This window comes from Pelodiscus sinensis, chromosome 4 (assembly GCF_049634645.1).
Source record: "Pelodiscus sinensis isolate JC-2024 chromosome 4, ASM4963464v1, whole genome shotgun sequence".
In the NCBI taxonomy this organism is placed as follows: domain Eukaryota; kingdom Metazoa; phylum Chordata; order Testudines; family Trionychidae; genus Pelodiscus; species Pelodiscus sinensis.
The window spans coordinates 112030378-112136847 of NC_134714.1; the positions used below are offsets into that span (position 1 = coordinate 112030378).

Here is a 106470-nt window from a genome sequence, read left to right on the forward strand (position 1 = left end):
AGGTTCCCTGCAGTGGTGCTGTCACCTTGATATTGAATCAGAACTAGCAGATACAATTCCTCTTTCGAGAGATCAATGCACAAACACCAGTGATGGATGGCACTATACCACCCTCTCAGATATATGCTGTTTTCTCAGCTGCCTCTTATGCATTCAAAGGTAGGTCTGAATAAATCAGCTGGTTGGGTAGAAGGGAAGAGAACATATGGGCCTTATAGTAAAGAACTTTCCTTTGGGTTCACTTGATAGTTCTGCAACTGACTTCCCAGGTAACCTTGTTCACTAATTCTCTATGCCTCAGTCTCACATCTGAAAAAAAGAATGGAGATATTTCCTCTCTCTCACACTGTGTCTGGTCTTGTCTACTTAGACTGTTCATTCTTGGGGTCTCTCTCACATGTCTGTATAGGGCCCAGCACAATTGGGCACTAATCACAAGTGGGGCCTCAGTCTCAGTATACCACTCCTCTACATGCTGCAGATGTGTCATAGGACACACCGAGGGTGCACTGAAGGCTCTACTTTTGATAGGGTCTGTAGGCTGCATGATACTTTTCACTAGACAGTGCAGAGGTAGAAATATGTGGCAAGTGGGAAGCTAGGGCAGGAAGGGGAGGATGCTATGCTGCATTCTTCCCTCTTGGCCCACTGATGCTGTGCTTGGGTCGTTCCATTTAGCAGGGACTCACAACACTGGGAGAGGAAGTAACAGGGAGCAGCTGAACTCTGTAGCATGCCCCCAAGCAGCTGAGCATATTTGAAAATCTGGTAAGGGGCTATTACTGCTCCATCAAGCACCGTCCCCCCTAATCCCTTGAAGTATTTTTGTTTTGCTACAAAGCAGATTGGAAAGATTGGCTTAGAAAAAACTATCTTCGGCAGAAAGCTGTTACCTGCTATTAGTCCTCCCGCCCCCAACACATGGGTGCAGCAAACAAACAGGAGTTCTTCTGTTTGGCACAAAATTTTTTATTCTTGTTCTATTTAGTCGCATAAGAGTGATTTTTAAGGTTTAACATGTATCTTACCCAGACATATAAATTGGCTTACTGATAGATTACTGCATCTGAAACCAAAGAGATCAGCTCACATGTCAGGATCTCAATGCAAACAGTGGTACACCATAATGATTCAACTTGGAATTAATATGTTGTTACTTTGTCATGTTATACATTTAGAGTCCAATCCCATATGCCTTGAACAGATAAACTTCCCAGTGGGGATACCATGTATGCACAATCTATAGGCTTCAGCTCTTAGTAAATGAGAAAGAAAAATCTTAAAGACAATATGAAATGCAATACACAGATAAGAATATATGCAATTTTTTCATATTAGGTGTCTTCTGAAAGCTGATGTAATGGAATGTTTAGATGATACAGGGTCTGACTGTGCTATATAACTAAATCAATGTACCCCATCGTGGGTCAGGCCTCTATGTTATTAGTCTTAACAGAGTGTTGAATTTGATAAGATTTTGCACCTATTTAAGAAATTATTTAATTGACAAAACCAGTTAATTTCATCTTGATTTTCTAGTTTTTTAAATGTCTGTGAAATTAAAAGCTGCTTAGATCTCTGTACATTTTTTTTTAATTTATGGAAGGCAAGATGAACTTTTACTACAAATGTATAATGTCTTTAAAAGAGATTCAGAATAAATTCTAAAAAGGCCAATTTTATCAGACAGTTTCTTTTAAAATCAGGTCAGTTACTACAATCTAAAGGACATTCATTAACCGTAAGACGCAGAGTCACTGATAATATGAGGTTATATTTTGGGTGTGATCCTGCACCCTTAACATTAATAGTATCTTGGGTATTAATCACACGTGTAGGGGTATCCTTAACTGGGTCTCTTCACCCATTGATATCTGATAGCCTGGTTGATACCAATACTGAGTCTGAATAGTACCTCACTCTGAACAAGTGCATTGACATCTCTGGGCATCCTTGCTGACAAAAGATATTACTCAATGGATGAAACTCACCTAGTCTATGTCTACACTACAATGATCTATCGGAAAAAGGTATGCAATTTGTGACCAACAATTTGTGTAACTTTTTCTGATTTTTTTTTGGAAGAGGCTTTTCTGAAATTTGGCCCATCTATATTGGGCCAAATTTTGGAAAATCCTTCTCTTTCAGAAGAGCCCTTCTTCCTTGGGGGAGGAGGAAGATGGGGCTTCTGAAAGAGTGTGTCTGCAAAAAAAAAAAAAAAAAAAAAGACGGAAGAGCAGACACGTTCCCTGGAAGCGGAGGAGATTTTCCGGGATAAACCCCCATAGTGTAGACATAGCCCTATTTACAAAGAACCAGCACAAATGCTGTGCGCCAATTAAGCCTAGCCCCCAAGCATTCAAAATAAGTCTAGCTCTTCTGAAAAGTGGCAAATTTCACATGAGGGCTGTGTCTACACTGGCATGAATTTCCGGAAATGCTTAAAACAGAATAGTATTCCGTTTTCAGTTTTTCTGGAAAAGGAGCGTCTACATTGGCAGGCTGCTTTTCTGGAAAAGCCCTTTTTCCGGAAAAGTGTCTGTGGCCAATGTAGAAGCGCTTTTCCGGAAAAGAGCCCCGATCGCCATTTTCGCGATTGGGGCTTTTTTCCGGAAAAGACTACTGGGCTGTCTACACTGACCCTTTTCCAGAACAGTGTTCTGGAATAAGGACTTATGCCCGAGCGGGAGCAGAACAGTTTTTCCAGAATAGCGGCAGATTTTGTACAGTAGAGCATCGTTACTTTGCCGGAAATTCAAGGGCCAGTGTAGACAGCTCGCAGCTTATTCTGGAAAAGCAGCTGATTTTCCGGAATAAGTGGCCCAGTGTAGACACAGCCAGTGTGTGTAAGGGAGGCAGAACTGGGATCTATGTGATTTACAAGGATAACTGTTATTAATGTAAGTAGGAATTACAAACACTGATCCCCTCCTACTTCAATAGAAAAATACAATATATAGGGTAAAAATGCCAGACCCCTGCCCAAAGCCAGCTTACGAAACTGCATGTGAGAAAGTATATGATTTCTAGCCCTTCATTTGCATATACTGATGTCAATTTCTAGGCAAATTACAGCTGCATTTCTAAAGGCTGGCTTTGAAATTTGGCCCTTAAACCTTATAAAAATAGATTTTACAGAATAAACTATTTTGAATTGGCAACATTTCTCAGAAATTATTTTTCTCCTATAACCAGAGCAACAAGTGGATCTATGAGAAGATCATGAGATAAGATAAACTGCCCAAAGAGCCTAAATATAAGGCTTCTCTCTAATCCACTTGAGTTCTCTCTACAGTCAAAATTCAATATCTACTTTATATGAGAGAAGAATGATTTGATATCATCAGCTTTTCTCAGGGCATCTAGTTTCCTCATCTTTGCCTTCTTTACTTTAAAAAAATGTCCTGCAATAAATAGAAAAGAAAGAGTTAGCTAGATTGCATCTTTATGAGTCTGTGATAAGACTATGTAAAAAAAGAAAATCACAATTGACTGATTTTGGTTTGCATTTTATCTAACCACATAGAGTAAGACCACAAAACCTTCATGCAAACCTACACGAGAATCTTACTCACTTTAGATCTTTCAAGGGCCTGTAACCATATTTACAGAAACCATAGAAAAAATGCACACCGAGAGTTTACACTTTGAAAAGCAGTTAAGGGTAATTCTTCGGATTTGTCGGACTAGCGCTTTATCTCAAAATTTTCAAAATGGCATAGCTTATTTCGAGGTAAGGGAGCAGTGTAGACATACCATGTGTGTGTGCACATGCAAGTGTTTGTTTTATGATGGAAAGTATGATAACTAATCCAAGACGAAGAGAAAAAAAGAGACTAAGCAGAGGTACCTTAATCTACAAGTGATCATATTGATGTCAAACAAATATCAACTCCAGTTTACCATAACAGAACCTTGGTGGGTCTGACTGTACAACAGGCATTTAATGAGAGTGACTGATGTATTAAATAGAAAAATAGTTTCTTTCAGCATGAAGCATTATGTCCGTTTACTGCACCTCTTTTTCCTTGAAGAAACTTGTTTGCTGCCATCAATAACATATAATGTGCTCCACTTTGTTTAGGGAAGGTAGAATTTTTCCCTAAACAAAGAACCATCACTCCATCAATTCTCATTGTACCTGCCTCTGGAAGATGAACCTACTTTTAACAGGCTTAGATATGTTATTTTATGGGATTCTAGATAAGCCTCTAACTTGTTTATTGCCTATTAGTTAAGTGGATTCAGTCACGCCCATAGCCTCAGATAAAAATGAAATCTGCATAGGGCTAGACTGTGTCTTTAGGAATAGCCTAGAACAAGGGTAGCTAGGCCCCTCCGTACCAGGCACTGGACCCTGCTAGTGCCTCAGTTTCCCCTTAGATTCAGTCCGTCACTGGCTTCTGGATCTTTGTAATGACCTAGGCCCAGACCCTCAAAAGGTATCTAGGGGTGTATCTACACTGCACATGTAGCTTGAAATAAGCTACGTAAATTGTGTTGCTTATTTCAAGTATATTTTGAAATAGCTTATTTCGAAATTTGGTGCTGTCTACACAATGCCAAATTTTCAAATAGAGTGCTATTCTGAAACATTTCTTAATCCTTGTGGAATGAGGTTTACAGGGATGTCAGAATAGTGAGCCTGTTATTTTGAAAGCTATTTCAAAATAATGGGCTTGTTTAAAAGATACGGAATAGCTATTTCGGGATACTCGAAGTATCCCGAAATAGTGCCGCTATCTAGATGTACCCTAGGTGCTTAACTGCCATTGAATGTGAGGCCGTACAAAGATTATCTTCAATCTCTGCCTAGTCCTCAGTACTTAGTGGTCCCATTTCTTTCCAGGTTTTCTTTTTTATTTGTATGGCTAAAGAACCTTTTCCTATTGGTTTTAATTTTCTTTGCACAGTTCAGCTCTGCTAGGCTTTTGTCCATTCTCATTTTATCCCTATGCCTCTTGACTGTTTTGCCACCACATACACATGCTCATGAGGCTGATAATGATACAAATCTTGGAGTTACTCTGTTCAACAATGCCATTTTTCAACACAGATTAAGGATCTGATCTTCATTGTTGCAAACACCTACAGCTCCCACTGACTTCAGCTGGAACTGGGATGCTCGGGACATCTGAAAGTTTGGCCCTTTAAACGTGCTGCTTGTGTTGATCTGACAAAATTCATTATCAGGCAAAAACAGTGAAAACTGTCAGTCCTTCACGCAGGGCCAAACCTATAGGTGGCAAAAACCAATGTATCTCCATTGAAGTCAGTGGAACTATACTGATTTGTATCAGGTGAGAATCTAGTCAATTACAGGGCCAAATTCTGCTCCCAGATACTCATGAGGGAGTAGTACAGCTAGCTGTACAGGATATGAAAGCACACAGTAAGGCTGAAAGTTATTTCCCTGCTTGCTGGCATGTGTATAGGCATTAAACATTTTTACTGCTGTTTCTGGGTCAGATCCCCAGATGGTGTAAAGTCAAGGGCTACGTCTAGACTGGCATGATTTTCCGCAAATGCTATTAACGGAAAAGTTTTTCTGTTAAAAGCATTTGTGGAAAAGAGCGTCTAGATTGGCACGTACGCTTTTCCGCAAAAGCACTTTTTGCGGAAAAGCATTCGTGCCAATCTAGACGCGGTTTTGCACAAGAAAGCCCCGATCGCCATTTTCACCATCGGGGCTTTTTTGCGCAAAATAGTTTTTAGCTGTCTACACTGGCAAAAACATTTCCGGAAAAGGGCTTTTGCCCGAACGGGAACATCAAAGCATTTGTGCAAGAAGCACTGATTTCGGACAGTAGAACATCAGTGCTTTTGCGCAAAATCAAGCGGCCAGTGTAGACAGCTGGCAAGGTTTTGTGCAAAAGCAGCTGCTTTTGCGCAAAAACTTGCCAGTCTAGACGCAGCCAAATAGTGTAGCTCTGCTCCAGTCAGTGCAACTATGTGATTTATACCACTTGAGGACCTGGGCCTATGTAGGCAATGGGAATCAGGCTTAATAAGAATTGTATAACTTCCCACTACAAGTGTATTAGGCGTAAGTGCATCTGCAAATATGTTTCCTTAGGACAAGTTAGAAAAAAAGGCTCTGGTTTTGAACATATCTTTCTGAAATTAAACAACTGGTATCAATGTAGTGTGCTTACTTGGTTTTAACTCACATGGTCCTTTGCTTAATGTTATATACTGATTATTTTCCCACTGTCTCATTGTTTAGATATTTGTAATATTCACTAAGGTTCTTGGAAGCCTACAGGACTATCTACGCTTTGAACTGAATAAAATGCTTTACTGAAGACCAGGTAGATTAGGTTTACTACCTTAAGTCAGTGTTTTTCAACCAGTGGTACGAATTGAGAAGTCTGGGGGGTACATCAACACAACTGAAATTTGGAGAAAACTAATTTTTGTTTTAAGTTTTACAGCACTTTATTATTTTTGTATTTTTTACATGCAAAAATTTCATCATCTGCCCGGCTACAATTAAGTTGTTTAAACAAATGTGTTGCAATGCTAGAAAAAAAAATGTGTGTGTCTGAAAACTGTAGGTACTGGGAGTACTTATAATTTTGTTTTGAAAAAGGGGTACTTTATAAAAAAAGTACCTTGTCCTAAGTAATTAATGAATGTCTAATTTATTTAATTAGCCAAATATAGTAGTTACAGTTCAATAAAAAATATAATTAAATCTTCAGGCTTGAAGGAGGATGTTTACAGTATGCAGGCAGTCCCCAACTTACGCGGATCCGACTTATGTCGGATCCGCAGTTACGAATGAGGCTGCCCCGAGTACACGGACTGCGGGACCTCGCGGTCCTGCCGCCCGTGTACTCTGGGGCTTTCTCTGCATCTCCCTGGTCTGCAGACCAGGAAGACGCAGAGCAAAGCCGCAGAGGGGCTCGGGCAGCGGGGCTCCCCAGGCGCGCCTGGGCTGCTCCGCTGACGGCTTCCCCGAGGCTTTGCAAAGCCGCGGGGGAAGCCGGCAGCGGGACAGCCCAGACGCCCCGCGGCTGTCCCGCTGCCGGCGTCCTCAGAGGCTTTGCTCCCCGTCTCCCTGGTCTGCTGGTCTCCAGCAGACCAGGGAGACGGGGAGCAAAGCCGCGGAGGACCCAGGCGGCGGGACCGCAGTGCATCTCGGTCCGCCGCCCGTGTCTTCCTGGTCTGCTGGGTTGGGGAGGGGCGCAGCTAGTACGCCCCCCCCCCCCCAGCAGACTAAGCTTTTCTCCGGACACCTGTGGCAGAGCAGCTGGGGTGCTGCCAGTTGGTCCCGCAGCGCCGCTCTGGGCGCTACTGGACCAACCCAGCAGCACCCCAGCTGCTCTGGTCCTGATTCAGCTGCTGCTGGTCAGTTTCAGCAGCGGCTGAATCAGGACGCCTGGGGCAGAGCAGCTTGGGTGCTGCTGGGTTGGTCCAGTAGTGCCGAGGAGCGGCGCTACTGGAGCAACCCAGCAGCACCCCAGCTGCTCTGCCCCAGGCGTCCTGATTTAGCCGCTGCTGAAACTGACCAGCGCTGACTACAGGAAGCCCGAGGCAGAGTTGCTCTGCCCCAGGCTTCCTGGAATCAGCTGCTGATCAGTTTCAGCAGCCGCTGACTTGGGGACGCTTGGGGTTCTTAAATTGATTCTGTATGTAAGTCAGAACTGGCGGTCAGTTTCAGCAGCGGCTGAATCTGGACGCCAGTTCCGACTTACATACAGATTCAACTTAAGAACAAACCTACAGTCCCTATCTTGTACGTAACCCGGGGACTGCCTGTATAATTACATCTAGGAAGAAGACAATTAATAACCATGAATACAAAAGAGCATGTGGATTACAGTTAAAATAAGGAAACATTCCTTAGTAACATTATCTGTACGATAAAAAGGCAAACTAGCTAGATTGTTGTTTCTAGCTATTTAACTGTTGGGGAAACAGAATTTGTACACTTACATTTCATCATCATATTCCTTTGGAGGAGACACTGCAATGACCAAGTCAATCCAATCCTGTAAAAGGAATGTATTATCATTAGGAGAGACTTAAGCAGCCACTTAATTCTGTCTCCCTTCACATGACCCTTTGAGGGTGAGGACTAAACATGAATGGGACAGATTAGGACTAAACATAAATGGGACAAATGCTGCCCTCAGACACATCCAAGCAATCTCATAGATGGGAAGTCAATGTGTCAGAGGATATTCCACATAGCAGGAGATGCAGAGGAAAGGCTACTGTAACAACACAGCAATATCACAGAAAGAGTGATGGAGGAATCCACTGCTATGAGGGAAAAGGGCAATAGGTAAAAGATCTATTTGATACAGGCTGAAGTTAGTCTAAAAAAATCTGAGGAAGATTTGAACAAAAAGCTGGTTAATTCTGAATTACATCTCAACACAAATATTTTCTCCGCTGCTGTGTATCACACTTCTAGGATGATCACTTATGCCCTGTACTGGCCAATTTTAACACTTGATATCGTTCTTGTTTAGAAGATTTTAATGGTAGCCAAAGTGGGAGTTTCTGTGCATCCTTTGTGAAGGATTAGAGAAAAGCTATGATGTTGCAATAAAGCCCTTGACAATTCCCAATTCATCCTCAACATGAACATCTTGGAGAGACTCTGGAATACCCAGGGCAGAAACCAAGCCAAATGACTCATGTGGTTGCTGTGTTCCTCTCAGGTGGAGAGGGGGAGAAGGCAGAGATGCATCCTTTCACTTACCCCACCCACATTCCAGGCTTTGGTTAGAGTTGTCTGGGCTTCTGTCAGCGTCACATCAACTAAAATCTTGCCATTCACAGCCATTATTTCATCCCCTTTCACTATGCCTCCTGATGAAGCAAAGACAGGACAAAAATATGTATCAACAAAATCATTTCTGCCACAGGTTTCCCTCCCAGATGTCTCCGTTTCATGCACATTCAAAAAAACATCCCTGTGCAAATTAGCCTGAAACTCTTTCCAGATGCCCAGGTGTACACTCGCAGTTGTGCAGAGAAGGTGGCTTGTTGTAAATAAAATTAAGCAAAAGCTGTAGGTGCTGGGGCAGTATAACATTCTCCTGCTGTTGGTTGTGGCCAATAAGGGATAATCAGTCTCTGCTTATGTTCACACAGTGGTAACTTTAAGGGGAACATATCAAACTTGCTGATAGTGAACTGTCTTAGATACTGCAGCTAAAGGTATTATAGGTACTTAGCTAAATTTTGCCCTCATTTACACCTTGCTGCTGAAGTCACTGCAGGACTGTTTAGTTCCTAAGGATGGCCCTGATTCTGCTGGAGAGTGAATTCCATATAGAACAGAAGACCATGGGCTTGTCTATATTACTGCTTAAGTTGATGCAATTAATGACACTCAGGGGTGTGAACTTCCCACTCCAGCAACATAAGTTACATTGAGTGAAAGCAGTATTTATACCGCACTGTCGGCAGGAGACGCTCTCCTTCTGACATAACATCTGCCTCTCACTGAGGTGGATTAATTACATCAATGGGAGAGCACTGTCCCATCGATACAGCGCATCTTCATCAGACATGCTGTGGCGGTGTCAATTAGCACAATACAGGCAGTCCCCGGGTTACGCACACGATAGGGACTGTAGGTTTGTTCTTAAGTTGAATTTGTATGTAAGTCAGAACTGGTACATATTGTAGGGGAAACTCTAGCCAAACATTTTTCCAGAGCTCAGTTTTATTCTCCCACACCTCACTTCCCTCAGTCCTTTATTCAAGCTGAGGTGTCTGCTGAGAAAAGCCGCTCCACGTCTCCCTGGTCTGCTGGGGAGGGGGCGCTAGCTTCGCGTCTCCCTGGTCTGCTGGGGGGAAGCAGCTAGTGCGGGGTTGCCTCTCCCCGTTTGTAAGTAGGGATCTGATGTAAGTCGGATCCATGTAACCTGGGGACTGCCTGTAGTGAAGACAAACCCTAAGTGTTCTCTCTGAGCTGCCTTCTTCTCTGAATCACACAAGAATAACCCATCCCGTCTCTAAAATGGGAAAGATAATATTTTTCTGTTAACCTTTGTCTATCTTGCAGCCCCTTAGTACGCAGAACTCCTATTTACATAATTCTTGAAATAATCATCTAGGGCCAGACTCCGCTACCTTTGAATTTAATGAGATTACTTATACACGTTGTAAGAGTAACAGAACTGGGCTAGTAATAATGAGGTAGCTTTCTGTCTTCCTCCTCTACCCCAATTCCCAGCCTTCTGCTGCCGCTACTGCAAAAATGACAGCAGCTGTGGTTTTTTCTTTCTGCTTTGTGGAATCCTTCCAGAACATCTGGCTTGTTTCAATTATTTTCACTGAAGATAATTCTGAAGTGGCTCTGAACATGAAACTACAGGGGACTGAATCTGCCTCAGGTATTTCTCAGGTGCCAACAGGCATCAAGCACAGTCATGAAGAAAGTGTAAACCTGGAGTGCTTTAGAATTGGGTTCAAAATCCCCCTGACTTCTCCCTGGTTACTCACCATGTTTGTCTGCGGCACCACCTTCATAGATAGCAGACACTACAATTTTTCCAATTGGTGAATCAATGCCTCCCTCTACTGCAAGATCTAATGGTCCTTCCTATTAAAGAAAAATGTTTTAGTTCACCTATGCTACAAACATCAGTAGGGGCCTGATCCTTTCACCATTCCAGTAACTAGCACTATGCTCATAATAGCTGAAGGATTATGGTACACTCTGTGGTAGTATCAGCGTTCAAGATTTTAATAAGCTCAGTGATTTTGAGTGCCTCATCCTTTGTGTGAGCAGCTTGAGCCATACAGGAAAGGCCTAGGTTTCAGCATCTTTTGAAAATCAGGTCTCTTTAGGGTGTCTGAAATTGGGCACACAAAATCACTAATCCCTTTTGATAATCTTGGTCAGCTTCAAATTAGTTCAGAAAAGGGAATGGTAATGGACATAATTGTTTCATATTATGTCATCAAAGAGGTCCAAGAATGACTACAGTTGTGCTGAAATGGGTAAAGAACAGCAACGAAACAAAACAAGGCCACGACTTTAGTAAAAATGCATGACTCGTTACAATTTGAGCATGCTTGTAGCAAAAGAAGAAAATTGGAAAGAAAGATCGTTTGTCTCTTGAGAGTGCTGGATAAGTGCAAGTTATCCAGAATGACTTAAAATCGAAAGCTACAACTAAATAATCAATCTATTCAGGTCTATTTTTTTGTTAGCATCAAAATGCTGCAGTGATTTTTTTTAGATAGTCATAATTCTATTGACTCATAATGCTACTGAGGGTGCTATGGGGATTTTAGCATGGAAATGTATAGGGTGGGGAAGGCTATCAGGGAGCTGAGGACAAGCTGAGCAATATAGAAGGAGGCTGAGATGGAAAGCACTGTGTTGTCTTCTCCTCTCCATCCAAATTGCCTGTGATTTGTCAGAGGGGTCCCCCAAAGCTGCAATATACAGGAGATTCATCAAGGGTAAACTCTGTGTACTCTGAAAAATCAAGAGCCCTCCTGACCCACAAAATGTCTCTGCCCTCTCATGGAGTTACCTTTTTAATACGTAACAGCCGCACATCTTTCCCCATAATCTGATCTGCTGAAAACTAATCAAAAGACACATCCATTAGTCGTTTCCAAAAAATATCTAAAAAGGAGCTGCGTGAATAACTCAGATGAAACAGTAGTTTACAAGGGAAGGTCCTCATCCATCCACAGAATATGCAGCTGCACAAAGCACCCGCAAATCTGGGGCACCACAGGGTCTTAATGCTCCCCCACTTGTCCCTTCTGCTGGTCTGTGGCTCTGCTTCCTCCACAGAGGAGCTAATTAACTTAAAAGTGAAAAAAACCAACAGAGCTCTTAGCAGAGCACTGAACCTGTGAAAGAGCCCTTCAAATGGCAATGACACAACCAGGCATTTACCAACCCTGGTATATGCTGTCAGTTTCTGAACATACTGTGGTAGTCTGCTGCAAGTTAGTTTAAAATTTGCTTTAAAATATTTAATTAGTGTGTTGCTGAGGATTATAAAATCACATCTCTAAAAACGATCATCACTTCACGCACACCGGGCTTCCATCAGGCATAAGGGCACCAGTTTAATAGCACTGCGTAGGGCCTCAGATATCCTAAGGACGGCCCTGGTGTGCACTTCTGCTAAATCAGAGCTATAGCTAGAACAGAATGCTAGTCTACTAAGGATCATCTGTTTCTTTAGCAGAACTATCTCTGCTCTCAAAAGGTGCTGTATAGGCACATCACAAATCAAGCATTATATGCAACCCATATCATTTAATTGTAATGTATGTGGCATAATTGTATCTTCTCCTTACCATTGTGTAGGGGTCAAAATCTTCCACATACTTCTGGAAGCCCTGGAAATAAAAAAAAATGCTTAATTTTAGGCAGCTCTCACACACACAAAATCCCATCAAGTTTACTAGTGTGAAAACTCAACTACAAAAGATGGTGAGAACGTAACATGGAGAAAGACATACAGGTCACTGATATTCTTCCAGCCAAAGATATTTAAAAGCCTTACTATAGGATGTTAGAGCACCCAGGTGGGTGAGGAAATAGCTTTAATTGGACCCTGAAGCTTCTCTTGGTGAGAGAGACAAGCTTTTGAACCAGATGGTGCTCTTCTTCCAGTTTGGGAAGGTTCTGAGAGGCTAAGCCTACATTGGCACTTTACAGCACTGTAACTTTCGGGCACAGGGGTGTGAAAAAACAGTCCCCTAAGCGCAGCCAGTTACAGCGCTGTAAAGTGACTGTGTGAACCAGGCTGGTGCTCGTACGCTTTAAACTTGTAAGTGTAGACCAAGCCAGAGTGTCCTAGCTAAATACAACCTCTAACAGACAGAATATGTGCTAACTACTGATGCTAACCTAAGGGACAATTCAAGGGGATGTGACCTGTTAACACTGCTGTAGTCACAGGACAAAAATGGGAGTTAGTGGATTATAGATTGTTGTAATAAGCCATAAATCCAGTGTCTCTATTCAGTCTGCGATTTTTAGTGGCTAGTAAAATTATGAATTTAAATTCTCTGCTTCATCTTTTGGAAGTGTTGTGTAGATTTCCTTTGAGGATGAGAACTGATGGATGAGATGTAGAAAAGTGTTCACCCACAGGTGATAAAGAGTGTTTTTGTCTTCTATCATCTTCCTGTGTGAGTTAATACTAGAGCATAGTGATTGTCTGGTTTCACACACACAGTACTTATTGGGGGATTTCATGCAGTAGAAGAAGTACAACACATGTTGCGATAGGCATGTTTAGGACCCCGGAACTTGGAAGATGTGTTGTGGAGGGTGTTGATCACTATATCAGTGGAGATATGTCTGTAGGGATATGTCTACACTACAGCGTTATTTTGAAATATCTTATTTTGAAATAGTTAAATCAAAATAATGCGTCTACACACAAAATGCATTTCGAAATAGCGTTTTGCTATTTCAAAATAGCATGTCCACACTGAGTGAATCTCATTTAAGGCCGGCCGGAACCAGATCAGGAGTTATTTTGTGTGGCTGCTTCCTGAGGCTATCTGAGGCCTGTGCTTAAAGGGACGCCCCCCCCAGACAGCTGGTTGTCAGCTTTCCCTGCTTGCTTGTCTACCTCCATGAGGGACAAGAAAGCATTTTGTCTTTGCGTGCTCTGGTTGCCCTCACTTGGGAACCACAGCACTCTACAGCATGGAGCCAGAACTGCCCCTGGGCACTCTGGAGCTTCTCGTGGCTGCGTGGTGCGAGCCTGGCTGCACTTTCTGCAGGATGCCACCTGGGAGGTCCATCAGGGGGGTTGTCAGTATCCAGGAGGCCCTGCGGGAGAGCTTCCACCCTGAGGAGCACTAAGAGCCTCCCTGGTCTACCCCACTGGAGGCTTGTGCCTCATTCCTCCCTGACGTCCTTCCACTTACCCCTCCCTAACCCCCCTTCCTGATGTCAAATAAAATACATGTATTTTCATGAACACAAACTCTCTTTATTTAACAAAGCTGGGGAGGGGGGAGGAATGAAACTCTGGTGAGACTGGGGAAAGGAGGCAGGAGAGGAGAAGAGAGAGGGTGGAAGAGGGGAGGGGGAAACTTGGGAGGAGGGAGCTAGAAGGGGGAAGCAAGGGTAGGGGAAGCTCAGGGTTAGGGTTCTCGCCGAACCAACTTAATTTTCATGCAAACCTGCTCTTGGGTTCGCATATGGCCTTTGATGGCCAGTCTGGCAGCTATCCTGCCATAGGTGGCTGCGTTCCTCTGTCTAATGTGGAGATTATGGACATTTGGGGCATCCCCCCCAAACCTGAATAAGGTCCATGATCTCCACCCTGGACCAGGAAGGTGCCCGCCTTCTTTGGGCCCTGGCAGACAGCTCGTGGGAAGTGGTGGACGGCTGGCTGCCAGTGGCTTGCTGGCTCATATTTTGAGGCCACTGGGTCAGGGTCAGTGACTGCTGGCTCTGGGCTGGCAGGCTTGGAGCTGGCACAGGCACTGTGGCCAGAGTCTACCCCTTTAAGGGCTCTGGGGAGGGGGGAAGGAGAGGAGTGTTCTTGGTTGAGGCTGGAGTGGACAGCAGGGCATCCTGGGAAGGTTGGAGGCCCCCTATTTCGATATAAGTGTCTACACAGCACTTATTTTGAAATAGCTATTTCGAATTTGGCATTATTCCTCATGGAATGAGGTTTACCAAATTCGAAATAAGTGCTGCACTATTTCAAATTAATTTTGAAATAGCGGTTTGGCTGTGTAGACACTAGTAAAGTTATTTCGAAATAACTTTGATGTGTAGACATATCCTAGGTTTTGCATCTTTTGTTCTTGCAGGTCTTGTACTGCTTTGAGTGTTCTGGTCTGGGGGGAGCGTATTTTTGATGATGACCTCAGAGCAGTTGTCTGAAGGCCAGACAAGAGGGTTCAGGATGGCATTTTGGGTTGGCACAATTACAAGCCACCATTCTGAGAAGTGTTCAAGATGACAGGAATTATGTGCGTGTGAGGATGACAAATGCCTCTTAGGCTCTATATGGTGAGCATTATGAACCATTTTCTGCCTCCCTTAATCTCACTGTATCTATGATGGGACCGCTCAGAGAGTAAGGCACTGCTTGGCATGACTAAAGCTGGCAGAATCCGGTGCTCTATTATCAGGAGCAGTGGCTCAGTGTGCATGTAGCTAAGTCCTCTACAAACCTCTTCCATTTGTCCCTACCATCAGCAAAGTTTCTGGGACTACTCATATTAGTGCCATAGTGGAAATAGGTGTTTGATCATTTTTGGTTTTACTCTCATGACACACTGGTGGGGAAGGTGATAAAATGAGGAGGCTGCTGTGGGACTGAAGATGGGTATGCTTCTGGGTTTGTTTTTGTTGACTGCGGTGGCAGAGTAAGAGTTATGTTGAGATGGGTTTATTTTAAAATTTTATGGGATCCTCAGCCTTTTTAGTTTTCGGACACAAGCCCATTACTTTAAGCACAGCACCAGAGGGTAGAAAACATGATAAACTATCATTCTTGCAGAGGTGGGCACTCTGTGGATCCTGCATGGATAGGTAGTTGGTTGTGAACTGCTGAGTGAGCAGTGTGGGTTTGAGGTTTACGAAAGTTCTGCCTTAATTCTCTTTGGAAGGGGGAAGTTGTTGCATTGATAACTTTTGCAGCATGGAGAACTTTACTTGTTCACGCAGCTCTGGCAGCAGCAACCCTTCTGTGATCATTTTAAGTTGCCATCATTTGGAGCTATGGAGATTTGGGGATGGGAAAACTGATAGTGGGAGCCTGGGTCATTGACAGGGTAGGTGAAGAGACAGTAGGCACACACAAGGGCTGTCATGCTTAATGATCATTCTCACTCATCTGGCTTGGCATCTCAATCTCCCATCAGCCTCAGCCTCCATTTTATTGAATAGAGGTGACAATATAATGTCTTGCCAAAAGTTGTTGCCTTCTTGGCTGCTCTTAAATGCCCATGTTGCAGCAATAACCAAGAGTGCTTTTGTCATTCGGAGTCTGTCAAAGCAATTGTGACCTTACCAGAGTCCACACCTCAGGGGAATTTCACCCCAACATGGATTACTGAAGTGCACCATGCTCAGGGCTACAACTGAAGACTGCTTCAGATTTCGCTAGTGTCACTGTGCTCTTGTTTAGCAGAGTTTCTCATGCAGAGTCTATGGCACTAAGTGTTTCTTACTCTGCAATCCCACTACTCTGTTCCCTCTGCTCCAATAGAAGTAAACCTTCAGCATACATAGCCAGATCCTGTCCATTAGCAGAGGCTTTTCCATGACAGGATGATGCATTAGGTGAAAGGGCTATGGGGAGGTCTTGCTAAATCTTTTAGTTAACAGCAAGCTCACTGAGTGCTAAGCATGTTCAATTAAAATCTTAGGAGATGAAATCCTTGCTGCAGTGAAGTCAACGGGAGATTTACCATACATTTCAACGGAGCTAGAATTTGACCCTTAAAATTGTATTCATGCACTTAGACAACATGTTAGATACCAGATACATTAATATTGTGATTTCCTATCATTATGATTGTAAAGCTTACAATGAAAATAGAAACTAAACTGACCCAGGTGAACCACCAATTTTGAATAGTTGATTTATGTATCTGATTTTAGGAGGCCAGGCCTAAACTAGGCAACAATAGTATTGGAGCAAACTCCCTGGAGCAAGGAGTTCTAATTGGTCAGAATCACGGCTTTGTTATGTAATCAAGCTCAAGTCACAAGCCCTTTCCTAGCCACAGGCCAACCTCATGAAAAACAGATGTTACCCCAGAAGAAAATGTTCTTGGGAAAATACATTTAAAATAACAGCATGACTAGCTAGTTAGCTACTTTTGAACACAAAGATACAATCTGGATCTAATATGCACACAAAGAAAGCATACATTCTTTGAAATATATTAAATATTTGCAGAAAAAATGGCACCACAGTCACTCTCAGTGTATTCAGTGCTATGAACGCTGCATATTCAAGAGAGAGCCAATATTCCAGTCAACTGGCAAAACCAAGAAAAAAAGAAACCAAAGCCCCAATCCTTCCCATAGTTTACAGAAGTGCCTCTTTGGGGAAAATACTCATCACCTCTCAGAGAATTACAAGGTAGAATGAATAATAAATGGATGGTTTGGTTCACTGGCAATTCCAAAATATATCTCTGAAGTTTTGTACTGGGTCAAACTGAAACTGACATTTTTCAAAAACTCTAGGTCAGCTGAAAAAGTTAAAAATTCCTCAAAAAGTTAAAAGTCAACACAAAAGGTTTCATTCAATAACAACATTTCAGTTTCGGGCATTTTGACCAAAAAAGAGAGAGAAAAGGAGGCGTAGAGTCTCCAAATTACTGTATGAGGAGAAGGAAGTGGTGGTGTCTTCCTTATGAGGGCACTCCTCTGAGGTGTAGGACACCAGTGTTCAATTCTACCCCTCCCTTAATCTGGAGAAGCAATTGCTGCATGGCTCTTCCATGCTGCAGGAGAGTGCCCTCACCACTGAGCTATGGGCTTATTGCCCATACTCTGGTATGGACTTTCTCCATCTCTCCTCTTGACACAGTTCCAATTTTCAGAAAGAATAAGTGTCACTAGAGCACAGAATTGAACTTGTGTCTCCCAAATCCTAGGGGACTCCCCTAATTTGTAGGTGGTAGAATTATTCTCACTCTCTTTCCCTGGCTCATTGCCTATCCGCTGCTTTTCATAGTGTCAATTTATAATCATCGATCCCCACCATGCACATTTGCTGACTCTTAATCCTCCTTTTCTTTCATGAAAACGCCTGAAAAATCAAAATAAAATGTTTCGCTTCGATATTACTAACACATTTTGACTTTTTCGGTTCACTCAAAACTGTTCTGAGAACTTGACACAAATTTGCACATAGTTTCAATTGACCCCAAACTGCTGTTTTCTGTAAGTAAACTATTAGCCTAAAAATGTTACCCAGGTAGTTGATCAAAGTCTGTTCATTTACTAAACATGCAACCGCACTTTGGGTTCATGGGATTGAATGCATGCAACTGTGAACAGAAATTGACTCCAGAAGTAATTGTTAGCCCAAGCAGCCATTTGCCTAGACTTCTAGATGAAACATAAGGCTGAAATTTGCAAAAAGACTAAGCAATGGGAGTTAGCCACTGAAATCTCATCCTACATAATTAGCCTCAACCAAACAATTTAAAAAAATAACAACAAATAAACAAAAACCTCAAAACACCAGTACAACCAGGGAAAACTAAACTTAAGTAAAAAAAAAAATGAGTAAGTTTTCTGAATATGCTAAGGTTATACAAACAGATTATGATACTATCATTCAGTAGCAATCATCCCCAGAGTCTGACTTCTTGTTGCCTGAGTGGAGATCAATCCAGTATTCCTTGCTCATCCAAAACTGATTACACTGGCATGTTAGGGAGGTTCAAGGAATAAAGGAACTTACACTGTGGTTGTGATCCTGTACATGGATTTTTATATGTAGGTTTTTGCAACCTTGTGGAGGCCCACTAAAATTACTGGTGTACTGCATGGCTGCAGAGATCCATACATATGGGCTGTGTCTAGACTACATGGCTCCATCGACGGAGCCAGGTAGATTAGGGTTGTAGGCAAAGGGAAATGAAGCGGCGATTTAAATAATTGCCGCTTCATTTAAATTTAAATGGCTGCCGCGCTGAGCCGACAAACAGCTGATCAGCTGTTTGTCGGCTCAGCGCGCTAGTCTGGATGCTCCACTGTCAACATGAAAGCCCTTTGTCGACCGCCCCGTAATTCCTTGTGGGATGAGGTTTACCGGTGATCAGCTGTTTGCCGGCTCAGCGCGGCAGTCATTTCCCTTTGCCCAATAAACAAATCTACATGGCTCCGTCGACTGAGCCATGTAGTCTAGACATACCCATGGATCCAATTGCAGTCTGGCCCTTCATATGTTATGAATCTGAGGATCTATGCATTTTAAAAATCCTAAAGGAAGAAATTAGTGATTTTTACATGTTCACCACGCCAAAGAATATGCTGTTTAATTCTAACTCCTTCTCCATTTTTCTAGTCACCACCTCATCTGGAGAGGAGTAATAAAATAGAAAAGTGCATGCCAAAGTCTGGTCAATAGAACATTATAATCAGAGATAAAAACTCATTTGTTACAGCATGATTGTCCTGCTTGCTATGGACTGAAGGGATTTGTCACATTTAACAACTTTTCAAAGTGTTTATTAGTTTCACAGCACTTACAAAACCACAACAGCTCTGAATCAAATACACATGCCCCTAAGTTTCCATTTTCCTGAGAACACATAATGCATAGTGTTAACTTTTCCAACACCGATAGTTTTCAGTTTCCTGATTATATATACTATACTGCATTGAAACTGGATTGTTCCCTTTTATCTGGGAGAAGCTCTCTGCTCTGACCTCCGCAGGGAGTTGCTACTGTCACTGAGGGAGAAGTGCCTCTCCCTCCCGCCAAACAGCTCTATGTAAGTGAAAGAGTCCTGAGCCCCTGGCAGGGTAGGCTCATTAAGCAGCTGCGGGGCTGTGCTGCCATGTAGCTTAGAGGGAACTCTTGTTCTCCAACAAAAATTATCAATAAAACATTTTCATACTTTTTAAAAAAAAGTCCATGCTTGTCAAGAAAGACATAAAACTACTAAAAATCAAAGAAAACAGTTATGATTTGCTCTGCACTGCTGGCCCTGAATCCATAGAACATGGCAAGGAACCTAACATAACTGGCAATACTCAAGGTCCTTTGTGCATGACCTAGCGCATTTAACAGCAGCAACAAAGAAATACACATTTTTTCCCTCATATTAAGCAATAATCAGGAATTATTTCATCATAGTGAATTGTGACCAAGCTGTATTAGACCATGCAATAGGTTTCCAAAGGAATCTCATTACTTGGTTTATTTAAAATTGGACAGAAGCACTAGAAGTAGTGTGATGGGGACCAATCCCATAGTGGAAAAAGGCTGGACTAGATGATTTAATAGATATTTTCCATCTTTGGTTCCAATGATTTCAGTTAAAAAACTAGTCAATCAATGATAATGCTGTGCCAGTTAGTTATTTGCTCTAGAATAATACATTTTTTACAACTGATGCACAACAGAGTGTGAAACAAAGAGAAACAACCAACACTGGAATGTCTGATAATTGACTATTTTTAAAAATCTGACGTTGGTTATCCATGCCCAATCTCCTCTAAAACTATCAGTGAGTAAATGAGTAGCTTCAGAGAGAATTCATCCTATGGATTTATTCTCATTTCTATATAGCATCTATTTAGGCGATATACACACATTAGGATCACATGCATACACTGAAAGATTATAATGAGTAATAGATTCCATGCAATAGGGCTGTAGTGCATCTTTGGTCTGAAAAGTTGGTCATTAAAAAGAAGAGAGACAAAGAAAAGGTTATCATCTATGAACAGTCAAAGCAAAAAGGTACCACACAAATAAAGAGGGAAAAATGTTATTTTACTTGTTTTTTGTTAGATCTAAATGATGAATTGTAAACCACCATCCTTTTAAACATCTCTTTTGGCTGCAAAAGAAAGAAAATTGCCAAAGCAAACATTAATTTTGTTCTGTAAATAAAGATCAACCAACCTCTCTCTCCTCATCCTTGTCATTTATAAAGGGTCTGACTCAATCTTACATTTAGTAGTACTAAATCCATTAAGTAAATAATTAATGGACATTTCCATGTAATGAAATTTCTGAAAATCATTTTGTTTATCATGCTTCATTCTCATCCCTAAATTTTCCTAGTGACCTGCTGAGTCTATACTATGCAATTCCCACTCAAGTCAGTGGAAATCCTTTTAATGCAATGAACTTGACCAATGTTCAGAAAATGTACAAGTGAATGACAACAGAGTATCTTAAAAGTCCTCTTTGCCATCACCCATCTTGCAGGTTGAAATCCACTGACGATAAAATTCTTCTGAGGAACTGGTAATTGGTGATGAAGGGTTTCTCCCTGGGTGGGGGTGTTCTTCAAATGTTTTTGCTTGATAAATTATTTCAATCTATGCACGGAATTCTGAGGTCTGTTTCTGGGGAAGAATTCTACTAAGAACCAATGCTGCTCATTTTACTTAAATGAAGAAACCCATTGACCTACTTAAGGTTATTCACAGGAGCAAGTCAAGCAGGTGCGCTGTCCTTATTCTATTTTACCTCGATTGGATTGCTTAGCAGCACTTGTTATTGGTTAAATGAGATTTAACCAACTAATGCTTTAGTGTCTTTCTGACACAAAAATGCAAATAAAATTTTTCATGCTAAATCTGTGCCTCTTCATATATTAAGTATTCCCAAACTAGATGAGGTCAATCTTTCCACCTTGCTTTTATGATCCTACTTGTGGTTTTTCACAAACTCATACACAGGGCTGCCAACTAGGAGCAAAAGGGTTAGCTGTCCCAGGGCCTGGTGATTTAAAGAGGACTGGGGTGCCCAGCTGTCACTACTGCTATCATGGTCCTTTAAGTCACCACCAGAGTTCTGGATAGTGTAGGCCAGCCAGTGCTGAAGAGATGGCTAGGGGAGGCACTGCACTGTGGCAGAATCAAGTAAACCTAGACCATCCTTGGCAGATGTTTGTCTGAGTTTTTATTTAAAGCTTCCATAAAGGAGGACTCCATGACCTCCCTTGGAAACCTGTTCCAGAGTTTACCTACTTTATAAAGACTTTTCTCAAATCGAATGTAAATCTCCCTTGCTGCAGATTAAGCCCATTAATTCTTATCTTACCTTCAGTGGACATAGAGAACAATTGATCATGGGCTTCTCTATAACAAGCCCGAATAAGAGTCTTCCAAAATTTAGTTCTCCTCCTTGTTTTCTTTTCTCAAGACCAAACAAATCTAGTTTTTTAAAATCTTTCTTCATAGCTCAGGTTTTCTTTTATCATTTTTGTCACTCTCTTCTGGACTCCTTCCAATTTGTTCTCAACTTCCCTAAACTGTGGTGCTCAAACTTGCACTCAGTAGTCTAGTTGAGGCCTCACACTCATCGAGTAGAGTGGGATAATTACCTGCTGTGTTACAGACAATATGCCTGTTAATGCACCCCAGAATCATACTAGCCTATTTTGTAGCTGCAGCACGATGACTCATTCACACTGTGATCTACTATAATCCCCAGATTCTTTGCTTGCAGTGCTACCTGCTAGACAGTTATTCCCCATTTTGTACCTGTGCATTCAATTTTTTCCTCCTTAGGTGAAGTACTTTGCACTTGTCTTTATTGAAATTAATCTTGTTGAATTCAGACCAATTCTCCAATGTGTCAGGGTCATTTTGAATTTTAAATCTGCTGTCCAAAATGCTTGCAATCCCACCTATCTTGGCGTAATCTGCACATTGAATAAACACACCCTCTAGTTCATTATCCAAATCATTAATGAAAATAGTGAACAGTACCAGACGCAGAACAGACCTCTGTGTGACTCCATTAGGTACGCCCTCCCCATCTGACAGCAAGCCACTACATGATGAGATTGATTTACCTATTTCCTTATGTATTCTTGGGTGAATTTCAATAGCGCTGACAACTTGAATATCTCAAACTTATTTAAATATCCTTTAACTTTCCCTAATCTGGCTTGCATTCCTTCCTTCGGTTGTCAAAATGAATTGCATTGAGTATCTGGTCATCATTGACCTTTTTAGCAAAGACTGATGTAAAATAGGCATTAAGCACCTTATCTTTCTTGATGTCATCAAGTTATAAGCTCTCCTTCCCCACTAAACAGAGGACCTACACTTTCCTTCATTTTTCTCTTGCTCCTAATGTATTTAAAGAACCTCTTCTTGTTGCCTTTTATGTCTCTTGCCAGGGACTAATTGTAACATTTTTTTTTTGCCTTAGCCTTTGTTTTGTCCCTGCATATCTGTGCTGTTTTTTTATACTCCTTCTTTTAAATATGACCACATTTCCACTTTTTGTAGGATTTTGTGTAGCAAAAAATCACTAAAAAAAGAATGAGGTCTGTTACACTTCCTCCTCAGTGTTAGCCAATGAGGATAATGAAAGCTCTATACTTACAAGTTCTTTTAGTCCCCAATCATATTCAAATTTAAGTAAAACATCACAGGCAAACCATTACCTTGTTTTTTTTTTTTAAGTATTCTCAAACTATGATGAAGACAACCTGTTAGCACGGATTTTGTGTGCATACTTGTAATAGATTTAGTGTCATGAAAATAATGATGCAAAATGTATTCAAATATGTTGACCCCAATTAAATTATGCACCCTTGCTTCAAGCTTCTAGGAAAGTAGCATTTTGTGGGTTGGATACTGATCCAGAACCTAAGAAACAGGGAAGACGCTACATCTGTTCCAGAGAACGAGGTAGGAAAATGCATGAAAATGTTCAAAATGTAAAAACTTTGAATGTTCAGAACATATGTCACTTACTTGCACCACTTGTTCAAAGTACTAAATAATTTACTGACACTTTGTGGCATTTGTGTCTTTTTATTGTTGGTGTTGCTATCTATTTTCAGTGTTTAAATCTGGGGTCTGTTAGACGGCAACACCTATATAGTGTATAGCTATTTTAAAATATGTGTATTTGGGTCACCATAACTGCAATATGGAAATAGCTGTAAGATTATGAGGGTCCAATATGAGTGTTAATATGGTAGTTTCTATATTTTCCTGAACTCAGTACAATCCTTACTGATTTTATGCTCAGAGTACGATATGCATGCTAATAAAAAAGTCTATAGTTTGGAATAATTTCACACTGAGTGCAATGTGACATTACAAAGATTTTGTGATAAAACATAATGAAAAAAATCTACTAAATTAGGGGAAGAGACTTGAGTCTTCTTTTAAGAATGTCCCCCTCAGAGGCTAAGGCTATGTCTAGAGCATAGCATTTTTCAGAGATACCAGAGGTATCCCAGAAAAACTCTGCTACGTCCAGGGAATGCGTCTGCTCTTCCGACATTTTTTTGTGGAAGAACAGACGCGCTCTTTCGGAAGTCCTGTCTTCCTCATTTCACGAGGAAGAATGGCTCTTCCGAAAGAGGAAGTTTTTCTGAAATTTGGCCCAATATAGACAGGCTAAATTTCGGAAAAGCCTCTTGCTTAAGGGAGGTGGAGACATAGTCCTGCAGCTCTCCTCAAATATGAGGTTTTGACTATGGATTATTCCCAGTACTGTTTTTCATTGCAACAACACACCAGAGTTCTCTGTGCCCAATTGTGTGCTGCTCCTCCAGAAGTTGTTGCTGTAGGCTCTATAGCACAGCAGAGGCAGAATTTTCCCACTGCATTTGGCCATATATGGGCACTGAAGCCTACTCTCACGATTTACATTCACATGTATTTCTCCATCCATCAACTGCAGTAATTGAATTATTCTTGAGGTAGATGGAAGACTTGGATTTTCTGGGCGAATCCAGTTAATATGAAAGATACAGTGACGTGGCAATAAAAGATCTGGGCACAGCTCAGATCAGCTGACTTGGGCTCACAGGGCTCAGGCTCTGGAGCTAGAAATTGCAGTGTAGATGTTTGGGCTGGAGCAGAAACCAGCCTGAGCCCAAATGTCCACAATGCAATTTTTAGCCCCTCAGTCCAAGCCCAAATCAATTGACCAGACTTCTGAGACTTGGTGCTGCAGATTTTTAAAGCAGTGTAGGCATAGCTGATGACTTAAATAAGAATAGATAGAGAGACAGCTTCTTCTGCTTGGAAGACTCTTCCCTTGCTTACTGGAAGACATTTGTTCCTCAGTTGGGCGTTTTATTTTCTTGCTTTTATGGGCTGCCTAGTGAATAGTTTCCTTCGCTCAAATCCAAACCTCTTTTTAACAGTCAGATCACAATTCAATGAATACCTCAAAAACCATTCTCCAATGACTGATTTGCACAACTTTTTATCTTAGATAGAAACAAGGTGGGTGGACGTAGGGTAGGTTGTACCATATATAGAATCAGGATGAGAGAAGCTTTCTAGGTCAATGTGCAAGAAAATATAGTAAGGCACTAGCAAAGGACAGGTATTTTGCCTTTGGTGATTTAATTGAAGAGGCTGCTGACTTAGTTCTGTTCCTGAATCTGTAAATCAGAAAGGATGACAAACAGGATTCCCTCAATGTGAAACAAATTTATATGATTTTTAAAGACTTTTTAGGAGAGATGCTGGAGTAAACTCTGCCTGCTCCCTCTTGATTACACTCTTTAAATATTAAAACCCACTTTACAATGTACTTCAACCTTACCTGTGGACACACAACCATGACTAAGTCACAATAGGAAGTTATAATGTGGAATTACAAATGCAATTTATAAAATAATTTGCTTTGAAAATCATATCAGAAGAACATTTGCTCCCATATCCATGAATTCTCAACTAATAATATAAAGCAATTTTAGAATAAAGGAGATTCACACCTGCAACATTATAACAGCTTTGTGATCTGGAAAACATATGTATATGCATAACAAGTCATGACAAAGTTTTCTCTGGAGGTGATTCTTGTTTCTAATTCTTCAAGACTAATTGTAAGCAATAGATATGTAATAGGATACTATGCTTTTTGCAAAGCGATGGTTTTACAATTTATGTCACATTTTCTTCAGAAGTTAAATTACATTAACTCTGGACTATCATTTTGGTCTTTTTTCATGAGCAAATTCAAATTGCTTGGGATGCTGGTAAATGATTGAATTATTTCATTCATTCCAAACTAAAATGAAATGTTTGTGTGTATAATTAAATGAAATAGCTATATTCAGGGTCTTTTTACCCATTATTAAAAGACACAGTCCTGCTTCCTGATGCATAGGCAGGAATTAATATTGATCTTGTAAAAATCAGCTCTCTTTGCATATAGTAATTTGAGAACATGTATAATAAGGCAGTTCTAGACTGAACGTGTCTGACAAAAACTGATAATTAAACGGTATCTGTTTTCACTGTAATGTTGAAAACAGAGGAACAAGAATCACTATCTTATTAAAGCAAAACGTTCTGAATATTTTAATAAATGGCAATTGTTGATAATAAGGAAGTTAATTTTTAGGACACTGGAATTCATAACACAGGCTTGTAATTCAAGATTTTTAATTGTGGATGCAATTTATTTTTCACCAATAAAAATGCTTTTTATTGACATCTGTGGGTATTGGATCATAGCCTATCACACTAGCCTCACTCACGTATAGGCAAAATTGCATCCATTCAAAAAATGTAGTCAATGCGATTGTTCTAGTAAATAGCTGCTGCTAATGGTCACAAATCTAGGCCATTGATTCTTACTCAGACAGAACCTCCATTGACTTAATGATAATTTTTCCTGAGTAAAGATTTAAAGATTGTCCTTATTTTCCAAATTACTAATGATCTATTATGCTCCCAAAAGGCCAAACTATGTAGTCACTAAAACAACAAAATTCCAGGGAGCAGTGCAAGATTTAGCCTAAACCCTTTCATTCTAAGGCTGTGTCTAGACTACATGCCTCTGTCGGCAGAGGCATGTAGATTAGACAGATCAGCAAAGGCAAATGAAGCCACGATTTAAATGATCGTGGCTTCATTTACATTTACATGGCTGCCGCACTGAGCCGACAAACAGCTGATCAGCTGTTTGTCGGCTCGCCGCTAGTCTGGACGTTCCCCCTGTCGACATCAAAGCCCTTTGTCGGCAGCCCCGTTATTCCTCGTGGAATGAGGTTTACCGGGGCTGCCGACAAAGGGCTTTGATGTCGACAGGCGGAACGTCCAGACTAGCGGCGAGCCGACAAACAGCTGATCAGCTGTTTGTCGGCTCAGCGCGGCAGCCATGTAAATGTAAATGAAGCCGCGATCATTTAAATCGCGGCTTCATTTACCTTTGCTGAACAAACAAATCTACATGTCTCTGCCAACAGAGGCATGTAGTTTAGATGTACTCTAAGACTTTCATCAGTAGCACAATACATCTTCATTTACACTGGAAACAGGTGTGAAAAAAATCCACATGCATAATACTTAAGGGGACAATCACAACATCAGTCTATTGTAGGATATAATTTAACATTAACAAAGTATACATTTTCCTTGGGAAGAATCTGAAATTTATATAAATGATATATTTATGTTTCCTTATGAAGGCAAAAAATAACATTGACAATCTTGCTACTTATAGCAAATTTTACTTTTTGGATTAATGAATGCAAAAATGATAAAATCAAAGCTGTGTATAAAATAAAACTACATTAAAAATTCCCCCAAATGCTTTTCTGTGAGAGAAGAGAGACTGTTATTTAGAAAGCTACACTGAGACCTTTAACACATACCATAGTCAGATTATTCAGAACAATTCAATATAGGTTATTTAAGAGACCAAAAGGACAAACTTTGACTCTTTAAAGTCAATTCAACAAGAAATATTTTTCTTCAGCTTTACCACACTCAAAAAATAATATTAGAAAAGACTTACCAGGGCCTCTGGTCTGGTCGTTGACCTGACCATAAAATTAGGATCAGGCTGCAGCATGACTGGCTTAGAGACTATAGATACCCCTGGCCGGCGCTGGGTAGGTGGGCTTGGAGCAAATTGCTATTGGGGTTCAATTTAAGAAAATTACAGATAATGCAGTTTGTGCAAACCAATCATATTAGAGATACCACCATATGTATCACTTCATTGCTATGAATTTATTGCCACTAGTATCACAGAAAGCTGTCACAAGTATTTTATTAACTGATCTATAATGATAATAAGACAAAACACAATGTCATTCCTGGTGTATCTAAATAATTGAGTCTCTTCCTTAAACCATGACTTCAGATGGATGAAAGAAAATTTTATCCTTGCATTTAGCATTTATCCCATAGAGGCAGTGAACTGATTAATGAGCTAAAGAACTTATGCTAAAAAACAATGAATATAATGAGACAGAGAACCTAAACTGGAATTGTGATACTGTTAAAGATACAGGAGTCAGGTAGCTCAACTGATTTTCTAAAATGAAATTCACCAGACCTGTAATTTATTATTATTCTATTAGAACCATTTAAAATATCAAAATGCAGGACAATGTAGCACTTTAAAGACTAACAAGATGGTTTATTAGATGATGAGCTTTCATGGGCCAGACCCACTTCCTCAGATCAAATAGTGGAAGAAAGTAGTCACAACCATATATACCAAAGGATACAATTAAAAAAAATGAACAAATATGAAAAGGACAAATCACATTGCAGAACAGGAGGGGGATGCGGGGGGGGGGGGGGGAAGGAGGGAAGGAAGGAAGGTAAGTGTCTGTGAATTGATGATATTAGAGGTAGGGAGAGAGGGATGTTTGTGAGTTAATGGTATTAGAGGTGATAATTGGGGAAACTATCTTGGTAATGGGTGAGATAGTTCAAATGTTTGTTGAGTCCTTTTTGGAAAGTGTTGAATTTTAACATGAATGACAGTTCAGAGGATTCCCTTTCAAGTGCAGATGTAAAAGGTCTTTGTAGCAGAATGCAGGTGGTTAAGTCATTGAGAGAGTGTCCTTTCTGGTTAAAATGGCAAGAAACTGTTTTCTCTTTGTGATCTTGTCTGATATCTGTTTTGTGGGCATTAATCCTTTGGCGAAGTGTCTGAGATGTTTGTCCAATGTACATAGCAGACGGACACTTTCGGCACATGATAGCATAGATTATATTTCTGGATGCGCAGGAATATGTGTTCTTGATCTTATAACTCACTTGGTTAGGTCCAATAATAGTATCAGCAGAATGAATTTAAAATATCACTTATCTTGGGCTAAGATCAAGTTAGCCACAGTAATTAGTCCATTTGCCCTATGAATTACTGTCCATACCCTGAGGCATTTCAGAGTTAATAATTTGACATATACAAATTACGTGCCTTATCCTACACTCCTTACCCCGGCAAAACTCCCACTGACGTCAATGAGAGTTTGGTCTGAATAGAGAGTTCAGAACTGAGCCCTCCGGGTTAGATTCTGACTCAGCTCCAACAACTCCCAGTACACTCTGGTTGACATTTCTCATAGGAAACATGATGGTATCACGTATGTAGTACAAGATGTTACTATGGAAATGATCTGAATAATTCCAGTAACTTGGGTACACAATCTCATTTTTACGGTAAAAAAGAGTATTTTTTAGAATGCAGAGAAAAGTTTTGGAGCTATGTCACTAGGGAAGACACTAGGGAATTCCTTGGAGTAGTGTAGTGTTTACCAACACACAATCTTTTGCTAACATTGATTAAATGGTCTCATAAGAATCTGAGGGTACATAGAGATCAAATGTCTGTAGTTGGATCAAGCTGAGCAAAGAAACGTGTGTCCCAGCATCTGCCAGCTAGCACATACTGCTGTGGATAACATATGGATATGCCTATCTAGTGGACTAAATATATCAATAATCCTCAGATCATGTTTTCTGTAGGTATATTAGAAGGGCCAATGCATCAGCTAGGTCTTCCCCCAAGCTCACTCCTGTGCATATATAGGGATCCTTGTCTTGTTCCACAGGAGGATGAAAAGGTTCTCCAACATCTTTTCCCATTCTACACATTCTCCACTCCGGTGCTATACAGTACATGGTTAAATCCATAACAGCCTTTAAAAATATAACCCAAGGGTTCCCCCCCCCATATATCTGTCTGTCAAACTGGACGAGTGTTTTTTCAGCATTTATTCACTGCAACTAGCAACTATGTTTGCATTGCATCATGGAACATAGGGGACTTAACAGTTTGTGAAGCTTTTATAGGAAGAAATTTAAAAATAGCTTCCACCAACATAATACTTGCATGCTACTGGAACTGGGAGTTATATCTTTTCTTAGGCTATGTCTACGCTGCGGGGGGTTTTCCGGGATTATCCCGGAAAACCCCCGCGGTGTCCAGGGAACACGTCTGCTCTTCTGCTTTTTTTCACGGAAGTACATTGAGGTGTACTGCATATCAACTAATCTGATTTCAGATGCGCAAATCAATTCATGTCACATGAGCAAACAAACAGTTGATAGCTAATAACAGTTGATAGCAAACGTGCTAGTTCGGGGAGCCCTGTATTCCTCGTTTCATGAGGAATAAGGGCTCCTCCAAAAGAGGAGACTTTCCCTCCATTTGGCCCTGTCTAGATGGGGCCAAATGGAGGAAAAGCCTCTTCCGGAAAAACAATCGGAAAAAGCTATGCAAATTGCCGAGCACAATTTGCGTAGCTTTTTCCGATAAAACCTGATAGTGTAGACTCAGCCTTAGTGTGTATCCCTTCTAATATGACCCAATGTCTACATATACTTTCAGTAAAACTGTTTAAGACTGGTTATATTGACGTGTTTTTCAGCTTTTATGCTCTCCCAAATGGCATTTAAAAAACATAGGCTTGTAATGATGTTGTAGGTCTCCCTGACAGAAATACGAATAGACGGTACATAGAATAAATATTGTACATGTAATATGCATGCTTCAAGCCTATATTTCTGACACTTTTGAAATGTGAAGACTCATTGTTGAGAAAGTCTTTTATACTCTTAGGACTTTGGTTTGCTAATTGGTACATGGAGGGTGATATTACCAAGTATCTTATACATGGAATGACTTGCCTTACACACCTCAATCTAAAGATATGATGGTCATATTTCAAGAGGAGAAATCAGATCCTGCACCTATTTGAAATCACTCCCTTTTCAAATTCCTTGACATGGGATTATATTGGAAGTTCATAAAACTATAAATTATTAGAAGTTTATAACATACCAGTGGATTGCTTGATGCAGATGATATTTTGCCAACACGGGAGTTGTTTCTTAGACCCTAAATAATAATAGCTTCATTGAGGTATACTGCGTATCTACTAATCTTACTTGGATGCTCAAATCAATTCATGCCACATCAGCAAACAAACAGTTGATAGCTAATAATAGTTGACAAGTAATTTCACTCCTTCAGCACTGGCAAGCATCTGGCAGAACTTGCAATTAAATGGCCATGGTGAAGAAAGTTATTGATGCTGAAAAGATTTAGAAATCTATTTGTATAAAATTTAAAAAGTCTGTTTAAGAGACCAGTATAATAAAACTTTGTTTTTTGTCAACTTTGGCTGGTCTAACAAACAAGATCTAGAATATAAAATCAGATTTATTCAGTTGACTGGAAGTAACCTAAGACGCATCTACACTGCACCATTTTTCTGGAATAACAGAAAAACAATACTAGTGTCCACACTTCAATTCCATTATTTCGACAGAAAGTTGAAATAACGGATGGCTTTTTCCGACAGTGGTAAACCTCATTCCACAAGGAATAAGCCCTTTTCCAAAAAAGCTTTTTTGAAATAAGGTGTGTGTGTATACGCTCCACTGCTGCTATGTTGAAATAGCTCCTCACCAGGGCCATTCTAAAGTTATTCCTCCCCAGTGGCTCCTGGGGCTCTAAGTCAAGATAGAGCATCCACATTATGGGAGCCTGCTTGGACTAATTTTGAGGCTTCACTGTAGTGTGGACGCTCTATTTCAAAATAAGCTTTTCCAGAAGGTATCTTCTGAAAAACTTATTCCGAAAGAAGCTTGCAGTGTAAATGTACCGCTAGTCAGGTTTAGCCCCCATAATATGCACTAAGCTATTTAAAAAGGAACAGGCACACCAGGCCACATTCTGAACTAAACTGGATCAAACCCAAGGACCATGTGTTCTACCATTATGTCTCTGATAGTGTCTAGTACTTAAGAAGAAGGAATTAAACCCATCTCAACAGGCAGAGTGGAATAGTCTATCCCTCTTTAGTAACTGAGACATACAGCTAGGTCAGAATTTGATGTGAAACTCTGAAGATGATAAAACAAGGGGTTTACATACATACAGTAGCATAAGATTGGCTCAATATTAATATTTTATTAAGCGCTAAAATCTCTCATATCTACACTTCATTGAGTTTGATGGCAGCTGGTGTGTGCTTAACACTTTTGAAGATAAGGTAACTTATGGTGTGTCTACACAGTACCCTTTCCTGTACTGCAAATTGCATAGCTTATTTTGAGGCAACTTCAAAATAGCTTATTTCAAAATTTGGTGCTGTTTACATAGCGCCAAATTTAAAAATAAATCGCTATTCTGACAAGTCCCTTAACCCTCGTGGAATGAGGGCTACAGGGATGCTGGAATAGCGTGCCCGTTATTTCAAAATAATGGGCATCTTTAAAGATGAGGAATAGCTATTTTGGGATACTTCCAGTATCCTGACATAGCGCTCCTGTCTAGATGTAGCCTTATTTAGATGCCTAATATGGATTTAGAAACCATCCCAGAATATTTAAGGGTTGTGACAGGTCATAAACCTTTATAAATGGGTCCTGAACCCAAAAAGTTTGAAAACCATGGATTTAGAACACATTGAGAAAATCTATTGTCCATAAAAAGGTATAGCTGCATTCTAATTCCAGAGAAACTAAAGTGTTTTTGAAATCTGATTACAAGCCAAGTTTATTGACTCCCCTCCTTAATCAAAAAATCATAATTCACTCTTCTAAAATGATCCTTTAAATAGAAATAATCTGAACATTTTTGCAGAGAACTAATAAACTATTTTAGTCCTCTGCCCATGTGTCCTACTCCTACTCAGCTGCGATACCCACAACATAGTATTATTATTATTCCAAATGATCTTGCAGAAAACCACAGCACACAATGCAATGAATCCATGCAGAAAAACATGCAAACTACCCAAAAGGTCACAGCTGAACTGTTTGAAACTAGTATAAAATATCTGCAGAAAGAGCTTTTATTACAAAGATTTGAGTATGTGCCAGACATGATAGTCCTTAATAAAGCAAAACACTGGCATGATTAAGTCGCAGAAATATTTCTTCTGAATAATGGAATTAAATATATTAAATTTTTAAAATATTCAGTATAGAAGATCTTTTTGTGGAATATATCTATTGAGTTTGTAATAAGGGACAATTAGTGTATTTTCCTGGAAAACTAATTAATAAAAAGAGACAGTCCTCAGATTTGGAGTGAGAACTTTTAGGCTTGTTCCCATAAAATGATTACTATTGGTGATCAGTTAAGAGTTCAAATTTCTGAATACTGTACTGGACTTCAACATAGTGTTTTCTGTCCACTACTTTCATTGAGCAAAACAATTCAGGATCAAATTTAAGTCATGTTTTTTTTTTCTGTGCAAATAGAGTTAAATAGGTCACATGATTTCTTTGTACTTAAAATATGATGTGCTATATGGTAATATTGGCCAAGTATAAAATATGCTATTTATGAATTCATTCCACACAAGATATTTGCATGCAGAAGATCTGGAACATCATGCACAGCAAACACACAAGTTGTATTCTCCACCTGCTATTGGTATACATCACTAATAAGAATGATGTATGTTCAATGAGAGGAGAATGCAATACATTTATACCTTTGGACTTGATAAATAGGTGTGGTCATTATTCTGAGAGCTAATGGGTCCAAAAGTAGATCTTCCTCTGTAATTTTTTGTTTCCCAGCCATGTAAGGACTCTGTAGGGCCAGAAGAATGGTAACACTGGATTCCCACTCTTTCTTCTAAGAGCATGGGTGGTACACAGAGAGATCCAGTGGGTTGACTGGGTAAGGAGGCAGGGAGAGGAGGTGCAGGAGGATGCATCCCAGTGGATGATGATAAAGTCACCCGTGAACCTGAAGAAGCTGTGGGGGCTGGACATCTTGAAGATGGGACATGTGGTGAAGAAAGTGGGTGAGCTGCTGACGTTGCAGAAGTTGCGTGAGGTGGTGGAGGGAGAGGTGCTATGCGTTTTGTAGGCTTATCAACATCATCCAGGTTAATATCATCAAGGTCTGTGGTGTGAAGCTGCAGACCACCTGCAAACCTCCTCATCGATGTAGCAGAAGGAGAAGCAGAAGTTCGTCCACTAGCCAACTAACATAATGACAACAGAGATCTTCCTTAACTGTGCACCTATCTGTAAGGGACCTGAACAAACTAAAGGCAAGTAACACAACACTACAAGCTATAATTAATGTAGTACTGTAAGGTCTTGGGTTCCTATTAAAAAAACCCATATTCACAACTTTTTCCTGGAGCCCTTTTGTGCACAAAAAGCACTTACCCATGCTTTTTAAAAATAAAATTAATAGAAATACAGTATTTAATTGCTGGGCTGGGGATATAAAAAAAACAGACAAAAAGCAAAACAAATGGAAAACAAGAAATACTCATTGCAAAAGTGGCTTGTGTAAAAGGACAGCACTTTACACGCAGCTCCCAAAATACTAAAAAATTATTTAAGCAGTTTTGCAGATTGGGGAGAAAACATGAATCCGGAGTAAAGGTTGCAAATAAACAGCACTGAAGTTTAAAGAGGGAAAAAATAGAGTGCTAAGGAATTCAGAGATCAAGTACCCCAGCCAACCTAACAACGGCCAGAGTCCCGAGTGTTTGATAAGCAGTTCTGGGAGTACATCCACTTGGACAGCGTATGTGATGATGGTGGTGTTGGATGTGCCGGTGAGTGGAAGCTGGATGTGCAATGGCGGGGCACACATGTGGGAGGCAGGGGAGTGTGCGATTTAGTTTCTAGGAGTTTGGTGTTCAAGCACATCTCCACAGAGCTTAGAGTAGACAATGCAGGTAACCCAAGCAGAGCTTGAATCCTTGCTGGGCTTAGGAATTCCATAGGAGACAAGACAGGAACTAGATCCTCCGCACAAGGGAGTACATGAATCCAGATTTGGGGGAGCGGAGAAGGGATTTTATATGAATGTGGTCTAAATGTCCCTGGTAGTCATTTGTCATGGATCATGTTAAATTGTTTGTAAAAGTAAATTCAATCAGTATTTTTGTATCCACTATTTTGTCCACACTCCAGAGGAACAATTAAGGAGGCTTGAGTTACCCCTATCAAAACCAAAATATTTATTCCAGTCTTGTTTGATCTGATTTTTATAGCTGAATTATCCATAATGAGTCTGAACTAAATCTCATGATATCAATGAGTAGCTCTACAACCTAAGAAAAGACATCTCATTGGCTGCTCTCTAACCCTTGGAAACTGCTGCCAATTTTACGGATATAATAATAACACATAATAGTACAAGGCTGTAAATAGCTCAGACAGGTTAATCCCTCAGAATCAACCTGTCCTCTTGATTTATAGTAGCTTATCTCCTCAAGTAGTTTTATAATAATAAAGTAATTAGTGGCAGCATAAATACAGCAGTGAGCTAGTAAACAGTTCTGAGCAGCATCACTCTGAATATATGTCTAAGAGTTTGGCCGTAGTATCTTCATTTCCACCACTGAAAGTGTGATCCACCAGACTGCAGCTAGTGAGTGCAGATGGTGTGAGGAATCTCTGCAGAAACATATCCCTCTCCTCAAGTAACTCTTCTATTGGAGAGTCATCTGGCTTTGGGCACAGGGCCAGGAGGAGCAGAGGACCATCTGCTTTCTGCTGATGCTAAAAATTATCCAAGAAGGAGATCACCATGGGTCCCCTCTGCAGCTGCTATTGTTCATTCCCAAGTGAATTCAGGGAGCTGCATTCCTCCTGAAACAGCTGTACTCGGAGAGGAGCCAGAAAAGCAGGAGGGTGGGAAAATCTCTCTGGATTTATAAGGCCACAAACCTTCCTCTGTGTGCTCCCTTTCTTCAATGTCCTCCCTTTGAGGGGAGGATGTGAATGTTTATTAAGTAACTCTTGTAGAGTTCCCTCAGCTTTTGTCCCCTTCTCCTGCATATTGTCAAGTGAAGACATGATTTGGCCCTTTGTTATTCCTCTTTGTAGCATAGTTCTGGGATGTATTCAAGATCTTGAATAGCAGTGATTCCATCCTGAAATGCTCTTGCCTGGAAGGCACCATTATTACGGGTGGTAAAGTCTCCATAGCCTCCAGTTTTAATATGGCTAGCAAAAGCCATTCTAGCCGATCTTGCAGGGTCAGCTAAGAGAATACAGAACTGTCAGGTGGTCATGCTGCTTTTCAGGGCATATTATGTGGTCACGTTGGCCAATGGTAATGCATTTCCCAAACAAGATAGCGCCCTAAAAATGTGCAGAATGTCAAATGCAAAATACCATTAATCTTAAAGGTTGAAAAAGGGAAGAATGGGACAGGTTCTTCTCGTTCACACCCAATAAAACTCCCTGCCTGCATATAAAACATGCAAAAGTCATTTACAGATCACAGTTGAGTGGAAAGAGAAGCAAGAGTTTTCTTTTACCTCAGGAGAATCATTCTCCACAGAGGAGATCTGCTCTAACCGTGTCTGACAAAGTCTTTCCACCCAGTGCTGAACCTTTTCTGATTCCTCCAAGTCTTCTCGCTCTGTCTCAGATACCTTAGCCATATGGCCATGGCATAGAAAAAAGGGTAATGAGGTTACACCACGTACAAAATTAGAAGATATAAAATGTATTTAACTTTAAAATACTTTCTGCAAAAAACAATTATGTTCTCATGAGTCATTTTCTATTTAACTGCCTTCCATTAGACCGATCCTTGAAAGCTCCTAAATATCCCACCTGAGTAGTCTTTAAACCAGTAGGACTACCCATCTGAGGAAGAGCTGCTCTTGTGAATAAGGAAACTCAGAGTAGGGTTCTCTGTTATCCTTTAGCAACAGACTAGTGTATATTTTGCTATCTTGTGTTATTTAAGCATTTAATACATTGGAATAAACTCTCTATTAGCCTAACCCCATTGAATCCAAGAGCACTATACCACCAAATAATTTGTCCCTTTGTCCTTTCGACATGCAAAGAGTTAATAACATTTCTCCAAAATACTCCCCCTCCAACATTTCCTTTTATTTTAGTTTGTTTCTCATATCTATGTTTACGGACGCTTGTTTGAAAAGATCTCAGCCCCATTTTAATTTTACACCCAACATAGTACAGTACTATGTTTCATCACCTCAATTATTTAAATATTTTCTTTATTTGCACAAGTCATGTTTTTTCTTTTATTTTTAGTAATTCTTTATTTTCTATGTCTTGCACTGAATTTCTGCTCTACAAATATTATTTTTGCAAATAATTTGGGGGGTTTTTGGTAATAAAAATATGAATAAGGAAAAAGGTGGGCACTGATCTCAACATAAATTTAGTATGCTTCACATGTTACCAGGTATATCTATAATCTGTTATTTTAAATAACCCATGAGATATCACTGTCCACAGACAAGGCAAGGGCCTACCCCAGCAATGTACTTATGGTACCATAAATTTTAAGTCAATGAGACTACACGTTTATTCTTAGACACGTGCTCAAATTCCTCACAGAACTGTGTCCCAGACACGCTTTATTAGAGTCTTGCCTGCAGAAGGAAACTATGATGAAATAGAGGAAAATCATAAGAAGAAATATAATCCAATGCTTATCACAACATACCTCTTGTACAAGCCGGTTGATTTTCAGCTGTTTTTCTTTCTCTAACATCTCTTCTTTTTCTTTGGCAAGTTTTTGCTCAAACTCCAGTTCCTTTTTACACTTCTTCTGTTCACACAGGCTGTCACTCTTCAATTTCTTTCTCTCTTTCCCTTTCTGGGATTTTTTTTTAAATTACACAAGATAGTAGTGTGCATGTTTTACATTGGCTAAACACACTGCAAAACTCTGAACTTGATTGAGCCTTTAGACACATGAAAACTTGCCCTGAAAAATTAGCTGCTGGCTCCATGTATATAAAGGTGGTGGCTATTTTTAAAACAATTCATCAGCCCTCGTCATTTTGTCTGAAATTTGTTCTTATGCAGAAGGCAAACAGGATGCCTACACATCATTTAAGGATCATACAATGTTGGCACTGTTAAATACTTTCCCCCTCTCCTATGAAATTTCACCGTATAGGTATGCTGAACTTATAAGTAAGAGTTACAACATTCATAGTCTAACACAAAGACTTCATTTCTCACCCTTCTGTTTGTCATTAATTGCATCTTAAAATGATGGTTTTAACATAAGTGCCCATGTATTCACACATAGAAGTAAATCTTTCCCTTTTCGCAAAACACATCCAAAACACTGCATAACATGCATTAGGAAAGACAGAATTAGCAATTGCAAAGAAAAGGCTTTTAGATCAGTGCATCTAAACTGCACCAACGCAGCATACTAAGGAGATGGCGTGTCTGAATTTTAGAGATGGCCAACAGGCATCTAGGGCTGTTAGATGTACTCACGCGCATGACCACTTAAAGATGTGCTAACACTGTACAAAGCAGTCATAAAAGTTACATGTAGGAGCTTTTGTTTTTTCTTTACAACTATGCAACTAAGGACCCTAATTACAGTGACTGTCACCCTGAAGCCAAGCAGTCGGAGAAGGAGGATAGCCTGCGTACTCCAGTTTCCCCATGCCCAAAACACAGTGAAGAGGAGCTGACTGGTTTTGTAAAGACTGCCAGTGAGGTGAGAGGCTGAGCTCCAGCCCTGGTTGTTAGAGGACACACAGCACACTGAAGAAGGAGTTTGAGCTGTTCCTCTTTTCCACCAATGGCTCTTCATTCTGGCTTGGTGAATCCAGGGCACAGTGACAACCATGGTACAATCATTTTCTGCATAACAGGATTATTTATCAGCCCAGCAATATTGGAGTGAAATGTAGCAACTCACAGACAGACAGACATTTCTTGCTGGTAAAAAATATCTGCCCTGCCATGCTAGTGATTAGAACTTTGCAGTGTTGCAATCAGTGAGGTTGTATTACATCTGCTTCACAATTATTTGGCTATTATTGCCAAAATTAACCCTAGGAGATAGAATGACTATGCTGTGATTTCATAGCATCAAACACCTAATTTCTATTGCCTATGCTTTAGCCTTGGGGCTTAGTTTGCATTACAAACATTTTTATGTTTTATTTAGAGCTAGTTACTGTTTACATCCCATTCACTTGGCACATTACTTCATTCTTTACGAAGAAAGATAAATATAGGCAAGTTCTTGTGATAAATGCTAACGTTTTATAACTGTAGATGAAGACTCATACTGAGCACTCTGGATAATAGCGCTGTAGAATAGCAATATGTTCCCATTAATTTTAGCTGAATGCATTTACCTATAGCTCACATCAAATTCCACAGGGCCTGAGTCATCCCTTCCACATATCACTTTTTAATGGAGTCATAATTCACTCTTTGCAATTTGCTCCATACTAAAAATGTTTTTAATAGGAAGTTAATTTCTTTTTTAAAAACTGGTGTGTTGTTTTTGTGTGGGCTGAACTATTTTAAATAAATAAAAATGGTTTAAATTAAAAACAAAATTTTCCAAGCATTTAGTTTATAGTGTCCATAGATTTTAATGGTAGTTATATTAGCCCTTTAATATCTTCAAGTGCTTTCAGAACTTTTAAGCATGTAGAGGTGAAAAGCATCTAATTATACAAAATAACCAATTTGCACTTCTATCACACAGACACTTACATTTTCCAACATATAATCTACTGTATGAATGTTGGCTAGAGCAGAGATACAGTCCTGAGTTCACATGGTGCTTAGCACAGAGAAATCAATGTTAACCAACAATGCAAAGTGGTATCTGAGATGTTGTGAACATTTCCTGTCCTATTCATAGAGAAATAATTGTGCCCCAGGGGAAATGATGACCCTTTAAATGGTGACTGTGATGGATAAAGCTGATAAGTCCAGGCTGTGATCCTGACTTTCTTGCACTCCCAAAAGTCTAAATGAATGGATATACAAGTAATGCAGGATCTAGTTCAGGCTCTACCATTAAGTCCCTAATTGGTTTTGATCATCCTGGTAGACATCTGTAACATAACATTCATAATAGTAGCAAAAGATACTGAAAAAGAAAAGAAGAATGTACCAGAAAGAATAGAATATTATTTGAAACACCCACTGTGTGCTTTAGAGATTATACTTAAAATAGACTATCTTGTTTACCAAATTTTAAAAGTCCATTTTGATTGTTTTCTTTCATTATGCATCAAACTCATTTCTGTTCAAAGGCCTATTCACCACATAAGCCTGCACTTCCTGGTAAATTTTCAAAGGCACAAATGGAAGGTAAGCTTCGATTCCCATTGATATTTTGCCTCTGAAAATCTCCCTTTTAAGCACTATTTCAAAGGCTTATGAAGAGCATAAGATTTGCTAAAGGGAGCACCCCATTTGTCCGGTATTCCCATGTGTTGAACACCTCTTGAAATGTACAGCTAGCTATCAATTCCCACTGCCATCAGTGGAAGTTGAGAGCACTTAGTACTTCAAAGATCTAGCCCTCCAGATGCACTCCAAAGAAACCTGATTGCACATATTAGAGGAGAAAGCATTTGAATCCATGGGAAGTAAGATAGTCAGTCATGTATTGTCATGCTTAGAAATAAATGTACATTACTATACAAATTATTTTAAAAAATACAGAGGAGAGAAAGGAGTGATTTCACATGCAAAACCCACAGCAAATTTTCATTTATATCTACACACTCAGTACCTTGCGAATTGTGGGAAATTTCCCTTCATACCGATAAAACCATCCAAAAGCTATAAAAAAAAGCAAAGGAAAAATATTTGCTGGAGAAAAATCTAACTGATCAACCCAGGTCCACACACAATTAGTTACAAGATATTTGAAGGCAAAATGATGATGGTGTTAAATGTATGCATTGTGGTATTGTATTAAATGATAGGTCCTTTATCAGATTCAATCAAAAAGCAACATCTATACATTTAATGACATATTTACCTTATTGACACACTTTTTATGTGTAACAGATGCAACAACCAAGGGTCACAAAAAAATTTTACAGTCCTTTTCACTCTTTTTAGAAGCAAGTTTTCATACCTATTGCTTTATATTAATTGTAACAATTCATTAGCAATAATATATTGAATGAAAATAATTCAGTGATCCACACACATCCAACCTTGGCACATTTAAGGAAACAACAAAACCTTTCATTTCCTTTATGAAATACTTTTCTTCTTAAAATTTTTTTTCTTAAAGCCAAGTTCATAAAGTTCAGAAACATACTGTAGGATAATATAAAGGATATTCAGTAACTCTATTACTTATATACACACACATCAGTTGATGATACAAGAGTTCATATCATCCACATTTTTATAGGATGCAACACTAGCAATATATATTCTGAGCTCTGTGCTAGCATTTACCATCCAACAGACTGTGGGCCTTGCCCTAGCAACTGAGAACAGCAAGAATAAAAAGTGTTCAGTCTAGTGTCAAGCCTGGCTATCAGGAGGAAACAAAATGTAGGAAGAGTCTGAATCAGGATAGGAAGGCAAGGCTGAGGAGCAAACCTGTTTGTTCTGCTTTGTGAGCCCTCCATCCATGTCATCAGCTTCAAGTTGGTCATGGGCAACTCCCTTTAAATCTACTAAAGAAACAAAGGAGGAAGGAAATGAGGAGATAGAAGTGATAGCGTAAACTGAGGATTCCATGAGGTAAAAAGGGGAACCACACTGAGATCTGTAATATTATGAAAAAACAATTCCCAATTTACCCTGAAGGAAACAAGGTCTTCCCCACTGACTAGGACGGAACCAGTCACTTACTTTTGTGTTTAGGAGCAGGGGCTGGATGTACTTCCGCAGTTACTGTTTTTACAGACTTAGGTGGCTCTTTTGGTCTCCAATCTTCTTCCCATTCCTTTTTAAATTTCTCTTCCTCCGCTGTTATCCTAAATAAATATAGAAAAAAGTATTTCTCAAAATACTCACTCAAAAATATAACTTATGTAAAATGACAAATTATTTATTTTTCTTAATTTCCAAGCAGAGGTGTGTGAACGATGCCAGTAAAACGGAATTGGAAGCGTTAAATGAGGATGTACAGGGGAGGCTCCCATCTAACCTGAGCAAGGGTCAGAACTAACCTTGCTATACATTGGGTGCCTCGAGACAAAAAATATCTAGATTGATGATGGAGAATTTAACACAATATATGGCCACTGCTGCTGCTACTAGCATTCCGTGTCAAATAAACAATGTTAGGAACCACATTTTCCAGAGCAATTAAAAGACATGAATCATAAGGATTTAATTTTCTTTCTGTTTATGAAACAATTTTTGCTCCATCACGGGGACCACAGTTTTAGCTGAGTAACCCTCTAATCCTCTTGATATGACTCTTTCCATCCTCCTGCTCTCTACTGTTTTATCAACTCTGTCTTGTTGAATCACAGGGGCCATTAGCCTGTAAAATCACAGAGATGACAGCAGATACCAACGTAAGTCATCGTGACAGTGAGGCAGACAGGCTGACTTTGGAAAAGGAGTTTTTCGTTTGCTCGTGCAGCATCCTTCCCTGTTATTGCGGCAATATGTTCAATAGAGTACAACAAATTGAGAATGCCCCATCTCTCCAGGAATGAGAATGGGAAAACATTATAGATGGAAGTCATCCCTGTGCTAACACAGAATCCAGTATGTGAATGGCTGGTGTGTGTATGGTGTGCATTTTGGTACCCCAGTCCTGAGGTTGCCAGAAGCTGCTCTGATTCCCCATGAGCCATGCAGCAGCTGCAGAAATGTACTTTGTTCCACATCCAACATGCCATGACTGATTCAGAGAGTCCTGTGATGCCCTGTCCATTCTGGAAGATTCCATCCTTTAATGTAGGTAGGTCAAAAGAAGTCTAAGAAGATGATGCATGTGGAAAGTGGTTTAATGTGACAGAACAAAGGTGTCTGAATATTTCAGAATAAATTAGAGTTACAGAAAAGCTGCATCAGAACAAATATGGAATATGAAACCTCCAACCCTAATTTAGCAATTTCATACCAACTGTCATATAATTTATTAACTTTCTCTTCTGAACAATTTTGGTAAGGAACATGAAACAGTGAACCACATGATGACTCTTTGGACTTTCCCCCCTCCAGTTCTAAATGTACAATATTTAAATTACATTTATAGTTATGTCCAACTAGCTCTTTAGCACTGTTAATGGATGGTTTGCCAGAAAGCCTGGTTATTTCATACATTTTAAGTCCTGAGGGGAACATTATAATAATCTATTCTGGCCTCTTGCATAATGCAAACCATAGGACTTAAATTAATTCCTGCTTCAAGTCCAAGAGTTGTGGTTTGTAATTACAGAACATCTCTTTTAGAAAAGCATCTGCTCTTGATTTACAAATTTCCAGTGATGAAGGAGCCATCACAGTCCTTGATATGTTGCTGCAATCGTTAATTACCTTCATGGTTATAAATGTGCACCTTATTTCTAGTCTATATGTGTCTAGATTCAATTTCTAGCCATTTAATCTAGTTATAGTTTTGTCTGCTAGGACAATGAGCCTTCTATCATCAAATTTTTGTTTGCCATGCAGTTCCTTATAAACTGACCAGTCACTTTTCTTTTGATAGTCTAAATCTTTCTTTTGATAATCTAAATATGTTCAGTCTCTCATTATAAGGCATATTTTCTCTTCCTATAATCATTCATATCTCTTCTCTGAATCCCCCCCCCCTATTTTTCAATATCCTCCTTGAAGTGCAGACACTAGAACTAGACACAGTATACTACTAACAGTTGCACCAATACCAAATACAGAGGTAATTTCCCTCCTCCTAGTGATAGCCCCGTTTACATCCAAAGATCACATTAGCCCTCTTACCTACAGCATTGTTTAGCTGCAAGCTCAGATCCATCTCGTTATCCCCTAACCCCCAAGTCTTTTTCAGTCACTGCTTTCTAGGATAAAGTTTCCCATGCTGTAAGGCAGGCCTAACGTTCTTTGTCCCTAGATGTACAACCTTACCTTAGTCTATACTGAATCCTACATATCTAGATTGTGCTCAGATTCCCAAGTGTTCCCATTGCTCAATGATCTGATCTCTTGTTATTTACTCCCGCCCCCCCAATCTCTGTGTCGTTTGTGAGTTTTACTACAGGGTTGAACCTCTGTGGTCTTTGATTCTCGGCTCCTCCAACATCTGTGGTCCAGCAAGACCACAGATGTTGCTGGACTAAAGTGCCCCAGCACAGAGGTTGCCAGAAGCTGGGAGCAGAGCTGGATGGTGGGGCCAGTGGGGCCCACAGGGTACTAGAGCTTGAGGCTGACTATGCTGAGAAGCTGGAGGGGGAGCTTGCAGCTGGCTGGGCTACTGGAGTCCATGGCGGGGGGGGGGGGGGGGAGGAGAAAGGAGGTGAGCTGAGCTTATAGCCTGTGAGGCAGGAAGTGGGGGCTACAGAGTCCACAGCTGGTGGAGCTGCAAGAACCCACAGGGCTGCCACAACCAGGGGGATGAGGACAGTGGTGTCCAGTAGCTGGGTAGAGGAGCCCAGTGCCGAGGCTGGTGTCACCCATGCACATCAAACTTTCCCTGGTCCAGAAAACTCCCTTGTCCAGGACCAGGGAAGTCCAACCCAAGGGAGCCAGACCAGGGAAGTCCAACCTGTAGTAATAAAGTTATATTTTCTTTCAGACCACTGATAAAAATGTTAAATAGCATAAAACCAAGAAGTGACTCACTCGGGCCTCTCTAGAAACACACCTGCTTGATGATTCCCTATTTACAATTATATTTTCAGACTTCTCAGGGAATCAGTATTTAATTCATCCAATATATGCCATGTTGATTTTATATCAATCTAGTTTCTTAATCAAAATATCATCTGGTATTCAGTCAAATGCCTTACAAAGGTCTAAATATATTCCATTAACGCTGTCATCTTTGCCAACCAAATTTTTAATCTCCTCAAAAACAAGGTCTTTTTTACAAATCAAATCAGTGTTGGCGTTAGTTATATACCATCCTTTAACTTTGTATGAATCAAATTCTGTTTCAGCCACTCTATTGTTTTGCACTGGATGGAAGTCAACTTGATAAGACAATAGTTTCTCAGATCACCCCATTCAACTATTTATATATACTGACACCCCAATAGATATCTTTGAGACCTCTAGAACTTCCTCACTGCTTCAAGATTTACTAAAAGTCATAAGCCCACTCCAAAGTGTCTCTTGGCCAGCACTTTTAAAAGTCTTGGATACAAGTTATCCAGAAGTACTTTAGTAGCTGATGTCTAGCATCCTTCTTAGTCACTTTAAAATGGAGACTATTTTGTACTCTACTACCTGCTCCTCAGACATGAATACATCATTAACCTACTTTTTTAATATACAAAACAGAAATATTTACAGAAACTTCTGCCTTTTTGCATTATTATTGACAATTCTGCCATTTACATCTAATAGATCAACATCATTGCTAGAGTTCATTTCATTCTTGTTGTCCTTAACTCTGCTAGCCATGGATTTTTCTTTGAGTTCTTTTGATTCCCTTACCAATTTCCCACTATTTCTAGCTTCTGACTTATTGTATTCAGCTTCCTCTTTCTCCTCCACCCATGTGTTATAGAGTACCTTTTAATTTTTATTGTTGCTTTCAACTATTCAGGCTGTTTTTCTAACCCATGTAACCTTCTCTCTCAGTTGTGGGTTTTTGAGCATGTAATAAAATGTTTTAACACAGTTCTAATGATCATTTACATTTCTGTAATTAAGTTTTTTCTCCCAGCTGCTGTGGCTCATAGCTATTTTCAGCTTTGTAAAACAGGCTCTGATAAAAGAATCCATTACATAATATTACTGCTTTGGACTCTATTGTTTGCATACAACTAATACAAGCCAGTCATGATCACAGGTAAAAGTTGGACCTCTATAGCCAAGAGTTCCTTTATCCGACAACATCTATGGTCCAGCATCCTTATGGGTGCTCCTAAGCTGGAGCACTGACAGGAGAAAGCTGGCCCTGTGCTCAGCAACTCCTCTCCGGCACTCCACTTTATGGAGTGCCACAAATAGCTCTGGGTATGTCTACACTACCCTCCTAGTTCGAACTAGGAGGGTAATGTATGCATACCGCACTTGCTAATGAAGCCCGGGATTTGAATTTCCCGGGCTTCATTAGCATAAGCGGGGAGCCGCCATTTTTAAATCCCCGCTGCTTCGAACCCCGTGTAGCGCGGCTACACGGGGCTCGAACTAGGTAGTTCGGACTAGGGTGCCTATTCCGAACTACCGGTACACCTCGTTTCACCAGGTGACCTCCCCTGGTCCAGCAAATTCCCTTGTTCAGGACTGGTAAGATCCTGAGGATGCCAGATCAGGAAGGCACAACCTGTAACTTGCCAACCACTAACTTTTAGTGCTGTGATCATTTCCTCTTTATCTACTAAGGTGAGCTCTAATAGAGAATTATCCGGTGTTGGATGCAACACTTCTAGGAAACTGTCATCAACAATTTTGAGAAATCACAAGGATGTTGCAGAATTGTCAGAGATTTCCAAGATATGTCAGCCAGCCAGAAGGAACATTTTTTATCAACTATATTTGTAATTATTATTAGCTGCTTAAAACAGCACCCTCAGGATATGTCTACATTGCAACCCTATTTCAAACTACAGTAGACTTCCGATAATCCAGCACCTTTTGGACCTAGGTGTGCCGGATTATCAGATTTGCCGGAGAATCAGGAGGTCCGGTACAGCTGCACGGTTTAACAGCTGGCCAGGACACAATCTCCCTCCCTCTCCCCTCCCCTTTCCTCTTCCCGTCTCCTCCGTGCTGTAACCTGATCCTCCTCCCCCTCTCCTCCCCTCCCCTTTCCCCTTCGCTGAAGCAAAACGCTCTTCTCCATATTGTAACACGATCCCACTCCCCCACCCCCAACCTTATGCTCCATCTGGTTACAGCCAGCATGTGTGCTGAGCGGCAGGCTTTTTAAACAGCTGGTCAGGGGCGCTTGGCATTTTGATGCCGGAGTATCGGGAGTGCCGAACAGTTGGATGCCGGACTATCGGAGTTTTACTGTAACTAGCGCTACTCTCAAAAAACTTAGTCCGTGTCCACACAGCAGGTAGCTATTTCAAAATAGTGTCAAAATACTGTCAAGCTGGAGGACTTCTTACTTCCTCATTGTATGAGGAATAAGGGAAGTCAGAGGACGAGTGCTCTATTTTTGAAATAAATTCTGTGTAGACGCTCCCTATTTCAAAATAAGCTATTTCAAAATTGACGTAGCTCAATTTGTGTAACTTATTTTGATTTAAGCCCTGCAGTGTAGATGCACCTTTATAGTCCTGAAGGTAAATTTCATTCTGGTATAAAAGGTATCTATTAGAGCAAATAAAGAAAGGTTGATCTTTTTTAACTTTGCCCATCTTTTCCTTGAAAATGAAAAATTGTTTCCTTTTCATCAACATTTTTTCTATAAAGGTCTGGTTTGTGGAAAATTGAAATATTTTAGATGCTTGGGCAAAAATACAAAGTTTTAACTGAACTTTTTCACCTGACTGTTCAATTTTTTTGTTTTCAGTCACTCAAATCTTGAAAAAAATCAATTTTCATTGAATCCTAATTTTTTCATTGAAAACAGGCATTTCCTGTGAAAAATTCCATTTTGATAAAACTGCCCATTTTCTGCTGGGGAGAAACTTGGCCAATTTTTTTTGAAAAGCTCTGGAATTTAACTTCTCTTCACATGTGTTGTTATACAACATATACAGCACAGGAGGAAAATGATTACGTACTGTTCAATTTCTTTACGGTATCTTTCTTCTTCTTCTGCAGCCTTTTGAGAAATCTCCAGTTTCCTTCTATAATATAAAGCAAATTGAATTTAGAGAAAAAAAAGTTGTCATGCAGATACTAGTGTAAAATAAAATATATATGAGAGATAGAACCAATATGCACTGGGAGAATCTGAAACATGAATTTCCAAAGGTTAAAAAAGGAGTCTTCAAGATTCCTAGCCCTAATCACAACTGCTCAATGATTTCCTATGGTCTCCATAGGGCAACACATCATATCATTTCTCTAAATTCAGAAGCCATGTTGACCCTTGAAGATAACTTCTTAGTGCATTCTGTAATGGTCCAACCATCCTCTCTGTGATGGGATGGAGTCTGACCGCCCAGCAGAGTGACAACTAGGCACTGGGCGATGTTATTGTGGTAACGGGGCTCACTGATGTCCCACTTCAAGTGTGGAGGAATAGTTTCTGCCCAGCTAACTGAAATCCAGGGAAACTGAATGGCCCACGAGGCCCAAGTGATGGCTCTGAAGTGTAGGTACAGATTGAATTCACATAGCCACTTTGCTAAAGAAAAGGACACGCTCACAGACTATATACTTTGCCACAAAATTAAAGTGAGAGAAAGATGAGAAGAGATTTTCAAGGAAATACATGAAAATATAACATCCATATAATGAATGTAAAATTAAAATAAAATTAATGGAGATTGCAGACCTAGAAAGGTTATCAAGTCCAGTCCCCTGCCTTCACAGCAGGACCAAGTACCATCCCCAACAAATTTTTGCCCCAAATCTTTAAATGGCCTCCACAAGGATTGAACTCATAAACCTGGGTTTAACAGGCTAATGCTCAAACCACTGAGCTATCCCTCCCCCAAATACCCATTACAAAAGTTAATCAGTTAAATGATATAATTTTAATTGTTTGAGTGGTTAACCAGGGGGGACTGGAGCAGCCTCTGCAGTGGGACCCCCCCAGCCACTCTGCACTCTTGAAGTTTCCTAGGTAAACATGCACAACTGGAAGTGGAGAGGACTCATCTGTCTCTAGTCAATAGGAAAAAGGTGACGGATGACACAAGGTATGGAAAGAGATCAACAGGCGGCATAGACCCTAGGACTCCACGCCCTTCTAAGACCTTGTCTATACTTATGCGGAGATTGATACTCCGGAGATCAATCTTCCAGGGTTTGATTTAGCAGGTCTAGTAAGGAGCAGGCATGTAAAATCCCATGTAATCAGTTAACCAGTTCAATGTTATGTTTAACGGTTAACTGCTTAAACAGGGGTGGGGAGGGCCCGGCCAGGGGCTGCTCCTGCTGGGCTGGTGCGACTTCGCCAACAGTATTCCTCACCTACAGCGCAGTGCATTGGGCCCAGCCAGGCTGCCAGGTAACCACCGGTGATGCTTACTGGTTAACCACTGAAATCCCTAGTAAGGGCCTGTTAAATTGAATGCTGAGGGCACCCGCAGCAACCCCTGTACTATAGCTGACGGGAGTTTCTGCACCCTATAAATTCAGTTTAAAGAACATGGGCTCCAGCTACTCAATTCTCATAGCTGGAGCTGCATATCTTAAATTAAATTTCTCAGCGTGCAGTGAGACTCTGGTCACATGCCAAGTGCAGATTTATTGTGTCTTGAAATCCCACTATTTTTATTAACTTTGCTATGCTTAATTTACAGCCTGTGCTGTTGAGAGCACATTAGAAACAGTGTCCAAATTAGAAGAATTTGAACAGAGCAGGTGAAAAATTAGAAAGTACAAGTTTTTGCAAAAAAAGACAAACAAGGAAGGAAGGAAAGAATGTAACCTGTACTTTTATTTCATTGGGAAGAGCAAATGAAAGGAAAGAAGGTAGTCCAGGAGTACACATGTTCTTCCCACTCTCCTGGGCCTAAGTGGAAAAAGACAGAAGACTCGAAGGCTACGTCTACACGGGCATGATTTTCCGAAAATGCTTTTAACGGAAAAATTTTCCATTAAAAGCATTTTTGGAAAAGAGCGTCTAGATTGGCAGGACACTGTTCCGCAAAAGCACTTTTTGCGGAAAAGCGTCCGTGGCCAATCTAGATGCGCTTTTCCACAAAAAAGCCCCTATCACCATTTTTGCGATCAGGGCTTTTTTGCGGAAAACAGTACTGTGCTGTCTACACTGGCCCTTTTGCGCAAAAGTCTTTCAGAAAAAGACTTTTGCCCGAATGGGAGCAGCATAGTATTTCCGGAAAAGCACTGACGATCTTACATGAGAACGTCAGTGCTTTTCCGGAAATTCAAGCGGCCAGTGTAGACAGTTGGCAAGTTTTTCCGGAAAAGCGGCTGATTTTCCGGAAAAACTGGCCAGTCTAGACACAGCCGAAGGGTATGTCTACACTGCAACAGAAGCCCTATGACACAGCTGTAGCTAATTTGTATCAGCTGACTGACTTGCAAGGCTCAGGCTATAAAACTGCAATGTAGATGTTTGGGCTCAGAGACCCTCTCTTTTCACAGGAGAGGTCTTGAGCCTGAGCCTGAATGTCTACCTTGCTGTTTTTAGTCCCGCCTCCCAAGCCTGGCAAATCCAAGTCAGCTAACCCAGGCTCTGAGACTCAGTGCTGTGGGGTTTTTTATTGCAGTGTAGACCTACTCTAAAATAACAGGAGTTAGCAGGATATGATATTTCACATTTCAGGAACAAAGTAGAGGAGGACAGGGATACACAAAGAGGAGATGTGCTGGAGAAGAACAACAGAATGAAGCAATTGGAGTATCACTGTTGCATTTGTGTTTCTCCTTTCAGCAACTGTGAACTGCTATGTCAGTAAATCACATGATCAGTATTGCGTTCATATGGTTCTCCTGTCCAGTTCAGACCATCTGTTGTTTTATTTAAAATAAGAACAGATCAAACCTGGACTCTTTGGTTGCATCTACACAGCACCCTTAGATTGAAATAAGCTATTGTAGCACAAATTGCATAGCTTATTTTGATGCTATTTTGAAACAGTTTATTTCGTATTTTAGTGCTGTCTTCACAGTGCCAAATATCAAAATAACTCGCTATTCTAGAATTGCCCTTAAGCCTCATGGAAGGGGGTTACCAGGATGTCGGAATAAGCCACCCATTATTTTGAAATCTATTTTGAAATAACGGGCTGCTTCAATAGATGTGGATTTCCCTCGAGGAACACCAGAAACAGTATTCTATGAAAGTGCATGCTTTCTTGAGGCTGCTTCTCATGCATAGGGATAAGCAATCAAAACTATTCAGGAGGATGGATCTAGCTGCTCCCATTGGTATGTTAATTCAACTCTGGATCAATGAGGGAGTGTCTTGGCCCAGTTTCCTCTCCATGCCCTTTTCACTGGCTAGCTCCCTGGAGAAGTGGGGGAGAAACACAAAGATTTTTTACTGCCAGAGTGCACTGATGATCATGTGAGATGTACTGCAGCTGCAGAAAAGTGAGAGAAAAACCTCTCGTGTTCACTCCTTTTCTCCTGCAAGTATGCTGAGGATGTCGCACAAAGAGTTTCTCCAAAACCATACATGCTGATGACAGCAATATATGTTGTGACCAGGAAGGTCAAAAGGCCTGTTAAAAGGGAAAAAGGGCAGCTGAGACAGGGCAGCTGCAAATTAATTAAGAGCCAGGAGAGCTGAATCAGGCTGCCATAGGGCCTCTTTAAAAAGTCTTCCCTAGGACAGTGAGGGGGAGAGAGAGTGAGAAGGAGCATGGAGAGGAGTAAAGGACCCAGTGATAAGAAGACTCAGAGCGGAGGAACCACCGGCCTGCTAAAGGCTACAGGGGGAGGTGAGGTGTGGAGTAGGGAATGTTGGAGGGCTCCCTACCCCCACAGGGCTAGAAGAGGGCTTCCCGGTCAGCTGTGACTAGCCCAGGGCTTCAGTCCAATACACAATCCTTTATGCTGAGGGCCAGGAAGGCCCAGGGATAAAAACTCTGCAGGCAAGGACCCTGCTGCAGCCCTTAAAGCGTGGGATAGTGGACAGAACCGGGGTCAGGGTTTCAGGAGGGAGGCTGACCTTGCCACAATGTGTTTTACTGAGAAACATTTTATGGGCAGAAATTGTCCCTGATGTCACTGAACTGAATTTTACATGGGCTGAATTTTGTGCCCAGATACTTTCAAGACCTCGGTAAAGCTAAATGGGAGTGTTTGAAAACAACCAGTTTGCCTACAATAGCATGTCTGCAGAGACAGTTGTTCTGAGAGTTTCTTTGTATGACTTAGATCCTTTACAAAAAGCTTGGGCTTCCAGTACTCAGCCAGCTTGCTCTGTGTGGTTGTGAGCACTTTAATATGACCCAGCTATCCCATTTCACCCTACTGTGGTACCCCAAAGCAGTCTCACTTGCTGCTGTGACACACACACCTTCTGGGTGTGATGTACTTCCCATCTAGTGGCACTGAGACCACTTACGGAGAGAATAATTAGTTTGCTCTGCAGGCTTAGCTAAGAGCCAGCCGGCTTTTTGCTTGTGCAGTAGAGGCTCATGCACTAAGCTCCAGAGATCCCAGATTTGATTCCGCTGCAGATGGCTGGGTCTGCTGACTTTACAGTGTGGCTTCTTCCTCAGACCTTTGCTGACCCTACCATGCCCGTGCACCCTCCTTCTCTTGCTAGTCAGATAATCTTTTCCTACTCCCTCCCCTTGTAGTTTTCCATTGTCAGGCAGGGATAGGCGCCAGGGAGTCTTCATACCCATTATCTTCTGAAGCTGCTGGTTCCCTCCCTCCATAATGGATGGAATATTTGGATTCAGGTTTGATATCTGCAAAATACCAATAATCCCCATTTGTTACCTGATGCTTATCCATGTCTGTGTGCCGCTGACACTTTCCTTGAGGCAATGAGTCCAGAAAAATCTTAGCTCTGTAGTTACAGCCCCAATAGAAAAGGGGATTGGAGGACCACCCTTTCAGCAACTAAAGAGTTTGCGTTAATCAAGAGTGTCCTCACAATTATTTCATAGTCATTAATGCCCATTCCAATCCAAAGCAAAGTTGAGCAAACCTCCCTCCAGCCAAAGCACTTACAGTCTCTCTTTCTCTTGCTGTTCTTTGAGGATTTTGTTAGTCTCTAATGCAAGCCGCTTCTGGTGCATTAACTCCTGGCGCTCCTGCTCGTGAAGACTTGCCTCTCGCTGCTTTTCTGCCTCAGTCATGAACAGCTCTCTCCCCTGCAATCACAGCATAAAAACACATTTGTCACGAGAAATCCAATTAATTTATTTCCCCTAAAAACACAACCCACCCACCTCCAAAGCTGCTACCAGAAATGTACATTTCATTGCTTCCTCCCCTCACATCTACCAACTAACACCTCCTGTAACACTGTTTCCAGATAGCAATGATCCCAGGTGTCTGGTCTGTAAGGGATGTGGGTCCCAATCTGTGATGTGCTGAGCACTTCCGACATAGTGCTAGGCACCCTCATAGCCTAGTCAGTCTTCCTCTGCATCATCCAAGAGAAAGCCCCCTACACTTTTTAAAATACCACTTATTTTTCTTTATAATAGGATTATGCATGCAGAGTAGTGAAACACATCCATTCTTACACCTGCTTTCTATTACTGCCTACCCAAATAGTGTGAGGGCAGCATCAGAGGAGTTATGCCCAAGTGGATGTGCAAACATCACTATCCCAGGCTATGTCTAGACTGCAGGCTTCTTTCGAAAGAGGCTCTTTCGAAAGCATCTTTCGAAAGAGCCTCTTTCAAAAGATCGCGTCTAGACAGCAAGCAGATCTTTTGAAAGAGAAATCCGCTTTTTCGAAAGAGAGCACCCAGCGAGTCTGGATGCTCTCTTTCGAAGATGGCCTCTTTACATTGAAGAACGCCTTCTTTCGAAAGAGGAACTTTCGAAGGAAGGCGTTCTTCCTCGTGAAACGAGGTTTACTGCCATCGAAAGAAAAGCCGCGTTCTTTCGAAATAATTTCGAAAGAACGCGGCTTGAGTCTGGACGCAGGGGAAGTTTTTTCGGGAAAAGGCTACTTTTCCCGAAAAAACCCCTGAGTCTGGACACGGCCCCAGTATGAGTAAGAACAGGAGTAGGAAACCAGGCTAGTCACATCATCTTGTCTGTTTCTTTTGTTCTTTTTCAAATTTATGGTTCAATTAAAACATATTGACTATTTTCATCTAACAGCAACGGGGATAACATAATGGAGCTGTCTGATGGGGGCCCTTTGTGACTGATGTGGAAATCTCATAAAATCTATAGGCTACGTCTATACTGGCATGATTTTCCAGAAATGCTTTTAACGGAAAAGTTTTCCGTTAAAAGCATTTTCAGAACAGAGTGTCTAGATTGGCATGAATGCTTTTCCGCAAAAGCACTTTTTGCGCAAAAAAGCCCCGATTGCCATTTTCACGATCGGGCCTTTTTGCGAAAAAAAAAATCGGAGCTGTCTACACTGGCCCTTTTGCGCAAAAGTTTTGCGCAAAAGGGACTTTTGCCCGAATGGGAGCAGCATAGTATTTCCGCAAAAAGCACTGATTTCAGACAGTATGAAGTCAGTGCTTTTGCGGAAATTCAAGTGGCCAGTGTAGACAGCTGGCAAGTTTTTCCAGAAAAGCGGCTGATTTTCCAGAAAAACTGGCCAGTCTAGACACAACTTATGAGTCTAAGGTCAGAAGGGACCGTTATGATCATCTAGTCTGACCCCCTGCACAATGCAGGCTACAAAATCTCACCCACCCACTCCTGGAATAATCCTCTCACCTATATCTCAGATATTGAAGCCTTCAAATGATGGTTTAAAGACCCCCAAGATGCGGAGAATCCTCCAGCAATGATCCGTGCCCCACGCTACAGAGGAAGGCGAAAAACCTCCAGGGCCTCAGCCAATCTACCCTGGAGGAAAATTTCTTCCCGACCCCAAATATGGCGATCAGCTGAACCCTGAGCATGTGGGCAAGACTCACCAGCCAGACACCCAGGAAAAGTTCCCTATAGTAACTCCTATCATCCTATAGTAACTCCTGCAAAGTCAATGAAAAATTCTAATTGCATTAAGATTATGTATTATGACAGGGGTGGGCAATAATTTTTGGTGGGGGGGGGCCACTCCAAGATTTTGGGAAGTGGTCAAGGGCTGCACTTTTTTGTGGAGGAGATGTGGGGTCTAAGATGGAGGTTGGGTGCAGAAGGGCGTATGGGGTAAGGGACTGGGATGCAGGAGATGGTGTGGGGTCTGAGAGGGTGTTTGGGTGTAGGAGAGGATTCTGGCCTGGGGGAGAGGTGTTGGAGGGAGGTACAGGGTCTGGGAGGGGGTTGTGACCTGGGGCAGGGGGGTGCAGAGGGTTTCGATGGTGACCTAGGGAAGAGAGTTGGGGGGCAGGAGGGGCAGGGGTGCCAGAAGCAGGCTTTGACTGGCAGGCGCTCAGGAGCATACTGGCAATCAAAATAGGACCGGGAAATGGGTTGAGAATGGCCCTCCCCATGACATCACCCCTGCGTGCCCCTCAAGCCCTGCCCCCTGCGTCATGTCCAGCATGCAGCGCAGGTGGCGGGTCGGACTCTGCATGCCGCATACAGAGTGGACGCGGAGCCACTCAGAGTGAGGGGCAACGGCATGCGGACATGACGGCCCACCAGAAAATTCCCAGTATCAGTCCACCCCTGCAGGTGCTTACCTAAGTGTCTCCCAGCCAGCAGCCTTGCAGTACCCCCAAGGCAGGCTGGACTCTCTTCCTGCTGCAGCCCAGACTACTTGAAACTTCAGGCTGCTCCCTCCACGTGGCTCTCAGCTCCAGGAGAGGGGAAAGGCTTGCGTTGCTCCCATCCCTCAGCCAATCTCTCAGCTCCAATTGGTTCACTGTTTCCAACCAATAGGAGCTGAGGAATGGACTGGGGCTGGGAGATCACACAAAGCACTTTAAACCCGGCAGGGTGGTCCATGGGCCTGATCCAGAGGCTTGGCAGGCCAGATCCGTCCCCCCGGGCTGTATTTTGCCCAGCCCTGTATTATGAGGAGTGCGTGCAACCTATCTGGGGGGAGATATGACAAACATTGCAACCCCAAACTGTGTCTGTTAGGCTAATTGTTTTAAATGTTTTGTTTAATTGCTTTAAATGGCTGGTTAAACAGGATTGTGCTCTACTCCAGGGGACAGATCTTCCAGGAACTAGAAACAGTAGCTGCGGTTAAGATAAATCAGCCAGATTGTAACCCTGCCTTGAGAGAAACCAGCTCTGGGCAGAATTGCATAGGCTCGTTCAAACTAGGTTCTTCAGAGACCAACAGGCAAAGAAAAGACTTTTGGGCAAGTAACTTGAGTTTAAACTGACTCAGCGCCTTCTTTCTGATCCCAGACACAGGGCCTGCTATCCTGGGGACCTTCTAGTCTTTGCAGAATGGTTGGAAGAACCTGACCTATTTTTGACCACATATCTGATGGCTGACCTCTGGTACGGTTTTAGCACACATACAGGTTTGAGGGAGATAGTTCATTGTAAACCAGAGAGCTGTGCAGCCTTAAAAATCCTGATCAGAAAAGAGTGAGACATGGATCTCTGCCCAGGAGAGGTGATGGCTAAGAGTGGGGAGCCTAAAGTGAGTACCTTTGGTGGACCACAGAGGGAAATACAGGTGCAGTTGCCTTGAATCTGTGCGCTCTTGAATAGTCAAAGTCTGGGATTGCTTCAATGAAAAATACATATTAATTACGAGAGCTGGAGTCTCCATTTCACTCAGGCTCAAAGTAAATGGGGTCTGGAGAACAAACAGCCAGTAGAGAATTTACCATAGCTCCTGCGACAGCTTCCCCTCACCCCTATAACAGGGTGTGTGTCATGACACATGGCATGCCAGGGGCAGAGGTAAGGTGTAGCAGAGCAAAGATCCACTACATAAAGAACCTAATGCCAATGGCATAAAAGTTAGAATAGGTCCATAGCACCTCCAGTACTAGATGTAACTAGCTCCTTACGCCCCAGACCCGGCTGTTGAGAATCCAGACAGGAATGCTTATTTAAATGAAGTTTACAAGGCCACTGGATGATTATATTTAGTAGGATAAAAGTGAGTTATTTGTATAAATCCCCATGTCTTCAGATGAGGCTACTATCCATAAATGTTTGATGGCCTGATCTTTCAAATGAGGATTAATTGCTTCCTTCTATACGTAGAAAAATTAAATGGAAACCAAGCACGGAAAGCTAGCCAGACACATGTAATTGATTATAGCATTTAATTCATAACTAGAGATGACACAGGAGAAGTATGCTGTGAACACTGCTGTTCATAAGGATCTGTTTCTTGTCATTGCTACAATGTGATGCCTCTTGCTGTCCATTGTATCAACCTACTGTCTCATCTTATACTTGCTCTGTAAGCTTTTGGGGGCAGAGACCATTTTTTGTATTTGTTTGTTCTGTGCCTAGGATAAAAGGGCACAGGGGCCCTAGACAGTATCACAATACAACTAAACAACAATAAATCTATTGTGCATTTGGGTCTCCATGGTGAATGAAACCTTTAGTATTTTAATTCTAAAAGACTGTACCTATAATGCATAAATATACACACACCCCATTTCTCTCATCGACCTCCCATAGTGAGGCCACCCCAGAAATTCAGTTTAGGGTATGTTGACTCTAGCTATGCAGTTCTCGTAGCTGGATTTACGTATCTTGAGTCAAATGTCTGGCATAGTGTAGACCTGGCCTAAGTTAATTATATAGGGTATGTCTACACTACCCCCCTAGTTCGAACTAGGGGGGGTAATGTAGTCATACGGAGTTGCAAATGAAGCCCGGGATTTGAATTTCCTGGGCTCCATTTGCATAAAGCCGTCCGGCGCTATTTTTAAATGCCGGCTAGTTCGGACCCTATGCCTCGTGGAACGAGGTGTACAGCTAGTTCGGATTAGGAAGCCTAATCCGAACTAGCTAATCCGTGCCGCGTGTAGCCGCGTGGCATGGGGTCCGAACTAGCCGGCATTTAAAAATGGCACCGGCCGACTTTATGCAAATGAAGCCCGGGAAATTCAAATCCCGAGCTTCATTTGCAACTCCGCATGACTACATTACCCCCCCTTAGTTTGAACTAGAGGGGTAGAGTAGACATACCCATAGAGAGTATCTGGTTCTCCTACAAATGACATGTACTTTCTGGTTATTCATAAATATTTCCAGTGCTTAAAACATCAGAGAGTTTAGAAGTGTACATCTAAAATAGCTTTTTAGCTTTCATGAGAATATTTTATGCAAAATCATTTTGCATGAAGCAGAGCATAAAGCCTATTCCCCACTGTGCATGGCCAAATACTAAAGGCTAAATATCGGAAATATGTTCAGAGAGTAGTTATACAACAGATGGATTTCACCCTACTATGCTCCAGGAAGTATGATACACTCCAAAGTGGACTGCATTTTAATTGTGTACATGCTTATGCTGGTAGGGGATTGAGGTGACTAATCTAATAGTTCCTCCCGTCCCATCTCTAATTTCCAAGGTTTTTTGTGATTTTATGACCAGTGAGAGTAAAATTTGATTATGCAATGGGCCAAATGTTAACACTATGTGCCATCTATATTTGCAAAAACCTGCATTTCCTCATGCATATTTGTTTGTTCAGTTGGGCACTGACCATGCACAGCTGCCCTTTGATGTCTTTGGACACATCAGTTCATTTCCATATGAACCATTTTTTGGCTTTGCCCTCATAACTATCCTCTTTTAGTCCTCCCTCAAACAATCATTCACCTAAGTGCTGTTCTTCAAAATTATGTCAATGGAGAGACTGAGAAAAAAACAGAACAAACTTTTCAAGTCCTGAAATGGCAAAAAAACATTTTAGTTTGGTACTCTGATTTGTTGAATGTTGTTTTGTATAACTGTGCAAAGGTAATAATGCTCTTGGGAATGAAGAATATCAGCAATAACTGGTTTCTGTTGTTATCAAAGGCATGTAAACAGCCAAAGAATATGATTTATTGCATTGAATGTTTATGCTATGAACATTAGCCCTTAGATACTGTACTAGATGTTGTTTTCCTTATTTATTTTAGCTGTGCAAGAACTGGTTACAAGTAAATATTAAGGGTGATATCCTGCATTTGATCTGCAGGTTACATCAGTATTGTATTGTATGGGGCCCTAAAGTTTACTCTAAAAGGGTTTAAACCAGAGGTCCTCACACTGTGGGGCAGGCCCCCCCTAGCGGGGCAAGGAGGAACATTCAGGGAGCCATGGAGGGGCCTGGGCCAGCCCCCATGGGGTTAGGGAGGGAGTATCCAGCCATGCTCTGGCCCAGCTCCTCTGCAGCCCCTGGCTCCCAGTCCTGACCTTGGTTCTGCGTCCTGCTCTGCGTCCTCACCACAACTCCCCAGTTGCGGCTCGGCCCCTGGCCACAGTTCTTGGCTGTGGCTCCTGAGGGGGCACCGATGGATTCTATTACTGGTAAGGGGAGCGTGACAGAAAATGTTTGAGAACCAACTAGTTTAAACAGTAGAACAATAACTCCAATCCTATCCAAGTCAATGGAAATATTCCAATATCAGTAGACTTTGGATCAAGCCCTAAAGGAATGCAATACTCTTGTACAAACATTAGAAGTGGCACACTATGAAACAAAGGACTGAATTTATTTCCAATGCAATATATTTACAGAAGGAAATAACTGGCCTGGGAGTTAGAGACTCCTAAATACTTCATCTATTTCTAAGGGGAAAGGGGGGAAAAATATGTTGGCTCCTATCCAATTATCTTTCTTGTTTCAGCATGATAATTCATTTACGAAAATGTACCTTTCTTGAGTGGGAGGCAGTTTGACTCATGACTCAATCTTGTACTCACTTACATCAATGTTTTTGCCATTGGTAAGTACATGGGAACAGGCGCAGAGTCCCACTGTTTGCTGCTAGCGAATACTTTGCACAATTCTCAAACAAATAGTTAAAAAACTATTCCAAGCTATGCTAGCTTGGCCAAATGTAGCAGTGCAAAGCAAATGCAGAGACCATACCGAGGATTAGATATGAACTGGCTTAAGTCCTGTCTGTATCCCAGCAGACCTCAGCACAGCTCTGGAGCAAGGAGTGCAAAGGTGGCTTTCAGTACCCTGACCTTGGGGCTGTCAAGCTCCTGGCCTGGTCCTCAGCATAAAGAAGAAAAGCCTGTGGCTTGATCTGTTTTACATTGGCTATGCAGCCACTAAGGGCTGCTCCACCCCAGGGATGACCAGGAAGAGAGGGATACTGGTTGCATCCTCTTTCTCCTACAATGAGAAGTAACATAGGAGTCATTATTGTAGTTCTGCACTAGCAGAGGATTTCCGAAACTGAGACTTCTCAATGGATCAATGAAGCTGGCTTAAAAGGCAATAAAACAGCACAAAGCATCCTCAGTAGTCTAGAACATGTGGCCCATGAAGGCGAGGGGGGAGAGCTAGCTAGCACCACTCTCCTGGAAGGGGCAGTTCCTCAGGCATAAGGGGTGGGGCCAGTAGCAGCCGTCCTCCACATCACCCAGAATGCAGCGTGGCATGGCGCTCTGGCACTTAATGATTTAAAGGGCCTGGGGCACCAGCTGCCACCTCTGCTGCAATAGCAGTGCCGGCAGCCAGGAGCCCTAGGCTTCTTTGAATCGCCACTGCCCCCCTGTCAGCAGGCTGCCATGGAGGTCACATGCACTAGTTTTTTACCACTGCCTTCAGCAAATTTACTTGTGATCTACACCAGAGTGAGAGAGCACCTGATGTTACTGACTTCAGTAGATTTACACTGGTACGAGTGCAACATCTGACCCATTCTCTTGCTATTAATTTGATTTAGTGTTTTAGCTGTACTCTCTGCTTGCAAAAATGCATTTGATTTTTATTATCAGGCTCTTTTAGAGACTTGGAGCCAAAGACTATTGAAGTGTATGGGAAGGTTCCTGTTGATTTTAATTGGCTTTGGATCAGAGATTCAACAGGGGAACACGAAGTTATGTTGAAACCAAGACTATTGTATTATTTATTATCGACAACAGTGTCTATTTAATTTTTCACATGGCTTCTACTTTGATGGGTTCATTACTTACAGCTCCTGCTACAACAGAGATTGTTAGGGTTCGACTGCTTTTTAGCACTCTGACAGCCTACAAAAACAAAGTGAAAATGTCAGTTTGAGTGTAAAAATGTTACACATTTAAAGAAGAAACAAAATAAAGTAGTATAGTTTCCCTGCTCAGAGTTTCATAGATTTCAAGGTCAGAAGGGACCATTAGATCATCTTTTCTGACCTCATGCATAACACAGGCCACAGAATTTCATCCAATTGCCCCTGTATTGAGCCAGATAACTTGTTTGTCTAAAAGTTTCAGAGGGGTAGCTGTATTAGCCTGTAACTGAAAAAAAAAACTTTAAAAACAACAACAAATAGTTCTGCAACACCTTAGAAACTAACAAAAAACATAGATGGTAGCATGAGCCTTCTTGGGCACAATGAAGTGGGTTGTACCCAGGAAAGCTCATGATACCATCGACATTTTTTGTTAGTCTCTAAGAGGCTGCAGAACTATTCTTTGTTTGTCTAAAGTATCTTGTCCAGAAAGGCATCCAAGTCTTGATTTGAAGACAACAGGAGATGAAGAATTCACCACTTCCTTGGGGAAATACCACCAGTGTTAAAAATGTGATTCTCGTTCCGAGCTTGAATTTGTCTGGCATTATCTTCTAGCTATTGGCTCTTGCTATGCTTTTCTCCACCAGGCGAAAGAGCCCTTTAGTATCCAGTATTTGCTCATCACGGTGGTACTTATCACCAACTCATCTCTTGATCTTTTTGATCAGATAAAGAGATTGAGCTCCCCTCCAGCCCTACCTCTGCTCCCTCCCACCCCATCTCCACTTTGCTGCACAGGAAAGTTGGGAAGTGAGCTAGGCTGTGATTTTTAAGTAGACTACTGAATTTTTTTTCAATGAGAGCTGAGTGGCTAAACCTTCCATAAATCCATTTGAAAATCCCAATCTGAATTTATAAGTTCCCAGCCCTAAAAAGATGGCATTACGTGGGCATCAGCACTTTTGGAGACAAGGCTAAGGCAGAAATTACACAATTTCTGGGAGCTCTCCATACATAGGACACTTAATTTAAATACAATACTGGGGCTAAATAGAAAACTCTTTTCCCACCTCTTTATGGTCCACAATAGTAAAATCCACTCCATTTACTTCAACAATCTGATCACCAATCTAGAAGAAATAAATTAAACATAATGTATAATTCTTGGTTAAGAGTTTCCCTATACTTTTTCCCCCTCCCACTGAAAAAGGTTACCACAAAGGAATTCACCAATGGATCCCACATCACTGTGCAAAATTACTAAAAAATAAAATTATAACATCTCACTTGGAGCATAATACACTCACCTCCAGTCCCACCTCAGCAGAAATGGAGCCTGGTTTAATATTGCTGATAAAAATGCCTGGTTTTTGCGTTGGACCACTGGAAATGCTGGAGTAAGCAGAGAAAACAAAACGATAGAAGATAATATGAAGATGACATCACACTTGCTGAACCACTGTCTGCTTCGAGGTTAGGTATTTCTTGATATTTGCTTCCTCTATTTCTCACTGATTTTTGAAAAGCTCATTGGGCCACAGCCTCAGTTTGTATAACTCACCATTGCTCACTGAAATCAGGGGAACTTTGTTAAATTACATCAGCTAGGGATATGTCTCACTGGATTGAATGTTATCACTACAGCATATCCTGCCATAGCTAATATATGTTGAACCGCTCTAGTCTCGGGACCTGACCAGTGCTGAACCAGAGAGTTTGCTGAACTATGGGAGGTCAGTATTGTCTAGTAGCATTACCAACACTTCCACAGCTTACTGGGCTCTTAAAAGACAGTGAAGGGTAAATTAAGAGCTACAAAACACAGAGTCAGGACTGCAATCAAACTTTATGGGACTGCGGGAATCTTGGCCACACCCATGATAAGTGGACATCTGAATAACTAAAATCATGAATGACCATGGATGTTGCCTGACCAGAGAGTGCCCAACTAGAGAATTTCTACCTGTACTGATAAAAATATTTTTAGCCAGATCCTTAACTGATATAAATTAGCACTGAGGTCAATGGAGCTCTATCAGTCTATGCCAGGTGAGCAGCTATTCTATATAAAACATGTTAGTGAACAAGTAATTGTTCACCTCTTCATTCAGGGTATTCAGAAGATGTACACTGTCACTCAACCATGTACCACATAATACCGTTCTTCAGAACGATGGACCAGATCAATAGGGAGTCAAACCTAGGAAACCTTCTCTATCCCATACTTCCAGGATAAAAATCCTCAAGTTGCAATTAGAAAAACATGTAGCCCACAAAAAGCAAAGTTTTCTGAAGCATGCTGTCTGACTGCTGATTCTCCAGCATCAGGCAGATGCTATACCTATCTTTCTAAGTCTGCACCCCGCTTTATTCCCTTAACGATTTGCTTGAAGTTGTTCAACATCTGGGCAGCAAATGAAACCTTGAAGTGTGCACAGAAATGTAATGCTGGTCAGCACAATGTGAATGCACATTGCATGGAAATGGTATTTTATCTTACAGCTCTAGCTAAGCAAAGATACAGAGATCTTCTGAATAAAGATAAGTACAAAAGACATAAAGGAACAGATTTACATAGTTATTTAGATGCAGACAGGCAAAGTCAATGGGAGTTAGGGGTCTAATAAATTACAGCGATTTGGAAAATTCCATTAGTGTGTAGCTGTATGTTAGGACATCTAAACATTTCTTTGTAATCTGGCCCAGAGTTCATATGGCAGAAGGCATCTTTCTTTACATAGTAATATATGGAACAGTAAAAAGAACACAATGTTTTTTCTAAACAATAAAAAGTACAATAACCAAAAATATGAAGTAATATGATATTTTCCTCCTACAATCCTTTAATGTCTATTACTAATTAGAATAGAACAAGCTGGAGAAATTACCATATTCAATGTTTTAAATAGCCCCCCATAAAGTCTGCACTGTTTCCTAAAAATAAACCAAGAAAAACAAAGAACACTTTGAATTAATAGAGTAGCAACTCCACATGATACCATAAAAATTACTTCCATGCACCATAAAAAGGCTTCATGGCCCATGGGTATTTTATTATAGGTATATGGTACATTTAAGGGAATATGATAAAGCATAAATGGTTACACTACGTCTACATGGTGGACCTGATTCCTCACTGACAACTGATTTATATTTGGGTAACTCCACTGATTTCAGAGTTGCTCCTGATTTACACAAGTATAAATAAAAGGAGAATCATGCCCAGTTATAATAGACATTTATTTTTTGCTGACTTTTTCCATCTGTGCAATGCTTTGACATAACACCTTATATTATCATTCTTTCTAATTCTCTGTTTTAAATTTTGTAAATCACACTCATAGAATGGGATGGTTCTTTTAAAAATAAATATTATGTTCTAATTACAGAGCCATTTTTATGGGGAATGAAAGACAAACCCCATGACTGTTGCTACCAGAATTTAAAAAATTAAGAATGTATAGCTCACGATCTATTATACCTCATATGTAAAGCAGCAGCAGTTAATGATCCCCCCCCAGAGGCATAGTGAGGGTGTTATGCACCTGGGGGCAAAAGCAAAATTTGTGCCTCTCCCTGCTGCGTGGCCCCAAACCTGGTGCATGGCTGAATCTGACCCTGGGAGGAAGGGGGGGAGTTTGTACCGCATCTTTCCACACCCCTCCAGTGTGGGGCCAGGCCCCCACACACACTAACCCTCCCCCCTGGCAGAGATGGAAGAAGGTGGGGCTGGGGGCAGAGTTTGGGGGCGGGGAGGAAGCTCCAGCCGGCGGCGGTGGGTGGAGGAGGAGCAGGCGAGCTGAGGGATGATAGGGACAGTGGAAGGGGACTAAATTGGCTCACCCCTAGCAAGGCACTCAGGGCCAACTGTTCCCCTTCCCCTCTTCACTATGGCCCTGTACCCCCAATAATAAAAACCGATTCTTCTTAATTTGACAGGTGATCCCTGAACAATATTTGTCAGGATATGTGTACACTACAAGCTGGGGATGTAATTCCCAGCTCAAGGAGACATACCCACACTAGCTCTGATTGAGCTAAGTGTGCTAAAAACAGGAGGCCTGTGGCAATGTGCAGAGCTCAAGTGATAATTGCCCTGAGTATGTTCTCATATGAGACCCCCAGCACATACTCAGGGTAGCTTCTGCCACTATGGCTACACCCTATTTTTAGTACACTAGCTTGAACAGAGCTCACATGAATATTTCTCCTTGAGCATCCCCCAGCTTAAAGTGTAGGCATGCCCTTAAGCGTTACAAACAGTTGAGTGTATTTATTACATAAGAGCATAGAAGAGAATATTAAAATATATTAGGTATGGTACCGCTCTGGCTAAGAGCTGGTCTGCACACAAACTTGCACTAAAATAACGATATACGTTTTAATGTAGACCTTTTGTTTTTCAGTGCAAGTATGTGGGTAGTGAATAAAAGTGCCCTATTTTCATTGTTTAAGTCATTTTTTTAAAAAGAGTAAATTGAGACCAAGTGAATAATTCTAGTGCCAAAATGAGGATGGAGATCTTTGGAAAAAATGAGTAACGTTATGAAGAATGCTGCAAGAAAGCTGTGATTTTTTTTTTTTTTGGTTCAAAAGTTGCAGCCACAGTTTTTAAAGTTATGGCTATGGTACATTCTTCCAAGGCATGTAGCCTGCTTGCTAAGAGATGCTCTGTGTCCTGCTTAGCTCTGAAAGACAGAAGGAGGGGCAATTGGGCCAAATTTGAATGGCAGTGTGACTCTGAAGCAGGACAATGAAATAAATGGCACTCAGAAACTTTTGAAAATTTCGCCAGGCACTTATCTGTATCTTATCTTTAGAGGTGTAGATACCTTTTAATAAAACCTGGCCTTATGCACCTAAATAAGGGTATGTCTACACTGCCACCCTAATTCGAACTAGGGAGGCTAATGTAGGCATTCGAAGTTGCAAATGAAGCCCGGGATTTAAATATCCCGGGCTTCATTTGCATCTTGCCGGGCGCCGCCATTTTTAAATCCCCCTTAGTGCAGACTCCGTGCCCGCAGCTACATGCGGCACGGAGTAGGTAGTTCGAATTAGGCTCTCTAATTCGAACTACCGTTACTTCTCGTGGAGCAAGGTGTACCGGTAGTTCGAATTAGAGAGCCTAATTTGAACTACCTACTCCGTGCCGCGTATAGCCGCGAGCACGGAGTCCGCACTAAGAGGGATTTAAAAATGACGGCGCCCGGCAAGATGCAAATGAAGCCCGGGATATTTAAATCCCGGGCTTCATTTGCAACTTCGAATGCCTACATTAGCCACCCTAGTTCGAACTAGGGTGGCAGTGTAGACATACCCTAATTTAGTTGCTAGCCTAAGTCATGTAAGTACTTATTAAAATTTTACCCTTTGACACATACATTCTCAATAAAAAATAATTCTTTTATTTTGATTTAAAGGAGACTAAAAGGAAAAAAGTTCCTACACCATGTCCTATGTGTCTTTTATGAAATAAGCTGGTCACACTTTCCCATTTTGAACATGGTTAAATGCAGATCAACAGTAATTCTTCTGTAGTGACTTAAAGATGCATCTAACTGGAGGTTCAGAATCTGGCAAGTAGACATTTATGCTGCAGTATTTTATGTTAAAACAGCACTTTGTGCAAAGATATCACATCTTTGACACTACACAATTAGGAATGCAAACAAAACCCATGCTGCATTTCTCACTCCACAAACTACTACTGTTTTTTCCAAGCAATATTAAATGGGACTCATCCACTCACCTGCATCCCATGCCTTTTGAACCAATCAAACTAATGAAGACTTTCTTCTCTTTATTGTCCCTTCCTACAGATGAAGCAAGTCCAGCAACACTGTATTTTCCTTCCTATAGCAAAAGAAAGAGAAAAAGAGTACAGGAGAAATCCTGGCTCCACTGAAGCCAATAGTAAAAATTCCACTGATTTCAATTAATCATGATTTCACCCTACATATTTCTAAGTTACACTGTCATGTAGTCCACATTCAGCCCCAGTGGGAGGAGCAAATAAAATTACTTCAAACACATTGTTCCAGCACTGAATTTAACTCCTTATTTATTCAGCGAGGATTTTCACAATAGATGAAATACATCTCATAAGGAAAGTGGAAAAAAAGTAAAGCAAGGACGTAAGAGAAAAATTTCTATCACATTTTCTGTATTACTGATTTTAGAGCTTTTTATTTTCATATTTGTCTGCTAAACTGTAACAGTCTATTTACCAAGTGCTCATAGAATCACAGAACCGGAAGAGAACTTGAGAGATCATCAAGTCTAGTCCCCAGCCCTCACAGCCGGACCACCATCTAAATCATCCTTTATAGATGTCTACCCAACTTGATCTTAAATATCTCCATTGATGGAGATTCCACAAACTCCCTAGGCAATTTATTCCCATATTTAACCACCCTGACAGTTGGGAAGTTCTTCCTAATGTCCAACCTAAACCTCCTTTGATCCAGTTTAAGCCCATTATTTCTTGTCCTATCATCACCAGAACATCTGAACAAAAATGTACAAAAGTCTAAATTTTCCAGGAGTAATTAGTGACATTGGGCGTTAATTTGAGACCTCCCAAAAGGGCTGATTTTCATAAAGGCTGAGCATATGCCTTCTGAAAATGCAGGCTCCTTTAAAAGCCATCTCAATTTGGGCACCCACAAGTGAAGACAATCAAAATCGCAAGTTACTCTAAAAAAATTAAGTGATGCTATTTAGCTATGTTTTAGAACTATCAACCTCATCCAGGTCCCATTGAAGATAATGGAAGCTACTTCTACTGACCAAGGTAGAAAAGGGATAAGGCTATATATGAGCCCTGTAGGAGGACATTAACAGTTGTTTCAGATTTCACTTACCAGGTGTTTTGACCATAAATCACTCAAAAAGATAAGTGCAGAAGGGGACAAAGTAAATTAAAAATCATGAAATGTTCCCAGAGAGCTAAATATTTGGTGTCTTACCCCAGAATCTGACACAAATTGATCCACAAATTGCCACTTCAGAGGCTCATCGGGCGAGCTAGAATAAAACAAATCAATTAACCAAAATGCAAAATAGTTAACTATGAGGAAAATGATTTAAAAATTATGAGTACATTGAATGTGGCCTCAACTCAGCTTTATATTTTGCATCCAAACATAAATATAGGTGCTATTGATAAAGATTTATATTGATTTTGTAGTCAAAAGAACTTCAGGTAAATATGCAATAATATACATTAATGCAGATGAAAGTAGAACTGTTTTTAAAAGACCCTGTACATAATTTAGCAAACTTTTTGAAAAAATTATTGGCTTTTGGAAATGTTTTTAGAGAAATAAAAAAAGCTTAACCTGTTATACAGTGAGTCAAAAAATCTCTCAAAAAACGTAAACATTTTTATCAAAAAATTTCAGTTATTCCCAAACCCACCACTGAAATTCAAATTTTCTACAAAAGTCATCATCAAAACTTCAGCTAGCTTTAGTCAGAGGCAGCTTCTAAAAGAGAACCCTTGAAAGTTAGGAAAATGCAAGGACCCTGGAGTACTCTGCTAAGTGAATTTGGTGATAGAATTTGCATGAGTTCAAGACTGATTCCACTGATAACGCAAAAAGATAAGCGTGCTTATTTCAGACAGGAATCTCATGCATCAAATGAGGCAGTCTCCTGCCAGATTAGCCAACGTGTAGCATTTTAATAATTGGTAAAATTGGCCATTATCAGCTTTGAAGGATATGAATGGTAGATAAGAGATTAAGAGGAAATGAACAATCCAATTTGAACATTGATTATTAATTTAGGAAAGCACCTCACTAGGTTTACCTTTTGACAGGTATCATGCCGACATCTGCAAAAGAAAATATGTCAAATAAATCTTCCTGAAGATCATGAATTAGCTAACAAAGCATTCTCTCTGTCAATGTGAATTTTGCATTACTTACGTCTTACTTTTATGGACACTATTTTCTTTGTGCGGATGAGATTTATTACCTCTTCATGAGTGCATGAAGCGATGGAGTATCCATTTATCCGAACTATCTCATCTCCAACCTTAGAAGTAAGAAACAGAATTAAAATCTGTTATTTGATTTATTTACAAAGAGATCAGTGTAGAAAATTCTCAAAGCAACTTGTGTAAACTGACAATCTCCTTGATGCAGAGGTCATGTGGCTAGGAAAAGAAATGATTTAGATAGACAGCAGAATACTCTGAATACCTCTAGAGTCTCAAGTAAAGTCCAGAGTAAGATTTCTTTAATTGAGATCGGTTGTAAAATGATATGTAAAGGCCAGAATGCTAAATATTTTTTCAGAAAAATGTCTCATGAAAGATGATGCAGACTGGTTTGTACAGGTCAAAGGTTTTGTTACGTGGGTTTTATGAAACAAAAGCATCATTGTATGCAGTATTTTATTTAAATTGATCCCAAATCCAAATTTGCCTTTATATTTTCCTGAAGTTGATTATAAATATCTTCTCTGCTTTTGATGGTTACCAACCAAATTTGATCAGATGAGCAGGGCTTGATTATATGTCTGAGAACAATGCATTCTTTCAGTGGACTGTAGCCCCGTTTTGAACATAACTTCTTATCAGTTATGGTTGTTGCACAGTGCTTGTTAATGTAATGAGACGAATGCACCATGGATATAAACGCTCTTGTTTCTCAGGCCATCTGGATTAGTCAAGAAAATCACACACGGAAATGCCATTAGACGATACATGTAATCAGCATAGCAAACTCCTCCTTCTGCGTTTATTCTTCTTGAGGAGGTGAGATTTCAACCCTGTTGCAGTCTTGTAGGCTGTATTGTCCCATTTGCCACAAAGTATAGAAAGAAGCAAAGAAACAGAAAACTTAGCCAAACGTGGTAAAAAATCATGGAGGGAAGATTACCACCAGCTACAAGCAGGGGCAGCCCGTGACTATAGGCCAACTCAGCCGTCGCCTAAGGTACCGCCTTCAATGGGGCGCCCAATGATGACATCATGGGGCGCCCAGGACGCCCGATGATGACGTCACTCCACCGATGACTGTCCAGGCCGGGGTGCCAATCGCGCGTTCCACCTGGGGCGTCAGCTGCCACAGCCTGCCTCGGACCGCTCCTGGCTACAAAACATGTTCCCTTCTGTTCCCTAAGCCTGCATAGGCACCTGCATGCACATACAGGGTTTGTCTAGATTACATGCCTCTGTCGACAGAGGCATGTAAAATAGGCTACCCGACATAGTCAATTAAGCTGGGATTTAAATATCCCCGGCTTCATTAAAATAAAAATGGCCACCACGCTGTGCCAGCTCAGCTGATCGTTGGCACAGCACATGAGTCAAGACTCAGATCAGTAGACAAGGGAAGCCTTTGTCGACCACTCCTGTAAACTTTGTTCCACAAGGCATAATGGAGCGGTCAACAAAGGCTTCCCTTGTCAACTGATCCACATCTTGACTTGCACACTGTGCCAGCGATCAGCTGAGCCGGCACAGTGTGGCGGCCATTTTTATTTTCATGAAGCCGGGGATATTTAAATCCCAGCTTCATTGATTATGTCGGGTAGCCTATTTTATATGCCTCTGTCGGCAGAGGCATGTAATCTAGACATACCCACCGTGAAAGCTTTGTTATCCAGCACTCGTGGGGAATGAGGGTTGCTGGTTAACTGAATGTGCCGGATAACAAAGTTTACTGCTCTGTCCCTGCCCCCACTGGCAGATCTAGCTCCTGGCAGCTCGAGGCAGGTCGAGTGAGAAGGAGGGTCCTGCTGCTACTATCAGCTGGAAAGGTCTGTCAGAAGTCCCGCAATGGCTGGCCGGACAGGCATGTACGGCTGAAGACATGGCAGTATTGTGGCTGGGGGCAATGCTAGTTAACAAAGTTTTCTAGTTAACAGTGTGACTGATAACAAAGCTTTCACTGTAATTTATAAAAAGTAAACTGGAGGAAGGCCAGCCAGGGAGCAGCTACTCTATATAGCACACTCCCCTGGTTATCCCTAAGCAAAACTCAGTTGAAGTCACTGTTATCAAGGACATGTCTATACTACCCACTAGATGGATGGGCAGCGATTGATCCAATGAGTTTGATTTATGGCATCTAGTATAGACCTGATAAATTAATCACTGAGCACTCTCCTGGCAAATCCACCTGAACAAGAAGCAGGAGAGCATCTGCCATTGACTCACCACAGCAAAAACACTGCTGTAAGCAGATCTAAGTACATCAACTTCAGCTACGTGATTCATGTAGCTACAGTTGTGTAACTTAGATCAATGGCCCATTACAGTGTAGAGTAGGCCTAAGAATAACACAAATTCTGACTTTGCATTTTACCCCATTAGGAGATAGAACCCATGGAAAGGCTTACATCCCATGAGGCTAACAAGCTGGTGGACTGGGGGCTGGGATTCTTAACAGAGCCACTTGCTCTTTGCAAGTGCCCAGCTAGATTCCCCGGTCCTCTCTAAAGTAACTTGTACACAACTTCTCTGTCCCCTGATCCTGGTCTTCTCCTCAGTCCCACCACCGTCACTGGGAGGTGTAACAAACTGAGATTCAACTCATGGAATTGACAGCTTTGGTCTTCCTTTTCTTTCCAGGAGTGGGTGATTTGGAGTGCTGATTCTGACATGTTGAAATTTATTTTTGTTCCTAATTAGAATGAAGAGAAAACTTTTTCACAAATTTCCTATAAAATAAAATCCCTACTCTCTCAAATGTTGTTTGTTTTGGATCAATTGAAACAGTTAGTTCTGACAACATTATTTTTTATTTCAATTTTTATATTATAACTAGCCAATTAGCCCATCATAAGATGGGATTTTCAGGTCTCTCCTTCACGTCGGTCTTCTCTCCTGAGCCTCCAGTCTCTTGCTCCATCTCTCTCTCTCTCTCTCTCCTCCTCCTACTGCCCCCTCTTCCCCTCAGCTCTCCTTCACCACCTTCTGCCTCTCTCTCCAGCTCTCTTTCTCTTCTCTCCCTCCTGCCTCTCACTTTCCCTTTCTCTTCTCCTCCTGCTGCTGCGTCTCTCTCACTCTCTCTCCGCTCCATTTCTCTCTTTCTCTTCTCCCCTCCTGCCTCTCAATCTCTCTCCGCTCTCCTCTGTCTCCGTCAGGGATGCGCGCTGATCCAGGCCCTGCCTCCTGGGCGTGTATGTCACCGCCCTGTTCCCCTTCGCCGCCTGCCGTGGCACTTGGCTGACTTCTGCACCACTCAGCCAGGCTGCCACGTGGGAGCAAGCAGCACAAATGGTTTCTCTCTCTCTTCCAGGTCCCGCCCCCTGGCTGTTCCCTCTGGGTGGCGCTGTTGCCTCCCCCCATGGCGCTCGGCTGACTTCTGGGCTGCTCAGCCAGGCCGCCATGCGGGAGCAAGCTGCACAAGCAGCTGTTTGAGTCCCACGCGCACCATGCTGCATGGAGAGTGCGGACCCCAAACAGCCACTTGCACTGCTCGCTCCCGCACGGCAGCCCAGCTGAGTGGCGCAGAAGTCAGCCGAGTGCCATGGGGGGAGGCAACGGCACCGCCCAGAGGGAACAGACAGCGTTTCAGCATTGCAGAGTCACAGACATTGGGCTACTATATATATGATGTTAAATAAGAATTTCATAATATAATAAAATACATTTTAAATCAACAAAGTTGTTTTGAATAAAAATGTCAAAATGTTTTGTTCTTATATGATCAAAACAGAACATTTTAACCTTATCAGAAAACTTCTTTTGAAATTTTTTTCAAACAAAATTTGATCTGAGTCAAATGTTTTCGCAAAAAGTTTTTATTTCAGCTAAACAGCATTTTCCACTAGAAAACCATTCTATGGAAAAATATTCAGCCACCTCTATCACTAATGCAGAGCTATGTGAACATGATCAATTGCTACTGAATCACATCCACCCTTTTTCTGAATTTTAGCAGTCATCAAGTTGTCTTGGCTCTATTGTGGCTATTATGCAGTGTACTAATTCAGATTTCACTATATCCTTCATCTGTTGTTCACTGTTTTACTTCACTGAATCACCACCCACTTCTCTTGGCTCCCGGCTCACAGAGCTGCAAATCCTGCAGAAAGTGTCCTGCACAATTCTCTACCTTTCTTGCTTATGCATCCAAACATGGGTTTCATCATGCTTATTCACACTGAAACACATCTACTATGGCTAATTTCAAGGATAATGGAGTGTAAAGAATTTTCCTCTGTTTGATTCCTGGACCACTTCTATGCATGCCCTCCATTAACACTGTCCCATTAGGCAACTGCAAACTAATCTGCAAGTTAGGAGGGCATGCAAGTGACCATCAATAAATCTCAGAGGGGTAGCCGTGTCAGTTTGTATCTGTAAAAACAACGAGGAGTCCTGTGGCATCTTAAAGACTAACAGATTTATCTGTCCATAAGCTTTTGTCAGGTGCATTGGAGTGATTTTTAATCACAAAAGCTTATGCCCCAATACTTCAAGAAATGCTATACTGAAATTGGAAAAGGTTCAGAAAAGGGCAACAAAATGATTAGGGGTATGGGATGGCTTCCAGATGAGAAGAGATCTATAATACTGGGACTTTTCAGCTTGGGGAAGAAATGACTAAGGGGGACATGACTAAAGGGTCACCAAATGAATTCAATAGGCAGCGGGTTTAAAACAAACCAAAGGAAGTCTTTCTTCACACAACGTACAGTCAACCCGTGGGAACTTTTTTCCAGAGGATGTTGTGAAGGCCAAGGCTACAAAACAGTTCAGAAAGGAAATAGATACATACATGGAGGACAGGCCCATCAATGGCTATTAGGCAGGATGGCTAGGGAGGTGTTCTTAGCCCCGGGGTGGGCAATAAGCTGCCCACGGGCTGGACACAGTTCGCCAGGATTAGCTCTTGGTGGGACTCCACACACTATATTTTCCTGCACTTCTGCAGGGTATGGCTGCTCGCACCTCCCCTTGGCTGTAGTTCACCCTTCCCAGCCAATTAGAAGTATGGGAAGTGGTAGCTCAGACCAGTGTTTCTCAACCAGTGGTACAAGTACCCTTAGGGGTACTTGAGAGAGGTCTGGGGGGGGGGGGGGGGGTACGTCAACACAACTGAAATTTGGAGAAAACTGAATTTTTGTTTTAAGTTTTACAGCGCTTTATTATTTTTTTATTTTTTGCACCCAAAAATTTCATCACCCGCCTGGCTACAATTAAGTTGTTTAAACAAATGTGTAGCAATGGTAGAAAATTTGTGTGTGTGTCTGAAAACTGTAGGTACTGCGGGTACTTATATATTTTTTTAAAGGGGTACTTTATAAAAAAAGGTTGAGAAACACTTGCTCAGCCCACACTGCTTCCTGCAGCTCCCAGTGCAAACCGTGTCTGGCCCACCGATCGCTTATTGCTCACCCCTGCACTAGCCTCTGTTTATCAGAAGGTGAAAATTGGCAACAGGGAATGGATCACTTGATCTCTGGTTCTGTTTATTTCCTCTGGTGGACCTGGCACTGGCAGGATCAGTAGACAGGATATGGGCTACATAGACCTTTGGTTTGACCCCGTATAGCGGTTCTTATGCTATACAATAACGATAGCATAAACTAAGACTAACAGACTGAGCGTAATTGACTCAATCTTCTCAGTACTGCTTTTTTTTTACATTGATTTGATGATACAGTAGAACATCAGAAATATATAAAAAATGAAAAGGACAATCTCACACATCAAATTATAGGACTCCTTAGGGAAATAAAGATGTTTTTACCACAGAATGGAACAAATCTTGTCTATGCAAAACTATTAACTGATGTGCTTGCTCCACCTACTGGACAAACAAAATCTTTATTTATGGGGAAGCAAGTGGAATTTTCAAAGGATCAGTGCTTAATCCTAAACATGTACCAAAATAACTAAATTGATTTTAAATTCACCCCTTTTGTTATTTTGATGCAAGTCTGAGTGTAGGCCAGCTCTGTGAGTCACAAGCACTAGAAGCAGAACTCTTCTAGATTAAGCAGCATGAGACAGAGGGAACTTAATTTTTATTTTGGTTTTAGAGAGCATTTTTATATTCAGCGCAGTCCAGAGTGCATACTGATGTTATATAGTGATTGCACAGACTTACCTTATAGCTGTTATAGTCAACATGAGTTCATACCTAACTTTGGATAATTAGAAATTATATCAAGTAATTGTATCCTGATAATTCTTTCAAAGACCTAAATCCCTCTCTTTAATCAGTATGGCTAAGGTTATTAGCTGTATAACTACCATTATACCTAACATATGCAAAGCTCAGCTCTCAGTGGTATATTTTTAAAACATGATTACACCACATTTAAGCTGCAGATTAACTAAAACACAGAAGATCTGTTTTCATTATTTCACTAGCGAGCTGGTGAATCATGCTGAAAAATAACCAAAGCAGGAATTCTAGGATTTTTTCCGTGAGGTGAAACATAGCGTGGTAGATAGCTCTGATCAAACAATGCTTTCATTCAAAGAAAAAAAAAGCAACAAAAATGAAAATGTCAATTTTTTGTCATTTTAAAACTGAAAACCTTCCATTACACAGCTTACTGTCCCAAAACACCCCCTTGCAATGCAGTGAGGCACAGCAGCAGCTTTGCTTTAGTTCCCTTTGGTTTTCTACATCTCTACCTAATTGCCAATGCCCTCCTGGCTGCTTTGTCTAAAACCATGTCTTCACTAAACAGAAGATCGACGCTACCACAATTGATCTTCCTGAGTTTGATTTAGTGAGTCTAGTTGAGACTTGCTAAATAGAACTCAGAGGGTGCCCCCACCGGCTGCCGGTAGCCCTGCTTCTGCAAGGAGAATGGGAAACTGACAGGAGTGTTTGCTCCCTTCAGCATCTGCTGTGGGGACGGCGGGGAAACTCGAAACAAGGTACATCGACTCCAGCTACGTACTTAATGTAGCTCAAGTTGCGTATCTTGATTCAACGTTCACTTTTAGTGTAGGCCTAGCCTAAGTCATGTGTAGTCCACTCCTTCCAGGGTATCATTGTCCACAGACCTTACACTTGGACCTGTAAATTCTTCTTCTTCCCCTCAATGAGGGCACACTTCTTATTGACCTTGACTCTAAGGTTCCTCTAACAGTCTCCTCACTAAAATCTGTGAAAAGTCCTCTTTGTCCCTCGTCAGTGCTGGGTGTCCTCTATATTCTCAGGTAAATCTTAGCCATTTTCACTGAACTCTGGTCCCAGGCTGACTTGGGCTCTTTTTTCAGCCACTTGCCACAAGAGACCTAAAAGACACCTGTATTCCGTCACATTTTCCAGTGGAGAGACTCCCTGAATCTCCTCAGCCAGCTTGCCACAAAGGACTTCAGCTCTCAGGAAGGAGCAATTCACCTGCACACCTCCCCAGTCATCATCCTGCTACTAGGCTTTCTTCCTCTTAAGTCCCACACCTTGTCCACATGTGGCAGGGCAGGGCTAATTGAATGGGGCTGGCTGGCCCAAAAGGGGCAGGCCATCCTGTCATATCTTGGTTTTGGCAGTTGAAAGCCCCACATTTGTCAGTTCCCAGCAACTTCAACTTTTTTTGAAGAAAAACCTGAAAAATCTCATTGGAATGCAATATTTCTTGCAGAAGTTTCCATTGTGATGAAACAGCCTGTCACAGAGCATATTTGCCTTCTATCACTCCCTGATGGATGAGCACAGCACTGTAGGTGCTCCCTGCTTCAGTTTCTCATCACAAAGGTTTTCTGACTCTCTCAGAAATTCAGAAGCTTCAGAGGGGTAGCCGAGTTAGTCTGTAACAGGAAAAACTTAAACAACAAATAGTCTAGTAGCACCTTAAAGCTCATCCCTCTGGCTGGATCACTCTTGGAGTTCAGTCTCCTCAGCCGCCCCTCTGGGATATTTTTAAGTTTCCTTCCTCTGGGATAGGCCACTGACCCACAGGAGACTTTTTTGGAGTCCTGTATCAGGACCTTTCACAGAAGCCCAACTTATTCCCTGTGTTACTTCCCAGAAATTAAGTTATCTATCCTTTTATGAGGTCAAGTGTGTCACACTATCACCTGACCCCAATTATTTCTGCCCCTTAATCTCAGATGCTGCTAACTGGCTCACTCATAGGGCTGGTTAGTCCAAGGCCTCCTGGTTCTTAAAGGAGCAGGCCATTCTGCTTCATAGCCACTTTTTGTTACAAAAAATTTCAAATGAAAAATTTCAACCAGCTGCAATAATAAAGGAATTGTCCTTTCCCATTGGCAATCATGCAGATCACCTTCTCTCCTGTTAGTAGTTGCTTACACTGAAAGGAAAGGAAATCATGAATTTTAAGCTGTTGTTAATGGAACATATGGTTTACATGTAATTTTTGCATTGGTATAATTAATGTCTGTTGTAGGAGAAGGTTAATCACACTATCTCCCCCCCCCTTCCTATTTGTTCTGTTCCTCTCCCTTCCTCTTCACACACTTCTATGCTGCCCGCTCTCCTTTTCCTTCTCTCTTCTGAACATTCTATCCCCTTGCCTAGTTTTCCTCTCCTACCGTCTATCCCTTTGTTATTTGGTTTCCTTTTCTCCTGGACAAGCTGACTAGCCTCTTAGCCTTTTTCTACTCTTGCTCTACTGGACACACTGCCTGACATGCTGCTCTCGACAGATTTTCTACCACTTCAGGCACTACTGGTCCACCAAGTTTCTGAGAGCACTTCTGGTTTATTTTCCTCTAATTTAACTGCCATCCCTGGTAAAGGTTGGTTGGAGGGGTCCTCCTTGTCTTCAGTCGCATTTTCAGATCTCCAGGCTCCTCAGACAATGCACAATATGAGGCATGTTCCTAAAAGCTGGAGACTCCTTAGGATCCAGCTATTCCTGGCTGCTGGACCAGGCCTAAACGAGGGCAGTCCTTAAGGTACTTTAATCTGACCAACTTGGCCCCTAGCTGCTCCTAGACCAAAGGTGATGTGAAGTTACATCTCCTTGAGCCCTCTGTTGTGCTTAACTCAAGAAGAGTGATAACCCTGACCAATGTGTGTTCCAACCCAGATGTATAAGGACCAATTGTAAGGGAGAAAGTAGTTCACTTTCCATGCATATTCTGTCCTTGGCATCTCTGATCAGATTGTAAACAAAGCTCTGCAGTCCCAATTTTGATGATGGTTTTCATGCTATAGAGCAGTGGTGGGGACCGCGGACTGCCTTCCACTGATTTAGAGGCTTCACCAACTCTTTTTCTCACATACCACAAAATTGCCATCAAATAGTAACAATTTTCAGTCACCGGTGGCTGTGGTCAAATCAAAATCAGTGACCTAGAGAAAAAAAGTCTTCACTATCCCATTACAAATCCACAGCATCAACAAGACCTCAGTTTAAATTGATTCATAGTCTCAAAAAGAGCCCAACCAACCAATGAAACAAACAAAATCCTACATATGTTCTTATGTTCTTATGTTCTCCAAACCTAATAAGGCAGGCCTTTTTACTGAGTTTAAAGTAACAGCTCTGAAATACATGCTTCAAGAATCCATATTATAGCACCACTTAATTATAATTCATAATTAACCAGTTATGAGTTAAAATATCAAAAACTTTTCAGTCAAACACTTTTCAGTCATTGCTTACTCTAGAACTGAAATTGAGCCATTTTAACAGATTGTATCTAGCAGGGCTAATGTGTACTATTAGTTAGTTAATCTGCTTTTGTGAAACTGAATGTGTTAGGAGACAAATAACCATATTGTGGTCTTTCCCCAGTGTAGTGGTTATGACCTGGAAAAAAAGAGGGAATCACCAAGGCATTGCCGTGCTTTGGTTATTTCACGACTTGAAATCTTCAAATCAAGACTGGATGTCTTTCTTAAAAGATATGCACTGGTTCCTTTGCAAGTCACTGGGCTTAATGCAAAAGTGGTGGATACATTCCTTTAGCCTGTTATTCAAGAGATCACACCAGACAGTCAAAATGGTCCCTTCTGACCATAAAATCTATTAATAGACTCCAGTCAAAACATGTCTATTATTCTTAACATTGGTGGAAGTTATGTCTGCAAACCAAGAGGGCACAATACCTCCCACACAGAGAACTATTTAAATGCTTTTTGAAAGGGTGAATGTGTGTGGAGGGTGAACCTGTGCACTCATTTCAACATGCCTTTACTTTCTTATGTCATTATGTTAGTTTGCTATTTGCTTCTGTTTTAATTCAACTTCCTTCCATCTATTTTGAATCCTTACATGTTTGAGATCAATAGCAGAGTTTCAGGATACTGAAAGGCTAGCCTACTTCTTTATGAGGTTAAGTCACACTCTGGTGAACCCAAAAGCAACAGCTCCTTCTGGGTTCTCAGAATGGCTCTTGCCATTCTAGTAATAACACAAAAGCCCTGACTTAAAACTACCAGCACAAGGAAGTTCAGAATTAAGACTGATACCAGACGAGTTTTTGTGCCATTAAGCCTAATTATTACAAACACATAGCATGTCGCATGTATCACTAAAGAGATGATGTAATGATGGGATATCTGTCCAGGTTTTCAGTTTTAAACTAGTCTCCTTCTCTATTACCATAATCCAAGTGAGAATGTTTTGCATGTAAAATTAAATGTTTTTCAAGGTTCAAAGTAATGGAAATTAGGGCTGTATAGTATATTCCATGTATTTGTTCACATAACCAATGCACTGTAGAAAAATTCCTAATAAAATCTATAATTTCATCAAATTAGATAAGAACTTTATTTTGCCTTTATGTTTCAAGAAAGAGCACTTGCATCATCATTAAAATAAGACACACAGTCACGTCATTCATTTCATGCTTCTGTTTTTGTATATTGCTTCCCTTTTCAACATTATTACCATTCTCAAACCCTTTCTTTTCAAGAGACTCCTCATAGATATGAGAATCTGACAAAGCAGCACAATACAGAGAAGAAACATTAAAACATAAAGGGTACTAGACAGTGGCACTATTTCAGGATACTTCCAGTATCCTGAAATGGTATTTTTCGCATCTTGACAGTGTGCCTGTTATTTTGAAATATTTTTCAAAATAACTAGTGCTCTATTCCGACATCCCTGTAAACCTCGTTCCAAGAGGATTACGGGACATTTCAGGATAGCGCTCTATTTTAAAACCAACTCTAAACAAGCTACACAATTTTGCGTAGCTCAAATTGCGTAGCTTATTTCGAGCTCAGGGTGCAGTGTAGACACACCCGAAAGAGCTAAGTGCTCTTCATTCAGAAAAAAAAATTATAAAATTGTAGTAAAAAGGTCAAAACTTCAAATGTTTCAAATTCCTTGACTAAACAATCATTTAGAAATGCAGTAACCGCTTCAAGGAATAATTGTCATGTGAAAAGAATTAAAAAAATCTGGGGCTAAAATTGATTTTATGATAAAAGCTCGTTAAATCTTTTCTCAGACTACATTTTTGGAATAAAAAAAGTGTAGAGATTTAGCTAAATAATGCAGAAGGGTGAAATTTCAGAAGCAGTTGGCTTTACCATGAGACAGCAATTTAGAACAATGAACTGCCTGTCAACTCTCCTTATTCACTTAGTTTTAGAAAGTGGCTACTGCTCCCTATTAGGGAGGCACCTTAAGCTGATCCTTAACACCACATATCAACAAACCCAAGCCAGACAGTTAGGTGAGCAGCAAAACACTACCCATTCATATTAATACATATTATCTAAAATTAACACAGTCACAGTAAAATATTCTGGAATTTTTTTTCTTTGTTCACACTTTTGCCTTTGTCTGAGAAACACAAATGGAGATCTGAATTGTTGTGTGCTTGGTAAAACCTGGCTCAGAGCTCCTGGGAAGACTCATTCATTGTCTCTTATCGATGTGGAATGCTAAGGCAATCAAATATTAGAAGAAACTACCATTGTCCTTCCCACTCGCACTTTCACCAAGAAGAGCGGATGGGTTGCCTTAACAACCTTTGTTCTTCAAGAGCACATCATCTGAGTGCATTTCTGAATCAAGGTTGGCCAAAAACAACCTTTACCTAGACTGCATCAAATGTCTGGTATTGGTTTGAGACAAATGGTAAGCAGGAGACAAACAAATTAGCAGCACTATGTGCTTAGTCCATATGTGCTTAGTCCAACAACTTTTACTTTTCCTGTTATGTCCATAACTTTTCAATCACATTGGTATCTTCCAGATATATATGGGACTGCCCTTTTTCTTGTTTTCTCTCTTCTTGCAATGAATGAATATAAGAATGAGAATACCTCTAGGCTGTGTCTAGACTGCATCCCTTTTCCATAAAAGGGATGCAAATTAGACACATCGCAATTGCAAATGAAGCAGGGATTTAAATCCCCCCGCTTCATTTGCATAAACATGGCTGCCGCTTTTTTCCGGCTCGGAGGTTTGCCGAAAAAAAGCGCCAGTCTAGACGCGGATCTTTCGGAAAATAAAGCCTTTTCCGAAAGATCCCTTATTTCTCTTAAAATAAGGAATAAGGAATCTTTCAGAAAAGGCTTTATTTTCTGAAAGATCTGCATCTAGACTGGCGCTTTTTTCCGGCAAAGCTCCGAGCCGGAAAAAAGCGGCAGCCATGTTTATACAAATGAAGCAGGGGGATTTAAATCCCCGCTTCATTTGCAATTGCGATGTGTCTAATTTGCATCCCTTTTACAGAAAAGGGATGCAGTCTAGACACAGCCCTAGTGAACTGACCACAGGTTGAGAATATACCATCTATTCATGCTCCCCTTTCCAAATCTCCAGAGCAGCACATATGGTTAGTTTCTGAATGATACACTAAAGATCTGTTTCTGGTGTTCTTCTCCTAGAAAATTCCTGATGAAAAGCGAGTTGTTGATGACCACAGTCCACAATATGTGTGTGTCTCAAGCTTTTACCTCTTGGCAAATTTTTCTTTGGAACTCACCAGGAAGGAGAAGTTATATAAAACTTATACCAAAACAAGGCCTTGGAACAGAATCACTCTCTATTAAAAATGGATCCCCAGTACTGGGGATTAATCTAACAGTGACTCTAGTTCATTAGATGGATATATATGTAGTTGTGAACATTTGTTTAAATCTTAAAACATAAAGTCTCTGTGTGAATTAATTGAAATGAGCTGGCATCTCAGGAATTAGACCACTTGTGTCTATTTATCCGGTAATGCGCACAAATCTTCAGAAGCGGAAGGGGGTTGTTAGAAAATGCACTTTTTAATTCAATTTAAATATAAATATCAAAGTAAGACATACCTAATATGATGCACTTTGGGAAAATATTAAATACAATTCTTAGGAGCCAACACATTCAGAAGTTTATTTCGCACATAATCAAATTTAGCCAGGCTAATTAAATCAGCAACACTCCATCCTATTCACAAACATTAGCCCTGTCTACTTTCCCTTTCAGTTAGATAGGTTAAGCATTCTTATTTCTGATAAAAAGAGGTCCAGCATATAGCTCAACAGGAATTTTCATTTTCATTTTCAATTTTTCTTTTTTGCCCAATTAAGATATGTGTGTGAACTAGGAGGAAGAACAAGAAACGATGCACATTTTTCTACCCTTCTTTTGGTATTTTCCCCTAAATCACCACATCAGTATTTTATGTCTTCAGAAGAGCTGTTCTTACTGCATTATGTATCCTAGGAATTTATCTATAGAAGAAGCTATTATTATGTTTTTATAGTACCTAGTGCATTTGGCATTTGGGTTCCAACCAGGTTATTGCTTTTAGTCATTACTACAATATTAAACAAAAGATATAAATGTAATTTAAAATTAAAATCTAATTAAACGTAATAAATTATTTCCCCACTAAATGAAATTTTCATTTTTAATTGTTATTCCTGATTTTCATCATTTAGCCTTTATTTTAAGTGTTCTAGCCTATATTTGTAAAGCTTTTGGCAAATGGGAAGGTGCTTGTGTTTTCCAGCTAGAGAAGATCTTCTGTGGAATGTATTTTACATTTCAATATTTCTGGGTATAAAGCATGAATGCTGGTGCATCACAGAATCCTCCTTTTATGCCACTCTTCAGAACTGGCAAACACAATCAAACATGAAAAGAATTTTTAGTTTACATAGCAATAAGGGGTGGAAGGAAAAGGAGAATTTTAATAGGCTAGCTGATTTATCACATTTCATGAGTTTGATTAAAAAAATGGAAAAAAGACTTAGAAGCACAAGTTCCTTTGTGACAGTTGCATAAGGAGGTTAAAGAACATTTTTGACTGGATTCTTTCCTCGGATTATAATAAGAGAGCTTGTTGCAGTAGTATGACCAAGAATGTGTTTTCTTACCTGAAGCCCAACATTGTCTGCTTGTCCACCTTTAATTAGTTGGGAGATAAAGAGGCCACAAGTAAATTCCAGACCTCCTCGCACACTTATTCCAAGCCCTTCAGGGTGCATACGATCCAGCCTCACTTCCTTTAGTTTTCTATAAAAGTGGAATGTATCTTAGTGACCAGCAACATAACAAGCTGTGACAACTGAAGCTTCATGTTAAGCATTTTTACTTACTGCTTCGACATGAAAAAGAGAATGCGAGACTAATATTTTCAGTGGACACATTTCAGCCCAAACAAAAAATTTAGTCTCTAAAGAACTCTATCTAAGATAGTACTTACAGGATGTAGATACTTTACTAATCAAAAGGTGACTGAATACATTACTTTGAAATCTGGAATTCCTGCAAGTGTACGTAGATCTATACATACCTTGATCGTTTAGGTGTCAGTTGATCGTATTCCACCTGATGTTTTAATGGGATAAGGGGACGGATGGCATCAAACAGTGGTAATCTACTTGGTTCATTAATCACAAGCTTTAAGTCCCCTACCAGTACAGGAAGATTCATGGATCTATAAAAAATATATTGAGAAAATAGGACTAAAGAGAGTGTAAACATATTTTTCTAATTCAAGTAAACTCATGTCCACATTTTCTGTGTAATTCTTCAGTCTGTTAATGTCTTGTCAATACTATAAGGAAGACACCTTTATTTTTCTTCTCAGACATACCAACAGCAGACTAGGGATGTAAAATCCTGTTTAATTGGTTAACTGATTAAACATTATGGCTGTGTCTAGACTGCATCCCTTTTACGGAAAAGGGATGCAAATTAGACATATCGCAATTGCAAATGAAGCGGGGATTTAAATCTCCCCCGCTTCATTAGCATAAAAATGGCTGCCGCTTTTTTCCGGCTCGGAGCTTTGCAGATCTTTCGGAAAATAAAGCCTTTTCCGAAAGATCCCTTATCCCTCATTTTAAGATATCCATTTTAAGGGATATCCATTTTAAGAGGGATAAGGGATCTTTCGGAAAAGGCTTTATTTTCCAAAAGATCTGCATCTAGACTGGCGCTTTTTTCCAGCAAAGTTCCGAGCCGGAAAAAAGCGGCAGCCATTTTTATGCTAATGAAGCAGGGGAGATTTAAATCCCCGCTTCATTTGCAATTGCGATATGTCTAATTTGCATCCCTTTTACGGAAAAGGGATGCAGTCTAGACACAGCCTATGTTTAACTGGTTAGCCTATTAGAGAGGGTGCGGGTGTGTTTGTGTGTGTGTGGCGGGGAAGGACAGAGGCTGCTCCGGATGCTGGAGTAGCCCTTGCCTGTGGGGCACCCAAGCCCACCACGGACAGGGACTGCTCCGGTCATGATTCCCACAGTTCACTGGAACCAGTATCATGCTAAACGATTAACCTTCACATCCCTACAGCAAACCTATGTAAATTTTTGGTCATGACATTCAAAATCAGGAAAACCTCCTCATCAGGTTTTAGATTTCAATTCAAGTCTGGAATTTGGTCCACATGTGCAAACCTTTTTAGTGAACCTGGGCCACATTTTAGCAAACTTCTTCTCTCCATGGATTCAGGAAATAGATGTATAGTTGCAATCCCAAAAAGCCACATGGAACTGAGCAGCTGCAACTAAATTTGTTTGAATTTCCAGCTCATTTGAACTCAACACAAAATGTGAAATTGAGTGACAGTGAAACCACCTATAAACCAGCTATATAAAATACAGTTGTAACCTGTGTGAACAGAAAACTTCTTATTTTCATTTGGTTTTACCTAAGAGATGTTGTTACTAACTTTATCAATTTTGAGACAAACATAGAGGCCAGATTATGTTGTCATGTCACACCAGTGTGAATCTGGAACAACTCCTTTGGCTTCAGTAGAGTTGCTCCAGCACAACAGACAACAGAATGTGGCCCATATCTGCCAATACACTGTAAGGTATCTGTCATCACAGCATTTAGATTCCCTGGAATATTACATCCCTTGATGTGCATGTAACCCATTAATATTAATAACAACTAACACACACAATAATGAGATTTTATCCCCAAATATTTAAACTTATTTGAAAAGAGTATTCAGAGAAACAAATCCAAGGTCTTGGCCACAATATATTTTTCTTACTTTTTTTACTACAGTGCTTCATAATAAATAAAAAAGTTAAAATCATTCAATAAACCTCAATAGCAGCATTTAATATTTTAACGAAAATCTCAGTGCTAATTTCTGAATTTGTGGGGAAAAGTTTATGGTGGCGATATCTGTTAATTTTGTAAATGCAAGAAAGTTTTAAATAATTAATAGCTACTGTTTCATACTGGTTTCACAAGCAACAGGCGATGCTTTATGAATGGAAAGGCAATTAGAAAGACCTCAGTGAAACTGAATCGGATATGCAGCTGAGGAGGGCATACAAAACGGTAGCTCAGTACAAAGACCACATGGAAATTTGGAAACTTCTACATTTCACTCTGCTGAGATGCTATTAATTAAGATATGAATGGAAACAATGTTCATCAGAAGTATTCAGCTATGAAGTGTGGAAAAAAATAATCTCGTCTTCTTTAAGAAACAGTGGCCTAGATTCTGCCCTCAGTTGCACTGACATTAATACACACAGAATTCCATTGATTTACACTGGTATAACTGGAATGAATAACTGACCTGATATCTTGTAACTGATATTTTTGTTGGTATGTTACAGAAAAACAACCAAACACTGGAATGTGCAGGGGAAAAATATCCAGATAGAATTTATTAAGTCTTTCTACTAAAACAGTCCAAAGTATTTTTGCACATTGAAGAGATTTATAACAAGAAGTGAATCTAAAAATTAAATCAAATAAGCAACTTAACTAGTCAAACAATTTTACTTTTCTTATAAAAATGCCCACAATTTTTTCCTATTATGGAACGATCATCTTTCATGTATTTATGCAACTGCTAAGAAACCAAGAACAAAACAGACTTAATGATCTAACTTAAAACCATGCTCATTTCTTATGTGCTGAATTATGTAAATATATGACTGTGTTAAATAATACTAGGAATTATTACTTCAGATAGCTTTCTATGGACTACAAATAGGATTATTATTTACATTAGATCTTAGCTGTTTAATCTTTAAATAAAAATGCAATGGTTCTATAACTGCTTTTGAAAAAGTCGGAAGTTCAAGCTTACTGGTGGTACATCCGTAGCACATCATAAAGGTAATCCTTCTCTGCTTCATTGTCAATAAGCAAGTCAACCTGAAAATATAAAGGCATACTTTTAATTCTATGACTAAATAACCATAAATGTTAAATGTACAAGACTTTCACAAATTCCTGAGCAAAGGGACAATGATTTCAATGGGAAAAGTAATCTAATACACAAATAACATCCTAAAAAGTCAATATGGCTTCAGAATTTGGAACCTAAAGCAAAGAGGAATTTTTTTAAAATACTAAAGGATTGACAGCTATGTCCCAAACTTGTCACCACAGATTTTGAGTGTTAGTAATCCATTTGGCAGTGCATTGCAACATGCTGTAATATCACAAGCGTTATCTTACCTGGTAACGACTGTATTGCTGAATAAATATTTTCAGAAACCTTTTTGGCCATTCATCAATATAGCACATGCTTTCACAAGCAACGTCACATTCAAGGTAACTACAATATAAGTTTAGAGCCTTTAAAGTTCTGATGTTTGCATCTTTCATATACTGTGAGGTAAACTACCCACTAGCCTAGATTCTTCCTTTTGGCTCTGGTACTCTGACAGAGCTGGCTGCTTGCTATTCATTACTTCCGCACTCTGTAACAGTGCATTCACTTAAAGTTGGGTCAGATTACAAGGCTTCCACTTTGCTAACTACACTAAAATAAAATTTTACAAAAATTCAGATCTGTCACATGGCAATTTCTGTCTTTTGTGAGACCCATGGAAACACACTGGCCTCCTCTCTGACAGATTGCATCACAGAAATTTTGCTTTTGGAGAAGATAAATTTTTATAAAAGCATAATTTACAGCTAAGGTAAAGGCAAAGTTACTGAGACAAAGTCCAAGGGCAAAAGCGAATGAGCATATTCATTTTATTCTATATTTACAATATCTTTGCATTACATTTAAGTTAAATTAATGCTTCACTCTGCATTATAAATCTCGTCTTGCCCTCCAAAACCAGCATGATTTAATATATAATTGATTATACGTAGCTTTTTTCCCTTTCAACAAAACATTTACTGCACAATTAAAAGTTAGACACTTATGCACAGAGCAAGATTGTGTGACTGATAGCATAAATAAGAAATTGCTACAGTGAACTTCAGAATTCAGGAAAGAAAATATGTGTAAAAATCTAATAACATGGTTGCATTCTATTTGGTGGTATACAATGAACCAAAATCTCCATGGATCTGCACTTACGCAAACACACTGACCTCCAATACTTTGTACAGTAGCTGTAAATTCAACACAAAATCTGGTACAATGAACCTAGCTACTGCTTCTAAGGTGCCAAAGAAGGATGCTTAAGACTCTTGAGCAATACATCCAAACCACTAATAAATTCTTTCTACAGACCTAAAATCCAAACAGCAACCCTTCTTCCTGTCTGAGTGGAGGACACCCCAGTAAAAATGATATGCATGTTACATACACAATATGTTGTGCATCATGGGTTGGCTTGATGGTCAGTAAATGTCAAGTAATGTCAAATTTTGCCATATAAACAAGCTGAAGGAAAAATATTTCCATTGACAATAACTGAAATTTGCCCGTAGGTTAAAAAAAGGAAAATGCTTCTTGAGAATTTACGAGAGTTTGATTTAAGAGGTATTTACTTTGTATATTTGAAATGTGATGTTGACAATTTGTGTTTTAAATGTGACAAAGCTTTAACTTTTTTATTCTCAACATCAAATGTCATTATTGTTAGACCCTCCATATTGTCCATCTCTCACAGTTTCCCACAACTGTGAAAATTTAAATTTGATACAAATTGAAAAAAAAATCTGTATATATAAACATTGACATTATCCATCAAAGTTTTTTTTTTAAAGAAGAACTGAAATCTGCACCATCTAGCCATGAAGTTGTAGCCACCACATGTTTAGTTTTAGGAAGGGTTGCCATGTTCCCAACTCTTCCTAGTTTTCAACAGTGGGAGGGAAGAACAGAGTGTCTCAATTTTGCTGTTTCTTCTCACACAACATACAGCCTTTTCTCTCTGTCCATTCCACCAACATTCTCATAAAAACCTTCACCATTTCATGACTTGATGACCTGGACCTCTTTCTTTCTGACCTTGACCTGGTCTGCCAAAGGTCCAGTCTATTCAAAATGCTGTTTCTAAGATCATTTTCTTGGCCTAATGCTCAGACTGTGTCACCTTGCCCCTCCTAATCGATAACCCTCCACTAGTTTCCACTTTTGCACTACAAACATAAGCCACTTTTTCTTCACCTTTAAGATGTTAATGGCTGCAGGTTTCTGCACTACCTATTAATGATCCATTCTGGCCTTGAATCTATGAAAGTCTACTGATACACTCAAAACCATCCTAATAATACTTGCCTGCAGAGTCTGCTCATGAAAATTTCCCCTACAACATTGCATTGCGCTGTCAGATACTACCTCTTATACATGGCAGAAACTTTCCATAAAAATCTACAAAGCCATCACTGATACAATCTTTAAAAATGTTCTCTCCTGCAAAAAACTCGTATTGACAACTCATCAGCCTATGGGCTGAAACTGCAGTGTATTCCATTCAACGTAATAATTTTCCAGCAGCCTTGCCTCCCCCACTCAGTGGACTGTTGTATCCATCTGTTGTCTCTTATCATTCGCTTATGTTGTAAGCTCTTTGGTACTGCCTATCACAACGGGTCTAGGGACTCTTCCCAGAATGGATTCAGCCCAGTAACACAAATACTGATATTTCATACCAATCTAATCCTGAGAAAAACATTGAAGACACTTGAGAGGTGGAATAGGGAACCATATATTGCAAGTCCTGAAGGATGCATTATGATAATCTACTCTGACTTCTCACATAAAACAAGCAATACAGGCAGTCCCCGGGTTACATGGATCCGACTTACATCGGATCCCTACTTACAAACAGGGTGAGGCAATCCCGCACTAGCTGCTTCACCCCAGCAGATCAAGGAGACACGAAGCTAGCACCCCCCACAGCAGACCAGGGAGACACGGAGCGGCTTTTCTCAGCAGACACCTCAGCTTGAGAATAGAGGACTGAGGGAAGTGAGGTGTGGGAGAATAAAACTGAGCTCTGGAGAAATGTTTGGGTAGAGTTTCCCCTACAGTATGTACCAGTTCCGACTTACATACAAATTCAACTTAAGAACAAACCTACAGTCCCTATCTTGTACGTAACCCGGGGACTGCCTGTATACAGGTTGAACCTCCATGCTCCAGCACCCTTGGGCCAGTCAATGAAGGAATTTACCAGATCAGGGAAGGCCCCACAGCCACTGGCTCCCCCAGCCTACCGCTCCTCCCCGTTGCCAGCTCTGTTTTGGCCCAGTCTGGGCCCCTACCACCAGCCATGACCTCCTTGTACCTTTCAGCCTCGGCCGTGCCTGGGCTGCTGGCCAGACAGCCAGGCCACCAACCCTGGCAGGCTCCAGCCCCTCTGCCAGATGTTGAATCTGTCCCTTATTTAGTGTTGCCAGATGGTTGAAACAAAAATACTGACCCCCCCCACTCAAAAAAAAAAAAAAAAAACGGGAAAAAATTATGTTGAAGGAAAAACAAGGAGGGGAGGGAAGCAAAGTTGTTGAGTGAAAAAAAAAAAAAAAAAAAAAAAAAAAAAAAGGACTCCAAGACTTATTAAGCAAAAAAAAAATTAAATAAAACAGCATTATAACAGCATGTCCCCTTTAAGAGTAAGTGCAGGGATAGGAACAGGAGAGCGGTTGAGCTCTAAGACCCATTCCCCTTAGTCGGCAGCCATTTTGTGCCGGCAGACTTGCGGAACCAGGTAAGCATGGATTCTGAGGTTAGGGGGCTGGGTGTGTTGGGAGCCGGGGGGGTTGAGGGGAGGCCAGATGCTGAGTGTTTGTAGGGTTGCCAGAAGTCCGGCATTTTCACCTCCTGGCCAGGGAAAAAAGAACAGAAAATACCGGTCATCTCAGGTGTCCGGTATTCTCTGATTTTTTTTACCGGACAGGAAGCAAAAATACTGGACTGTCTGGGTGAATACTGGACTCCTGGCAACCCTACCCTTATTTCTCATCTGAACTTGTCTAACTTCAGCTTCCATCCATTGGCTCTTGTAATGCCTTTGTCTGTAAACTTGAAGAGCCTTCTGCTACCAGAAATCTCTTCCTCATGTAGGTACTTATAAACTATGCTCTACCTAACAGCCTGTTTGATAAGCTAATCAGATAGACCTTTAGCCTCTCACTATAAAGGCAATTTTTCCACAATTCAAATAATTTCTCCAGTTCTTTTCTGGATCTTTTCCAATTTTTCCAATATTCCGTTTAAAAACATGAGACCACAATTGGGCACAGCATGTCATTAATAGTGTCCCTCTCGTTATATCCAGGGAAACAACAACAAAACTTACTACTTCTACTAGATATTCCCCTGCTTATATATTCAAGGGCAGCACTGTTCTCTTATAGCAACCACACTGCATTATAAATTCATGCTCACCTGATGATGATTCACCATTGCCATTAATTTCTTAAATGGAACAGTGCCACTTCTATGGGTTAAGAGATCTTATAAACCACATTCTAATCTCACCTAATCCTGTTCCATACTTTTAAACTCTTCTGACTTATGGGTTATGATTAACACCAGCATGAATGAGATCTTTTCGTTTACTGCATACCAAAAGGCAAAATAGATTATACTTCAACTGCAGTAATGAGAGTAATAAAGACATGCTGGAATGCTAAAAGTGATGCTGAAACAAAAGAAAACAGCAACAATATATTTCTGACTTTCCGAATACTACAAAAAGGTAAGAAAATTGTAGTTGTGCTGTTGGCTCTTTAAATGTGAGACTCTTGTGGATGGTTGATTGCTTTTTGGCTTAGGTACAGGATATCTACTCTAAATCTGTTAAGAACATTAAATAGATGATTTGCTTTTATTTGCTGCTGTAAAACAACATTTTATTGCAAACAAAAACAGATATAAGAAGCAGCAGAAGACAATATCAGCCTAATAAAAAAAACTTTAGAAAAGAGTTCCCCTCGCCACTCTCCCTCTCTTGAGGCTACACTGTCTGGCCATAGATTTTGCTAAACACAGTTTTTAATCTTTTCATTACCCTAATTTCCCCATATCCCATTTTCACTGAGTGAATGATTTTGCATCTTCACAAAGAACGTCAATGGAGAAAGAAACACACTACATGTTCCTTCTCCTCAGTACAGTGTTCAGCTCAAACTTCCCCCACAATCATATAACACACACTACACACTTGTGCACATATGTTCATCCTGAATATTTCCTAATGATGCTGAGATTGTAATTAATATTTTCTATTATATATAACGTATGTTTCCTTATCTGTTGGAGATAGGACATATGAAGACAGGAAGTAGAAAATGTTTTGTGTGGGTGTTTGGTCATGATGGAGAGGGGACACATAAATTTACATTTCCTTGCTTTTAAGAGGGAAAGTCAACAGTCCATCTAGCCCAGTAGCCTATCTTCCTACCTTCTTGTAATCATCAAGTGACTCATCACCTGATGCCCATTCTCAGCTTCTGGAAAACAGAGGCCAGGGGATACCATCCCTGCCCAACCAGGCTAATAGCCGTTTATGGACCTATCCTCCATAAGTTTATCTAGTTTTTTTTTAACCCTGTTATAGTCTTGGCTTTCACAACATCTTCTGACAAGGAGTTCCTCAGGTTGACTGCAAGCAGGGTTCCCTCTAAGGTGTGCGCCTGCATAGGCGCACACCAAAATTTTGCCTCCTGTCCACCTCCTCAAAAGAGCAGCACAGTGGCTGCTCAGTCACTCTGTGGTGGGGCCGTATGGTAGGCAGGTGCCCCACCCCAGAAACAGCAATCCAGCCACAACGTGGCCCTGGCCCTAGCTTCCCCAAGGCTGGAGCTGCAGGCTGTGTGGCGGGCAGCAGCTACTCTGGTGGCCCTGGCTGCGGACAGAGCTGGAGCCACGTTGCAAGCGGCTGTCAGCGGCTCTTCTGGCGGTCCCGGCCAGGGCCAGAGCCAGAAGCTGTGTGGCCCTAGCTAAGGTGGAGGCTGATCCTGCCAGACAGGAGCATGCCTGTCTGTGGCGTGTCAGGCCCCACAGAGCTGGAGCAACCCACCAGTTATTGTAAGTAGTAAGCATCACCCAGCAGGGTGATGTTAACCATTCACACCCCTATTTTGAAAAGGAGTTTAATAGTTGGGCTTTATTGATTGTGTGTGTGTGTGTGTGTGTGTGTGTGCTTGATTCGTTTTTGTTTGTAAACCACCTAGCTGGGTGGCCTTTTATGAGGTTTTAAAAGATTTTAAGTAAGAAGTATTATTTTTTGTATTTTATAGGAATGCCTATAATTATTTAAAAATTTTATTTTAATGATCATTTATATTGTTTTAGTTGATTTATTATTCACAGGTATTTAGGGTATTTATTTTGGGTTTCTCTTTTTATTTTCACTTATTTTATATTTAATATTAATCAATTATGGGGAAAAATTAAACTTTGTGAAAGCATCAGGACACTTGAAGAGTTAAGTAACAAAGTTACGGCTGTCTGTAGATGCTCACTGCCAGATAAAGAATAGAGGTCAGTTTTGCAACCTTGAATAAAATATTTGAATGGATTTTTAGTGACATTTTTAAAAAGCTGATTTATTTTAGGTATATATATATATTTTTAAGTATTTTTTTAAAATTTGAGGTCCCTTGCTATTTTTATTGAGAGACTAAATATTTTTAACTTTCTTACTAGCTGAAGTTTTGAACTTTTTTGTTTTAAAAATGACTTTCAAAGAGCTTTGGGGGCATGTGTGTAAATTGCAAGTTATGAAAAAATGACATTTAAGTTGCTTACATTTTTAAACTGCTATTCTTTTGTATTTTTAAGCTCTGACCAAGCTTGGGGGTATTTTTTGCAGCTGAGATCTCTTTTGGCCTGTGCTTTGATAACTTCTGTATTTTAGCAATGTGTAACTCCATCTTTTCCTTCCAAGTTTCCTCTATCTGATCTTAGCTAAATTTTTTAGAGTTAAACAACCATCACAATTCATTAGTTACAGATTCATTGGTTAGGAAGCACCCATTTCCTTCAGAATGACTGTAAGGCCTTCCATAGTGTGTGTGGTGACAAATCACATAGTGCAGGGGGGTGGTCAATAAGCAGATTGTGGGACAAATACAGTACATTGACACTTAGGGTCAGCCTTAATAATAAAGATGTGTGGGTGAAAGTGATGATTTAACAGCTCTTTTTATTCTTTGTGACTGGGAAAGGGCTGTTTTAGTATTCTTTCCTCCCTAAAATTTCAAATTTTATATATGAATATATTTGTTAGTAATTGATGGGTGCAACGGTGGCACACATCTGAATAAGCGCATATGACCTCAATATTGGTGCACAAGCCAAAACTCGCTCCTCTTATGGATGGAAAATTTTAGCGGGAACACTGATTGCAAGTTCTGTGGAAAAAAATACTTACTTTTGTTTGATTTAAACCTGCTGCTTATTGATTTCATTGGGTGATCCCTAGTTCTTGTGTTATGAGGAGTAAATAGCACTTCCTTATTTACTTTCTCCACCCCCATCAGAAATTTATAGACCTCTATCATATTCCTCCCACTCGTCTCTTTCCCAAACTGAGAAATCCCAGTCTTATCAATCTCTCCTCATATCCCAAATATTTTTTGTTGTCCCTTTCTGAACCTTTTCCAATTCCAATATAGCTTTTTTGAGGATGGGGTTACTACATTTGGATGCAGGATTCAAGATGTGAGCATACCATGGATTTTATATGTATAGTTAGGAGCATATTTTTCAGTGTGCATTACTTTGCGCATTTATCAACATTGAATTTCATCTGCCATTTTGTTGCCCAGTCATTCAGTTTTGTGAGATCCTTTTGTAGCTCTTCACCGTTGGCCTGGGATTTAACGATCTTCAGTAGTTTTGTATCACTTGCAAACTTTGCCACCTCTGTGTTTACCCCTTTTTTTCAGATCATTTAGGATCAAATGTTTAATAGGACTGATACCAGAACAAACCTCTCAGGGACACCTCTCTCCATTCTGAAAACTGATGATTTATACCTACCCTTTATTTCCTCTCTTTTAACCAGTAACCAATGAATGAAAGGAAGTTTTTCACTGGGTGGTGAGAAAGAGTGGGATATTACAATAACTCAACCCATAGGGTGTGTCTAGACTGGCAATATTTTGCCAGCTGTCTACACTGGCTGCTTGAATTTGCGCAAGAGCACTGACGTTCTAATGTAAGAATTCAGTGCTTCTTGCGCAAATACTTTGACGCTCCCACTCAGGGATAAGCCCTCTTACGCAAGAATACTTGCACAAGAGGGCCAGTGTAGACAGGCACCTTAATTTTTTGCGCAAGAAAGCCTGATCGGAGCTTTCTTGCACAAAAGCGCGTCTATACTGGGCACGGATGCTTTTAGGCAAAAGCACTTTTTGCGCAAAAGCATCCGTGCCAATCTAGACGCTCTTTTGCGGAAATACTTTTAACGGAAAAACTTTTCAGTTAAAAGTATTTCCGCAAAATCGAGCCAGTCTAGACGCAGCCATAGTGTTTATTGATATAAACATTAGCTCAGTGAAAACCAGGGAAGTCAACAAACCCAAATAAACAACATGTAAGGATGCATAAGGAAAATACTGATAATGTTATAATGGCATTGTATAGATAAGTACATGCTGTTGATTTATATGCTTAAGCAATCTCAAAAGGATATAGCAGACAGAAAGAATTCACAGACAGAGATGGTGAAACCTGAAGGCATGGAAAAATTTCCATATGGAAAGAGATTGAACAGACTGGAATTGGTTAATTCACTAAAGTAACTGAATCAGAGATTTAAGGCAGAATTATAGAGAACAAATAGTACAGAGGAGGCCAGATGAATACTCCAATTTACACTTTTAAAATACAAAACCAAGAAGAAATTCTGTGAAATTAAAAGGAAGCAAATTTAAAACTGATAAAAGGAAACACTGTTGTCATGTTGCACATTTAGTCAATGGAACTTACTATTACAAGATATCACTGAAGCCAAAAACCTAGGATTAAAGAGTATCAGACATTTATATGGACAAAGAAAACACCCACAGTTACACTAAACACTAAACAAACCAAAAGGAATGTAAACCCTTGAACTCCAGGGAGTAAGCCAACCTCTGGCAGGCATCAGGAAAACACTTTCCCTAGAAGCAAATTGTTCTATATTTGTCCATTATTGGAGGTTTTTCCCTCTCAGAAGCATCTAATACTGGTCACTGTCAAAGGCAGGATTTTTGACCATTCATCTAATCTATTCTAGACTTCCTGTTACTACCAGTGCAACCATTACAGGTTTAAAAAAATCAGATGCATTATTAGTAGACTGATGCAGAGACAGAAAGATACTTTATATAAATATAAACATGCCATGGCATATGCAAATTTGTTTTTTTCCCCTAAATGAACTTCAATAAATGTACCACTAAGCCAGGAAGAGATTCCAAACAAACCAATAATAAACAGTGTGACATTTCCTGCCCTTTCTAAATTCAGATAAATTGGATAACAAATCAATTCTAAGGAATCATAGTACAATGAACAACTGTGGCTTGATTTTTTAACATAAGTTAATTAGAACCGTCTCTTGTATAAGGGTATCTATAAGCTATTACTCAAAGGGTCAAATGTTACAGGATCAATCACGTGTCTCAGAGTTTACATTACGTTGTTGTAGTTACAAAGAATACTTTGAAAAATAAATGCAGACACTTTCATTAAGAAATAAAATATTATTGGCATAGTCACAAAATAGGATCTGTTAGTACAGAAATACCATATACTTATCATTTCAGGGCATCCTTACTGCAGCTGTGTAACTTTGAATCCTCTCCTATCAGCAAGTAAATATTTTCCTTGTGTAATTGTGTGTTTTCACACTATTTAAATCCATGATATTTCTTTGTCTTTAATTTGCATAATTAATAAAATGAGTCGCTCACAAAATATTTTAATTATATATGCATAGTAATCTAGAAGTCAGTCAAAATGTATTTATCCATAGAAAAATATTGTGAAATATCAGAGCTATATGATATTAATGCAAGTGAAATACAGTATGGATAAACTTCCAAGGCATACTGCAGAGTCCAGTTGTTTATCCTGGCTTTTGAGAAGAATTAGAGACTCAAGCACTAGTCAATACACTGGGAAATAATTTATACTTAGAGTTTTCGCATGGTAGAAACAAAGACCTGATTAATCAAATGCAAATTTCATTTGATTGATAGGACACACAGAACCTGTTTAAGTGCATATTTTATTGTTCTAACTCAAGAAGAATAAACATTGAAAATGACAGATGCAAAACAGATTAAAACTAATATTACTCCATCACTAAACCAGACTATTTTAACCGTTTAAACAAAGGGTCTTATCCTGAAACTCTACAATTAGGTGGGTAGTTGTTACACTCATATTCATCCTATTTACTTTCGCTGACCTATGTTGAGAGTAAAGATTATTTGCATGAAAATGGGTGAGCAGGATAATTTATAAATTATTGCCAACATGAAGAGGAATAGGTCCAATGTCCAAAACCATAATTATTGCCTCAGAGATACAGGCCTATCAGATAGGTTGCCTGGTCCAACACAGAGTTAGAGACTATGATAAATAAACAAGACAAATTATTAGACATTTGTAATTGTTTGGATATTTAAATATCAAAATATATTCATAGCCTTATTTTTTATTTGCCTATAGGAGCTTCTTTGTGGTTCTGCTACCTCATTCTAACAGACTATTCATTAAAACTTTCATTACAATTTTATATAATTTAACACATATCCTCTCTTAAAAATCTATGAAGGGGATCTGCAAAAATGACAGAGAAGATCTTTAAAAGTTGAACAGTACTGGAAACTTGAAGGATAAGTAGCTGCTTAAGGCTGAACTCAGATACAAGACTCAATTTTTCAAAAGCAGACTTGTACACATGCCAATATGGGCCTTGCGGAATGAGCATTTGTGGGGGTAGATTACAACCTTACAGGTCATGCAAATTGAATTGCTAGACCATAAGGAATATTTGCACATGGCTGACTGGACACACAGATGTAAAGACCAAATAGAATTTATTTTGAATATTTACTACTGGTTACTGCAAATGGCCATTATTTGGACTTGGGCTTTTGGGCCTGGGTTTATTTCCTCATTATGAACCGTCTGGTATAGATAGATGTGGTATGATTCGGTGGAGGAAACAAACCAGCTTTTGTTGAATAAATGGAGTCCTGCCAACTCTCATTCCAAGGGACACATTTTTTTCTCCCAAAGGGTTTTTAAGCAACTTTAAAAGTCTCCTCTGCTCTTCATTGGGCATATTGTGTATTGCCAGTGACATCATCCATCAAACCAACAGTGCAGCGCTCCTGTTGGGTTTACACCGCCCCGATCTAGGAGCCCGGGAATCCGGGTCAAATTCACTAGACAGAAGATGGAGGCGGACAACTTGCTGCCGTGAACTAGGAGTCCTGCCCGGGAGCGAAGTTCCAGCCCTGCCAGGAGAGGTTTTCTCCCCCGGGATACCACAGGCACTTCGCCCTCTCCTCGGGATCCGGGTTAATTGATACCAAGAGTCCATAGTCCCAGCAAAATGTCCTCTCGCCTCTCCCGCCACCACAGCAGCCACTGAGCGGGGGAGAGAGCCCCGCTAGCGAAGGGCAGCGCGCTGCCCGCTTACCTTGTGCCTGAACTCCCTGGCCACCTTCCGCTCCATGCCAATGGGGGGCTCGGGCTGCGGCTGCCCTCGCGCTTGTTCCCAGCTCGCGGCCAGCTGCCGCGGCGCCGCCTGGTGCGAGTGGTGCAGAGGCTGGGCCCGGCGCTAGAGGGAGCGGCGCGGCCGGTGCTGCCACCTTCAGTCCCGGCTCCCGGCCAGCTCCTCCTCCCCGCCAGGTAACCGCGGGCACGCGGGAAGCAAAGCGAAAGTGCAGAGCTCGCCTTGGCTCGGCTCGCAGATAGATGAGGCGCTGAAGCTCAGCTCCCGCATCCCCTGTTACCCCATTTCTGTAACTTAGTTATTCTCAGCTCCCAGGCCAGGGCGGGCACCGAGCCCACTTGCCTGCTCTTCTGTGGAAAAAGCTCGTGATTTTTTATATATATGCACAGCACACTATATTATATATACACACACACACACTATCTCTATCTCTAGTGTATGCGTATATCTATATATATAGCTATAAACACACACACTATATATATCTATATATTTATCTATCTGTATCTCTCTATATAGTGTGTGTGTATATATCTATAGATATAAAAATACACACACGCACTATATATATATATAGAGAGAGAGAGAGAGAGAGAGAGAGTGAGTGGGTGTATATATCTATGTCTATCCATATACACACACACACACACTCACACACACACAATTATCATGAGCTTTCCTGGGCAAAGGCCTCTTCCTCAGATGAGCAGAGTGGAGACAAAAGGGCAGGCAACAAGCAGCTTCAGGTATCCTTACTGCCCCTGTATAAAACTATGGTACGCCCACATCTTGAGTACTGCCCATCCCCGCCCCCTTAGAAAGGGTTCGGAAAAGGACAACTAAAATGATTAGGGGTTTGGAACGGGTCCCATATGAAGAGAGGCTAAAGCAAATGGGACTTTTCAGTTTAGAAAAGAGGAGACTAAGGGGGGATGTGATAGAGGTCTATAAAATCATGAGTGGTGTGGAGAGGGTGAATAAAGAAAAGTTATTTATTAGTTCCCATAATAGAAGAACTAGAGGACAGCAAATGATGTTAATGGGTAGCAGGTTTAAAACTAATAAAAGGAAGTTCTTCTTCACACAGCGTGTAATCAACCTGTGGAACTCCTTGCCAGAGGAGGCTGTGAAGGCTAGGACTATAACAGAGTTTAAAGAGAAGCTAGATAATTTCATGGAGGTTAGGTCCATAAAAGTTTATTAGCCAGGGGGTAGAAATGGTGTCCCTGGCCTCTGTTTGTCAGAGGCTGGAGAAGGATGGCAGAAGACAACTTGTTTGATCATTGTCTTTGGTCCACCCCCTCTGGGGCACCTGGTGCTGGCCACTGTCGGCAGACAGGCTACTGGGCTAGATGGACCTTTGGTCTGACCCAGTACGGCCATTCTTATGTTCTTATTCAAGCTTTTCTTTCTAAGTACAAAGGCGAAAAAACTTTTTTTAATTGAAAGCTGAAGTGTCTTCAGTATTTATCCTGGGCTTAAAGAAAAATACCATATATAATCTCATAGGGTATGTCTACACTACCCCCCTAGTTCGAACTAGGGGGGGTAATGTAGTCATACGGAGTTGCAAATGAAGCCCGGGATTTGAATTTCCCGGGCTTCATTTGCATAAAGCTGGCCGGCGCCATTTTTAAATGCCGGCTAGTTCGGACCCCGTGCCGCGCGGCTACACGCGGCACGGACTAGCTAGTTCGGATTAGGAAACATACCCTCATATAGTCCGTGCAAGTCTGAAACTGAAAAAAAAATCATGCACTGAATAGTCCTTCAGCACCTTAGAGACAAACAAAAAATGTAGCTGGTATTATGAACTTTCATGGGCACAACCCACTTCTTCAGAAGGATGGAGCAAGGGGTCCAGAGGTACAAATAAATTGCAGAAAAAGAGGGGATGGGGAGGGAAAAAGAAGGAAAAAAAATCTTGTCAGTTAGAGAGTCTGTGCTAAATGAGGCTAATAGAGTGGGCTCTAAGTACTATACTTTGGTTTCCATGTCTTTAGTGTGTTGAATAAAGCAGCCCATCCAGTTCACGTCCATTCAGACAGATCTGAACAAAGACATGAACTGGTTGCACTCCTTGCTCCATTCTTCTGAAGAAGTGGGTTGTGCCCACCAAACCTCACGATAGCATCTATATTCTTTGTTAGTCTCTATGATGCTGTAGGACCATTGTTTTTTAAGTTTTATATATCAGTGTTTCTCAAAGTGGTCTGCAAAACCACACTGAGAAACCTGTTAACTGGCCACACCAGTTTTTTTTTACTTACTGGTGCTGCAGCTATAGAGTCTCATGGCTCCTATTCGTTCCATTTTGCTGTTTGCAGCCAAGAGGAGCCGTGGGAAGTAGTGGCCCAGCCCGTGCCACTTTCCACTACTCCACTTGGCTGCAAATGGTAATATGGAGCCACTAGAAGCTGCAAGGCTCTGTGGCTGTGGCACAGGTAAGTAAACAAACTGTTGCAGCCAGTTAACAGGTTTCTCAGTATGGTTTTGCAGACCACTTTGAGAAACACTGATATATATGTTAGTCTCCAAGGAGTTACAGAACTACTCGTTGTTTTTAAAAGTTTCAGAGGGGTAGCCTGTGCAAACAACAAATAGTCCTGCAGCACCTTCTCTTTCCCTCCCTATCCCCTCTCTTTGTCTGCTATTTATTTGTACCCTGCACTTCTTAACTCCATTCATCTGAAGAAGTGGGTTGTACCCACGAAAGCTGATGATACCATCTATATTTTTGTTAGTCTCTAAGGTGCTGCAGGACCATTTGTTGTTGTAGAAATCATTAGTCAATGCAGCCTTAAAAAAACCCAAATAAACCGACAATTTACAGTTTGAAATTTAAATCATGGCATTCTTGGTATGCCTTTTAGACTACATTATTGAGTGCAACTCTCCTTGACCACACTAGAGCGAAGAGGCTCAGCACCTTGCACAATCTGGTTGATAGTTTGTAAAGCACTGGTGACCCCAATAATAATGTTTATGGATGCATAATATTTTGGACTGTCAAACAACTTTTCATCTGAAAAGAGCAAGTCATAAGCCCTGTGGCATAGTTGAAATGACTTTTCTTGTATCCTCTCAATACAAATCAGATGCACTGTTATAACAAACTATAAAAATACACCTGCTAAAACAAGGAAATTTAGATATTTGTTTGCTATTCTTTTAGTCCCTCCTTTAGGACTAAGTTTTTGCAGCAGCCATAGGTTTAATCTTAATTATGACAGTGATCCCTGTACACATGAGCAGTTCCAATGATTACTCATGTGAATTAAATTATGTAGCAGCTTAAGTGTGCCTCTGGGATTTTGGAAAGAAAGTTTGGGTCTCTAGTCAGGAGCCCAATTAGAGGCTCATTTAAGATAATAGCAAGTTTTCTGTTGACTTCAGCAGGCCCCAGATACAATTCCTAGCTACAGTGGGAAAAACTGAGGTAGATATGATAATAGCCTCACCTCTCCATCCTTTATGTTCAACCCAGTCCCACTTAAAGTTTTCATGGTTTTTCAGCAATACACATTTGTTTCCTTAATAAATATGACTAATACAATGCACTTCTATAAAACAATGTTACAGGGAAGTTATGTGATTATAAATATCTTAGCCATAAGGACAGCCGGAGTGGTGATGGGGCATGACACAATGAAAAGAAACGAAACCTCAATTAGATGGTTTCCAAAATCTATTTTTCTTAAAAACAAATGTTGTACTTATATATTTTGAAATGTGCTGTATGCATACAAATTGTGTAAATATAACGTATACTGTACTAACTGGAATAAATTGCAGACCAAGAGAAGACTAGGTCAAAATCCTGGTCCTCACAGCAGATACTTTGCATTATTCTAGAAGGAAAAGGAGAAGGAAAGAAGACTGCATCTCACTAGCTGAGATTTCCCCTGGTTTGTGGAAAATCTCCCACAGGCACAGAGTTGGCTCCTGCATCACTTCCCCAGCATTGAAAGAAAGAGGGAGAGAGAGAGAGTGTATACCTGGCAGATAATTTACCGGTGATGTTAAAAGTTGGCTGAATTTAAACCTGGCTGGGGTAAAACCTGGAACTGGCTTCCTGATGCTTTCTTCTGCCTCATTACACCAGCAAAACACTAGCATGGCAGAGGATATGGGCCTAGGACTGTTACTAATTATATTCAGTTTATCCACACATCTTTAGTAGAGACACATTTTCCTGAACATAAATAAGAGCCTGACCCTAAGAAAAGACAACACAGAGCTGAATTAAGAGCAAATGCACACAAATACAGCTTCAACCTCTCTAATCCAGCACTCTCTGATCCAGCAACATCTGGGTCTGGCATGATTTTAGTTAGCTGGATATCCACTTATCATGGGTGTGGCCACATTTCCCACTGTTCCATAAAGTTTGTTTACAGCCACCAATCCCAGCTCTCAGTGTTCTGTGCTGTTATTTAGCTTTAATTTACTCTTAAATGTTTTCTAACATCCCAGTAAGCAGTGGAGGTATTGGTAATGCTAGTAGACAATATTGACCTCCTGTGGTCCGGCAAATATTCTGGTTCGGCACCGGTCAGGTCCCGAGGGTGCCAGACTAGAGAGGTTCAACATGTAGTAGACAAAATATTTGATGCAGTTTATATTATAGATAGAACTAGTGACACTGCTTATAGTCAAGGTTGCCTTTCATTTTCACTGTTATTCCTGAAAATAATCAGCGTAGCAGCATTGTGCAAGAGGGTTTTTCTTGCGGAAGAAGGGGCAGCGTAGACTGCTCCTTCTGGCACAAGAGGCCTCTTCTGCAAAAATGGTGGCTCATTAGGTATGCAAATGATGCTCGGCGATATTCCACGCTTATCCTCATTCGCATATTTCTTACGCAAGAAGTCGTGAGTGTAGACATAGCTTATCATATCTGTGCTTTGGAGTAAAGACTTTACATTTGGCAAGAAAAGTTGCACCTTGTAGTGTTCCCATGAAAAGTCACCCAAATCAGGGCAAGTTATAAGCCCTGGAACACATACTCATTAGAGGCTTTGGGAGTTTGGTGGCTAATCCTGTGAAGATTCTCCCTGAACTGAACATGCACCATCTCATAGCAGTAGGAGCAGAGAAGAACTTCCCTGCTATTGCTTCTCTCAGTTAATGAAAACTGATGTAGTGCTGAGCATAGGACTGAGTGCAGTCTATCTTGTGCCCTGCTGATACTCACCCAGTGTAGAAAAGAAAGCTGCCTGAACTGAATGCAGAAGACACAAGAAGCAGACCTGGTTAAGGGAGTAGACTGGGACATAGAGCTTGGAGCGGAGGCACTGGTATGGAGTTTTCATGAGTGGGTGGGGTTGGGAAAAAGACAGACTGGAACTGTCTGGGCATAGAGACTGGGAGCTGGGGTGGGGGTAAGCAGAGACCAGATTGGGAGAAACTGAGTCCAGACAAGGAGCTGGGCAGCAGAGACTAGGACTGGAAGCCAGAGGAAGGACTGCAATCAGACAAGAAGGGGTGCCTCAGGTAAGGAACATAAGAGACTGACTTGGGTGAAGAGAGTGGTGTAAGACTGAGATTGCATGAGGATGGTGGAGAGGGTGTCTGGCATGTAAAGTGAGAGGAAGACTGAAACAGACAGACCTGGAGCCTGAAGAGAGACTCTGAGACAGGAATGTGGAGAGGAGAAGAGGACTGGGCCAGGACCAGGCTGGAGGGGACAGGACAGGACTAGAAAAAGTTAGGCTTTAGGAGCATAGGAGATGATGGGTCTATTATCACTAGCCAAAACCTCGAGTGAAACAAAAAATGTACATCCTTATCTTTATTGCAGTATTGTAGCTTTGTTAGCACTGGGAAATAAGAGAGATGAGGTATGTGAGTAATATCCTTTATTAGATCAATTTCTCTGATGGAAACAAGTTTTCAAACTACACAGAGATTGCAATTGCTTCCTTCATTTCAAGTGATTGCCTCCAATATGTCTTCCTTCTTGTCCTTAACAATCAATCCTAACTTGTATTTAGCTCAGGCATTCTACTTCCTTTTCCAAACATGAAGAAGGGCTTTATGTAGCTAAAAAATGTGTACCTTCCAGCCACAGAAGTTGGTCCAATAAAAGGTATTAACTCCCCCACCTCGTCTCTCTCATACTTAACTTTAGGCACACAAGTAGGTCCAATGCCTTCAATTAGACTACTTATGTATGCAGGAGCAAGGTATTAACGTAGGATTGTGCCAGATAAATGATTTTAGTGGGAATTAAGTGCTTAACCAGCTTAGGCACTGTTGTACATATCACTAGGTGCTCTCTGCCTCCTTGGGGAGGCCTACATATTTTGAAAATCTATTCCCAAGTAAACTGATAGCATGTACTGCAACACCCTGGCAAGTAGCATCTAACTTAAGAAGTGATTAACATGGTATTTCAGTACAAAAACTTTTATGCCAGGTATTTTCAATGCAGAAATAGATGTGTGATATATTTTAGTTCCATCTCACTCAAATGTGACGCCTGCCACATAGTAATAGTGAATGAAAAGTGAAGTAATTATGCTAGCAAATTATTTGTAAACACTATGTATCTGAAATCAGATGGCCTGATTTCAATCTTGCTTGCAGCCGTTCATGCCTCCCCGCCCCCGCACGCACCCCGTCAGTATAGCTCCATTACCCAGTTGGGATCAGAAGCAGGCCAGTGTGACCTAACCCAAATCTGCTTCTGTCCTCTCGGGCTGATCTAATTTTAGGTAATTTCCTTGTTAGTATCATTTATTCTTCTCTCTCTTCCACTGGGACTACAACAGGGTAACTCCAATAACTTTAACAGAGCTATTCCTGATTGACACATGTAAATACAAAGAGAACCGAACTTATAATCTACTTGCTTCCTCCTGTAGACAGAATAGCATTTTGCATAAACATATAATTTGATCAAACAAAAAACACTTTATGCAAGCTGGAAGGAATGAGAACCAGTCAAATTCATCTTATGGGGGAACACATTTACTCAGCCATCTCTTTTAGAAATTACTCTTAAGTCCTTCCAGCTGATAATGCCAAATTGCCTATTGGTAAATGAAAGCTAGCCGAATCTACTTCTTTCTGTATATTATCTGACTGTGCCAATGGCCTCAAAGCCTTGTCAAGATGACGGAAAAAAAAATTACCCAGTGCTGACACTGAGTGTCAGCAATGGGAGCAGCTGAACACTTTTTAATTTTAACTGTGGACAAGGGCAAAAACATATTTAGCACCATTTCAGAAATCATTGTTATAGCAGAGATGCTTCCATAATTCAAACCCCCTATCTCCTTTCTGTAGGAACTGCCAGCACCAAAGGTGTACTTAAAGTCTACTCCCTCCAAGCACAATATACATAATCTTGCCTTTTCTTTGTCTCTAACATACATAAGATAAAATGAAGGGTACTAAGAGGGCCAGATGGGAACACCCACTGGCTTTACCATGCCATTTAATGGGGTAGGGCGAAGCACTTGAAATTTAAAGGTCATACTTTTTAAAGGTTTGGGTTATTTTATTTTTACATAATGTATAACTTATCTGCAGAACTCACAGCTGAAAGATATTATGGAGGTGAATCTTCTTGTAAGAAGAATATGTAAATAAATTTGAAGGATAAAATTGATAACTTCTTTCATGTTTCACATGAAGTTAGAAAGCTCCCTGTGCAGAATTAGGTCCACCATCTCTGGAGCATCTGGTATAGCTCTCACTGAAGACAGGATAATTTACTTGATGGACTATTGGTCTGTTCTGGTACACAGATGTCATGTTATTCTGTGCATAAGCATATGAAATACATATACAGTATACAAGTCCACAAACACATCCCACCTTCTGTAACAGCATGCTTGAGATCTGGTAAGTTATGCCACGGTTCTGAAGGTTCCATTATTTCAAATATAGACCATATTAAAAATGTGATGCAATCATTTTCCCTTGCTAGTTTTGGGGCAGAAATTCATATTTCAGAACAAATATAACACATTTAGACATTTAAATGGGCTTTCTATTCAGAGACTGTTGATCGTTTAGAAAAAATAGACAATGCTGTCCCTTCTACTCACAACCAGCAACAAGCTTTCAGTGAAAAAAACCCTTGCATACTTTTATAGTTGGTTCCAAAAAAGGATTGCATTATCTATTTTGTCCGTGTCAACAGGATCCTTTTACTTTTCATCTGTTTTCATAATTCCCATTGATGTCAGTAGAATCAAAGGCAGTATGCTTTGTGGACCAATGGGAGGCCATGTTGAATATACAGTCTTGCTTTGGACTGAAGACAGAGTACAGCCTAAAATACATATTTGGGATTATTCATAAATAATTATGTAGAAATTAAAGAGGAGGAATATTTTCCTGTCTTTCTCATTTTGTCTCCCCAGTGTCCACAGATTGATGATGTTTTCATCAAGAATGCCATCTACTTTCCATCATTTCAGAAGAAATGAAACACTTGCAACAGCAAGAAACACAATCCACAGGAACAAATTACAAAGGGAGAAAAAAAATCTTTTTAATGACTTACTGTTAACAGACTTCCTAAAGCAGTCAGAAAAGGACTCTTTTCATTTGAGACAGTTCTCACCTGGCACTGGCAGCCTGCAAAGCTTCTGTTATAAGATATGCAAACCTGAAGAATGAAGGGGAGGGAGGAGACAGCAGATGGAAGAGGGATAGAATAGAGAGGGAGGTAAACAGAGA

At 40.7% G+C, this 106470-nt stretch overlaps 1 protein-coding gene across 5 annotated transcripts; it reads right to left on the minus strand.

Annotated features, from left to right (window-relative positions):
• Window positions 1-954: 954 nt before the first annotated feature.
• USH1C (USH1 protein network component harmonin) lies at window positions 955-97917 on the minus strand. 5 transcript variants are annotated; one of them, XM_075928086.1, is made up of 22 exons: window positions 97741-97917; window positions 85983-86050; window positions 83205-83348; window positions 82786-82924; window positions 68488-68596; window positions 68369-68393; window positions 67525-67582; window positions 66306-66409; window positions 61861-61945; window positions 61624-61683; window positions 60531-60587; window positions 52538-52680; window positions 47491-47556; window positions 41504-41628; window positions 41249-41325; window positions 37350-37502; window positions 12298-12339; window positions 11514-11567; window positions 10471-10570; window positions 8717-8826; window positions 7942-7997; window positions 955-3404 (listed from the first exon to the last, which is right to left on the minus strand). In XM_075928086.1, the coding sequence occupies exons 1-22, from the start codon at window positions 97774-97776 to the stop codon at window positions 3392-3394; spliced, it is 1824 nt and encodes a 607-aa protein (XP_075784201.1). In that variant the 5' UTR covers window positions 97777-97917; the 3' UTR covers window positions 955-3391. The 5 variants fall into 5 exon arrangements, with proteins under 5 accessions (XP_075784201.1, XP_075784197.1, XP_006134660.2 ...); XM_075928082.1 differs by lacking the exon at window positions 37350-37502 and having other exon boundaries at window positions 41249-41322; XM_006134598.4 differs by lacking the exon at window positions 37350-37502.
• Window positions 97918-106470: the final 8553 nt, after the last annotated feature.

Coding starts and splice junctions, on each gene's coding strand:
- USH1C (XM_075928086.1), bottom strand. CDS start 97,776: ATGGAGCGGAAGGTGGCCAGGGAGTTCAGGCACAAG. Junction 86,051..97,740: donor CCAGGGAGTTCAGGCACAAG/GTAAGCGGGCAG, acceptor TTATATTTTCAG/GTTGACTTGCTTATTGACAA. Junction 60,588..61,623: donor CTATTGTGGACCATAAAGAG/GTGGGAAAAGAG, acceptor TTGTTTTTGTAG/GCTGTCAGAGTGCTAAAAAG.